At 44.8% G+C, this 144179-nt stretch overlaps 3 protein-coding genes across 15 annotated transcripts; 2 read left to right on the top strand and 1 right to left on the bottom strand.

Annotated features, from left to right (window-relative positions):
* The first annotated feature begins 38912 nt into the window (after nucleotides 1–38912).
* hyi (hydroxypyruvate isomerase) lies at nucleotides 38913–47327 on the top strand. The gene is made up of 8 exons (XM_035415469.1): nucleotides 38913–39433; nucleotides 40317–40428; nucleotides 40912–41026; nucleotides 41131–41209; nucleotides 41570–41619; nucleotides 42099–42168; nucleotides 42536–42670; nucleotides 46597–47327. The coding sequence occupies exons 1-8, from the start codon at nucleotides 39235–39237 to the stop codon at nucleotides 46650–46652; spliced, it is 816 nt and encodes a 271-aa protein (XP_035271360.1). The 5' UTR covers nucleotides 38913–39234; the 3' UTR covers nucleotides 46653–47327.
* A 509-nt stretch (nucleotides 47328–47836) lies between these two features.
* Nucleotides 47837–131259, bottom strand: szt2 (SZT2 subunit of KICSTOR complex). 13 transcript variants are annotated; one of them, XM_035415455.1, is made up of 77 exons: nucleotides 130980–131259; nucleotides 130541–130740; nucleotides 128396–128521; nucleotides 128130–128303; nucleotides 126732–126902; nucleotides 125059–125193; nucleotides 124337–124499; nucleotides 123721–123827; nucleotides 122370–122580; nucleotides 121104–121274; nucleotides 120572–120803; nucleotides 120226–120355; nucleotides 119951–120096; nucleotides 119546–119698; nucleotides 119336–119453; nucleotides 118932–119137; nucleotides 118087–118323; nucleotides 117623–117701; nucleotides 117181–117269; nucleotides 115131–115299; nucleotides 114528–114642; nucleotides 114102–114215; nucleotides 113255–113455; nucleotides 113016–113113; nucleotides 112583–112721; nucleotides 111851–112180; nucleotides 111233–111440; nucleotides 110544–110591; nucleotides 109020–109147; nucleotides 106489–106762; nucleotides 105432–105606; nucleotides 105194–105286; nucleotides 104516–104594; nucleotides 103863–104144; nucleotides 103329–103467; nucleotides 102973–103089; nucleotides 102747–102816; nucleotides 102432–102617; nucleotides 101779–102054; nucleotides 101014–101287; nucleotides 97403–97477; nucleotides 96793–96931; nucleotides 96200–96326; nucleotides 95749–95869; nucleotides 94541–94693; nucleotides 93550–93652; nucleotides 93313–93430; nucleotides 92192–92300; nucleotides 90157–90275; nucleotides 86676–86840; nucleotides 85930–86014; nucleotides 82303–82353; nucleotides 79806–79979; nucleotides 78948–79148; nucleotides 78355–78557; nucleotides 78027–78196; nucleotides 77647–77744; nucleotides 77372–77504; nucleotides 76581–76708; nucleotides 75447–75494; nucleotides 72417–72538; nucleotides 71471–71653; nucleotides 67869–68133; nucleotides 66499–66578; nucleotides 65271–65396; nucleotides 64871–65073; nucleotides 64014–64110; nucleotides 63821–63904; nucleotides 62889–62963; nucleotides 58921–58989; nucleotides 55724–55937; nucleotides 54643–54826; nucleotides 54412–54534; nucleotides 53605–54103; nucleotides 51751–51864; nucleotides 50149–50217; nucleotides 47837–49914 (listed from the first exon to the last, which is right to left on the bottom strand). In XM_035415455.1, exons 2-77 carry the CDS (start codon nucleotides 130562–130564, stop codon nucleotides 49771–49773), a joined length of 11358 nt encoding a protein of 3785 aa, XP_035271346.1. In that variant the 5' UTR covers nucleotides 130565–130740; nucleotides 130980–131259; the 3' UTR covers nucleotides 47837–49770. The 13 variants fall into 13 exon arrangements, with proteins under 13 accessions (XP_035271346.1, XP_035271349.1, XP_035271348.1 ...); XM_035415458.1 differs by having other exon boundaries at nucleotides 63821–63901; XM_035415457.1 differs by having other exon boundaries at nucleotides 75447–75491.
* A 30-nt stretch (nucleotides 131260–131289) lies between these two features.
* Nucleotides 131290–134722, top strand: med8 (mediator complex subunit 8). The gene is made up of 7 exons (XM_035415470.1): nucleotides 131290–131436; nucleotides 131686–131807; nucleotides 131960–132104; nucleotides 132720–132860; nucleotides 133016–133103; nucleotides 133660–133899; nucleotides 134137–134722. Exons 1-7 carry the CDS (start codon nucleotides 131431–131433, stop codon nucleotides 134199–134201), a joined length of 807 nt encoding a protein of 268 aa, XP_035271361.1. The 5' UTR covers nucleotides 131290–131430; the 3' UTR covers nucleotides 134202–134722.
* The last annotated feature ends 9457 nt before the right edge of the window (nucleotides 134723–144179 follow it).

Genomic DNA, 144179 nt, shown 5'->3' with positions numbered 1-144179 from the left:
TCTAAGCAGGCATGGTATTTTAGAACTCTTGATCCCTTGGTAATATCGTAAGCCTGTAGTTTTACACCAATATCTCAATACTTAATGCATATGTTGAACAGTGTAATGAAAATGTATTTTTTTAAATGCACTTCAACTTTATTCAAAACGATTCTCCCACCAGTAGATAACGTTATTATCCCAATGGTCTACATGTGACACATTTTAAATTACTTCTTCATGCTTCTACCTGTGACAGACCAGTTACTTCTCTGGTGAATGAAATCAATGGTGATTTACTCATCCTCATAACCTTTCTGACATCACAATAGCACAAAAAAAATTTCATTGTGTAATCCTTGGACAATTGTTATACTGTATGTTGTCGATGTCTATAGATTATAATTCATCTGCACTTAATTAGCTGGGAAAAATCTATTCCAATGACTGTAGCCAAATAGCACAAGGAGTGAAAGAACATTAGCAAAGAGGGAAGGCTGCCATTTTATGCATTTTGCCAACAGTACAGAAGATGGGCAAACATCTCTATAAATTAAAGGGATAAATTCAGTAACTGCAACACATTTTCCATCTATTTCTGGATGTTCAATTTTTATCTCTGAAAAAATAATACACCTGTGCTTGGAAATAGATTTTTTGACACTTAACTTTTGACATGAAAAATAACTTTTAATCTATCAGTATTAAGTATTCACTGACAGCCATGACCCTATGTAAATTATGTATATACCCAAAACTACCATATTGCCATATTTCCGACTGCATAACCATGGAAATGTGTGTTGCATTCAGCCATTAGAGACAGTATTGGACTTTTGGGAAGGGAAGTAATCTCAAAGCAATATTCTTATGTGTTATATTAATCAGAATACCAGCGACAGAGGTCACAGGTGAGCCCAAGGCAATAAATATAATGGAAAACAGTCATTTCTAGTGAACTAATCTCACGGGATGAACAAACAGCAGAAGAAAAAGGCACCCTATTAAAACCCAAGAAGAAATTTATTTATTTATACTTTATCTGTATGCTCCATGACATTCCGGGACAACATTACATCTAACAAAGCAAGTATTGGAGTCAAGAAACCATTAATTTGATTTGGGTAAGACATAAGGAAACCAGGCAGAAACTGTATCATGTTTTATCATCTGCATTGAAATGTTTGACCTGTCATTGGACCTGTCCGTTTTGCACATTTGCCAGCCAACCCGAGGTGGTCCATGTTTATGAGTGCTGGAACACTTGTAAATTATTGCAAACAAACAAAAACATGTTCAGAATAAAAAAAGGTCAGTTGATTTTTTTTCTGTTATTTGTAGCTCACTAGCCACCTTTGCAACCAATTAAATCTTTTCATAGAGTTGACCTTTTTCATACAGCAATGGCCCTTGCAACTCTTACTGCATGCGCATGATTAGAAAGTACAGCAAGCAGCTATTTATACAGAGGCTGCAGTTCATAATATATAGCAAGTATCAAATTATCAGTGTTGATAATATGGTTCACCCTGCCTGTTTGTTTGATTAATTAATGTGTAATAAAGGTTACATTTGTGACCCAAGCTTCTTGACTTTTTCTGGTTGTTAAATGGAAGCAGTACCTCAGAAAATACCATCCTCATAGTTACAGACTCTGCTATCTCCTCACAGATAACCACAAACTGTACTACGGCTGTAAATCCAAGCAATAAAGCAAAAGCAGTCACACTTTCAATGGAAAACAACTAAGAAATATTAAAGTGAGGCATGTGATAGTGCTACTGTACTAAAGAATGCAATTTGGAAACTTGATATGCGCCAAGATCTTTCTTGCACATTTTCTTCCATAATAGATGTTCTTCATACATGACACATGGGCATGCAAACATTATAAATTAAATGAACAAAATGAATAATAACTGCAATACATTTTCCATCAATTTCTGGATATTCAGTCAGCATAAGAATTATCCTTACTTTGGATTTCAGCCTCTGTCTCTAATGACCAACGTGGAATCCACATCAGAATGGCAAAGCCCGTTCAGAAAACTTGATATGGATATTTGTTGTACCTTTTCCTCCACAATAAATGTTCTCCATACATGACATGTGGGGAGCATGCAAACATCTCGTTGTGCTTCACTACCTATAGCCCAACGTAGGGTCACTGTCCCCCCAAGGTCCCGAGAGTAGATACTCCTTTGTTAACATCACAGAGTCCAGTCCTGATTAAACTTCACTTTCTGTCTACCAGCAGGACAGAACACAATGACAGTGACTGCACAAACGGAAAACTCATTCACACAGTGAAAGAGTAAAAATAATATTCCCTCATAGCACAGCCAGCACTGGCGCAGTCGCTCTGTTGTCTCTTCATCTTTGTCACTTTCCTTTACTGTTCCTGTTCCTCCCTGTAGTTCTTACCTCATTATCATCACTGTGACTTCCGTGTTTTTTTTTTTTTTTTTGTTGGGGGTAATTAATGGACCAGGCTCAGAAGTCTCCCACAGATTAACTTAAAGGTCGAATGCGGTTCCTGACCTTCACACCCATCTTTATGAATAAGAACTAATTGGACCTGCAGCTTCTCTTGAAAATTGGGCATTGGGTAAGTCGGGCTAAATCCATGGTGAACTAGAAGCATGCCCATTTTCCTCCTCTCACTCCAGACAATTAATCATAATCAGCACCACGATGGTAGATTCCTACTGCATGGATATAGCAGTGTGCTGGAGAGGTCATGTTAATACAGTTCATGCCGCAGCAAGAAAGCAAGATCATTATAACACAGCTTATCAAGACAGTGGTTCAAGATAACACTAAGTACATAATCATTAAGACATTCTGCATTTTGAAACAATGACTAACCTGACTAATGACAAACATTCAAATATAGTCCTCATTGTTTTAATGGATCTCAAAAAAAAGAAAAAAACTAAACAACTTTCAATATACATAGATGCAAATTTCTGCAAAAACGAATCGGGCCTTGTTCATAAATATGCGACATGATCTGATTTGATCATAAACGGTGCTTAAGAATGTTTTCTTATCTGAATTTGTTCTGAATTTGAGAACTCAAATCATCTCATTACACCAGGAAATGCATTTTTTTGCTAGCACAGTGGGACAAAGAGCACAGGCAATGGACTACTGAGCAATGGAAAACGTGTGATACGGTCAGATGAATCATTTTCTCAACAAGCCGATGAATGAGCTTGGGAATGACACCTAAAGATGCCTACAGGCCTCAGTGCTTAGTTGCAAATATGATGAGTTCTGAGATGAATTAGACAAGCTCTGGTTGTTCCATAATGGTGTGAGGTCCCATTGCAGGTTTTCACTCGTAGGAAAGCTGAATCACAACCGATTAAATGATCCCCTTTACCCATGTTGCAGCATTTGTCCTGCCAGACGGGCCTTCCAGAATGACCATGCCTCGGTCCACGGAGCATGCGTGGTCACCCAGCGGTTTGATAAGCATGACAATGGTGTTATCCATGCGCCTTGGCCTTCTAAGCCACTAAATCTGAACTTAGTCGAGCATTTATTGGAGATTCATGACATCCGAGAGAATGCTGAAAGGGATCATTTTCTCGCGGAAGAATGGGGCCACATCCCTCCTGTATAATTCCACTCGCTGATACATTCTAAACCACATCAAACACAAGCTGTTCTGGTGGCACATGGAGGCTCAATGTCGTATTATGTGACTTCATATTGGTGTTCCAGTTTTCTGGGCCACTACCTGTGCCTTTCCAGCAACTGTTGCCTAGCTAGCACATAACCGAATTTCTGGCAGTCATGAGTGGACCCTCCATCTTAAAATTTTGTACAGATTTTCTACTGGAAAAAAGTAATTCCCCCCTTTTCTCATTTGATTAAATGTTGCCTCAAAACATGGAAGGCAGGGTCAAAGTAGACTCAATTTCACTTTTTTTTTTTTGAAACAATCCAAAATTTCAAAGCAATCAACACAAGCCAAAAGCGGGGCTCTATTAAAAACAATGGCTCTGGGCACACACAAAGCAGAATTGAAACGGCAAGTAAATGCACCTTTCAGCAAACTACAACAAATTTTTTGACAATCTGGAAAACCAGTGTTTCTTTGACAAATTCTGAAATAAAACGAGGCTAACCTCAACAAGGTCAAGGCAATCTTTTTGGAGAAATGGTTTCACGTTAAAATGTGTTTATTAGGTCGGTGTGTAGAGCACATTGGAGAATTGCAACATATTCTTGTTGTATAGCCTTCATCACACTTTCTACTCATCATCTTTTTTTCCTTGAGATCCACTTTATCCAGAAAAGCACAGAACCGCCACATGCCTGAGCACCCAGTGTTTATTTTGCCTATTAAACTTGACAAATTTGTTCAGCTAAGTCCATGTTAATACCACCTATGTTTATAAGACACAATAAAATTGTTCAGTTAATGGTGCGGTGGTGTGCTGTGTCAGGAGAACACATTTCCTCCAGTACGGTACTTTATGTAAACCTAAGCTCGAGCAGTTTCCAAAATAAGGCTGAACTCATAACCCAATAATGTGGCTTTGACTGAGCATAGAAACTGTGCCTTTTTAGGTCATTTCTATTTAATACGGTAATAATTTTTGATAATAAAAGAGGAAATATTCATATTTCAGAGCGAACCAGCAAAGCACATCAAAGCAGCGAATAAAGGAATAATAGGTTTGGATTGGTGCAGGCAATGTTCTCCATTTCTCATCACAGACAGTGCTCTCATACATATTCAGGAGGAATGCAAGCAAGCGTTGCCCTTCTGAGGCCAGATTCTGGCACAGAGCAGTTCACCATTTGCCTCAGTTCCGAGGCCAGACAAGATCAGGGTCCAAGGTCGCGTGTCTTTGACCCTGGAGGTCATACTTACAGCCCGCAGGTTTTCAGTTATTGTGATATGTGGCAGACAAGCACAGCAATTCTAAAATGCCCGCAAGTCAGTGAAAGCAACCTTTACTATTTTTATTTTCGGCTATTATTTTTCCCTCTACTGCTGGGGTTCCCAACCTCAGCCCTGGGGTCTTCCATTATGTTGGCTTGCATTCCAAACATAATTATATTTTCTGAAACACAGCAAGCTGCTAATTCTTTTTAATTAGACACTTTTAATGAGGAATAATGAGGAATAATTTACGCAATGCCATATGTCAGAATCACATTCAACGACATTCATGTTACCAAGAATTGCTGAATTAATATTCACTTACACGCTTTTAATCATCATTTCTCAGGTAACTAATACTTTTGTTTTTGGATAACATGGAGGGTACATTTTTTCTTTAGGGATGGGGAGAGGATGGGAGGTGGATTTACAGCTGAAATTAACAGTCCTAAATGTAGTCACATTTTAATTAAAACAAAACAATGTGTGGAAAATTAAGCATTCAAAGAAAAAAACTGATTAGGAGCCAAAACTGGTTAGGAGCCAAACCTGTATCACGTTCAAATCACTTTAGGCACAGAATTATTGCTGAACAATTTCAATACCCTTAACTGATCAAAAGACTTGCTGGAATGAGAACCAGCATACATAAGCAGGCCCCAAGATCTGCCAAACTGTGTGTGCTCTGACCAGAGATAACATTGTGCTCACATTTTTCTGGACTATTCTCCCTCCAAACAGCAAAGTTAAGGCTGCTAATTGGACATATGAGTCCTGAGTACTTGCCCAAGAAGCAGAAGAGTTATTCCTTTGACCACACTGTAGATCGTTTGTAGTCACTGAGCAGACATGTGTGTCTTGAGTTCACAGAAGTAGGCTACTGCTAATCAAATGTGACCTTTGAGAGTTGCAATTAGTCTGAGAGTTCTGCTCAGGGGTTTCTGTGGTCAAGCATTTAAATTAAAATCTGATCATGCAATCTCCACAATGTATGTGTGTCTGTAATTAAGTGCATTAAGTTTAATTGGGTGTTTACAAAGCATTCAGATACAATAGAAAGACAGACAGGTGAATTTATTTAGAGGCAAAATTTACAAACACTATACCTGCAGGTATTAAACATTAACAGCAGTATCAGGGGGTGTGAATTAACAGGGAGTGAAACAAGACATGCTGTGCATTGATTTTCACTTTGCAGAGATAAGGAAATAAATCAAGACAAGAAAACTTAATTAGCAGCTAATTCAGTATGATTATAATTATCATAATATTTGAATTATTATTATAAACGTACAGTTCTGTCTCTATAAACTAGTCTATGGTTCCAAAGTTTCAAGGACAACGGTTCCCGATTTTATATGTGGGAGCCATCATGTGCCAGTAACAAGTCGAGCTGGGAAGTATAAGTTCTGTCCAGTACACAGCCAGCCTGTGGATAGATATTGTAGCGCCAACTGAAAAGCATTTTAGCCAATGAAATTGGCTAACCGTGTATAGTTAGGCTTGCATGAAAGGACATGTATTGTTTTTTCAGTGTAAACGAAACAAAAAAAAAGTTCTGGAGGCTTTATGCATAAAAAGGTTGTTGTTTTACAACAGAATAAACAGAAGACTCAAAATTTGTAGGCCTTAAAAGAAAAGTGAATGTTTCTGTGAAAGACTGAAAACAGCTGTGACTCCAGCACAGGGCACGTGCAGTGAAGGACTTGATCCCATTTTATATAGGTAAGCATCTAAATACATTCTCAAAATACATTTATTGTTATTCAATACACTTATAAATAAAGAGTAGCCTCCTGATTTTGAACAATAAATGTGGTATGTGAAATTGTGTCTGAGATGTTGATGGGGGTGGGGTATTTGATGAAAGTGTCAATCAATGGACCTCAATCAATGGATTAGTAAACTAGTTCGTTCAGATAGTTATTTGCTAATCTTCCAGGCTGGGGTGGCACAGTAGTGCAGTGTCAGTAGCACTGTTGCCTCAGGCAAGAAGGTCCTTTGTTCAAATCACAGCCAGGGCCTTTCTGTGTGGTATTTGCAGGTTCTCAACGTGTCCGCATGGGGGTTCCTCTGGGTACTACGGTTTCCTCCGACAGTCCAACAACATGCAGGTTAGGATAATTGGAGAGTCTAAATTGCCCCTAGGTGTGCGTGTGTGTGAGTGACTGGCTTGTGTGCCATGTGATGGGCTGGCAAACTGTCCAGGGTGTATTCCTGCCTCTCGCCCAATGCATGCTGGCATAGCTTTTCCTTCACACTTTCATATTTTATTCTACTAAATACAATAATTCCACATTCCACTAATGACTGTCTTTTGACCTGGGGAAACCAAATTTGATTGTGTTCACCTGCTAAGTAAACCGCAGCATGGTCTTGCTATTTATTTGTACATTCACAGTTTATGCTCCTTTAACAAGTTGAAAATGGTTTAGACTTACACAGCAGTCTATCAGATCTTGGTGAAGCTATCTGGTCTGTTTTTTGTTTTTTTTTTCGTATTGGACAGTGACACAATTTTTGTTTCCAGAAATGTGCATGTTTTACACAACACCATTCTTGCCTGTTTTGGCTCAGTACTTAAGGATATGAAATGAAACAGTGAATCACCTGAACACATAAATAGCCTCCAAATGCTTAAGTAAGTTCTTGTCTACACTTCATGTCTTCCTGTGTGGAATTTGAATTTATATCCCTGTTCACAGATCAATAGCTGTGTACTAATTGGGATGCAGCCAGTTTCACAATGAATCATAGAGATCACAGCCAGACAGTGAGAGAAGACAGACTTGGATAAAAAAAAGAAATTAACATTGCAATACAATTTGCATGGCTTAAATGGTTCAGGACAGCCATCTGTACAGGCCTTTTATTGTAATGTTGCAGGATAAAAAAAGAATTGGGAAGTGGACGGAGCACCCAGAGGAAAAGCTTTGGCAGCTATAATTACCGGAACCCGTTCTTGGTTAAAATGATAGAGTGGCCTCCAGTACTATGACTAATTTATGACTGCTTACACAAACATGCCATAACTACTCTCAAACTCTTGACAAGGGTGGTTCCCTTCAGTATGAACAGTGCGGCAAAGTCTAGAGATAATGACTGATATATTGCCGTTAGTTCAAGAATAGCACCTGGCCAGGCACAGACACTTTTAGATGAGCATAATTATAGATTATAATTTTGGGGATTGCTCAGGGTCCCCACACACCCTGCAATTTAATGCCAAGAACAAGAACCCACACTGATGAAGATAAATCACAGTTATAGGCTGGATTTAATCAAGTATTCACCATGTGCTTGTATAATCAATCAGCTCTTTGAGTGTTGTGCCGCTACCCCAGCAAGATGGCAAGTGTATTAACAGAGACAATCCACACCGCATCAGCGTCCACACGGCATAAGTATTTCCCCAACTGTGGCACCCGATTGTGTGACATATGTCACCAATATACGGCTTCAGTGGGGTAGTCCACTTTCTGGGGTTAAAAAAAAAATTCAGTCTTGTATGATTTTGTTTGTTCAAGACAGTTTTTGTGTGTGACGGATATTTTAGATACTGCACTTAAACGTTTCTTGTGACCTGCGTACTTTACAATGGTGGGTATCAGGCTATTCAGTGGTTTGTGATCTGAAGCAAAGTGAAGAGTTACATTATGCATACATAGATGTGTACTATACATGATTATCCTTTTAAAAAATTGTATCTTATTTTCAGTTGGAATTATTTCCTATGTGTAAATGTAAGTATAAGGTGTGAGGCACAATAGATCACACCCCTACCCTCAAAAAAACAAAAAACAAACAAAAAAAATCATTCTTGCCACAGAAATGGTACAGAAGGACATTCCATGCCCAACCCGATGTACGCCAGCAAAGTGGTTTTTACAGCACCATCCATGCTACAGGTTAACGTCATCATTATTCTGAATAATTCCTTCTTTGAAACTAAGTGTCTGAATGTCATTCATGCGATAGAAAGACTGTTCTAATTTTAACAGGGCATAACATTCTTGTGAAGGAAGAATAAGATGAAATGACCCTCTACTATGAAACTGGCTCATTGCTTAACGATACTGTATGTTCCCCTTCAAAAATGAATTTTTTTTTTGTAAAATTCTCAATTTTGGTACTTCCCCAACCTTTGTGTTAGTTGAGACAGTTGAACAGTATTCAAATACCCCCCCCCCCCCCGTATCAATGCCTGGCAAAGCCCAGCATTTGCACATATCCCAATTACTAAATAAGAAGAGATATAGTAATGCAACTTGTCTTCTAATACTTTTAGATAAGGCTCCTTCTTTGTTGTCTCTGTGGGCTGTGGGATTTAATTTATCCTGCAGTGTGTTCTCTACACCAACATTATTGATAAATTACTCATTTTCACTGTGAAAGCCAGACATTCTGTGCAAATATGGAGCTATAACCCAAAAACATCAAACATACTGTAACACACAGACGGTAATACCCAGAATGGATTAACGCATTAAAACGTCATCTGAAATTACTGTCTTAAGAACTCTCATCCCATTGAAAAAACCCAGGAAGGCACTTTTCCCCTTATCTTAATAAAAAAAAAACATCACATGGTGTTGGGAAGTAAAAAAATAAATAAAACTAAGTTCATGCAAGCTCATTATAATGGTCTAGCTGCGGTGGCTGGTTAATTATAATTTCATTAGCTCATTTGAAAGGCCTGATGAATGCTAATCATTAGCACACGTTCCTTTTCTACCTGTTAAGGATTTTAAATTTAAAAGGAAGAACTGGGGAAGAAAATAAAACAGCAAAAAAAGAAAACGTACTGCTTTTCAATTTAAGACAGCAATACCCCCAAGCCTTGTGGCATAATATGCACTGTGTTTAAAAAATGAACTGGGTTCACCAATGCGTGAGCAAACAAGGTCATTGTCTCTAACCAGCATGGCCTGTGAATGCTTTATAGATGAAACCAAAGGTGTTTCTGTGATTCAGTCTACTTACGCAGTTTATCAGAGTAAAGGGTGTTTGAATTTGTGTACCATCTTGCTATGTGAAGAGAGGAAATGAGCATTATTTAAGAGTGTCATGCAGGCATTTTGCATGCTCTTAACATTAAGTCCCAGGAGCTGTTGCATAATACACATCAGTCAATAATACTTCACTCATTCAAAAACCCAAACAGATTTCTATAACAGTATTTCAATACCCAAACAGCATTTTAATAGTATGGAAAATAATTAGAAAACGAAAATTCTCAGAAAGTATTATTTTTTTTAAACTTATCTTTAATCTGCAATTAACAGTGAACTGACGTGCTACGTTCTAGCCTCAGGCACAATGATATTTGAGACAGACTTGTCCCAACCATTTTTGGTAATCAAACTGTTCTCTGTTATTAGAACAAAGTGTAAACCTGAAGATGATAAAAAGAGAAACATTGTTTGCCCAGGGCAATACAGCACCATATAAATGTACCATTATGGTGGTAAAGGGCATTTAAACTGTAAACATAAATGGAGGGAACAAATACTGTAATAACTAAGACCATATGGGAGTTGACCGTAATAAAAGAAAAATAATCCAGCTATCACCTGAGGGTAAAGGACAGGCTGCATAGAATTGACTCAGTGTCAATAGCTATTTTTTTTTACCTTTGCTATCTTCAAAGAGAATAGTATTTTAACTACCAGCTGTCACCTTGGTGAGTCTACTCTAAGAAACAGAGAAACTGATTAAATTCAGATAAAGATACTGTACTTTAATTTTGTATTGAAGTCTTGTCAGAGGATGTTAACGGACATATAATGTTACCTATGTGTACATAATTGTACAGTACAGTATTAGGCCATCTGTTGTTTTTTATTTTATTTTTTATTTTAAGTAGAGAAGAAGTTTGTTAATTTATGCACATTTATTGAATAACCAACCGCTATTCAAAGCACAACCGTTTATTTCCATTTCTACCTACAGTAACACAAAAATGTGACTTTTTCTTTACTTTTACTTAACTGTAGTTATGTTGCAGCTTATGTTGCAGCTTTACGATGGCTTCTTTTGACATCACAAGATATTTGTCTTCTGCCTCTTGTGTTATCCTTCTTCTTCCTGGTCTTTTCTGATAATGTTACTGCCCAGCTGTACTACTCAGCTGGACCCTTCTGAGTGGGTACTGAACACTGCACCAGCAAATCTTAAACTTCTTTGTAATTTCTCACGGGGAAAAACCTTGCCTCAATATATTTAAGTTGGCCCCGCTCATATAAGCCTGGCTCCTTCTTCTTTGCCATATTTCTTGCAACATCAGTGCCTATTTTACTTACACTACAGGCTAAATTAAATGCATCCGTAAAATAATTATGCCAGACTTTTTTTTTTCTTTGCTGTAGCTGTTTGCCAATTAATAAAAAGTTGGTTTATGAAGCTCTATTTACAGAAGGTAAAAAGAAAATGTTTTTTGGGGGAGAACAAAATTCCTTTACCAAAAACATTATGTACAGGTGTGATTTCAAATTTTTCAATTAATAATTAAGAAACGTCATTGCCAGAGTAGGTCATAGATTGCTGTGAGGCTTCCAAACCATTCACGTATGCTTGTGAAATATGAAAAGAATATCTAACATAAAATAGTCAATAGTATATCAATCTTAATTAAGTGCAGCATGCCTCATTAACAAGTTAGCTGGTTATTCAGGGGAAATACATTATGCAGGTAAAGGTGTGGTATTTGACCATTTCCTTTGCCAAGGAGGCAATTAGAATGATTCTTAGTCATCAGCTTAAATGTAGTTTTTTTAGTTTTACATAATTAGCTCTGAGCCAAATCTTAATTTCTGGGGTAGATTTGTACATCATGGATGATGTCAATATAAACGTTGCATCACGTTAAATGAAATTCCATTTTTTAATAAATTGGATAATGAAGGTTTTACTTTCAGATTCCTGAGTCCTCGTATTGAGAGAATTCTCACTTTGGACCTTTGCCTTGACAGAACAGTGCTTTTCCAGTGTATCCATGAGAACTGAGAATTCAGCTTTAAAACAAGGTTGTGCAGCTTTTTCTACAGCCACATGTATGTTCTTATCGAAAACAATGGTTTCAAATCTGGTTTTATTACCTTCCCAAGTTTGTTATAATGAGAGTACAAGTAAACATGTCTCTAAGTTTTTTGCAGCAATTTAAAACCATTTAACAAATTCATAAGACAGATTCAGGTTTATTTATAACTGTGATTAGATGTTCAGTGGAGCCTAGAACATATAATTTCAAAAACTAATTAAATTTAATTGATGAAATGCCCAAACTTGTTCATAGGGCACACATTAAATATCATTTGAATTAAAATATTTTACATTACCACAAACATACCTTCAAAAGAGCATGCTTCCAATAAAAGATTAAATGTTAAAAAAAACAATAAGTGCTCACAAAATGGCTCAGTGAAATCTAGCTTACTGAGAGTGTGTCAGGGCTGTCTTGAGTTTACATTTACTGTAATTCCAGCCTGGGTTCCATTTTTCTAAATCATTCCTTTCCAGATAACCATCCAGATTGCATGTAGCATGTTGTGTTGGAAGTATTGTTTTCTAACATAGTAATACAGCATTAAAATATTGTGAAAATTAGTCTCTCTTTTAATGAGAAATATGGAGAGTTTGAATTTTTAATTTAAAAAAGGGCCAATTTCGTACAACTGCTGAGACTAATTCAACTTGAATGTTGGATTTTGTTTTCACAAGTGGTCAGAGAGCGACAACAGCCAGTGAAGCATTGAACCATTCATTAATACTTATGTGCTCATAAAAATGGCTGTTGTCTGCTCTCTTTGTGCTTCCCTTTGTGCCACAGCAAAAAAAAATGAACAGTGCATGGCAGCGCCAATCCAAAATCACGGAGAACAATGTTTTATTTAATCTGTCCAAAAACAGCTACCACTGCAATCAATTAAAATGCAATGTGGAAAGATTAGCTTTGGTGTTCCTGAGAAACAGTCGATGGCTTTGCATGTCCTGGAGTTAAGCTAAGTATTTCACTATCTTATAGGGCACCGCTAGTGAAAAAGTGGGACTCCTTGGCCCCAAAATTGTTGCCGAGTCTTGGTACGGTGGCACAGCTCAGCTTAGGCCATGTGTCATCCCCTGGTAGTGGAGTGTGCAGGATGTAAAAATCTGCCTGTCATGGGGGTGCCAAAGAAAAGATATTAGCAAACGCCGGGGCAGGGTAAGGGGGGAATTTATGATCGCAGGTAGCAATAAAAAGCAAGGATTATTTATCTACCCAGGTCCTGGTGGTGTGTCTGTTTCCCCTGCATATTCCCCTGATTCTACTGATTTCAAACGAATGCTTGCAATGTCTTACTGAATTTTCACGGGTTTGTGTTTTTAAGATAATGTTGGTATTTCTAATAAAGAATTTAAAGTATTAACCACATGTGGTACAGGAGAGAATGTAAATCGGTGAATAATGATGCAAAGATAGCTACCATGAGTAAGAATGATGTTTGAATGATGATATTTTCTTCTGAATAATGTTGAAGAAGGTGTTATTTTTTTTACCAACTAATCTTCTTTTTCCCTTTACTTTTTGCCTCAGCTTTAGGCATGTAAATAGAAATAAAAATAACAGTAAAATAAAGATTAGAGCACGCTTCAGTCTAAGCTTATGAAAGAGAGAATGTGCCCTCAGTATGGGATAGTGCATATAATGAAAAAACTATACCCAAAAGGGGGGAAAAGTCCTTGTGCCAAACATTCAATTCAAAACAAAAATAGCAACTGTAAAATACACTGCAGCTAATACAATCTTTCATATTCTCCTGTTTAACTATTTACATTTTTCAACATGTTGTAAGTGTCTTGGATGACAAAAACATGATCTCGTGTCCTATGCCAGGATGAATCATGCAGTGCTGCTGCTTCACATGTACTAGGAATGAAGAAACTGCAGGAGGACTTCTGCTTATCCCAGGCATCCATGGAGGCCCTAACGTGGCAGTTCCCCAGGCAGCAGGCCCATGAAATTGAGGCCCTGTTCATGGTCTATTAGCTGGCCCATGGGCTGTCATACCAGGTGGTGGCCAGGGCCTTCAGCATCCCCAGAGGCATGGTGCTAACCCTGCTGGCGAAGGTCGTCTGCTTCCCCAGGGCAGAGCACCTCCCTGCTGTTGGTGCAGTCTTTGCCCATCTGGCCAACTCACCAGTGTTCTCCGGATGTGTGAGTTTTATTGATAGCTGCCATGTCCGAGACAAGGTCAGGACTACATTAGTCAAAAGCTGCTTGCTTCCATCCAGCTCTTGACCATTTGTGACACCAAGGGCAAGTTCCTGGACACTGATGTGGGGACACCCCGGCTCAGTTTATGGGACCAAGGTACAGAAGAACAGCCCTGTTTATCTGTGCGTATGCTACCCCCCAGGACATTTCCTTGTGGGTGATGGAGGGTATCCATGCATCTCTCAACAGATGGCCACCACAACACCTTTCCAGGAGCCAGTGCAGGGCATAGTGGATATACAACCACTATCACCCTAGGGCTCCCTACATTATAGAGCGGGTGTTTGGCATGATGAAGACCAGGCTTTTTGGATTTTGGTTTCTCTCTCCTGTGTGGTTTCTGATCAAGAATTGAGTTTATTATCTTGGTACATTCATTGCATCCCAAGGCATTCACTAAATTTCAGAACCCCTCAGCTGACCCAAAGAGTGCACAGTTATATAATTCCAACCACACATTCAGTACCTCGTAACTGGCTTTTTCATACGAGGATTGATGTCAATAATATTTTATCTGACAACTTGAGCAAAACTTTTTATTTTTTTATATCCTAAAGATTACTAGCATTTTTGGCTAAATGAGCTGCTAAGAAGTATAGTGAGAGATAAGATCAGTCATAAACCTGGGTGTACAATTTTTCTTCCTCTTTTATTTCCAACAGGAAAGATAGCATCACACCCTGATTGGACAAGAAGATAATGCACAACTGCTGTTCTCAATGACTAATTTACAGCCAATTTCCATAACGGATCAACAGCTGATCCACATAACTCTATAATCAACAAATCAGAGAAATCTCAAACGGAGTGACTATGAAATTGAGAAGACTTATCGAAATAAGTGAAAACAAAATAGCATGCACTAGAGAAGTGTGACCAGCAAACACCATAGGGTATAGGCAACTGCCACAGCATAATAAAAATACAAAATTGCACACCTTCTATGTTATACATTTTCCCAGGTCCTTAAGGCCTAGGGTGACTTGGGAAGGTGTCTAATTTACATGTGAATTAATTTGCTTACTCTCATAAGAGAAAACAAAAAGACAATTTGCTAAGTGCTAATGATGGCCCGTAGGTTGTTCTTTATGTTCAACAAAATTAAGCTATGCATGCCAAGGAATTTTCTCTCGGTTTTGTAAAGCTTCCAAAATGAAAATCAAGGCTCCCACAAATGTAACATGATTACATTTGGGTTACAGATATTTGCTTACAAATAAGCATTACACCTTTTTTCTTCACAAACTTAGTTTGGAAAGTTTTTGTAATCCCCGAAAGTTAAAGTCAAAGTTAAGAATTAATTCTGGATTGAATCCTAGCCATTGTATTTTTCCATGATTTCTACAAAGCTAGTTTAACACCAACTTAGCCCACATCTTTCTGGATGTGGGCTAACTGGATTACTGGTGATTAATTCTGATCAAAGTCTTGGATAGATGTCATCTGCCTGTTGCTGCAGATCATGGCATGGATATGTGACTGTCTCTTGCTCTGATAATCCCATTAAATTTTGATTAATTAGACTGTTCCATTCTTTGAAATCAAATTGTATTTTTTACTTGAGTGAAAAAATTCTCAGGAATATACTGAACAGATTGGTATCCAAATAAATAATGTTGTTTTACACTCAAGGATGCTGCTCATTAAAGAGGGTTATGGAGGCTTGCTTGACTGTGAGCAGCAATTAGAGAACCTTGAGGACATTGTCACATTGTCTCTGTTGCATGTTCATGTAAACATAAAAAAAAACTCTACTTCTATGGCTGAAAATGAACAGCAAAAAATAAAATGGGTGCGCAGTAAATTCTTGCCTCAACTCCTGGCAAACAGGTGGAGGTAATAACTCAAGCAGGTTCACTTCCAGGCTGCTGAGAAAAATTATGAAGCAGAACTTTCTGTGAAGTAAAGAAGACATAAACAAAGAGCCTCGTCAGCAGCTTTTTTATTTCTGACAGAGAAGGGCCATACATTGATAACTGAAACTCTACAGGTCAATTTTAGTTAAACAGCCAATAGTTCCTTGAATAGGGCTTAGACAAAAAGTACCCTTGCCCTTTCCTAACTGTAATAAAACAAGCCAGTCTGTCTTGGAAGAAAAATTATAGATCTGTCAGGTCCTAGCCATTCAAAGTCAATGGTCAAAAGTGATCTTTGCTACTACGGTTTTGTGGAAACTAGGCTGGTCTGGTCATCAATGGCACAAGTCCAAAACATCTCATTTATTCATTCATTCGTTCATTCATTCATTTTTAAGCATTTATTAATACCAACATATAAAATTAAAAGCTGCCATTAAAAATTGTATGACTGAACCAGAGTAACAAATAGAACTGCTCATGTTCAGAACACAGGTTGATAATAGGCTACATGACAAGTGGATCAGATCAGATACCAGATTACAAAACACCAGGGAGTCAAGTTGACTGAGATGAAGCAGAGGCTTTATTAAACATGTAAAAAATAAAAATAAAAATAAAGAATTTGATATGATAAAATCCAAGATGTATTTTTGCCATATAAATTCTTATTTGGGAGGTTCCACGACACCAATTACATCACAATTTTTCCATGCTTATAGGCACATTAGACAAAGGCATAAAAAATTTTTTTCCAGTGACATACTGCCCATCCCTGATCATTACATGATCTTATATATTTTAAGGTTAAGGTTTCTAAATCACATTTATCTTCATATAGGAAGTACAGTAGGCCCTCAATTTAAGCAACAAAAAGCGGATGTTGCTGCCAAATCACCCATCACCTGGCCTGCTAAATGCCAAAGCATCCACTGGAAACACTTAATTGCATTTATTTTGCTTTTCAAAAACTCTGGTATTTACTGAATTTATTTTCAGTTCACATATACTTGAAAAGGTACATTTTATAGGTTCCATTGATCCCAGTGTTTGAACAAAGGGGATGGAACCAATACCTGACAAAGCCAATGTGTCAATCAAGCAGGCCAGGCTATTTTATTGAAATGTACACTTTTCCATTTTCACAGCTCAGCTCATAGTGGGGAAAAAAGGCATGAGAACTGCTCTAGTACAAAGAAAACAAATGGCTTAATCGAATGTCCAAAAATAGGGTCGATTTTAGCCTAAATTAAAAGAATTAATACAATCAAAACAGAGAATAAACTGAATGAAAACAATCCTGGTGCATTCATAACCAAGGAGAAAAATTGCTGGTCAGAGACTAGCATAAGTATAGCTCACAATGTCAACACACGGCCAAGCACACAGCAGTAAATGATTTGTACCAAGAGGGAACTTTGGAGATATGTATCCTCCTAGAGTTCAAACGGTTGCTGCATAATAAAAACAAAATTAACTGGACCACCTAGAGGTATACAGCTCCCACAGTATTCGCAGGCCTCTTAACTTGTTTCACTTTGGAAATAACAGAATAGTTGAGCTTAAATCACCTTCTCTTGGGTGCCCCACCATAAACAGGCAATCCACTGACAGTAAAAACTGCTAAGGTTTTCGGTAATTAAATGTCAGTCAGTTACACAAGTGCATTTAACTAAATCCGTGCTCTACATTGTACAAATTTACAATGTAGCAAGATTTGCTTTCAGAGATGGAAAAACATAAACAATATTCAGATATTGCATTGCACAATGCAATTGGCAATTAAGTTAGTAGTCAGTCTATGTTTTTCAATAAGCTCGTTTTAAATACTATATGTTCATCTGTTCTGTTACTCTCGAGAGAGAGAGTTAGACTGCCTGTCAGTCTGGAAATTAATTCAATTTTTCTTTCTGTACATAGAAGGGTTACAAGAGTTTGTAATTACACAAGTTGTAAACCACTGTTTTTGGTTTTGACTAAAAACGAACCCCCCTATCTCTTCTGGAATTTACTTTGATCATGGCACTGCTTATAGAAACTTTGTGGTCACGACTCACTGTGATAGTAATGTTCAATATGAGTGAGGTTCAGATTCAACAGGGCTGGCTAAAGGAAATCCAATGAAATTATTTCACAGCACTGTAAATATATAACATCCCAAGGGGACAAAATAATTGCCCTATTATTATAATAAATTATTACTGTCTTCACTGTCTCTTAGCGCACAATGTAATTTCTTTGGATTTTAATGCATTATCTTCGATCTAATGTTCCAAGAGCCTTAATAATTGCATTCTATGTTGCACAATTTGCTTTAGAGAAGTTTATATTTACAAATTAGCATGCTCGCCCTGTAGAAGATCACATACAATTATTCTCTGCAAGCAAAAGCCCCCAGTTAAAATATTTGGCAACCTAAAAGGAGTACCATTAGCTGCCAGCGGGGTGGCAGCCAATTACACAACCATCCTTTTTAATTTAAGGACATTTATTCATCCAAAATCCGAAATTTAAGGCCAGTCAACTTTTGACGGATCACTGTTAATGCTAATCACTAGTTTGTGAGACACTGAGTATAAATATGTGAGGCAGTGAGCTGTCAATATTGTTACGTCCCAAAAAGCCCCCAGTGTTTCAATAACAGAGATGACTGATAAAGGACACAACACAACAATGCCACAAACAATTACGAACCAATGCCAGAGAGCCAGAGTTGCAAGTAAGCGATAGACAATGTTCATTACCAGTCTACATGTCACCAAATGTGTACAGCCATACCTACACAAGCAGGTTACAGGGTTGTAGGACAGGGATAGAGGGCAGGGCAGAGCAAGGCTTGAGGAGGCTACTAACCTTATCTGGAAAATAAACAAACCTTCCTCCAGACAAACAAAAAGGTGATTCTTCCTCAGACTTCTACTCTGACCTTACCTAGTGGAAATAAAAAGATTTTTTTTTAAAGTTGAAGAAAAGAAAATAAACGCCACTTGCCCTCCAGCAACCTGCAATACCAGACAAAAGGGGGAAAAACCACACACTAACCTCTATCATGGAATAAAGCAGGATCGCCTATGCGGAGGAGATGGGCCATTTTATGGTCTTGAGCATGTCTTCATTGGGTGTATGTTTGCCAAAGAGTGTCTTCAATCAGAGCAATAGTTGACTTCTTCAGCTCCACCTAGAGGCACAAAGTGAATGCGTCCTCTAAACACAATCACATGCCAAAGAAGGAGGGGGGGGGGGGGGGGGGGGGGGCTTAACAATATTTAACAAAACAGTTCTGGCTCCAACCTGTAATATACATGTAGTAGTTTGCATATCCTTTATATAATAGTATACATGTAATCAAAAATATGCTTTATGAAGACAAATGAAGCAATGCAAGGCTAGCTGCTTAACAAAGAACCTGACTCTCTCATGCCACTGATCTGGGTAAATTGACCCAAAAAGGTAACAGGCTTTACTGCATTGTCTGCACTGTGGATAAGGACCTTTGTATGATATTTTGGCTGAGAAATAAAAATTCTGGAAACTGGAGGCTTTGATTCAAGCAGGACCAGCCACAGGCTGGTTCAGGGAGCAGTCTGCAGCTTCAACAGTGGGCCTCACTATGATAAAATAAACAGTGCATCTAAGGAAAAAAGGCCACAAATAGGGCCAGGAATATTTGATCATTTTCCTCAGCACACAGTTAAGTGTGAAGTAAGTATCGAGAACAGTCTGCGCCTGTGGATACTGGTCAAAGGTGTCTCCCTCATCTGCCCAACACAGATATGCATCTGATAGCATTACTGATTAGCTAGCCAGCTCTTAAGAAGAGGGGTAAGTCTTTGCCATTCTCAAGTGGTTTCAGGGCCTTTTCGACTCTGTAATCAGAAACAGACAAAAAGAGAATAAAATGGATGAGGTAACAATGTTTGAAGACAGTATGAATCACAGATAATGAAAATAAGAAAAATAGGGGATTGTTCATGAACTTATGGGTTTCTAGATTGGATCCTTGGCTAGCAGGGGACAGATGGGGCTTGTCAGGATTTGGCCAGTGCTGGAGGGTAGCATCAATAGCAACAGAAAGATCTAATCTCAGATAATTGCTACAATCTTTAGTCATGACAGCCAGATTAATCTTTTACTGCACTGCTTTGTCGATTTCAGATGAAGGTTGTCAAGCATAATGAACCATTCCATTGAGTTGTGGGGGGACATAATAGAAATCAAACCTAAAAGGTGACAGTGGTCCTCATTACAGAGTTGTTCTCCTACCTCCAAACTCAGATATGTATGTATCCATCCATACGTCTTTTTTCTAAACTGTATATTCCTAGTCAGTGTCATGGGGGGTGGGGGGTGGGGGGTGGTGTGGGGGGCTGGAGCTTATCCCAGCATGCAGTTGGTGAGAGGCAGGAATACACCCTGGACAGGTCGTAAATCCATCGCAGGGCCCACACACCATTCACTCACACATTCATACCTAGGGTCAATTTAGAGTATCCAGTTTGCCTACTGCATGTCTTTGAACTGTGGGAGGGAACTGGAGTACTCAGCAGAAACCAACACAACATGGGAAGAACATGCAAACATGGAACCTTCTTGCTGTGAGGCGACAGTGCTAGTACTCAAGTGTTCAGTAATGACAAAATGTTCTTTGGTTGTCAGTCTGCAACTGTAAGCAGGGTGATGGTGTTCTTGGCTGTCTTTAGTTGTGAGTATTGTGGGACCACCTGAAGCTGGTTTTACACTACATGTGAAATGAAACAGTACTGTATATTAGGTTTAACTATGTATAGATGCTATATAAAATAATTTACATAGAACTTTTCTATGAAAGAGCTCAAATGTTCCAAGAAAAGCCCACTTAATCTAAAGTAGAATTCATCTCAGACATTACAAACAAACCAAATAGATGATTCAGTGATTTAAAAGCCTCTATTTCCTGTTCCCTATATTAGGGAATTAAACTATACTAAAAGCTGTGGATATCTCAAAATTAATTTGGAACAACCAAACAGGATGGGGATGGTGCAGGCCATGTCCATGATGAAGGCTATGTCTACCTACTCTACCAACTCTACCTACAGATAGGATTCCCTTTTCAGATCTGAGAGATGAATTCAGATTGACACAGCCCTGGCGCATATCCTCAAAAGCCACATGCTTCATTTTAAAGCTGATCCCCAGCACACAAAGCTCTGGATCAAGGTGAACAAACACAACACGCGCGAGACAGGGACGGATGTCTCAGAGGAAGTTTCATTCAGACGCTCTTCATTCATACAGGAGTGTGTTCATTTCATACGGCCCTGTTTCCTTTTGTGATAGAACCTACATTTTCCAGGTAAGCACTGTATTCTCAGGGCTATGTGACAATGTCATTGTCATATATTTGTGCCTGGTGTCTGTGAGAGGCCCGATTCCATGGGAAGCAAGCAGACTGAGTAAGAAAGACTTCTTTAATGCCACATAAAGATGTTTAGTACAAAATGTATTCCCATTATGATTAAAGACTTGATGTTCTAAAGTGTGTGTGTGTGTGCTTTTATGCTTGTGATTAACATGAAATAAGTATAACTCATGAATAACACTGTAGCATCAAAACTTTATTCAACAACATTCAAGCTATAAGAGACTAGCTGACACTTCAAAGATTCAGCACAAGTCCATCTGATTTTCAAATCAATTAAAAACCGTGCTGTGATCAGTAAAACTGATCAAACCCAAATTCCTCTCGCAAATGACTTCAAAGGAGATAAGCAGGAAAATCTGTCACATAAAATGCATTTGCTGATTTATCCTCCACTTCAAACACAATGGTCATCTGGTAACTCTTTCCTAAGTTCTTAAATGATTGGTTCAACTGAAAAGAAACCTTCATCCTTAAGCAGACTGACAAACCGTGCAACTTTTCATGCAAAGAGAAAGCACAAGGAAAAGTGAAACCAGGGATAATAGGATTATAAAACTTTCAAAAACTTGTATTACCCGTGAGTGAAAGATGTGATTGCTTTGCAGAAATGCGTTCTTTGTGTACCCTGAGCCTTGTCTCTGGCTTAGTTGAGAAACTGGTTGATGTCAAAAATGTGAAATCCTATCATTCTAGCCTCCAAGTACCATTGCTATGATTGTATTTATTGTAAGGCTGAGGTATAATTTCTTTGTAACTGTGAGTGCTTTTCAAAGGTTTCAATTGAATATGAAAGATAAAGGTTGTTGGCACAGACCAAAACTTCCTGTTACTCTTTCATTTCAGACATAAGAAAGCACTGACACTGTTTACCACAGGGTGGATTCTTTTTTTCTGGTGAGTCCTTTCATGTAGTCTATGGTCTTTTAAAGTCTTTGTGTAATAATTATAATAATGAAACATCTATGTGTATTCATGTGAGTTATAAAAAACCTAGCAGATTGATGGTCAAACTAACTACCTCATTCTGCAATCCATTCTGCTCCTTTTCACTTGTCATATAAAGGGGGTAATAACTGTAATATGCCTGCAACAAATGTTGATTCTGAAAATTACGAAAATGACGGCAGTGCCCTTTCTATTGAACAAAAACTGAATGCTGAAAAGGTACCATAGTACAGGTAAGGAATACTACACAGTAAAATGTTCAGTGTTGAATCCACTCTTTCAGCGTATATATGGTCCCTATTGAACTCATATGTACTCTGTTAGAGTTGAATTAACACTGGACATTTGTATTTTCAAAATGCATTGGTGAAGTTTTGAAGAGTGTAAAGATGTGATGTTGCTGAAGGTCACGTGTCTTTTCCTAAATGTGCCTAAGAAAGCAAATTAACCTCAAACAGGAAGCAATTTCACAGCTTCGCTCCCCTTTTATACAGTGATTATAAAATTGATTTTTAAACGGCTAGTTTAGGCCCCATAATAACAATTTATCAGATTCTACTGTATGGTTCACCTGAAATTGGAGCAAAAATGCTGCGATTAGCATTCATAGTTCCTTCAGCCAAAGCACAATTAAAAAGACATGCAGTATGCTAGTAGCTGCTGGGCGTGCTGCAGTTTCCTGTATCACACTGAGAATGGACTGAACGCTTCATTCAAACGGTCCAAGAAGGAAACACGTCCAGGGTGCCTTATACTACACAGATGCCTGGAAGCTTGGCCTTCCCTACTTATGCCTATCAAGGTAAAAATTAGGGATGCACCGATTGATCGGTCATCAGTCGGCATTGGCCGATAATACTACAATCAGTTTAAAAGCAGCTGATGGTCAGCTCCGATTGTGGCCTGTCAATCAAAACGAAAGAGGTATATTTGTAATCCAAGAGTTTGGTTTTTATTTTCCGGTCAGATAAAAAATAATAGCACTTTGTTTTTCCATATGCAGTGTCTATAATTGTATTGGGCTGCAATGCCAACAAAATGCTTTTTTTTAAAATGCCGAAAAACAACGGCAAGCAAATCTATCGCTGTTACCCTGCGCAGCACTTTCGACACAATCAGCGGTGGAAGGTTTGATCTAAATGCAGTAAAAACATAGGCTGTAGTCTTTTTTCCCGAAATGGTATTTCTCTATATAATTGTGCCACCGTGGTAACACATTTCCAACACTTGCGGGCCAGGCACTCTTCACGTTAAGAAGACATTTTAACAGCAATAGATTTTGCTTGCAGTCACCTCTGTCCAGAATATAAACTTGTCAGGCATTCTTTGCGGTAAGAAGACATTTTATGACAATGTGAGCATGGCAAAAAGGAGAAAACACTCCAACACGGAGGATGGACAACCAGTTATTAAACATTTTTCTCCAATGTTTATGATGTGCTAATGTTCTGTGAAGGTCAGAGAATGTTAACATTGATGCACAATGTGCATAAACCTTGGTAAATCTGCAAAGTAATGCCAGGTGTGCCTCTGTTTTTTTCTCCAATAGCAGTGTTTCAGACCCAACAACTCCCAGGCACTGTAATTTAATCTAATGTAAATTAATTTGATCTAATTTATTTGTACTGAATGTTCTAAAAAATCTTCTTTGTCACAAGTTTGTAACATTGTTAAACATGCTCTGTATGCAATTATGGAGTCTTAATTATAATTATAATGTGGCAGAGGTTACACAGCTTATTATTATGCATTAAATGCTGCGCATAAAGTTATCCTCTCCTTGTGGTTATTTTAAGTCTTGAATATACAGCACAAACAGAAATTTGAGAGCAAATACAAATTGCAGACTGTCTGTTGCACCGTCCGACCGTGCCAATGCCACTTTATCTGCCGCGTCTGTTTAGGGGTTTTTCAGTGTTACCACCAGGTCTGAAAAAGTATAGACGAAACACTGATATTTCAGGAATGCACTTTCAGTTAGAGGAATGCATTTTAAGTTATATGAATGTGAAGAAATGTCAGAAAAAAATAAATATTTTATTTAACTTTGTTGCATTAATTTATAGCGTAATTAAAATTAGGTTTATTAGAATGGAAAGATTTTAAACAGTTGATCATAAAAACTTAAAGAAGCAGAACCACCAAGCAATCAGTATCGGCATTGGCTAATTCCGTAAATAATCGGAATTGGTATCATTCAGAAATGTTCATATTGGTCCATTACTAGTAAAAATATAATAATAATAATAATAATAATAATAATAATAATAATAATAATAATACCAGAAAGGCTAGTGCTAGTGTGAGTACTGGTCTTGGAATTGGTTAGTATTGTCAGCTGTATTCATAGGTTGCCTCTTTTATAAGTGCACACAAAATGGCAGTGGTAAATAAACACATAAACAGCCAAAACTCAAAACTACAGCTCAAAGGCATTCAGACAGCTGTCTCAATCATGGATTGAAGAACATAACTCATAAGCTAATAAGATTTTTAGTTTTTGAATCAGAAGGCCATGTGCACAGAAAAATGAGGTACTATGTCTGAGAAAATAATATGAGTTTAGTGTTTACATGCCTAATCTCCTATCTATCACATCTACACAGTCATTTAGAACAGACTGTCTTCAGGTAACTATATTCCAATAAAGGTATTTATATGAGGGTGTTTTATTTTTAATGAGTACTCATTCAGACTAATTATGGATTATTAGGCTGCATGTAAATGCACTCAGTGTAGTAATCACATGAAAGGAGAGTGGGTATGCTTTGAGTAGATAAAGTGCATCGGGACATTTGTATTTTGTTTTTTTGAACAGGCAGGCTGTGTAAAGTGCTTTGCATGACTTTTACTGCCAGAAATGTAACACCTCGATTTCCCATTAAGCAGGTCTGCACTGTGGTGAGCATAGTGTGCTGGATACCCTGCTGAATTTAATATGCTGTTTAGCATTTATTGGTGATGGATTTTTTAGAAAGCACAGGGCATCCAGGCTGTGGGATTTTCATATGTGCCATGACCTTATATCTGTTAAGGTAGGACCAGCAGGGAGTAAGCAAATGGACCCCATTGAACTTAAATGCAAAAAAAGACTCTAAAGGGTGAATTCAGATTCAAAGGAGTCCATGTTTCCATGCTCCTTGGTCAGATACCATCATCATTTTTTCCTTCTGGCAAATATTTTGGAAAAGCAATACCCCTGTTGGGCATACATTCAAAGCATATAAATATTGCAATTATCTGATGTGATATCTTGAAGGTTTTCAGTGTGCAAACATCAAGGCCAAAATCTCTTTCAAACACTGAAAAGATCTTTTTGAATCTGCATTATTAAAAATGTCGATGAAAGTTCACAATATGGCCAAATGAAGCAACAGAATTTTAAACGGAATGCATCTGACAGCGTATCCAAAAATTCTAAATTAGTAAAAGTGCAAAAGGTTGAAAAGAACAGGACAGCAGAGGATGTAATATTCTACAAGTATTAAGAATTCACATTAACAAAATGCCATTACATTTAATTAACTGGTAAGACAACACCAGTGTGTCTTTTAAAAAATGTATTTGACCAATAGGAACAGTGCTCATGAAATGCAACTGTCTCTTCCCAATTTCCTTTTTATCATTTTAACATTTGTCTGTACCACTAACGAATAAAAAAGCAGCTTAATGAATACATTTTGGGACACCAGCTGGAGGCCCCCTTGCAGTCAGAAGCCCTCTGTGCTGTGCATGGTGAACATATAAGCAGCCCTGAATATTTATCTCAATGTCCTTGTAGAGGGAGTCCAAGTCAAATGAATTCAATGTGTCTCCAAAGGCCCAGTACCATTTGGAGATGTTCTCATGTTAACTGTGCTTGCACAGAGGAAAATCACTCGTCCAAACTTTTTCTCCAGGGTCCTCCTACTTCAAAGGCACAGTATGCAAGTTTGGAGAAACGAGAAAGAGAGAGCTCGATTTTAAAGAACATGTCCCTCCTCCTCCCGCCCCCTCCCTTCAGCTCTCCCTCCAAAGACCCTCCCTCCGACCACATGCACGCACATTGCCTGGCATCGGAATATTGGAGAAAAAAGACTAGAATGTTAAAAAGTAGGGAGAGGGGTGCAGCGCGTCATGTCTCATTTACAGGTAGAAAAGAAAACACAATAACGTCATCGTAATGAATGTAAACAATTAACATATAGCTATGGTCGATATCAAGCACGATATTATTGGCAAAACTGATTGAGTTTGATGCAGTATTTCCGGCTAGGTAGTGGTAAAGTTAGCGTTAGCTTGCTGTGGTAACAAAGCAAAAAAAAAAAAAAAAAGGCAAGGAAGTTAGCGATACTGCACAGCCAAACTTAATTTTGAATGACATATTATTTTTTCTACAGCACATTTCATCCATAATGTCAGGATGTGAAGGAAATTGAACCTAATATGAACAAAGGCGTTCCACAACAAACTCACTGCGCCTTTAATATCTGTTTTCTCTTTCACAGGGACTTGGAAGCAGGTAGATGTGATTGATTCACTGCTGGGGCTTTCTCACTGTCACTCCACCGATCCGGCCTTTATCCTTTGATTTGCATTAACACACGGGCGAGATGCAAATCGACCCGCGCACACTGCGGGTTTGATTGAGTTACGGGCAACGGGCAGAAAGCTGTTCTCCTTTGGTTCCTGGCTGTCGCATTGATTGGCGTTTATAGAATCATTTAAATATGGAACGCTCTTCGTCTTGTTTGCCATAGCAGGGCTCCTGTGGCTCGCTGCTCACAACATTTAACTGCGGCGTTTGTTTTTTTCATCCAACCGCCTCCACCTACGGCCGCACTCACGATGTTAAATATAGCCGTGCACTTTTATTAGCGTCCTCCATCCCTGCAGATAATAGATGATTGCTTCCAGAAGAACAAGCCCCCTGCCCGCGTGACCTGACTGCTAGCCACTCGTCTCAGGGAAAATCAGATGAGTCCCAGCTGACAGACAGGCTTGCAGATAAAGATTAGTCACCCAACAAGGGAGTCACTTTCTACAACTTAAATGATGACAAATAACTTTTAGAGTCCAAATCGTCATCTCACGCACCAACTTTGGCTTTCTCGTCAAAAGAATGTTGTCCAGGAAAGAATTGCTGATTGACAACTCACAGCTGAGACAGTTTGCACATTGACGTGTATTTGAACCCTTTGCAATGAGGATAAAAATGACTGGACAGTGAGAGAGAGAGAGAGAGAGAGAGAGAGAGGGAGACAAAGACCTTTGATACTTCTTTATTTCCACCACACGTCATGGCCTATACATACACTTCACTCATGGAGAGCTGCTTATTATTTCACAGAGACAAAAAAACACATCAAAATCAAACACCAAATTAAAAAAATTTAAAAATAAAACAAAATAGTGAAAGAACTCTGCAGGTTCTAATAAATGCCTAGTGTTAAGCAAAAATGAATGAAAAAAATTCAGTCAAAATTGCTTCCTACTTATACAGACATATATACAACTACTTGATCTGATTAGATGTGCAGGTAAATGAAAGACTGGAAATGAGGGAGAAAAAAATGAGAGTAAATTAAAGAATTGATATTTGAAGAGCAGGTTAAGGTCCTTCAGATAAGTCATTAAAAATAATCTCTCTCGCTGCTGCTGGTGCCAGAGAGCAAAGGCCGCGCTAGCTATCATAGCAAGTATCCTTTCTCTTCCTCACAAAAGCCAGCTCATTCCACACGATTTCAGTATTTCCTTCCCTGGAAATGGCCCTGCAGGAGAGGGGGTATGACTGCAAGCTCGCATACTGCCAGCTTTACTCCTCTCATGACAGGCAGAAAGGAAATATTTTTTCAGGTTCTGTGCACTGCTTCCACATGAGAGCGATATTAAATGCCTATTAGACACATATTAGCATTCATAGCATTCATACCGTTTTACGTTTCTGATTGTATTCTATTTAACAAAGATTCGATTTACACAAATAAGAGGGCAGGCGCACATCTACCAAACAAATTCTTCTCTCATTTTATAAAACATTAAAAACAGATTACTTCTATCCACTACTTCTAGTTATGCTTCCCATTTTCAGAGTCATGGACTGGTTCATTTTTTGTTTTGTTTTTAACCCGGGCTTCGGGTCGCTATGTTAGGTTTCAAGAACCCTGTGACACGACTGTAATCGAATCCGGTCAGAGAGGAGCCATATTTGCATACATTAGCATAATTCTGTGTAGCTGTCACCTCAAAGATAGCAAAGTTTAAACCTGGGCTTGTAGAGGTTGGGATCGAGTCTGGGCCGATTCACCTCTCTGCCGCTCCAGGCTCGGCGAGTCATCTTTGATGCACCTCTAAGAGCTTCAAAAGTGTCAGAAGATGTGAGGGACTGCGTGATCACCCTAACAACCGACAAGATAACCCCGGGAGATTAATCCTTTAAAAGGCTGCAGACAGCATCTCTCCTTTGAACACTGCGCCTCAGTGTCTGAAAGGGGATTCTGACCATGCCGGTGCTGACTCTGTGGGTGGGAATGATATGTCTGAGCTTCACCCAAAGAGGGAGAGTTTCATTTGGCAGGATTTCCATGGGTGCATGGTTCATGGTTCAAGAATGGTTCTCTAACTCTGGTCAGTTGGTCACCTCCAGTCTATGGCAGACACACTGTGGTCCTTTGGTGACTGTGTGTTAGAGGACTGCGTAGTGAAAAGATAGTGACACGGTATGATTTATTGAACTCTCTCTGAGATTGAAAGACATTGCAGCACCTTGTGACAGTGAAGAACTCCCAAATCATTTCAATCAAGACTAATTAGTCAAAGTAGCAATATGAATGCTGAGGCAGGATGAAAATTTTGATTGGGAAATCATTGAGTGGAAGATTAGATCCCCAATCACCTGGCTTAATAATAGTGCAGTACAGCCTGTTATCTCCCCCATCAGCTGACTGCCAGTGATCCCACAATAGCTGTAATCTCATGCAATTAGGTTATATATATAACAAATAAAAACATTAAGAGCTAATGAATGTTCTTGCAGTCCAATGTGATTTTATGAAGTACCAGAATTTCCACAGAGCAACTTTCTCTGTCAAGTATTTGAAGTAGTAAGTCATTAAATCTTTATTCACATTTTATATTACAAAATGTCAATTTTGTACCAATAACTTCAGGAAACTCAGCAGTTTTATAGTATAATATTATGCATGGTTTTGTCAGAGCTCTGGCTACTGCAGTTCTGAATATATGCTTTACTTCATGGTAGCTTGGATTAAAGAAAATTTCTTGGATTTCCCTTTACAATAAATTGCATTGGCCAGCTGTATGGAAATTGGGTGAATGTTGACAGTAAACTTCCATAGTCTCAAAAAAATGATCATTTTATTGGAAATGAATATATGTCACTGATACCGTAGGTACTGACAAAACAAACTTGGCTGATATGACCAATAACTGTGTCTATGCTGGACCACTTTTAAACAGAATTATATTGGTCCCAGCATATTGATTAATTCTATTGATATTTTCAAATGTATTGACAGTATTTCAATAGTAATCTGCCTGTGTGCCACTGAAAAATTACTTCTGTGATTAAAACAAAAATTGCTCATAGCTGATAAATTAATAAATGCATGAAACATAAACTTGTTCCCCAACGTACTTTCTGATGTCGGAATGTGAAAATACTATATGCAAATTTTCTTATCACCTTCTTACAAGCATTTGGTTGAGAAACTGCCCACATAAAATGAAGTAAATGACCTGAAGACTTGCCGTGCAGTATCAGAGGTACAGTACTAAGACTGTGTGGACTACACATATTAACAAGGGTGCCACAGTGACTGTATTCTGTAGGAACACTATCAAATGTCAGCTTTAACATAATGAGTCATTCTCCATTCAACTATTTGTCACAGGGTCAATTACATAAGGAGATGTTCAGCTCTGCTTGTAATAAGTAATTACTTCTGTGTACATAGTGTGCATAAACGTCTCGTTGTAAAGACGGTATGGGTAACAGGGGCCAAAAGACAATACAATATTCCCCAAATGAAACTGATTAGAGGAGCAGTCCCAGTCAACAGCGGCAGTGGCATTTGTAAAGTTTCAAATGTGACCCGGGTTTCCTTCTGTCCCCTTGGTCATGTTGCTGCACCTAGCACGGCTCTACGTCTGCACATAATTCATGTCATCGCTGCTTTGGATAATGTTATTCAGCTGTTCCATCCACCGTGTAACTTAATTACATGCGGTGATTATGATTCAGGTGTGACCACGGGGAGGTGAAGGAGCTGATACTCTATGGCTCCTGAATGCAAAAAACTATGGAGTCTGCTTTCAGCTACCAGTATAGCTTAATACTTAACATCAAATTAGCTGGCATTGATCCTCTATGGACAGAATTGACCGGAGAGCAAACAATAATAGTGTTTGTTTCAAATGAAATGAGCAATGGTTTTGCAGTATATCTAAAAATGGATAAAAGCCCTGTCCATGTATTGCTTGTTGAAACATGAACGGATACAGCACTCTCTTTTTACGCTTCAGAGACACTGATATTTTTCAGCTAACTTTTGTTTGTTTGTTTGTTAAGGCCAGGATACAAAATATAGTATTTTAGGGTATTTTTACTGTACTACCATCTTCCATGCTGACCATCAAGTGATATTGCAACTATGATAAAAAGAGTTATTTCCCTTTGAGACTGGACTGATGGGACACTGAACATATGCACTCTCTAACAAATAGTCATATAGAGCACTTCCATCAATGTACTTCCCAGAAACCTTTAGTCAGCGCTCTACCTTGTCTTCCTCTCTTGAAGTGGCGTACTAAAATCTGTCAGCATTAGAAGGGTGGTTGCTAACATGGGCTCGAAATGGCTGTTACCAAGCCAACCTAAAGCATGCCATACGCATGTGGGCCTGTCATTTTCAGAAGGGAGGCTTATTAATTCCAATGTGCAGTAACTCCGCACAGCCTCCCGTTCAATTTCTTGCTTCAGCGCTCACCCCCGGGCTTGCAGGACCGCTTTCCTCTGGAAATGTTTTGTTTAACAAACTCCAGTAAGATCTGGCTCATTACCCAGAACACACAGGGGCCCGCACCTCTGGCGGGCACGGACGAGGAGTAATATCGTCCCCCGGGAAATTGTATTCGCATGCGGCATCCTGAATCGCTTTCTCGTGACTAACGCTCATCCTTGATGGCTCTGACCGAGTTGATTTCATCCCGGGAAGATGAATACCTTTTTTTTTGTTGTTGTTGTCTGCGGGCTTTACCCTGCGAGGCTTATTTTCGTTCGAAGCTGACAATGACCTCATTTCGCAGTTTAGCGTGGAAGGGTGGAGACATGCTGTGGCTTTGAGCTGCGGAAGTACAACGAGAGGCGAAATGACTGAACGATGGTCAGAAACTAGGCAATTTATGGGCCTTTAACTTGCTGAACCCCTCTGACCAAGCTTTCACTAAGCTTGTGTCAAAGTTTTCAGTCACAAGTTGGGAGTACCTTGACAACCTGTGCATAGTGGAGTGAAAGGCTCTTAATGTGCGTGCATGAATAATGAAGTCAGATTTTTATTTTGTTTTATTGCTTTCAAGTAAACAAAATTGTGTAATTACACTGCAATCATGGAAGTAGGTTTCAGTTTCCAATGTTGAATATTTAGATCTGTTGCTGCGATTGTAGCAAAACAAAGGAGTTAACAACTAGTGCTGTGATCACAATGATTTCTTTATGCTGTTATAACCCTGATATAATACAGACAAAATAGATGCTTTCTACCTCATTATAGCTCTCTATCCGAATCAATCAGAATTCAAAATGGCCTACACATAAAGGGGTTTCCTGATAGAAAATATATAAACACCTAGATTATAAGTAAGCTATAGGACACCCCTTATGTCCGGACCAGTATCTTTGTCTTTTGTGTTTTGCAGTTTACCTTGTGACGCAGGTAATAAATCTTTGATTACAGTGAAGATTGTTCCTCTGTAGATCCCAAAGTGCTGCCCAAACTCAGAAAAAGGAACACAGAATGTATGTTTGTTTTTATTTGCTTGTAACCATCTCCTGACATGCGAAGGCCAGCAACCCTTTGTCATGTGTCTTATGAGAGTTCTTAGCCGTTCGCTATGGTGATGGACGACACATGAATTTCACGTGTGTGTTACTTCATTTTAATACCTCAGTGGAAGAGGGAATCATGGAAGGAAGGGGAAGCACATAGTATATAGTATTCATATAAAATAATGGTCCCTTTTTAAGCATACAATATAGCTCATCGCAAGATATTACTTATTATTATTTATTATTATTAATCCCACAGAAACAGAAAATATCTACATTGGAAACTACAAGTAATCCTGGCCAGTGCAGTCAAGGTCAAAGTACTTTGCCTTTATTTTTATCATTTACTAATTTTTTATATATATTTCCTTCCTTTACACCTTCTTTACTTTTATCCTCAGATACAGCACGCTGCTTCCATTGGACGGAATGGATCATATAAAGATCATGAGACTGTGATTAGGACAATTCTCATGCTACTGCCAAGGGCACAGAGAAAAGGTCACGCTGTACCCTAGACGAGATCATAACCTCTGATCAGCCTGCCAGTCAAAGCACCCTTCTGACTGTCTTTTGTGCAGTGGTTTTCATGTAAGTTTTCTGAATCTGGAATTTCGTGTGTGTGATATGACACACACACACACACACCGGACTGCTCCACCGCGGACCGCGGCCACAGCCCAGCGCAGAACAGCTTGATCAGCGCCCCGATTATTCCGTTATTGGAAGCCAGCTGTAATCCATCACCTACGTCAGCCGTGGGCAATCAAGATCGAGAGCTCGCAGAGACGTCAACCCTCCAAAAGAGACAAGCTCTCGTGTTTACATTTTATCCCTCGCAGACGGACCCCGAGGAGCCGAACGCACGACCACCTCCGTCACCGTCCTTCTTACAGCTGCCGTCTCCCTCGACGACAGAGCTTAAACCTTATCCCTAAGGTTTCCTCCGGGGTTTCTGTGAAAATAAACATGCCGTTGGGCTATACCTAGCTTTCGTGTTGCTTCGTCTGAGTCACCACTCCAATTTTACACTGTGGGCGGACACACGGCGAACACAGCGGTCGGTTAATTGTGCTAACGTTTTTTTTGTTTTGTTTCTCTGCCTCAATTAAATTTTCCCAATTACACCGAGGCAGATAATTTAGTTAACAGTTTTCAGAAGAAAGGGTGAATGCGGAAGACCTCCTATGGGAAGCCTATGGGAATGTGTATCAGGCATGGGTGAGGCTGCAGAGGAGAAGGGCCCTACCCTGAACTCACCTGGAGTCCTCTCCACAAGTCCACAGCCAAGGTTGCTTTGATATTGTGCAGACCTGTGCTGTATAGAGTCAAGTGCAGGTGCTAGAGGTGGGTCAGAAGAGACAGCAGGCCACTAACCCAGGACTATTACATCTGCACCTCTGGTCTATCTCCCCAAAATAGAGACCCTGAATGAGCGCATTGGGATGCCCCTCATCGTGCTGAGGTCTACCCACAGCCATCAGTATATTCTGGTGATTGTGGATTATGCTATCAGTTATTCCTAGGTAAGTGCTGCTGTGGACTGCTACCTTCATAGCCTTGGCTTTGAGCTGCCGTCACTTCACCATAGCTAGTGGGTAGCGCTGGCGACTTAAAGCATTGTACAGTGAACAAGCATTGAACTAAAATATATTTCCACATCATATATGTTGTTTCGCTTTAGCATAAAGATATATAAAATGTCGATTTCAAAATTGTTAATGGCTTTGTTATGCTGTCTACAATACGTTTCACAGGCAGTATCAATTTTGATCCTGCATACTTCAAGGTATAACTATTACAAAATATGCTGAACAGCTTGTGAAGGAGTGATAACACAGTCCAATTTCCCCAACTGCAACATCAAAACTGTGAGCATTTTAAAGGAGACTGTCCAGATGACAACATTCCTTGAGTGACATTTAGAAAAAGAGACATCTGTTTTACCTAGCTGTAGGCACAAACAGAGTTGGAAATATGACAGTAGGGTTCAAATCTGGCCACGAATCCTTGTTGCAAATTTTCAATATGACTATGGTATATCACGATTACAGTATAACTACAAATAAATAAAAAGGCTAGATTGCAAGATTGCTAGGCATCAATCAACAGTTGTCCATGATTCAGACTAACAATTAAAAGCAAGACTTTGAGAGTTTGGTTCAGCCATCGCTAAAACTCACATGCCAAATTTAGATTGTGTACAAAACGTAATTCTTGTATTTAAGTCAAAGCTAAGGGCAAATGTTGATAGAACGCAGGCCAATGTCTATACATATATTTTTGCAGAGTTCCTATCTTTCCTTGTTCATTTAGTAAGGCACAGTTAATCTGGAAAGGAAATCTCTCTAGTACATCTGACTTCAGGACGCAGGAGGGGTGGGGGTGTATGTTGATTGGTGGGGTTTGACATCCAACCCCACCCCTCGACATTTCCAATTGGTTAAAAGCAATTCCACTGCAGTTCGAAGCCCTGGATTGGACTAGGAGGCGGAGGATGTGAAAGGGTGGGGTTTGACATCAAGCAGTCAGATGCCTCTCAAATCTCTAAGCACTTCTGTAGCTGTTTAATTACTAAAAACATCTTACTTTTAGCCACCTGTTTTTTCCTTTCATCCATAGTTTGGAATGTTCAGTTGTATCTGCAGGCCTGTCTCGTCTCGGCAACGTCCGCTGTCAATTTGGGAGAGTGAGGACGAACTCCCGCGTTCTCCAAAACGTATTGAGCCGGCTGTTTCTTTTCACTCTGCAGTCCTCCAGCTGGGCTGTGCAGACGTTGCTCTGGAACGCTGTATTTTCCACACATCTGGCGCAGACAGACTGCAAGCACTCAGTCACGACAAGCCAGAAGAGCCTCTCTGGTGCGATGAAGTGAGGGAAAACCAGCCAACTGACCCCACCCGTGGTCTTACTGCGTGCCACTCTGCAGGTCTGTTGCCGGTCATAGGAAAAGCAGTGAATGGGATTTGATTAAAGATCATGGGGTACGCCATTGCACAAACAGCTAATACTATAACTGGGTGTGTTACCTGGCACCCCTTAAAGCGGCTGTCCCTTGAAAATACTGAATACCTCAAAATTCTGCACCGTTGAAACATAGCTGGGCAACAGATATTTCAGAGCTAGAAATGATTGGCAGTAGCAAAACAGCAGACACCTGTTAGCGCTCTGTAGATATCTCACTTGTGGGGGTGTGTTTGAAAGTAGGTACGAAAAGCCAAACACATTAAAAGAGCTTATTTTTGTGATTCACGATTCACGTCAATGTTAAACACTGAAGAGGCTGAACAGGTGGGGGAAATCTGGTAGTCCGCACACCAAACACCGCACAGCTTATTCCAGGTGAATTTCAGTTTCACCTATGTAGGTCTCCAGTCCCTTGTCATTGCATTCCCTTCACTGATATGTGTCCAAGTTATGAAAATGAGGGAACAATATTAAGCCCTAACACAGGTAACATGATATCCCCATTAGCATACTAAAATGACCAAAGCTTTCCAATATGCTCATATTCAGCCTGAGATTTTCTTCTCCTGATAAATTGTTTGAATAAATTTCAACATATTATGTGCGAATAATATCATCTCTGAATATCTGGCAACTGTGATCCATCATCATAAGTCTTTCATCATAACTGAAATGGGCCACGTTTTCCAAACAGCCATAATTTCAAACATTTGCAGGGAGTTTTAGCATATTTACAAAACTAGCACAAGGGCACTAATGTGTATCAAATGTGTAAAAATTGAGAGCCTTTTAGCATGTTAGCCTAAATGCATATGTAGCTTTGGGACTTCAGATGTGAGACCACAAAATGCTGGCAGGAGAGTATGCTGGTAAATGCAGGACAAATTGGACATAAAATGTATCATTACTGCTTGGCTGTTGACAATTCCAAGAGATGTTAAGCAGTTAAGGCAATCATACAATATTTGATTTGCTTTTCAATTTGGGTAATTTGCCGCTTTACGAGCTAAACTAGTTCGCATTTCCAGTACATCATTAAATTTCTTAAAGGTGATCAGGTCTACCTCTCACAAGTCCAGATACCCGGTCAGTCTGCATAAATCTATAGTCCATTCATGATGTTAGTGCCAAACATGATTAGAATGAAGAAGTTCTCCTTGAAGTTATAGATGTCTGAAAAAACATGCTCGGGGACCACAGTCTAAATGACCTATAGGACCCAGGGCAATGAAAAGTACCCTAAAGGGTATGACCAAGTTAGAACGATATCAAACCAAATTAACCAGTTTGTGACGATTAATACAAAAACAGTGCTTTGCAAGCACATTCGTGTGGCTGGGCATAGCCGGGAATAAATGAACATTGACAAATGTTTGCAAATCTAGAGACCATACTTGATGATCCTTCAGAATGAGTGAACAGCATTAGAAGTTACTGATCAGCAGAAAATGTGTTTACCAGCCATTATGCTGTGGAAGAATGTATACGCCTAAGCGATCGTTTTTTAATTCATCACGTGTGTGTGCGGGTGTCTCTTAAAGTAGATGAATTTTCCCCCCACAGAGATGACTGTTAAAGTATGGTAATGGAAAGTATTTAACATACACGTAAAGCATTAAAAATAATCTTCCAAAATCTGTGTTATTAAACAAAATTATTGTAATAAGTAGGGCCACCATTTGTCTCCACCGTAACTTGTATTTAAACTTGTATTTCAATGGTTATCCTCCAGGGGTCTCCATAGGCAGAAACTCAATTGTACAACAGCATTTCTAATTGAGACATTCATTAAAGCAATTAGTTGATATAATATGGAAAGAGTCGGGAAGAAAAGTGGATGGATGGAAATTTTAATGCCAAGAAAAACATGTCTTTACGCCAGTGGTCCTCGGTCCTGGTCACGGAGAGCCGCGGGGTCTGCTGGCTTTCGTTGTTTCTCAGAACCTGAGTGGCACGGCAATCGATCAATTAGAGCAGTTGATTACACAGTTAACTCGGGTCGCCTGGATTCCTGGGTCCGAATCGGTCGCTAATCTTAAGGAGAAAACAAAAACCAGCAGACTGTGGCGTCCAGGACCAGGATTGAGCATCACTGCAGTAAAAAGAAAAATGCATCCATATAAAACAGGGGTGCCCAATCTTATCTGAAAAGGGCAAGTGTGGCTGGAGGTTTTTGTTTTAACCCAGCACTAAGACACATGATTCTACTCAAAAGTTAGGGATGTGTTTTTAGGATGAGCATCTGCACATCTGCACCTTTGCCATTCCCAATCTGTTTGGTCCAGTGTTAATAATGCTTGGCTCACTACAGTCTTTTTCGTCTTGTTAACAGGACATAGCAAGGGCTTATTCACAGATACTGTACACATCCTTTTGGACCAGCTGGTTGTAGTTGCAGTTTCACTGTAGTCAGGGGAACTGGTTTCGCTCTAGTTGCATTGAGTTCTTCCTGTAGTTGTGGTGCAGTTTCACGATGGTTTCTCTCGCCAGACTACACAAGATATTTGCCTTCTGCCTCTTGACCTTTCTGGCCTTCTACTGTTAATATTACTTCCTATCAGCTGGAATTTTCTGAGTGTAACCTGGAAATATTAAGCTTCTTTGCAATTTCTCACTGGGCATAACCTTCTTGCCACAATGTTTATTTGGCTCTTGGCCAACTCCTTCTTCTTTGCCATATTTCTTGCAATTTTAGTGCCTATTTTACTTGCACTACAGGTTAAAGGTATTAGACTACCTGGGGTTTAAACAAACTCTTAATTTAAGAGGCTTGACAAAAAGGCTACCGCGACCTCTAGCAGGCAGAGTACTGAAGTACAGTGCGAGAAAACAAGGAGAGACAAACTGGTGGCCCTAGTAATAATAAGCAAAATTACATCCTATCATGTAACAACAGCTCATATTGCATACTGCTAAATAGTTGCCGAACGATTAAAAAAATAATCAAATAAAAATGTCTTAATTTAAACCACATTAGATGTTAGTAAAATCTTCCTCAGTGTCAAACTCTGACATCATAAGAAGGAATAACTCGTAAACATCTAAATGTCAATCTTTGATATTGCCTTGCCTGTTGAGCACCAGTCTATGTCTTTTCACAGTCAGTGGGCAGGAGTACATTTACAGCTTCATAAAGTAGATGCACATGTTGATTTATAAGAATATAAAAACGAATGCTGTCATGGATGCATGAATGCACATTACTTGTTCATGTTATATACATATTGCATAGTTACGTGCAAGAGTTAATAATAATAATAATAATAATAATAATAATAATAATAATAAACTGAAATTAGTCAAATTAAGGACCTTGGAAATGTGTCTGATTATTCAAATAAATGTATATTTCTAGAGAAATAATAAAACAGTGCTAAGATCCACAAAGCAAAATATCCAGTGTTAATTGAACTCTAACAGAGTACATACGCGTGCAATCAGGACCATATGTACGCTGCATGTGTTGATTTAACGTTTACATTTTACCGTGCAGTCGGCCAATGTGAAATCTTTTTTTTTTTTTTTTTTTGCAAGGAACGGTCAAAGCGCAAGCGCAGAACAGCCTACAACTATGAGACAACAGGAAGGAAGCTGTCTTGCAGCCTGAATAACAAAAATCCATGTAACTACCGAGAATGTGCTGACCTGCACTTGCTTTGGAAATTGAACGGAAACGTAATCATCAAGCCTAAGTCAAATGTTAACTTGAACAAACATGCTACCCTGTGTTTGCATCTGATTTCGACGACCTTTGATTTGAACAACACGGCTGCCCTAACAGAATCCACGTTTACGCGTGCAAGTGGGACATCCTATGGCACAAGCCCTACCTTCCCAATAGCATAACTATAATCTAAATTAGTTTTTGCATATTTACATGATATGCCGTCATTAAAGTTTTGTGCAAATCTTTCGTGGCTGTTCACTGACTTGCCAGAATTCACACAGCGGCTCCACGCTGCTGCAGCCTCTGGGTTTCGTGCAGTGGAAGCAGCTTGGTTGTACGAGTCGGACCTAAAGGAGCTACAAAAAGCAAAGGAACAGACAGGGCTTGAAGTTGTACTTATAAATACTCCCCCTGGTAAGACACAAAAGCTTGACACTCCTTTCCTTACAGGCTTTACAGTAACAGTTTGAGTGACAAGGTAACGAGCGCTCGTTGGCTAACGATGACTATGGCTGACTATCACGCAATTGCAAAAACGCTGAATATCATTAATGTTCACAGTAACATTTGAATGTAACGTCGTGTGCCCAATTTACTGCGGCACAAATCATGTTAAAAGTCATTATGTAAACGCATTAGTTGTCAATTAAATTACTGACTCAACCCTAGTACTCATTAATGGTGAATCAAACTAAATAACCTTATTTGCCCAGTGGGTTCCCAGGAGCGACATAGTATTTCATTTATTTATTTATTATTTTTTATGTTTTCGCAACTTGTTTCGCTACTACTACTACTACTACTACTAATAATAATAATAATAAATAGCGAATTTCTTCTATGAATAAATTGTTTATACTTAAAAAAAATCTTAGTGGTACATTAAACTTATTAAAACATTGATTTCATTATTTAGTTGTTTTTTAATAGCATATGCAAACATCAGCACATGACTACATTCTAGCCTATTCATTTTTAAGCAGAATATTCCCTGAAGCAATCAGTAAATACCTTTGGACAAAAGGAGTCTTCAGCAGACTGGTCTTAAAAAGTAAATTTACACTTAAATCTTTATGACATATTTATCAGGCGTTTTTCCTCAACTCAGTGTGGCACAATAGATTAACAAGCTCAGGTATTCGTTTTGTTTGGTGTTCTGAGATGTTGAGATATTGCTGAAATGTATACTGTAACAGTTAATGGCCTCTATGGACTGATTTACATGAAATGTAACCATTGCTACAAAGACTTACGGTTATACCGATTTTCCGTTGCGAGTAACAGTTTCCTTTCATAGGTGATGTGAAAAATGGTGAGCTGGGACTTGGTGCAGTCCCTGGCAGAGAGACAGACTTCAGACGTGGTTTGGATCTGGCCGTGATGTACGCAAAGGCTCTGGACTGCAGGAGGTAAAGACATAATGCCGTCATATGCTGCGTGTGACTAAATGCAGACCCGAGAGTCGGGTTCCGCCATATGCCGCGGTGGAAGCAAGACCGCATTGAAACGTAAACTCGTATTCAGCAAACGACTGTCTGGGCTTTCAGTGCCAAAATAACGCATTCGGGCTTGAGCCACCTGTCGCATTGGGCAGTTATCAAGGTTGCCCCATGTGACGTACTCCTCCTGTGAGACCAGCTGACTCTGCAGTACTAAACCATGCAGTACAAAAGCTTACTAGTACTGTCCTTCAGCATTGTGTACATTTATACTTATTTGCTTAGAAATTCATATGTTCAAGTTTGGTTTTAGTTGAACTGCGAGATATTTATGCAGGAAGGTTTGACATAACAGCAAAGTGAGTGGGCCGGAAGTGTAGCTATATACAATAGCATTTCCGCCATGTACGTACACACACACACGTGTGTTTTGTAACATATGTGGCTCTACAGGATCCACTTGATGGCTGGAAGGGTACCTGTGGGGGTGGATCGAGCTACTGTTGCCATGGAGATGGAGGCCACCTTTGTTGAAAACCTGAAGCATGCTGCTCATGTCCTGTCAAAGGTCACTGAATCACTGCTTTCAATTTTTTTTTCTTCATATTTAATCGAAGTGAATGTTTTGCAGCTGCACCAAGATTTGGTGGTGATTTTCTTATTTATTTTTAGGAAGGGATTCTTGGTTTGATTGAGCCCATAAATACCAGGATAACAGATCCCCGATATTACCTGGACACCCCACACCAGGGTAAAATCTTGGTGATTGGTTTCACTGTTCTCAGTGTTAAAAAAAAAAAAAGAAAAAAGAAGCTTTTTGAACTTGCCAAAAAAGTCTGTGATCCTCTTTTTAATTCTGCTGAGTCATACCTTTAGTTGATGTGTAGTCCTCTTGCTATCACTGACTCATGCATTATACCATTGGTTTTCAGCCTGATCAATGCAATGTACTGTTGCTATGATATACGGACACTGTAAAAATGAATAAATTGTACAGAGGTACATTTCATGTGGCATGCTTATTCATGAAGTTGTGTTTTGTCTTTGAGGTTTAAATGTGTACATTTCTGCAAGATGTTGAAAAGGACTAAGTCCATGTGTGTTCCCACAGCTGCAGCGATTGTGCAGAAAGTCGACCAATCAAACATCATGTTACAGATGGTGAGCGAGAACCATTCCATTCCATTCCAGACATTGGTTTTCTAAAGTGTGACTACAGCACCCATACAAAAATACAATATGCACCAACTGTGTTGGATACATATTGCAGATGAATGCATGGCCAGTTGTTAAAGACTTCTGCCTATATTAAGCCCCTGAATTAATTACCCATTACCACAGTTGTCCTCACTTGCATACAGAAAAACAACGTCAAAAGGCATAAATGTAAAAACGTAACTGACAGGCAGGTGATACTACCCCGCAATTCTTTGAATGCTTCCCCTTAGGAGATTGAAGAATCAGGGGCAGCACTTCATCTTTAAACTTATGAGAAACGTGATTAAACATGATCTGAAAAAGAAACCCAAAAATGGGAACCATTTATTAAAATTCAGAGCTTGCGCAGAGGCCTAACGTCACATTGCAAACGCACTCCGAGGGAGGCTTGCCGATACATTAAAATCTGTCTCCCTGCACAGGACGTGTTCCACTGGCAGATAATGGATGGGAACCTGACGCAGAACATCCAGAAGTATTTCCCTCTCATAGGCAAGTGCCGGAATTGCAACGGGCAGTCCAAGATTGTAGGGCAGTATTGGCAAGGGGGGGAGGGGTGCACTTGTGGATTGGATTGAGTGGCGGGAGAAGTAGCCAAACAATTTAGCGCTTATCGGCGAGGTTTGCCAAGAGAAAAACCAGGCTCACTGAGAACGGCGAGCAAGCGGATTCAGGCCTGCTCAGAGGAAGCGGAAATAATCCCTGAGAGATCTTAGCTCTCCGTCGATATGGAATTTTTGTTGATTAATTTCGAAGAACACGCATGCTTGGAGAAGACTATATATATATAATGTAATGTATAGTGTGGTCCTATATTCGGAATATTTATTTATTTTTTGTTATGGGTGGTCACATGCAGGTCACGTGCAGATCGCGCAGGTTCCAGGACGGAATGAGCCGGACAGCCCCGGTGAAGTGAACTATCCTTATCTCTTCAGCCTGCTGGAGAAGCTAGGATACCAGGGATACATCGGCTGCGAATACAAACCCCTGGGTAAGGGCTTATTTCTGTCAATGAAAACAGTACTGATGAGTATTTTTTTTTTGGTGGACGTTACTTTCCCTGGAAGACTTTAAGGCTTTAAACAATAAGTGTAATGTAGCTGCAAGCAGCGATTACGGGAATCATAATGACGACAATGAAACTGAAGAATAGTGTGTGTATAGTGCTCCAGTGTAGCATATTATTCCCACTGTTTTGCGTTGATGCGTAACATCATCCTTGTGCAAAGAAATGTTTGGATCAGCTGATGTGACCTTTGCGGGGAAGCACTGTTGTACATACTTGTCCAATTTCATTATCAAAGGCTGCCGTGTTAGGGGTTTCGATAATGAAAAACAGTGCTGCATATTGATTGGCTTGTGGCGATGAACCCTAATCATATATGTTCCAAGTGAGGGAGCTGGGTACTGCTGGAAGTGACATTTCTGGACATTGGAGCTCTGTAGTGCCACCATGTGTTTAGATTCAGCAAACACTGTTGGTATAGCCATCACTGTGGATACAATGTTATATTATGTCCAGCCATTTGGGATTTCTAAGAATTTTTTGCCAGGGGTCATGCCTACTGCAAGTTAATGGGCCCATGGTGGCTATGTTTGAGTTTAAAACGGTTGTATGCTGTTTTTTTTTGTCTTGGTCCAGACATCATGTATGCCAACTGCTGTACAAATTGGTCAAACTGCTTGAAGGGAAATAGAATTTGAATCTTTTTCAAAAAGTATAGCACCACCAAATGAAATGGGAAGATAGATCCAATCACTCATTGGCTGTTTGTTGTAATGCTTTATCAATGTGCCAAATTTCATTAATAATAAAAAACAACCAGATGGTTATGCCTCAATTGGAAAGAAGTAGAAGACAATAATAAAACAGTAAAATGACAGGTTGGCTACCAACCTGCAGTGCCTCTAAAAATACAAACTGAATGGAACAATCAACTTTTAGCTTAGATATAAGCATACTGTAAATGCATGAATGTAGTGTTGTATATGCATAAAGGCATCCATTCAAATAAAGATTAATGTTTAATTTGTAATTCCTGAGATATTAACTCATTCAAAAATTCAAACGTGCCGTTTAACTACCTTGTCTTTTTTCCACTCGGACAACTTGCCAATGTTCTTTTCACTAGGTGCTAGACTGTACAGTTACTAAAATTGCTATGTTTGTGAAAGTTTTAACATTTGGTTGGCTGACTGCATTTCAAAATGCCATCAATGTTTCACAGAAGTGGGAAGTGGTGGGAAGTCAGAGGAATTAGCATGTATTTTTTGACGATGGCTCTTGGAGAAGTCTCCTAGGGTTGTGCCATAAGAACATATCTGCCAAATTTTCTCTCGTCTTCCAGATGGGACACGACAGGGTAGTTGTGACAACAGAACAAGTGTTGAGAACTCCATTGTTCTATTCTAAAGTTATAAAGGATAAGGAAAGGATGTAGTGTCACAGCACAATTCTATTATATTACATATGCGTACGACTGTCTATCCTTAGATTTAACGAAAGCTGGAAGCTGTCCTATTTCTGTTTGTTCCTTGGTATCCAATAGAAGTAATGCTTAATTGTTGTTGTTTTAGTGTTGTCAATTTACAGTGGCCACATCATTAATATTTTTATGGAAAATAATTAAGCTAGTAATTAACATATATTACTGTATTTTGAAGAAAAAGAACACTATCTCCATGCAAAAAAAGGGATAACTGTCAACAACACTATTGCCCTGCTGTCCGAGATTGAATCCTGACTGCACTAGTGCCAACTGTGGCTGGTAGGCCTGCATGGGCACCTGTTTTAAACCGAGGGATCCACATCGCATCGCTCTCCAATTACCTCTACTGGTCGAACGGGTGTTTGCAAGTCCACCTGTTAAGCTGCACATGAAGAGTCTTCCTCCCTCTCATCTCTGTGCAAGCTCGACTGATTGCAAGAGCTGCGTGTGACAAATGGCTCTCGATCTCGCGTGCTTCAGCCCTTGCTTGTCTATATGATTATTCCAAATGAGGAGAAGGGGGGGGGGGGGGGACAGGACAGTACTGGATAACACTGTAAGTTTGTATACTTGGCAGATGAGTTACACCATACTTCATGAAACCGGCATACTTCCAAATTAGATATATGTGCTGCAGGTTTTGTTACCTTTTGTGTACTCCAATACTGTAGACTAAAAGTACGTACACAGATAAATGACCTCAGGGCATGGCTATGTAGTGAATGGTTCTATGTTCTGATTCTTGCTATCTGTTAACAAAAGGTCTTGCAAACTTACAGCCATTTATTTGTTCGTAATTGTACTTATTTGGAGGCTGTAACAGATCGATTGTAAGGTTTTGTCAACCTTACTCAATCTGTCCATAAAGGCTTCATGCATATGTGGTTCCCTTAATATAGAATTAGAATGAGAAATGTAATATACTAACATGGAGCATACAGTATCCTTTTGCCATACCTAATCATGATAAATAGAATCTCAGCCATGTGCGATTAGATGCCTTAATTATGCATTGAGTTCAGTGTGGCTCCTATATTTGTAATGGAACTCAAAATGAACACAAAGGAACAGGTTTAACTTTTCTGTAACCGAGGGTAATGATATTTAGAGCTGCACAGATTCTCATTTCCAGAAGACATTAAGTCACCTCGGATATCAACTTTTTGTTTACAATAATTGCAAGATTAGAATCCAGAGGATTTTTAAGTAATACTTTTGAGGCATTTCTGATATCCTTGAAAATGTTTACTTAACTTTCAGGTAAATAATTTTTGCTGTTTAATAGAATTTCACAGCTTAGTAGTACTTGGACCGAAATTTAAAAGGGAAGTGTTGAGTGTGTAATTGAAATGGCAAAGCCGCATATCAACACGCAACACGTTGGCCGAGAAGTCAAATTACTTTCACAGCAGATGTGAAGTCACCGTCGGGAATTTAATTTATTTGTTTGGCAAGTGCTGTTTGGAGAAATGTGTGTTTATCGCAATGATATTAGGGTCTAATTGACAGTGGCTAGAGTGTTGCCTGGAATTAATGGTGAAGGAGTCGGGGATTGCTCTAACCTGAAGCTGTTGTGAAGTAAAATGTCTATGGGATAAATCTCTCGGAGAGGAGAGAAACTACAGAATCAAACAATCTAAAAACATGAGGCGACTAGTCAACAGAGAATCCAGGGTTGAAGGGATCACAACGCGTAATTGAGCCTCCTCCGAAAATCATATTTACATATTTAATATTTGAAGTTCCTGGGCAGAGAGACAGTGCCCCAAGTGTATTTAATAAGCCTTCGCGTGGACGTAGGCCAAATTCATTAAAAGGGAACAATTTGTTTCTGGATAATGGCCCCCATTTAAACCCAGCAGTGCTGTGGGATGCGCCTGAAGGTACAGGACGACAGAGACAACGTGGGCTGGATATATTGAAAATAATAAAAAATAAATAAAACCTAAATGCCCCCAGTACCCGAACTATCAAAGGCATTCATTAAGGGAGATGCATGCCTGCCTTATTGCTTTGGTTCCTTTTTCCGTTTCTCGTCGAAACGTCACGAGCGGGTAATTGAATTCGAGGGGGCAGACGGCGAGGAGTTGGGAAAGATGACTGGAGGCTTTGGGGACATTGATTCACGAAGGCAGTTGGCACGTAGAGCCTGGCGCCAACTCCGTGACATGGCAGCCGCGTCCCCGAAGGTTGACGGTTCCGGGCAGAGAATGTGAACATTGGCGTTTGGGACCGCCGGACGTACGGAATTAAAGCATTATGATGGGGAGTCAAACGGTTGTTGTGAACTTTTACAACATGCCCGGTTTGCATTACGGTACAAACATTGACATGCGTCGTGAAGTGTCAGTTGCTGCTGTTTTTTTTTTTTTTAAATGAGTGGATGTTCATGCCCGAGTGTGAAATGTGTTACTTTTTTTGCCTTCAGGTACCACAGATGCTGGTTTAGGTTGGGTGAGAGAGTACTGGAAGAGCCACAGATGAAGGGAACTGGGACTGCCTCTTCTGATCTCTGAGGACTAAGAGAGCCATCAGCATAATTCGGTTTGGAGATAAATAATAACAGAAAAATCCACTTCAAATAGTAACTGATAATGAATCCTAATGAGCCCGTGTAGTCCGCTGATTCATGCTTTGGACGTTAACTTGATTTGAATGTAAGGAAAATGCTAATCCGCATCTTTGGTTAAACCGAGGGAAGAGAATTGGCTTGGAGGAGGTCTTGATCTTATAAAAAAAAGAAAAAGCTTCAAATTATCAGTGTGATTTTTGTCAAATTTCTTTTAAAATGGCCTTCCAGCTCATTGCGATCGAAAAGATGCAAAAACAGGCAGCGGTCATTCAAACGGAGATTCAGCCATATAACAGAAAATGAAAAGCCAGACGTGGACTGAGATTTAATGGAAGTGGATTTAACAGGACCGTGTGATGTCCGTGTGCCAACAGCGCATTGGTTGGTGAGGGCTGATGCAACAGACGCACCACAGAACTATGGCCCCTGGCTGCCTTTTCCATCAAGGCCTCGTAAACAGCCAGGAACATCTGAACCCCACCCAGTACTAGCTGAAGCCATTTAAAGTTCTGTCGTACTCTCTTGTAAAACAAGATAACATATTTCAATTGCTTCCTGTCAAACAGAATAAAATGCGCCTAAAGGTTTCTCTGTCTTGGATTTATTTTGAAAATAAATTGCGTGCGGACGTGTCCGGAAAACGAGAATCGGCGTGTGAGCAGAACGTATCCCTTCATGCATTAGAGTCCCCGGTTTAGTTTGTATTAAGGTTGTTTCTATTCGTTTGATTTGATTGGATTGTTTTTCCCGAAAAATCTTTTCCCTCCAAAGTGTCATCTGAAATTTGATTGTCGGTTGCCCCCCAGTGAATGCTTGTTGAATGTTGTTTCTGAATAATAAGGACTGTAACCCATTCTGATCAACCCGTGAATAAATATCTCTAATAGTTTAAATAAAGTTATCATAACTGTATGGTTATGAAATGGAAGCGACAAAACAAACACTGGAAATAACAATACATAAAACAAGTGGAAAAATGTACATTGTTCAACATTACCCTGCTGGTCCTACTAGTTTGGTGTAGGTAGTACCCTTGGATTTTTAGACCTAAAACAAATCCATACTGTACTTAAAAATGAATAAATAAACACTTCACATTTTAATTGTCTGAAATGTTTAATGCAGCATTTTATACTTACAATAGGATTTTCATTTTATATACATAATGTACATATAGAACAGCTTCAGACATTTAAGTCACTCAAATTATATTACCTTTTCAACACACCTTTGAATTACTAAGCATCTTGCATTTAAGTACATTAATAATTAGATTGTATTAAATACCCAGTGTTCTTAACTAAAAAAAATGCGAAAGGTATTGTCTCGCACACACTTCGATGATTAAAACTCCTGCCTTCCTCCCTTTTAAATAGGGGCCCTGACCATAAATTATTTGGTTTCCTTCAAGATAAGCAAATGCATACTATTAAGGCTGTCTATGAGTATTGCGATGATCTCTCAGCTTAACCTGTATGCTTGCGTGCGTGTGTGTGTGTGTGTGTATTACCAGTGCAGTGATACACTTACTGGGGACAAATGAAACCACAGGGCCTTGCTTTAGCCTCTTCATCTGCTGCTAAATGCTGGCGCCCAGCTATGCCCTCAACTGTGGCGGAATTAATAGGCAGTTTAATTGGATTTTTCAAGGATTCCTCTTCAAGGTCAACATAATAGTGCCATTCCCATCACATCGTCAAAGGGAGAAAGGAAAAAAAAAGAAAGAAACAGGCACTTGTGGGATGCAGACATGGCAGTGGGGACCGTTGGGGAGTCCATTTGACGCGGTGGAAGTGTGGAGAATTAATCGGGCGACACCGAGGGCTGTGACGGCAGAGAGCGTTCGCGTTCGCAGAAAAAAAACCCCCCCTTTCGTCGGAATCGGAATTACGCCCTGTGCCGAGCGGCGTGATCCGGGTGTAACCGTTCGAGATGAGGTTGGGCGGTAAACAGATAAGCGCCCAGGATTGGCCAAAGCAGGTCGGTGATGCGCCTGGCCCCCAAAATGCTGGGTCCTCCTCCTCCATGTAGCCGAACTCCTATCCACTCCTAACCTGCGGTCTCTCTGAGGTCTGGGCGCGGGCGCGTGCGAGAGAGGCGGAGCCGAAAATCGGTCTGATGGGCGCGGTTAACAGCATCCAGGTTGAAGCGCGGTCTCCCGTGGCTTCCCGTTAAACGTCTGATGAAGGGGGGGGGGGGGGTGGGGGGCTTCCGAAAGCACAGCGGACCAAGGCCGTCTCCCCCCCCCCCTTTTAGGAACCGCGTGATTGGCCGCTGGACGTGATGAAAGAACACGCCCCTTGCCAAAATGCCCGCCCTCTTCTAAGAGCCGCTTGCATAACTGGCACGTGCGTCGCCTGGTACGATGCTCGCTTCGGGGATGAAGCTTCTTCAGTATAATCCTTCTTTCTGAGGTAGTGTTCACCTAAGCCTCGATGTGTTTTTTTTCAAGTGCCCTCCATTAAGGGAACGCTCTCTCCTCTTTGTTGTAAGAGACACTGGCTGTCAAAACCTCCCGGTACTGGCAGACGTGCGTCTTTTTTTGCATTCGGAGGCCTTTGACTCAGGGTGGAGGGAACATTTCCTGGAAAACAGGTTTGAATTTTCCCCACATTCCGCTTATAAATGCCTCCGCGGTCAGCGATAATGGCTTGAATAATACTCAGATGGATGTCGCAAAGGAAATCCCGATTGCTGAAAACTCGTGGGTATCCTTTGAAATCCACTGCTTGTGCTAGGCGATTATTGTTTTGGCACCGTCTAAGAAGGACAATATTTTCTCCAGTGTTATTCAGCTGCTAGCAAAACAAAAACGGCCCCCGATCCGGGTGCAAATGACACAGTCTTCAGTGATGTGACCGGCCCTGCTTTTGCCCGGCGGCTAACATTAGCCCGACGCCACCGATGGAAAGCTATCACTTGCACGCAAAGCACACTCGCGCATATTTGCAGAAAACGGACACACGCATGCGCAGGCTTATGTGGCGGGGGGGGGGGGGGGGGGGGGGGGGGGGGGTCGGCGCTCTGTCCCTACAGCAGACCGGTCCACAGGTTGAAGCAAGCCGTGTTGATGACCGACTCCAGGTGGTGGTACATGGACACCAACTGCGGCGGCGGGCTGTTGCTAGGCTGCGGCTGGGACGGCAACGGCTCTCTGAAAACAACCTTGAGGCTCTGGAACGAGACAGCACGCCAGAACGGCTTCAGCTTTCGCAGCAAGGAAGAAAAAAAAAACAGAAACTGACAGCACGTCAACGTGTAACAAAACAAATCCTCGCCTTTCATTCGGCAGTGGCAGTGATTAGACAGAAAAGGAGTTTCTAGGTAGAAAGGAATTACTTGTCAGGCAACTGTCAAGAGACTGAATGTCACAGATTCTTACGTTTGGGAATTAACACAATTGCTTACCGTTTTCCCCGCTTGGGCGTCAAGAAAGACTAGAACAAAGCAGTCTATGAATTTTTGGTTCAGGACAGCCTAGAAAAACAGAGAAGGTCAAACATGAAAGCCTTGCAAACATGGGCTTTTGCTCCTGTTTTAACAACATTTCTGAGCTCTTTCTCCAACGACTTCTACCGTCCCTCCAGCTTTAAAAAAAAGAAAAAAAAGATTACCTTCAAATTAAATGCTGATTAACTGCACTTTATGCAGAAGACTTTCAGGACCTTTCATGTTACAATGCCTCCCTGCAGTACCTTTCACAAACCAAAGGCTCCATCTGCAATTTTGCGCCCGTGAAAGAGGCCGGGCGAAACTTTGTCAACTCGGGGTAATCTGCGAGAGCGTCAGGTGTCCCCCTTTCCACCCAGGACGTCTCTCAAAATCTCTGAAATTGCTCAATTGGGTGGAAAATAACGTCAGGGCGTTTTGAAAAGCGCACAATTACACGATTCTGAGAACCTCTCAAGAATGCCTTCAACTCATCTTGCCCTCCCAGCCACCAATGTTTTGAATTTTCACAGAAACTTCAACTTGTCCAAAAGATTTCAATTTTTGCTTCTCAATAAGGTGCTCGTTTTTGGCCACCTTTACATTATAAGCTTGACAGCAGCTATTCTTTATAGAGGAATTGGTGCAGTAGCCATTTTAGCTGTAAATTGGAACTTTTCAAATTTCAAGACATTCAGACAAAACTAGTAGTTCTCAATTTTTCATATACTTTATTTTAGGTGGCACAACAAGAATTCCTCAGTTGTGCTGTACTGAGGACTGTATATCTATCTTAGCTCAGCAATTCAATCAATTTACCCCACTGATGAATATCTAATCAAAACCAACGCATTTAAACCAATCACAGCTGTTTATTTTTCAGGTGCCAGAACATTGATAAAGAGATTGTATGTGCTTGTTTGTGGAATAATAATCATTAAAACAGCTGGCTCGATAGCTTGCCAATTTCATCAGGGAAAATGAAATGATTATTCCTGTTAACTCACTCAAATGAACCACTGAAGTACAGCTTGCTATTCTGTAAAGTGCCTTCATTTGATGGATGGCTACACAGCTAGCAACGCTAGGTTCTCAGTGACAGAATGGCTCACTTTTGCTATTTGCATGCCAAATGAATCTTACACAGATTACAACGTACGGCGCATTTGTCTCATTTCAGGAACGTCAGCCTAGCTCATAGCTCGAGTCTCGAACACTGCGGCTCGATCTTATTCTCATACGTCTTAGTCCCAACATCACACGCGTTTTAGGGAAAGCCGCCACGCTGGCTTTGACTTTTCAAAACTTGACTTTTATTTTGACTTTTTGTCAAACTAATTACACAGAACGGGGGAAAATAACTATGATAACAACCGCAGTACAACAAAGTTGCTTTCCACACCCTGCTCCCCCCAGAGAGCTCTTACTGGATTTTCTACAGCTGAATGGTAACTGGAATAAACTGTTAACTGGAGCAGCGGTGGCCTAATGACAGTCGAACCCGTGACCCTCTGCCGCTGCACTCGGCCGCCTGCATCGCGCTCCGCGCTCTGCGTCCGCGCGCCGCGTCCGCGCTCTTACCAGATACTGGACCCCGCTGTCGTCCACAAAGTGCCGGCAGCTCTGGGGAAACCGCGACAGCAGCACCTTGATCAGGCTCAGATACCAGCCGGGGCTCATGGTCAGGAAGCAGTCCTGCGGACAGAGGGGCGGGGGGGGGGGGGGGGCTTTAACCACACGGCTCGCCGACCAATCGAGAGCTGCGGAGAGGCGCACGGGCTTGCTGTGCGAGCGCGCGAACCTGTGTGAGTGTACTGGCCAATCCCCGCGCTCCTGGTGAATCCAATGGCATTCATTTGACAGTCAGTGAGCAGACTCAGAATAGGAAGCGAGGGAGACTCAACGGTTTTTTGAGGACAAGGAGCACTCTAGCTATCAATGATATGCTCTTGATAGCCCAAAGATAATATAATCTATGCAAAATGCAGAAATACTGCAAATCTGTTAGATTTCGTAAATATTTAATTGAAGCACAAGCCATTATTCACATTTATGTTCTAGATACATTTGGTTTGCACGCATTTCCACATTGCATATAGGCAGAATACGCTATATGCAATAGATACCTGCTGTACCGTTTCGTAGTAAGTAGAGGGTAACAACAGTGGTGCAGGCTACTTCACTGACACAAACATGACTGTTCATACTGTGCAAGAGAAAACCGCAATACCATTTACTTTGCTGTTTAGCAGGTACGTGCTCTTACAGAAGCCAAGACGTGTTCTTACTGTGGGGGGGGGGGGGGGGGGGGGGGGGCTACATTTACGCTCCTGCAGCGAACGATTAGATGGGAAAACCAGAGGCTTGGTATGGATTTAGGGCCCACGTAGCCAAGGGGATTGAAAGGAGAGGTTTGGCGATATCGTGCCAGGCAGGTACGAGAAGACCAATTTCACACAACGCCTGACCCTGGCGTCAAACATGATGGGGATCAATTTACGGCTTAGCCGGCTCCGACTCTAATGCCAAAATCCCCGGCCCACAATCCCCGGTTTCAGACTTGTTTGGACGGCGAACAAAGTCTTGGACGCGACATGTATTTCTTCTTCAGTTCAGGCTGGCCGAAATACCCTCAGAGAATACTTCTGGGCCATTTGGCTGTCAACACTAAAACATAAAGCCAGTGGTCTGCATGAGGAGGGGCATCCTCTTTGGTTTCGAGGGAGCTCGCGTTAGGTTATGCATCTCACGATAACCACTCACTCTCACTTTTGCGGCACATATATAATTCAATTGCGCGATGATGGGGCGATGAAGGGCATCCCTGATTGCCTACTCTGAAGAGTGGGGGAAAAAACAGCACTCTACGCTCGGCACAACCTCGTACCTCAAAGTGCATTAATCCAAGGCAAAATCTCCACCAGTGGTAGTTCAGATAGTGCTTCAATTAGAAAACCTCAATGATTACTGTATTTCAGGAGTATAACCCAGAATAATTCCAGTTTAAGTGAGCATAATCCAGAATAAAAAGGTTCTGAGTTCAAGGCCTGGCCAGCCAGATCCTCTGTGTGGAGTTTGCAGGTTCTCCCTGTATTCACGTGGGTTTCCTTCCACAACAAAAGAGGCAACCCACTGCTCCTGAGGTACCAGGATGGGTCAAATAAATGCAGAGGGCAAGTAACGGGTCCGCATTAAGTGCATGTTATCTTTTTAACCAAAAGGCTTCCAATTTAACGGCTAATACACCGATTGTGATGGTTTTGTTTCTTCCCCCATTCTTTGCTTTCTCATTTTCCCCTGTGTAATAATGTATATTGATGTCTTGTATGAGCTTATAGATCTTTGTATTTACAGTGTGAATCAATACAGTGTAATCCCACATCGCCGTGGTTACACACTGCATTCTGAAAGGGGCGAGGCAGCCGCAAGCCTTACCAGCTGGGGGTCGATCTCCCCGACCGAGCGGCTCTGCACGGCGTCCAGCAGCTCCTCCAGCTCGGCGAAGGACAGCTTGCTCAGCTTCAGCTTGTCCAGGGCCAGGTGCTCGCCGTGGAAGAGGCGCCGCCACAGGTTGTCGCGGCGACAGTGGCCCATGGCCTGCTGCACGCTGGTCTGGATCTGCCGGCGGGCGGCGCTCACCTCCGAGCTGAGCAGCGGGAAGAGGGGCGAGGTGTAGAAGAGGCCCGGGGCCTCCTGGGCGTCCGGCGGGTAGAACTCGCTGCCGTCGCTGGCCGCCGCCGCCGCCGCCACCGCCTCCTCCCACAGGTCCTCGGCCTCCCGGGGCCCGCCCGGCTCCGCCCTCTCCTGCGGGGACCGCCCCCCCAGGTCGCTGGGCTCCCGGTGGATGGGCGGAAGCTTCTTGAAGCGCCGCATGTCGGCCGTCAGCCTGGGGAAGAGCTCGCGCTGGCTGGTCATGATCACGTAGTAGTGCAGCCTGCAGGAAGGAAGGAGGGAAGCGAAGGAGAGAGAGAAAGGCAGAGAAAAAAAGAAAGAGGGAGAAAGAGGGAAGACTTCATGAATCCTTCACTGACCACCAGCCCCTCGCTGCTCATGAAAAAATGTTGACATAAACACTGTACTGCAGTTTGCATAGGCTGAAAGGGTTTATCCTACTTAGGGGTGTAATGAGACTTTGCAAGACTTCAGGGAGATGAGACTGTTGCTGAGAGTACGAAACCAAGAGCAATCCTTCCGTGGTTGTTAAGACAAAAATGACCAAGCCATGCAGCTCAAGGACCTTACCTCAGCAGGTGCCTCTCCCCCTCAGACTGCTCCTCGAAAGGAGCCGCGTTGTGACACACCAGCAGCGACACGTCGAAGTCGTCGTGGTGACGCAGGCCCTCCAGGTCCTTGTAGGAGCCGGAGCTGAAAAAGAGACGATCGGCGTTCCGCGGTGCCAGTCCAGGGGAAAAGGCCGACATAAAAGCCCAGTGCAGTCGTTTCCAGAAGTTTCCACGAAAACCATCTCCTTACCTGTTCCAGAGAGCCACCAACGCGTACTCGTGCAGGTCGGCGCTTGGCGCCCCCTTCTTGATGTCCGTGGTCACTGCAGCCTTGGACATACGCAGGGGCTTCATCTTGTAGGTGCCGGCGTGGTCGGTGATGTAGTTGTAAAGCTGGTGAGCCGTGATCATCCCCGTGGAGACAGAATAGTTTCCTGTTGGACAAGCATACAAAAGTATTACACAGGTAATACTGTTGAGCTTTCCTACCTTCATACCTGTATATTCAGACCTGTAGTACTGCAAGGGTCAGAAGTAAAGCTAAGCCGCTAAGTTTGAGTATTGTAAATTTCACTGACTCATAAGTTTATATGAACACTTCAGCAGATTTTATTTTATATTTTAATTACACACCGGCCCAATGGATGCAAATGTGGCAAGATAAAAGTTTTATCACCTTTACCACAGTTTTGTTTTTTCAACATTTTTTTCCAGTAAATTTTATTACAAGCAGATGGAAGGACTAGCGTTCACATTTGGAATCAGCAATTGTGCTTCCAATGTGTCGCCCACACTGGTGCAGGAATCAGATTCACTCGGCCATAGCCAGTTACTTTTACACCCTTTAGCCCACGCAGTACTGCAGGAGAGCACTAGCACTGATACAGAGAGGCGTGTGTCTCGCTCACTAAACTGCTACCCTGCGAGTGCTTTGTGGACACTTGGTGGGAGCTGAAGCAGCAATAACCTGAGAAATGCAGGGTGACCTTCAACACACATGGTCCCTGCAGTTGTGGCCTTGCGCTGCCAAAATCCTGGTTAACCAATGAAACGGCCCGAGTGTGAACATGTGACTTTAGGGTCTCAGGCCTATAGCACTCCTAAAGCCTCGTTTGAAAGAATTTCTGTACTTATTTTACAATAGTTGTGCCAATTTATAACTAATTACAAAGCATGATGAAGCTTTCTCAGCTGACAACTGTCTTCCCTATATTTACAATAGCATTGATTTAAAGCGATCCACCTCCCACCTTCCAAGTAGGCAGAGCCTACAGTAGCGATCCCATAATTTTGTTCCGGCGGGTCTGCACGGTACGGTGCGGCGGACTCACCCTGGAAGACGTGGTTGCGGCCGAACTTGGGGATGTCCGGGTGGTGGGCGATGAAGTCCTCCAGGAAGCTGGTGAGCTGGTAGCCCTGCCGCAGGGTCATGTGACAGCCCAGCAGGTACTGGTGCACCACGCGCAGGTGGAAGTCGTAGCTGAAGGAGTGCACGTGCATCAGGTCCCGCACCTTGTCGCACTCCTCCGTGAAGAGCATGGACAGCTGCAAGACAGGCAGGGGCGGCCGTCACCGCCGGAAACCGCCAACCTCAAAGGCCCCGCCCCCCCCGCCCCACCCCCGCGCCCATTGGCGGAAGCCCGGCGTGCCCCGCCCCCGTTCCTCACCACCACCACCATGGGATCGGAGGCCAGTAAAACGCCATTTTTCCCCCCCATTCAAGCAACGACGTCGCTTGAATTTGACCCGCGCAGCGACGCTGCAAATGCCCCATCTTCCATCGTAAGAATGGAACGCGTGTTAGTGCTCTAATTAGCTCTGCTCTCCCTTGAAAGCCCACCTTTAACCCATCTTTGCATTACAGCCAAGGGGGGGGGGGGGCGTGGTTGGGAGGGGGAAACAAACTAAATCCGCTTTTCAGTTGGTCAGCCACGTTCCCGTCAAATTCGACAAACTGTGCCGCGCACTTGAAAGTGCTTACCGCGTGCTCCCGCCTTCATCTGCGAGTCCTGCGGCGTCAAAGTGATGTCAATCAATTTCATAATGGCATTTTATTTAATTACGTCCAACATCAAAGACTGAATTACAAAAAAAAATGCCTTAATGGCAAATGCAAATTGACTGCACAGAAAGGACACAACGTGGAGTAATTACGGAACGATAAAGAGGGGGAGAAGCACTAAACGCTGCCGCTGCAGTGGCTTTCATCTTGGCCATTTGGCTTGGAACAAATGTAAATAGGTCTTATTAAATCAGAGGCCCACAGTAAGAGAGAAGCGAATGCCTGAGCGCGCTATGTCAATCGATGCACGTCCGCAAGCCCTGCTGTGTTCGCATTAGGCGGCATCCGCATTTGGACAAGTCTCGAGCGAGCTTTCCTTAAGTACTTAACATCTACTCAAACGCACCTGTGCACAATTAAAATAAAGATGAGCAGCGTAATCCTCTGCTAAATTTGTCGAAGTGAATTGAAACACAAGCTACGTAACGACGGAATCCAAGGAGAGGAAGAGGGGAACCAAACCTGCCTCGTTCACAGTATTTGACACATGGCCAAAAGTATGTGGACACCTGACATCCAACATCTCATCCAAAATCATGGTTATTAATACAGAGTTGATCCACCCTTTACTGCCACAACAACCTCCACTCTTCTGGGAAGGCTTTACAGTATCCCAGATGTTGGAGCATGTATGCTGTAGAATTAAGATTTCTCTTCACTGGAACTAAGGGGCCTAGCCCAAACCACGAAAAACAGCCCCAGACCAAGGGGTGTCCAGATACTTTTGGTCACACCGTGGTTCATGGAAACCCTTAGAACTTTTCACACAGGGCTCCCGCTGTGTGCTATTTCTGAAGCCCGGGGCCCAATTAAATTAGACCTTTAAGCCGTCCGCTTACGAGCCGAGGAGAGCTGGGAGTAATTAAGAGTAACAAAAGAAGTGTTGATGACCTACTACCAAGTGCAATCCCCGCTGTGCACCACCCATTCGGGGAATGCATATTGCGGCTGACTAGGAGACAACCCTTTCCCGTCTGAAAAAATGCTTCAGGGGTTGTCAAAAGGCAGTGAAGTTGTCATTATTCTCACTGCAGAACAGCCTGAATGCCGTGGTTACGAGGTGGACAAGAATTCAAATTTTTTTTTTTTTTCCTTCCGTGCTTTTAAGTTCGCCGCACGCAGACGTCAAACCCGAAACGGCATCTGGCGCTCGGAGTCTCGGAGAGGCAGAACTCACACAGGAGACTGCGAGAGGAGCGCGCTCCACGCCTGATCACTTTCTGCCCAGCAGAGAGCATTAAGCACGTGTGTGTGTGTGTGTGTGGACACACCATCGACCCCACTGTCCGTCTACCTAACAGCTGGACCAGAGGGAACGTGACCGATGTAAATATCAGCTAATGGTCCCAGTTTGAACACATGGGAGACAAGGCTAATAGCATCTAAAAAAAAAAAAACCCTCCCCCCCAAAAGCTGTCATGGCTCATCTGAACAATGACATTTCTAAAAATGGGGGGGGGGGGGGTGTAAATGAGGATAGCACACCACGACAAAAAAAAAAAAAAGCAAAACATTTCAACGGGTCCATTTAGAAGCGGGGATACCGCAGGTAAAGAGCTGACCGGGGGAAAGAGGTGAAGCCAGAAGAGAGCCTGTTAAGAGCCCAGCAGCAGAGGGTCGGACGGGGCAGTGGCCAGGAGAGGGGCCCGCGAATCCCGTAGCTGCTCGTCGTGCTGGAGGTCGCCCCGCTGAAAGCATTAGCGAGTGCGTCGGGAGCTCCGATTCGGGAAGCGGGCCCCCCCCCCCCCGTTGGCACCGTGGTCGCACTTACCCGCTCACCCCAGGGGGGGGGTGGGGTCCAGGTGTGGCTTAGCGCGCGCATCTCCGGAGCGCCAAAGCCTGGTGACACACACACTCCAGAGTAACGCCGCCCCCACCACCCCCCCCTTCACCATACGCTCGCACTTACCTGGTGGTGACCGTGAAACGGGGCGTGGTTAATATATGCGTGACATCGACGCGCTTTAATGAACCCTGAAACGGGCCGCGGGCTTCGCGCCGCGACGGCTTCAGGAATTAAAGGCCGCGAAACAAGCCTCAGTCGTGTAGCAGCGTTTCGGACACACAGTAGGAGAGTCACAGCGCCCCCGTGCCCCAGCAAAAGCAGAGGTTGCTCCTCCCTCCCCTTCCCCTTCCCCTTCCCAGCAGGACAAAAAAAAAGAGGGGTAACCCAAAACGGAAAAGAGATAGAAATTGAAATTTTTAAACGGGAGTCCCCATTGGCTGGAGAACTGCAGGAGCCTGGCGCATTCAAACAGAAGAGGAACCCATCAGCCCGGGGGGGGGGGGGGGGAGCAGGGACAGGCAGGGTGCGAGGGGGGGGTGGGGGGGGGAGGATGGGGGGGTAGGACAGAGGCAGGAAAGTCAGGAAAAAGTGAGCGGGTTCGGGTGGGAGGGGCGGGTGGTTTAGAGCGGTGAAGCCTGATTGGATGGACGCAGCCCGCCCCAGGGATTGCTGGGACATACCGCAGAGTCAGAGACGGAGGCGGCCTCGGCGTACGGCTTGCTACGCGGTTTGCTGAGGAGGAGGGAGCCCTGATGGAGAGAGGAGACGAGATGGCACGGGGGCTCAGAGAGACACCGTGAGACAGACAGACAGCAGGACACACGCAAGCGTGGGGGCAGCCGCCAGCCACAGTCTGCACCGGTGGTGTGAGAAAGATGACACACACTCACACAGAAACACTTACACACACACACACACACACAGAAACACTTACACACACATGCGCACAGAAACACTTACACACACACAGAAACACACCCACACACTCACACAAACACACACGAACACACACGCACACACAATCACACACGCAAGTGTACAAATATACACACACACAGACAGACAGACAGACGCACGTGCACACACACGCACACACGCGCACACACGCACACACACACACCGACTGAGAGGAAGAGCAAGGTCACACACAAATATAAAATACAGACACAGAGGTCAGTGATGGTGGTAGAAGGTTATGATGATTATCTACATTAAGGTCATTAAGGTCATTACACCCAAGCATGTGTAGAGCAACATAAACTGGAGGGGGCCCCGCTCAAACACTGTGCAGTGAAATTAGCAACAAAAACCAGTCAGTGGGGGAATCGCAGTCTTCGCGCTGACGTGAAGCTTGAAGCATCGCTTTGTTTTAGGGGTGTCTCTCGTGCTTGCCAATCAAACAGCGAAGCCCAGAGATTTTCAATCACCATGCATATCATTTACTCTAGTTTGCCCACATCACTTGAATACCGAATGGTGCGAGATAACGGAACCAGTTAGCTATACAGCTAACGTTCATTTCATGCAAGTCAGCCAAACACCATACATGGTAAATGGTAAATGGTAAATGTACCATATGTATGCATATATACATATGGTCCGATTCATAAAATTTATATTGCTTACAACGTTGTGATTCAGTAGGCTCTCCGTCTAGATGACTTACGTTAGCCAATGTATTAAGTAGCTTCCAGGCTATAGGCTGGTTTATACGCCACTGGACAACCTTGACTGAATGTTCATGAATGTTCTGTTGTCACCCAGCAAATAAAATAAAAAGTACTCCAGAGACATTTGACATTATTGTCAATAATCCCAGTTAGAAGTTGCTTTGATACATGTTGTTAAATCTGCTGCTTTACGCTTCAAAATACATTAAACAAAAATGTAATTGTTAATATTATGTTCAATGACAAGATTCAAACAATTTCAGGTTTACTGTTCTGTTACTGTACTGCAGACAGCCTTGGCTGAGTATTCACTTATTTAGACTCATTGTGTTCAGGAACATTGGTCTGCATTGCAATGGCTCATCTTGAATGATTTGCTCATTTCTGGCAGTGTGCTAAATACAATACAAAGTTATTTCGAGAGATCACCTTTATCCTATGATGAAACACTTCTATCCTGATGGCAGTGGTCTCTTCCAGGATGACAGTGCCCCCATCCACAGGGCACGAGGGGTCACTGAATTGTTTGATGAGTATGAAAATGATGGGAATCATATGCTATGGCCTTCAGTCACCAGATCTCAACCAAACTGAACACCAATGGGAGATTTTGGACCACCACCACTATCAATACACCAAATGAGGGAATAGCTTTTGGAAGAATTGTGTTCCATTCCTCCAGTAGACATCCAGAGACTTGTAGAATCTATGCCAAGGCACATTGAAGCTGTTCTGGCAGCTTGTGGATGCCTAAAGCCTTACTAAGACACTTTATGTTGGTTTTTCCTTTAATTTGTCACCTGTCTGTATGCATACAATATAAATATGACAAATATTTGCATAAATGTGTATTAATACTTATCTATTAATATCTCAGTACTGTATTTACTGGTACCTGCCATATTTTTGTTTCATGGTGTAAAACAAGTTATGGTTAGAATAAAAAAAATCTACCTGCCATATTTACCAGTACCAGTGCCATATTTTTTTATTTCGATATAGAGTTTTGGTATGAATAGTTTTGCACTTGTATGCTTCTTTCTCATATGACTTGTGATTGTTTGAATGGGATAAGTGCTTTTTGGCCTCGATGTCTTCAGTGGCCTTTTTGGCCTTGATGTTGAATTTGATTTTGGCCATACTCCCCTCCCGATTTGGCCTTGTGCTTTTTCCAAAGTGGTCTTGCTAAAGAATTTAATAATTTGAGGCCCACATTAGGCTATGCCTATGCTGTTTTTACCTCTTCCTTTTCTCCCCCCCCCACCCCCACCCCCCCCCCCAAAAAACAAAAAACAAAAAACAAAACAAAACAAAATAAAACCGGATAAAAACCAAACCTAAATTTGATGTATAAATAAACCATGGATTTGGAGTTACACCCAAAAACAGAACTGTCCTCCAGAACTGCCAACAACTCCCATCATTTACTACTTTTACTATTTTTTTCATCTGCCTGAGAATACTATCTCTCCATGAGATTTTAACCTGTTGTCCCCAGCACTTGTTCACTCAAGTATAAGGATCAGCTCTTTGCTTTGATGAAGGCCAAACTGTGCTGGAACATTAGCTTATCAACCTTTTCATTTGAATTATGAACACACCAAAGCACAGCAAGTGGGCCGACCTAATCTGTGAGTGTGTGTGTGTGTGTGTGTGTGTGTTTTCAGCTGAAGAGCTGCTCTTCCTTCCTCTTCGGGAGCTTACTTCATGTCGTTTTAGAACTCGGATGAGCTCCCACACAGGTTCCCTTATCCCTGGGGAGCGCACCCAATTCTTTCTCTTTTTGTCGAAAATAAACATTTGCATTTGTCTCTCAAGGCGCGCGCACATGCAAAACTTCTAGCACTTTCTGAAAGTTTGGATTCAAGTTTAAATTAAGAATACACATTCTCAAACTGAAACGTGTGACTTACGTACATCAGTAGGAATGAAACAATTTCTTTAGTCATTGTCTTTGTCATTGTCTACATACATAAACTACCTTTTTAAACAGCAACCCTACGTGACATTTATCAAGTCCGACATTTACCTACTGGCAATAATAAAAGTAAATAAGGCCTCTGTTCAATCTACCAGCAATGCCTTTGTCCTTGCGTTTCACTTCGTACAAAATAATTTTGTGTATTTTCTTCTGGGCTTAACAGCTCATTTTATTGTGTAAGAAATTTAAATCATCACTGTGTGAGCGTTAAGGGCAAGTGAAAACGCACCTTATGTTCCCAAATGATCTTCCTATCTTAAAGAATGAACTGTTTAATTAATTTACCTGCTTCCATTCATTGTTGTTGCATTCAACTCACAGCAATATGGCTAGGAGACATGTCTGCGTACATTCAGTTTCTCCAACACAAAGTTGCAGGGAGAGGAGAGCAGTCAGGTGGGATTCAAAGACAAATCACCCCTGATGCCTTTGCGGGGCATCCTAGCAAACAACAGATGTTTCCATTTAAAGAAATCCTCTCACTGTTCTACTAATTACCAGCTGTAGCACCTGACACAGTGCAATATCGTAACAGAGGGTTAAACAAAAATAAATAAATAAATAAAATCTGGAGAGTGGCATCAGGGACTTTCTGGTAAACACAGAAGCGGCTTAAAAATATTTGGACTTCATTACACTTCGGCTGAGAGGCAACTTGGCCAGGCTCCAGTGAAATGCGTCAAAGTCGACGTAAACACGCACAGGAAAAACAAGCACATTTTCGGAGAGGAGAGAGAAGGGACAGTCACATGACCCTGAAGTGGTGTGAAGGAAAGCAAAATGGTTGCTGTGCAGATGGCGGACTCCTGGAAAAAATATCTGGAGGGTTTAAATCGGCAGAACCGTGTTTCTTCCGTGAATTGGAGCCTCCCCCCCCCCACCCCCCACCCCCCCACCCCCCCCCGCCGGTGAAAGATCGCCGCAGATGGGCTCTAAGGGCCCGGGGCGGGCTCTTTATTTTTTGTTTTCCGGATAAACGCGGACGAACGTGGGTTACCTGGGAGTTGACCGTCTGGCCCATGGGGATCCGCGAGCACTCCAAAGCGTACTGCTTCACACAGAAGTAACAGCCCTGGGTGAGTGAGAGAGAGAGTGAGAGAGAGAGAGAGAGAGGGATGGAGAACTGGCCTTCGCTCGCTCAACCGCACACAGCGCCACAGGACCGACAGAGTAAACATCAATCACGCGAGTCATAAATTGCAAAAATTGTACAGCATTTATCTGTGAAGTGGGAGAGTGGTGCGCTGCTCCAACCAAAATTACAATACAACAATACAACCATAACTACTACTATTAGTGGTTGTCAAATACAGAATGGAGCCAACCATGGCAAAGCTAATATACAGAATTACATATAGAATTACGAAGTTCATTTTTCACTCAGGTTATACTGAGAGCAGATTCTGTTCCTGCCTGTGCCCAGACGAACATTCACAGCAACAAACGCAGCCGGCTCTGGGAGAAGGAGGCACAACTTCAAAGGTAAAACTGAGATTTTCCGATGAAATACAAACTCAATTACGGGCTATTTGCTCAAATGATCAATCCACCTTTTAAACTGCGTTTCAACTTCAAAGTTGTGCGTCATGGAACTTCTGACAAAATGCCCCTCAGACCTCAGAAAAGCTTTCACAAGCTTCAATTTCAGTTTTTAGTGGCTCAGATGTCATTAAAATGAAGGCACCACGATCCTCATTTACCAAAGCGGTCAACAAACATACCGACTAACTACAAATATTTAACTCACAGTGCATCGATGGGATCTTCCTATGCTGTTCCTTCTTCAAAGAGGAGAGTGCTGGAACTGATGCTAATATGTACTAGACAGTCTTTGTTGGACTGACAGAGATCTTTGGTCGTGAGCCCATACCATCAGAGTTAGGAGCGAGAAATGGCGGCCAAAATTGTGTTTCTTTTCGGTCACCTCACCTGAAAGGCCAGCTCCATCAGCACGATTCCCCCAGGCAGGGCCCGCTGGAGGTGGTAGGCGGCGGTCCCTGACGCGCTGTTCTGCTGGAGGAGGGAGAAAACGAGAGAGAGAGAGAGAGAGAGAGAGTCTGTGACATCTCGGCCGCCGCTCGTGAGAAACGCTTTCCCGCCGCCGGGCCGAACGGCCGCTCACCTTCGGACTGTCCTCGCTCTTCTGCTTGTTGTAGGAGAAGGACGTCCGGCCCTCGGTGGACATCGAGCTGAAGGCGGCCGCCCGGGCTCGCGCGATGCTGCGTTGGGACAAAGGTCAAGGTCACGGTCACGGTCAAAGCCCGGTCCTCGGGGCACACAAGCCGCAGCGTGCTGTGGCGCACCAGCCAGGAAAATGATAGGGTCACCTGCCTTTGAGAGTAAATGAGTGGGTGGGGTCAGGGTTACCTGCCTTTGAGAGTAAGGATGTGGGGCGGGGTCAGGGTTACCTGCCTTTGAGAGTAAATGAGTGGGCGGGGTGAGGGTCACCTGCCTTTGACAGTAAATGAGTGGGCGGGGTCAGGGTTACCTGCCTTTGAGAGTAAATGAGTGGGTGGGGTCAGGGTTACCTGCCTTTGCAGAGTAAGGAAGTGGGCGGGGTCAGGGTTACCTGCCTTTGCAGAGTAAGGAAGTGGGCGGGGTCAGAGTTACCAGCCTTTGCAGAGTAATGAAGTGGGCGGGGTCAGGGTTACCTGCCTTTGCAGAGTAAGGAAGTGGGCGGGGTCAGGGTCACCTGCCTTTGAGAGTAAATGAGTGGGTGGGGTCAGGGTTACCTGCCTTTGCAGAGTAAGGAAGTGGGCGGGGTCAGGGTTACCTGCCTTTGCAGAGTAAGGAAGTGGGTGGGGTCAGGGTTACCAGCCTTTGCAGAGTAATGAAGTGGGCGGGGTCAGGGTTACCAGCCTTTGCAGAGTAATGAAGTGGGCGGGGTCAGGGTTACCTGCCTTTGCAGAGTAAGGAAGTGGGCGGGGTCAGGGTTACCTGCCTTTGCAGAAAAAGGATGTGGGGCGGGGTCAGGGTTACCTGCGTGCGGGGGACTGGGGCCGGACCTGCACCAGGATGAAGCCCATGCTCTGCAGGTACTGGACGTACTGCTGCAGGAAGGTGCTGGAGATGTCCTGCAGCCAGGGCTCCTCCCGCAGGCGGCAGGGCAGCATCTCCGCCGAGTCGGTGCTGTAGCTGCGGTCCCGCCCCGAGGCGTTGGAGTCGTTGGAGCGGTGCCGCTTCTGCCAGACCGACGCCGGAGGGCGGGGCCGGGACAGAGAAGGAAAGCGGTAAAAAAAAAAGAGTCTACGTCAACGCTCGATCATGGGTGAGGCGGAAGGAGGACATGACCGGGGGGGTCTAGAGGGCACCACCTGGGTGGTGAGTGTGGGCACGGTCGCCCCGTCGCTGGGACAGGACGGCACGGGGGAGTCCTCACCTTGACCTGCGGGTGGATGATCTGCTCCTCCTGGATCTGCTTGCGGAAGACGGGGTCGAAGAGGAGCGGCGTGGCGCAGTAGTGGACCAGGCGGGACGACTGCTTCAGGGTGTCCAGGTCGGCCGCCTGAAAGGGGCGACACGGCGGCGCCGGCGTCAAATCGAACCCGACGGGGGGGGGGGGGGGGGCGCCCCGCAGTAGCGCTGCGGCAGCGGACGACGTCGACCCAGACGACGGCCTGAAACCGACGCTTCGGCAACCGCTCGTCTCCCCGTCTCTCTCAGGGCGGGGTTAGGATTTCCACGGCTCCGGACGGTTCGAACATCAGCCGCGCGCGGACGCTCGTTTCAGCCCGTCTGAGATCCATAAACGAACCTCCGGCGAAAGCCCGCCGGGAGAGAGAGATGGGTGCCATTAACATATCAATCTCCCCCCCCCCCCCCCCCCGCGCGGCCCTGGGGTGGAGGAGGGCCCCGTCAGATCTACGCTAACGCGCTGGCCTGTCACTTTCGCACAATCAAACGGCGCAATCAATCAGGGGGTCCGGAACGGGCGGATAGCGGAATCAGGAGCCGCGGGGCCGCCGGGGAATCGGGCTGACGAACGGAGAGGGCTCCCTCCCGCGCACAGGTCATGCCGCATGTGCCGGCTGACAGCCTGCAGGGCCGTGATGGATTAATCTGGTCTAGCGCGAGGTGGAATAACACTGATCTCACGGCTGATCGCGGCGGCCTGTCCGCGCGCTGGAACAAAAGGCACCGGCTCACAGCTCCCGTCTCATTAACTTCAAAGGGGAGGATTGACTTTTTTTTCGTTCTCAGAAGACGTACGCAGTAATACGCACGAGGAAATGATCTTTTTTTTTTTTTGTACTTTGAACGCGGTATCAATTTAAACCAAAATCAAAAATTGAAGCTTTCCAATATAGCTCAACTTTGGCTTCTTTTTTCAGTATTTGACAGTTCTGTTAAGAGGTTATTTTTCTTGATAATGAAGAGCATACATTCCCGGAATTCAAGGATGGAAAAAAGTGCTCTTTTAAAATTTATTTAACTTTATTTTCAATTTGAAGGTGGAGTGAGTCGGAGACCGCGTACAGACACAGCTGGGGAGGCAGTTGAGACGTAAACAGTTGAAGAGTACATGACAGACGGCCCCTCGGCCCTCTAGCCCGTAGGTTTTTCGGACGCACTCACGCGGCGCGGCGCGTTGCATTGTGGGTACTCACGGTGATGGGCATGTTGGACTGCGCGGATCTCTGCTGCCACGTCACAAACAGGTTCTCGATCTTCATCTGCTTCTCCATTTCTGACGGCCAGAGAAAATGACAAAATCGCAAAGCTGCAGCACGTTATCATCCTTCTTGTTACATTACTGTAGCACTGCTGCGGCCTTCTTCCTCAACCTAAGGCCTCTTCTGCTGTGATGAGCGAGCGAGACCTCATAAAACCCAAAACTGGTGGAGGTACCACACGGCCCCCGCCAAACTCTCAGTTAAATGGTTTTGCTTTGGACAGCACTCGACATCCACTTTAATTCTGAGGCGTATAAAGCCCTGTGTATCTCCCATCACACTTTCAAAATTCTGCCTCCTTTCTCAACACCCATGGTTAAGTTCAAGTTCAAACCTCCTACTTGGAAACAGAAACCAGGATGAATTTCCAGGAAGGTGACACGCAGAGACCCATTTCTTTCATAACGCATCTTACTGGCGCTAAATAATTCAATTCAGACATTATTAGGTGTTATGCCGGTGCAGGGACAGAAGATAAACGAAATTTAATTTGTTGCCAAGCTGTTATCTGGTGTGAGCCCTGGAAAAACATGTTTTGTTTTTATAATGTTTGAGTTCACGGGATGCATACTTATCACCCAGTTACAATACTCATCCCAACAGTGACCTGTCAATTACAGAGCTAGAAAAGCAACACCACAGAATTCTCATCACTTGCAAACAGGTTTCATTATATTCTAACAAATGTGTACCATGTTCTCTAAACATAGATTTTTCATTTTGTTTCCACAACAAGTATATGGGTATGGTTTTAAAACAACCCATTGCATTTCATATAAGTAAAGTAAAGACCACAACATAACCAGCATACTATAAAGACCATGAATTCTTGACCAATAGACTTTCCCGACTGCCTTCATTATCAATACATCAAACAGATCATATTCAAATGCATCGTAATGCATCTGAGGTAAATACTACATAAAATAAACTTGGGTGACTAGATCATTCAAAATCCTCAGGTCAGGCATTTCAGAGACCTAAAATATGTGTGACTTCTGGAACACTATGTAGAATATGTGGCCTGTTTTAAGCATGTAGGTGACTGTTATAGCCTTAGGGCACCGATAACCAACCCTGTTCCTGGAGATCTACAATCCTGTAGGTTTTCATATCAACCCTAATTTGCCACACCTGACTCTAATTAACTACTAATTAGCAGCTCCATGCAGCTCTCTAGCTGTTGATTGAGGTGTGCTTTGTTAGTGTTGGGAGTGAAAACCTACAGGACGGTAGACCTCCAGGAGCAGGGTTGGTTACCGCTGCCCTAGGGCATCGCTCTCAGCTGTCCGTCGAACACTGACCTCTGCGCTCGGCGGCCTTGATCTCCAGCAGCTGGGCTCCGTGACGAGCCACGATGTCGGCCCCGCCCGCCGGGTCCACGGGCCGCCCGGCGCCCACGTCCCGCAGGGCCTCGTCGAAGGGGACCAGCTCCGGCGGGAAGGGGAGCGGGGGGAGGCCGCGCCCGGAGCTGCTCAGCCTCCCCTGGTCCTTGTTGGGCACGGGCGGGACGGGACTGCGCAGGAGGGCGTCCGCCTCCAGGGTGGAGTTCAGGAAGGGGTTGGGCTCCTGGGGGGGGGGGGAAGGAGGCGAGAACCGTTGAGAGGACCCCATGTGGCGACCGTTCGTGCTCGCGACCAATAAAAACTCGACGGAGCTACGCAGCTCGAGCGAGAGGAGTTCCGCAAGGGGTCCAATTAAGAATCTGCCCCCATTACTGGTTGGGATAAAAGGCCGCGCAACGGGCTCGGGGTTCGAAAGTGGGATTATCCACGCTCGGCGGACGGCGCGGCGAAGCTTGGCGGATGCGCTCGTCAACGCGGGCGGAGGTAATGTGCCCTCCTCTCCGCTCGCGTGAACCCCCGAGCGGAGGCCCGAGCCGGGCGCTGGTGTCCGCACGGTGACAGATGATGCCCTTTTTCGCGGGCGAATTTTCTGCTGCGCTGGGCCTGCCTTCTGTCCGCACGCGTTAGGGCAGGAGGGCTGAGAAGCGAGCGGCGGGAGGGGTAAGTAACTTTCGTCCTTTCTTTTTTCTCGAAAGTTGGCCGGTCACCCTGAAGGCCACTGGCGAGAGGCTCCCGTTCAACGGGCCCGACCCCCGCCTCCCCAAACCCTCCACCCACCTCCCGAAGAACAATTTTGTGAGTGTGACTCGTGGAGTTGGACGCAGGAGAGAAGGCTGGGGAAACTGGGTTAAGACAAATGCAGAACTTTGAGAACTTTGGAAGGGAGGTCCGGGGCTCGCTAGGTTCTCAGGGAGAGTTTAAATGGAGGCCCCCTTTCCTTTGCAGTTGCTACAAAGATTTCTGCAACAGATGCACTTTCACGAGCACGGTTGCAAGATGGATAATTCAACATTAACTTGAAAAAAACTTTTCAAAATTCAGATAAATACCATAACTATTTTATTTATTGAAATGAATATAATATAAACTGCAAATATAATGTTTAAGCCAATTTATCTCACATAAATTAACACAAGTGCTGAGCCACCATGTTGTACATCCGCGCAAGCTTCTTTCTCAAATAAACCGCTTACCTTAGTCAATTCCTACCGATAGATTTAATTTCAGTTCCAGTCAATGCTGTTAAAAATGGGAAGACAGGGGAAGATTGGGGCAAAAAAGTAGGAAAGTAAAGATTTCCCGCTGTGCTCCTCCGGTTAAAGCGGCTTCTGAAAAGTCGGATTTATAAATAGGAGGATGAGGAGGAAGACTGAAGGGTAGAAAAAACACATGAAAGAATCTCAGTTTCAGTGCTGACTCAAGTAGGTACGGTTGAGGAGGAAACAACTTCTGAAAACTGGGTCGTGGTGCATTTACGACCGGCAGTTACAATGGGTGACGAATGCTAGTGGAGGAGCATTTAAAGCCTGCTTTCTTCCAGCGACTGAACCACACGGCCAGGACGTCGCTGGTTCCTGTTAGGGCTATGCGATGGCTTCAGACTCTGACCGGGAGACCGCAGGGGCAGGACTCGACTGCTACGATTGCGTCGGTTGCCGGAAGGTTCCGCGGTTCACTGGTGCGCGAGCGCCCCCTGGCTGCTCATCGGCAGCCTACAGGTTAGCCGCTGAGAGGCGCGGCTCTCCTTCAATTGAGCGACCGGCTTGTGAGAAACGGGATTGGAGGAGAGCCCGCGCTCTGTAGCTGCGCTTCCTGTATGGGCGCAGGGCGTCTGGTAACTGAAGAAAACGGTTCGGCTGCCAAAAGCAAAAGGATAGAAAAGGGGTTTCTAGCACCTCTCCCACAAATAAAAGCAGCCTGTGAAATCAATGCTGAAACATATATTTGACTGATCAGCTTCTGGAACGTGCTGTCTGCCAATCAGATGCACAAAAACAAGACTGAAAATATATTGGCATAAAATATGTTATTATGACACACAAGCACTTCAGAATATGTACAAACTACGACCACTATCAAATACTGCAATATGTCACACTGTATCATCCTTATATTATCACATTGTCAAAAGAAAGCTCGCATTTATAATATATTGCATTATATTTATGTAATGGAGACCGGCACTTTCTTTTGAGTCCTATGACAGCACTCCACTTTTGTTCAACAGCAAACTTCAATTTATTCTGGAACCTTTTAAACCACAGCGAAAGCACCCCACTCTCTTTGATCGACTGCAAATAATAACTACGATATTATACTGAACACAAACTAATGATTTTTTGTTTTCTTGGCCGTAGACTAGACCAAAAGAAAAACGGATTTCTTCCTTTATTTCCCCCCCCCGAACCCAGTCGCTTCACGGAGGAGTCCCCGCTCGTCAGCAGGAGATTCGCATCCCGCCGGAGTCAGAGGGTGGCGGAGGGCCCGCCCCCTCCCCGTCAATCAGCGCCAGCTGTGCGCAGACAGAGGAGGCGGGAACCTGCTGGTGTGGAAGCGAGGTGCTCTCTGTGCCTCGGGGGGGACCGGGGGGGGCTCCCTGACATCTGCCTGTCACTGTCACTCCATCACTTCCACAAGCCTGGGGTGAGGGGGGGGGGGGGGGGGGGTGCGAGGACTGCTCCGGGAGGGGCCCACATTACGGGCATCGTGCCAGCGACTCCGGCGAGCCCCGCCCAGCTCTCTCACACCGCTCTCTCTCTCTCTCTCTCTCTCTCTCTCTCTCTCTCCCCCTCTCTCCCTCACGCTCCCGCCTCCCTGTTCCTTTACCGCCTCGCTTCGGTGCCCGCCGCGCCATATGTCGGGAGGAAGCGGCCCTCGCCAAACCCCCCCCCCCCGGCGGGCCCCGCTCGCTTCGTGAGGCGGATCTCCGGAGGGGATGCGGCCGGCTGCCCCCTGCCCCCCCCCGCCCCCCTCCTCGCCCTTCTGGTCCCCTCGCTTCCGCCGACGCCTGTGCGGCGCGGACGCGTCAACAGGAGAAGGCTCCAGGTACCTGCTCCGCAGCCGACGACAGCGCTTCTATCGGGCCGTCTCGTTACCGAAGCCGCGCGCCCACCTGACGTTCCCTGGCGCGTCCGCGGCCGATTGCCTGACCGGACCCGGAGTCTCGAAGCCATGAGATGCTATTCGCTCCAGTCTCATCATGTGTGTTTGCGCACGCATGTACGCAGGTGGCCATTTGCTTAAAGTCTTCAAACACGAATGCACGTGTGTAGTACCTTTCTCAGGTAGCACTGTCTTGTGAGGTGCTTGTGAGCGTGTGTGCGTGTATGTGCATGCCCTTGTATCTATGTGTATGTGGGTATATGTGTGTGTGTGTGCGCACGCGTGTGCGACTTTGTGCTTTTGTGTATGCGCATGAGTTTGTGCTTGAGTATGTGGGTGGGTGCGTGCGCTGGTGTTTGTGGTTGTGTGTGTGTGTGCGCCTGTGTGTTTGTGCTTGTGTGTGTGTGTGTGTGTGTGTGGACATTAGGTGAAGGTTGAGCGGGCACTGGCGCGGTCACCTGCTTGAGGTCCTCGTGCGCGGGCGTGTCGGAGAAGCAGTAGTGGTGGAAGAGGCCCATCTTCTGGCTGAGCAGGCAGTGCACGGCGTGGGAGCGGGCGTTCTGCCACTGCACCAGCCGGCTCAGCTCGCGGCTCAGGCTGGCGCCCAGGTCCACCGACCAGTTATACGTGTACAGGGTCACCTGAAAGAGAGGAGGGCGACATCACTTCCTGTACCTAGCCGCTACATCATAATACTGCCGCACAGCGAGAGCGAATCCCGCTTCAGCAATCAATCACCCGTCGCCATGACCGCGGAAGGGGCCAGATTTGGAGTCTGGGGAGCACGTCGCTCACACCGCTTTCGCTTAAATACGAATCGACTCTTCGTTTCCGAAGCGCTCTTCCTTCCCCGTCGTATAACGTGCGGCTGATGACTCAGCGAACCGGTTTTGTTCGGATCAACTTACCGGTCAAATTTTTTTTCGCTAAAGCAGACCATAAATCCGCATGAACCATTTACGGGCGTCGCCAGATCGGCAGCCTCAGTTTTATTTGTTAATTTTTTTTAGCCGATCGATGAGAATAGACGGCTGGATTAATCGCGGCTCGGCCACTGATTCAGGCACCTGAGCTCTCGTTCGGGCTCCCGAGACGACCCTACAGACTCCCAGCTTGTGTTTATACTCCTCTGACCGTCTTTTAAAAATATACCTTTTTATGGTTTTTTTTTCCAGCTTTATCGGATAGGACAATGTAGAGAGACAGGAAGAGTGAGAAACAAGAGAGGAAGAGTCATACGGCAAGGTTTTGTTCACATACTTTTGGCCACGTGCTGTACCTGTGGTGCAATAAGACCAACCATTTCCCAAACCCCCGCAAGCAGATAAACTCATTACACGAAAATCCTCAAGGCCTTTTGACGGTTCCTCCCGCGTCCGGCCCCGCCCACCCTCTTGTCCTCACCTTCTTGTCCAGGATGTGAATGATGAGGAACCTCTGTCTCGGGGCCACGCCCTTCCAGGCCTGTCCGGGGCTGAACCAGTCGCTCTGCTCCAGGGCCTCGAATCGCTGGAACCCCTTGTGAGCTTCACAAACAATGGCAGGGGGAGGGGGGGAGAGTCCAAAAGTCAGAGCGTGCCACTGCCTGCTGGGCGGGCGCTACACGCCGAAGACGTCTTACGAAAAGGGAACGGGGTCGCCCTGTGCCACCGACGCGCTCTACCGCAGCTGGCTTATGAAATGGCGCCGTTTGAGAATGTCCCAATTAAAGGCCGAGCTTCCCACATTTCGCGTGATTAATAACGTCCCCGTTGAATATAAATCACGACGGCTCGCGCCGCGTATAAATCACACAAAAAGAGGCGAGAGAACCCGCGTCAGGCGAAACGGTCCGTTTGTTATCGAGGGCGTGCGAGGATCCCGCGCGGACCGCCAACGAAGAAACAAGCGGCGGCCGTCGCCGTTAGCGCCCGGCGTGACGGGAACGCGTTAGGGCCAATCAGGCCTCCTTCCGGTCGGTAAGGGCTTTAGAGAATCAATCGCTCGGCTCGCGTCGTACCTCGCACCGCCAAGTCAAAAGCAGGCGCCATTTTCCTTTCAAGTAATACAGGCTGTGTGGCCAGTTTGCGTGGCTGTTGCCTCTGTGCCACTCGCAAAGCAACCCAAGCCTCCACCTTGACCTCCATCTTGACTGAACTTCCCAATGGGTATACAAGTGGGGCCCGGTAGTACAAAATGATAGATTTAAAAAATAAAAATAATAAAAAAGTCAGTGCTACCTTTTGCACAAAAAAGCTTCTTTCCCCACAATTTGGCTTCCCAAAGAAATGATATGTGTTCATTCTGATATCCAATACAGCTTGTGTTATAGATTTAGAAGGATATATGCAATTAAGTGATGTGTGCGTGTGCGTGTGTGTGTGATGCAATTTCAGAGTCATCATTGCACATGATTATATATAACTTGAAACTGTATTTCCAATCATTTACATATCCTATACCTATTCACATTCATCCACACAACGCAGGCCCATGCTAAGCAACAGAAAAACACAACTGCGCAGTTACCGGTGATCTGTTCTGCAATGGAGAAGTGAGGTGCCATCTGCCCCCCTAACAACCGTTAAAAAGAGAGCTGTGTGCATGCCAGGGTAGCTAGGCCCATTCTCTCTGAAGACTGCAGAAACTATTTCACAGTAAGAATTGATTTCTCTAGTACCATGTAAGCTTTGTTGATTTTTTTTTTGGGTATAAAAACTGCTTTTCACGGGCAGCCGATCTGTGCACAATTCAGGTGAAGAAAACGTATTACTCTGGTCACCGTCTTGTCTTTTCCGAGGCCTTCCTTTGCAATAGCTGAGATGCTACGGATTCCACGTGGAATAACCGAACCTTTGTGCAACATGGCAGAGTCTCTCCTGTTCCGAAAATCAATCACTGAAGTGACGCATACTGTGAAACGAATGCACACTGGCTCTTCAGATCGGACGCGTTGCTAGCAGCTGTGGGTAAAGAATTTCCATGCGCACTGAAAACAAAAAGAATTAAAAAATAAGTGGGGGGGGGGGGGGCAGAGAAAATGTGCCCTGACTTCTCCACGAGACATAACCCAAAGCACAACTTGCCCAAGATCTAATAGATATTCTCAAAGGTAGCGACAGTGATATCAATCTACCCTCCAGTCGTTCACAACAAAACCCGTTGCAGGAATTCCCATTCCCTTCATTACGCACGGTCCACTGAATAAATGGAAAGAAATCACCGACTGAGTGCGCTGTGCTGGAGAGAAAGGGCTTAGATAGCACACTTGTTATTCTTCAGTTATCTAGCGTTTACACCCACTGGATTTTTGCTGATTAACCAAATGTTTCTGCCATAGAATTACAGAGGCTATTCGGCTATTTAATGGTGAAACCATGTACATCTCTTGCTTTGTTTAAAGTTTGATGGATGCAACCATTCGGCTTCCCCACATATGTACACATGTGCGTGTGTGTGTGTAGGCATACATACATATGTATAAATATAAATAAATGTAGAAATATACATAAATATGCATGAACACGCACACATGCATGCACGCATTCAGACACACAAAACTAAATCCAATTCTGGCGATGGGTCAGCTATAAGCATAGCAGACTGAGGAGATGAGTAATAATGTCATGATTGCGTCGCATAAGCTTCCATAAAAGCATAAAGCATCATGGGTATTCCAGTCCAACAACACGCTGCCGGGTTACATTATGAGTGTGAGACCTGAGTCTGATTGTTTATTTTAACATTAGTGTCCTTCCGCGGAGTTCGGAATGAAAAATGAGTATCATAAACCGGCTGAAATTGGCTTGACGTGGTGCCACTTCTCTGAAAATATAGTTTGCGAAGTTAATGCGCCCGTAAAATCAAACTCAGCGGAAGCCGCTTTATTCATTTCCCCTTCCTGCCACAGTAAGTTTAGCCGCGGCGTTTCAGGTGCGCCCGAACTTCTGCAAACTTTAAATTTAACCGCAGCTTTTGTGTAAAAAATAAATAAATACATAAAAAAAAGCTACAGATGTTTATGTATGTATGCAAGTATAAAAAAAAGGCAACCAAGAAACAAGCAAAACATCAGAAAAAAAAGTTCAGCGACTCGAGAGCGCGACGTCGACGCTGGTTCTCCGGGCTTGCCAATTTAATACCGCGACATGATAAATCCGCTGCTCGAACGGGGAGGTTTACTTTGTGACTGCGGGGCACGCGGTGGCACTGCTCCTAAAGAGATGTCAGAGGCAAGATCAATTCTGTTTCATTTCACTTTTCTTCCCCCTTCTGTCCCCCCGCAACCTTCCACAACAGAACAAGGAAGTGAAAATAAAGCAGCACAGAATGACAAAATGTAATTGAAAACCTAGTTGTGAGGGGGGAAAAAAATAAAATTAAATAAATAAACAAATAGGAAAATGAAATTCCCACCACCAATGCTTGGTTCAGGCTGTGTGGGGCCAGACTTACGTGTGAACCTATTAAGCACAGGGGTGTTTTCCTCATCTGAACTGTCTTCTGTGGGCAAACAGAGATGAGCAGACACAGGCATGGCAGGCAGTGACAGTGAAACAGACTACATGGACACGGTTAACACTACAGAGAGAGAGAGAGAGAGAGGGATGCGGAGAGAGGGGGGAGAAAGATACAAAGAGAAAGACAGGGAGGGAGGGAGGGAGAGAGACAGAGAGAGGGAGAGACAGAGAGAAAGATAGAGAGAGACAGAGAGCGAGAGAGAGACAGCGACAGAGAGAGAGAGGGAGAGGTAGAGAGAGAGACAGAGAGAGAGCAGCGGCACGAGATGCAGGCAAATAAAAACTGGATTTTGTAAGGAGAACAATGCGCTTTCTTTCGGTTTGGGCAGACGGGGGAAGCTAAGGCGTAAGCGAGGACAGGGGGACAGCGAGACGAGGGCACTCGTCCGCAGGAAGTCACTCCTCTGAAGGAGGCTACAGCCACCGCTATTAAAAGAGCAAAAGGCCAGAAAACAAAGCAGCTGGCAGTTGAAGGGGTTGGCAGACAGAAAGAAAGAGTGTCTAAATTGTCAGTAGCTCAAAATACTCCAGAGAGCACTGGGGGGAAATTGAAGTGAGTAGTGTTAGGGTTGCTTGAAGCGATACACACTACTGCGCAGTGTTATTTAGCCATAGCACTGCGGCTGTTAATAAGCTTTTCCTTTTCGTTGTTAATGTTGCCTTAAAGAGCAGTTAGTAAAGCAGAGTAAAACCTTTTGACCACAGAATTCAGTGATTGAACTAGGCAATGAAGAAATTTGTTGCGAGCTTCGCATTTCGAAGCGACTCAGATTGACCCAAACCCAAGCAATTACAGCAAATTTGGATTTTTTTGCTTTCTATGATAAATCAAACAAAATTGGATTCAATTTGTATCAATATTAATCAGTACCAACATTTCTCTTAATGAACATTAAGTCATGAAGATAAACATTACTTGTAAAATAACGGCCATTTTGAGTGTCTTGGTCTAAACAATATTACCTTCAAGGGGACAGCAGCATTGTTCAAGAAAACACGATGGCTATGAATTGAAATGAAAAATTCGCAAGCAAAACAGACGAGAGGCCAAACCGACCAGGGTACGTACCTTGCTCCGTGCTGCAGTGCCATTGGTGGAAGTTCCGTCCAATGAGGATGAAGTGCCTGGCAGTGCCAGGAGGGTTGCCGGGGTGATGAATGAGTGGCAGGGGTATGAAAGTGTCTCCCTGAGGGCCACTACGGAATAAAAACAGTGTAAATCAGACCCCACTGCGGTAGCTCACGTTCAGCGTCTTCGCACTATTTCAGTTTTAGTGCACGTTCTCAGTTGGCCCAAGACAGTTTTGTTGTGATGAAGAATATTTGACTATGAATCTAATAACCCATCGGCTTTACGATGACATGTATAAGGCATTCAGGGTTCATGGTCTAAAAAAGCAAAAAAAAAATAAAATAAAATAAATACACTTTAATGTGGACCTAACTCCAAAGCAGCTTGCACAGCAGCATTATATTTCCAAAGGCTATACATATTAGCAGATTCATTTTATAGTATTCATTCACAAATTTTGAATTTATAAACATTTTAAAGATGGCAGGTCATCAGAAACCATGAAAATATCTCAAATATCCTTCATCAGTAAGCCATTTTCCTGCTCATTGCAGTATAGGAGACAACGTGCTAAACACCACTGTTTAAGTAGGCTACATAAAAGACATGAAAGCCACTTACGACATATTTTTACTCAGTAAAGGAATTACAATAAATTCGTAATGCAGTCTAAAGGGCAAGACTTTCACACATTTCCATAGTATCTTTGTATCCAACAGGGATTTGGAGAGACAATTCATTTGAGAGAACAACAGATTTTCTGTACCGGAGGCGAAGAACAGACTCACCTTGTCTTTTCGAATACCTTCACTGTAGTGTCACTGGCCAGGGAGCTGACCAGATTGACAATCTCGGTTAGGATTGAGGGGAGCAGGAACTGAGAGGCAATCTCAGCCGTGCACTGCTGGATGGAGGGGCACCCTGTTATTGAAAGCCACAGAGACAGGAGCTCATTACAAAATGTATTACACAGAGAGAAGCCAAGAGTCGCTGCCTATCAGAGAAAAATTGGGAATGAGAGACCGCCCCCCCCCCACCCATCCCTCACCCCCTGCAACCTTACCCAGCTTGGCCATGAAAGCAACCCATGGCTGACAGGTGCTCTGGTAAACCGGATGCAGGGTCCCTATGTCCCCCTCCTCCAGCTGGGCCACATGTCTCCTGTGGGACCGCAGACAAAACCACCGTCAATGCAGCCCAACCTCAGCCCAACGGCTGCATCACATTACACAGCAGGCATTTAGCAGAGGCTCTCATCAAGAGCAACCATCCAGAGTGACTTACACAACCTTCTTTTTTTTTTTTTTTTTTTTACACAGCATGTGCATTGCCCGCATTCCCCACACCGTGCGCAAGCCCCGCCCCCCCGTTTGCTTGTGTAATTCTCTGGACTCCCTTTTTGGGGAAAACGGCGGGTGGAGACCCTCGGGGCGGGGTTCGGACCTCTGCGTCTGCTCCAGCTCGGCGGCCCGGGGCCTGCTCTCCTGGCTCCACTGCTGCTTGACGCTCTCCGTCTTGTGCCGCCGCCGCGCCGCCCGGCTGTCCTCCCCGCGCTCCTGCACGATGTCGTCCGTGGTTTTGGGGCTCCCCAGCTCCGAGGGGTCCGGCTTGCTCTGCGCAGAGCGAGAGGACAGTTCGGTTACGCCCCAAAAGACTCATCAACCGGAATTATGCCGCTACGTGCTAACAGGCCCACATTCTTAATTCAAAACAGAAAATTCAAACTGATTTAGAGAGGTAGACAAAATTCGTCTTGGAGTATTTTACTCACCAGTATTTCCCAGAAGCTGCGGCGGGTGGTCCTGCCGGTGGGCGTGGTGGACTCGGGGGTGCTGGTCCCGGTGCTAGGGGTGGTGCCAGGCGCAGGTATCAGGGTTATGGGAGAGGGGCTGCTTTTAATACCCCTGGGACCGCTGGACTGCCGGACTGGATCCTTGTTCTCTTTGCTCTCAGGCTGTTGTGGAATCAGAAGCCCTACGGCACAGAAAAAGATGGCCATTTCAATAATAAATACATAAAAACTGACTGACAGGGTCGGTCACTATGAATGCGCACCACAAGCAGACTAGAGGAGAAAAGGAGTCTGGCTTCTCCCATGATTTCTGTTCATTATTTGGGATATTTTTACTTCAGCCAGTCCAACTGTGAAGTGTATTCTAACAAATGTGAAATGCACTTAAAAAAAAAAAAAAAAAACATTAAAAAAAAAAAAAAAAAAAAAAAAAAAAAACATTTTCATTTGATCACCAAATCCCGGGAAGGTTCCTCCCATCATTACATTCTGCCTGAACGCAGGCTCGTCTGGAGGTAATCTCTTTTTGTTTCGAGCTGGACGACACCCTCAGCGGACGGCGTACTCCTTACCGTTCGCGTGGTCACTCTGGCCTGCTGGGACGGCCGCGGGCACGCTGAAGACCTCCAGACACAAAGGGCTGGGCAGCACCCGGAACTCCATGATGACGTCGCACAGGGCGTGCCGCAGGGCCCCCCGCAGCTTGTCGGTCAGCTGGAGGGGGCTCACGTTCCCCTGCTCCCAGATGTCGAATCGGACGCGCATCTTCGCCCCTGTCCAAAGCGCAAGCACGGGGCGGTCAGCGGACCGAAAAGGATCGACCGACGCCCGCTTCCCTCCGCCTCGTCGCCTAGCGTCTCATCGCTCGGGACAGGCGGTAATTACTCTCGACCGCGACGGAATACACAACGTCCTGCAATTTTTTTATTTTTCAGAATAAGATTTTCAAAAAGCCGCAGCGGAACAATTCTTTGTCATTCTGTCATTTCCAATTAGGCTTCGAAAGCGTTTGGTCGTTCGAATTAATTACATTTAATAAGAGTCGACCCAACAATCGCAGCAATTAACGATCCTTTCCACAGAACAGCCGCTGAAATGACAAGAATAAATATAACAAAGTGGAGCGAGCACCAACGCAAACGCAACTCACGCGCTGCCTGAGAGAAGATTGATCAAAGTTCACTCGCAAATACATGTACCGCCCATTAATAACAGTGCATACGTGATTATTTCTAATAAGTTTACCTAGTGATGAATGCGTATCCCCCCTGAAGTTGTCTACTTAAAGGGCTCAGTGTCTTTGTGGCTTAAATTTCATTACGTTCTTGAGTAATGAGACGCAGGCTGATCTGTGACACGTAAAACAGGATTTTTCCTTCTGGCATTTTCCGCGGGATCTTTAAGCACGTGGACCGACGCGCGTCTCTCACCCGTCTCCTGGCCGTGGGGGCCCAGCTTGACGACGGTCGTGAGGGACTCGAAGTGCTGGGGCTGGAGCGCGATGGCGGAGGAGTCTCCGCGCGGAGCCTCGGTGCACTCCTGGGCCGGGACCTGCAGGGGGCGGCCTTGAGCGTCCACGAAAGACAGGGCGATGCAAGCGATCCCTGAGGAGCACAGAGAACACATCCCCCCCCGTCACGGTGAAGCAGACACAACAGGCTCAGTGACAAACGTGCAGGGAAGGTTAACCCTCAACTGCTACCATATCTCAAAAGTGAACACGATCTGCTCAATCCTCATTTTCCTTTCTGCCAGAAACTGAGAGGCTGGAGAAAAAGACGTGTCAAGTCGAGTATAAACAATGTGACGGAATTAAAGCATCTTAAGAGATTTTCTCAAACTTAATTTTAAAGAGTCCCTGCTGTCAATTCATCGCATTTCAGTGAGGGTAATTTGTTCGAAATTACAGTCTTGACAGTCTAATTGCACTGAACGCATTATTACGGTAGTCACAGTAACACTCAAAGTGAACAAAACGCATGGTTTATAACCCCAAATAAAAAGCATTTTTTTGTTTATGCCAGGAACCAAAGGTTATTTGCACAGTCGCTTCCCCGTAATTGTTTGGGGGAGAGCGCCTCGGCTCCGCCCGCCATTCGGGCTGTGCGCCGCTCGACTATAAAATAAAGAGTTCAGGCGTCCGTCGCAACAGAAACCAACGACAGCCTCGTTTCGTTTAATGGAAGCGCAAGACACGCGCACGCCTGGACGAGCATCCGACGCTCCCGTTAAATTACACCCGTCCGTCGCACGCGCGGCGAAGCCAGCGTTCTGGTTAGGCTCGGCTGTGGGAATTAATGCGCACCATTAGCCAACAGATGGAAGAAGGGAAGCATGATGAATGGCGGTGTCTCTTAAAGAGAGGACTGAAGTTACGGTTACAGGAACAAAGACCCCCCCTCGGTATTACGGCTCGGTATTAAATCTGCCGCGCCGCGCCGAGCTCACTCCGCCGCGCCACGTCGGCGGCTACGCGCTAGCGCACCAGCGGAACGCCGCTCTCGAGCCGCTTACACCGGTACCCCGTTTCGGAGGGATAAACCACCTCGGTCTGCCTTTTTTTTTTACGGCCCAGGTAGGGCGGGCCGACGCTTTAAGGAAGACTCCGACTCACTCGAAAGTTCTCGTCCCGCTCACGGGGGGTCAGAGAAGCTCTGTTCACCGCCGGCCTTTCAGCTTTCTCTCATTTGCGCAACGACGGATCCGTGCTGCCTGTCCCCGGGCGGCTCGCTTTGACCGTGTCCGGTCTGCGCAACGAGCCCAGTTATCGCTACAGCGCAGGAAATACACGACGGCGGTGAGGGAACGGGCTGATTTAGTGCTGATGGGTTTCAATCTCAAAAAAAACCAAAAAAAAACCAAGGGCCCGGGTTACCCGGGGGGGGGGGGGGGGCGTCTGTCAATTCCGCTGAAGTCAGCCCAGCGCCTCGAACACCGTTCAGGAAGCTCACAGATCTTCACCGGCGCGGCACAGGGCTCGGCCACGGGCTGAATTCGAGCTGCGGTCTCCGCGCTAGCCGAAAGGGATCGAGCTTCGGATAGCCTGAGGGCTAGTCATCCCGGCTTTACCTCCCAAGAAGTACGGGTCATTCCACGCGAAACAAACATGGCTTCCCATGCGAACCCACGACCTTTAAAGTCACCTAGATCACTTCCTTGGAAAAAAAATGAACTCCTTAAAACGAAGTGAAAGAAAGCACAAATACCTGAAAAGATTAGTCTTAATTGTCTTAAAACATAATTCTCCAGTCCATAAAAGATAACATAATGAGATGAAGGTGAGTCCATTAAAAAAAAACGCCTTGGTCAAGTCCAGAGATGTATTCACATAGGAAGAAGGGTCATTCTATCCTAACTTACTTTCACTTAAGTTTTTTTTTTTTTTTAATTAACCAATTTGCATAACTGTCATCCAAAATTAACAAATCAAGAAAGCAGAGCACACATTTCCCTCAGCTTCATTTCCCCACTGCCTGCTGTGCACAAATGAAAAGGCCAATTCTTATTTGTAGACAAGAATTCTCAGATTAGCCTTATCATTGCGACCCTTATCAACGCAACACAAGACAGCCACGAACACACTAGCTCTGGATCGCGGTGAGGGGGATCAAATAAAAACCTCAAATGAAGCCACGGCAGTCCGCATGCACCGGAGGTGTGTCATGCAAGCAAAGGAAATGGCAGGTGAGCAAACCAACCTGGTGAAACCAGCGTCACCAGCGAGGGTTTTAACGACCAACGCAAAAAATGAATTAACGCCATGAGCAACGCAAAATGGACACTGCAAAATGAAGCCGTGGAGGAAGAGGCCAAGGAAGACAGGAGGGCGGAGTCTGGAAAAGCAGGGGAAGATGGCGGGGGGAGACACTCCACGTGGGGGAAAGGAAAGGGGGGGGGGGGGGGTGGGGGTTGTCATGACAACGATACCTTGGAACTGGGAAGGTGGGAAGAGGTGCTGAACGAGCTCCGACATGGTACCTGAGTCAACACAAAAACACCCACAAGATGGCTCAGCACCAGGGGACGGCAGCCGCCGCGTCACCGACGGGCCGCCGCGCCGCACGCGCGGCCTGGTCGCCGTGGTGACGCGCGCGCGAGCGAGAGGCTCTGGGGGGGGGTCTCAGGCCCGCAGGTCTCCCCTCGGTTAATGGTTGATGGGGGTATGGATGGGCGGGTGCTTTCGGTGGCTCCTGTGGGTGCCTTGTGCGGTCGCCCTACATGCAGCCGCCTCGGCCTTTGCTTTGTCGAGGACGCGTTCTCCAGGCCAGAGCCCTCGCGAATAGCCGACGAGTCTGGACCCCAGCGCCCCATCTGATCGCAGCTGACGTTCTCCATGCAGTTCAACTGCGATTCGATGGGACACAGGCCAAGCATTAAATACTTCTTTTGAGCGCTGCACCTGGGACCGATTCCCCATCAAATGAGGCAGAAAAATTTTGGAGATTAGTCTACATTGTGGGCCACTTTAATCTCATCAGCGTCGAAGAATATCTACCGTCAACTTTAATTCAATCTGCGTAATACAGCTGTCGATGCTTAACGGACCAATCGAATGCGTGGGACCGTTTTTTGGTACGGTACGCCACAACCACCTTCGGCCCGCATCGCGTAACGAGATAAACGAAAGCGCGAGAGCGAACGCGCTCGTGACAGAGCACAAACAGAATCGTGTGGTAACGCGCTCGGGCAGCAAAGAGAAACAAAATCTGCTGCTCTGTGTACGTGCCAAATCTTCAAAAATATTAGTGAGGATGATTTTTTTTCTTAGTATTATAATTTTTTTTGTATTTCTTTTGAAATGTCCTCTGCTGCCAATGTGGGGAGTGCTGGCAATGCATGCATGTGCCTTGTTCCTTTAAGGTACATTCCAGCCTTCTGGTACACTACATGGCCAAAAGTATGTGGACACCTGACATCCAACATCTCCTCCAAAATGACGGGCATTAATATGGAGCTGGTCCACCCTTTGCTGCTATAACAACCTCCATTCTTTTAGGAAGGCTTTATAGTAGACATTGCAGCACGGCTGCAGGGATTCACTTCCATTCAGCCAGAAGAGCATTAGTGAGGTCGGGCACTGATTGGGCGATTAGGCCTGGCTCGCAGTTGGCATTTCAATTGATCCTAAAGGTGTTGGATGAGGTTGAGGTCGGTGCTCTGATCAGGTCAGTCAAGTGCTTCCATACTTCTTCATGAAACCATTTCTATATGGACCTCACTCTGTGCCCGTGGGCACTGCCATGCTGAACAGGACAGGGCCTTCCCCAAAATGTTGGGGAAGCACAGAATCGTCTAGAATGTGATTGTATGCTGTAACATTAAGATTTGCCTTCACTGGAACTAAGGGGCCAAGCCCAAACCATGAACAACGTTACCAGACCAAGGGGTATCCAGATACCTTTGGCCATATAGTATAAGTTGACACTTGCATGGACACCAAATGAAATGGAGGCCATCACTACAGCTTAACCCAGTGTCTTAGAAAGATGATACCACAGTGCAGTACAAGAACACCATTTTTATGCAAGACCGTCCGAAACCTGTAGCATTATTTCACCGAAAGCACTTATTTAATAAAATAAATGTAAAAAAGAAAACGTTGAGGGAATCCATAAATGAATGGGCATGAAAACCTTTCCATTCAAAGCAACTGAATAGTGGTTTTGCGTCATGAAAGAAGAAAGCAAGGCCAAACAGAAATGCACAGTACTAAGCACAGACAAAAGACAAGTACGTTAAAGGATTATCCATTAAGAGGCAATTATGTCAAGGGCCATCTTCTTCGAGAGTCTAAACTGCCGGAAATTTGACTGGTATTATGCTGAGAAGCACAACGAGTAAGCAACAGCGTGATCTATTCCCCTAATTATAAGGCCCCAAGCTCTTCATTCAAATCTGCGACAGCGTAAACCTCAGCCAGGTTGATTTTTCTTTTTTCGTTCGTCATTTCTCCACAGCTACAGTTAATAAGCAAACCCCACATTACATATCCTAATAGAGTAGGACATACTACAACTTCTGACCACCCTTCAGATGGTAAATGGTAAATGGACTGCATTTATATAGCGCTTTTATCCAAAGCGCTTTACAATTGATTCCACTCATTCGCCAGAGCAGTTAGGGGTTAGGTGTCTTGCTCAAGGACACTTCGACACGCCCAGGGCGGGGTTTGAACCGGCAACCCTCCGACTGCCAGACAATCGGTCTTACCTCCTGAGCTATGTCGCCCCAATAAGTTTGCACTGTGCAACTGATTGTACTTCACTTGTCATTGACAATGTACTTGTCATTCAAAATTGCTAAATTAATAGAATAATACAGTAGTTGCACTGCCATTTGGCAGAAAGTACAATCAAGGAGTTCACAAGTTATTAACAACAGCAGTTTTATACCGTTATAATAATAATAATCAAATTCAGTTGTTCTTGATCTCAGTCCTGGGGACCCCTGTGTATGCTGGTTTTTGTCTTGCTTAATTAAACTTGTTGAACATGAGCTCTTTATTTCAAGTTCTTTCAGAATTATTTTCCCGTAAACTTCTTAACACAGTGCAAGTTTGACTTCAATCATTTTCTTTGTCTTCTTTTGAATTCAACCAAATGTTTCAGTGGCCAGGTATCCACACTTTCACCAATTAGGTGACCTCAGCTTCACCTCAGCCTTTCATTTGATCATTCGGGGATTTTATTTGATTTCATCTGGGACTGCAATTGAAGTTAGAACGAAAACCAGAATACACAGGGGTTCCCAGGACCGAGTTTGAGAGCTACTGGTGATGTTGGTGCAAATGCGTTTTTCGGGGAATCTTTCTTTTTACAACAAAATATTCTTAGACAAAACCTTACCTACTATTAAAGTTCATTTTTCTGATTCCACTACCAACATATACAATTTCTTCTACACATTTCCATGCCTTTTAATCTTATTTTAGTTTTTACAAATTCAAAATATAATCGATTAAAACAGCAAGGAAGGCACATATGAAGTTTACAGGGGATACATTATAAAAGGTTATTGCGAGTTATCAACTGCCTGATCAGCCACAGTTAGCACAATAAGCCAGTTACCATTTAGAGGAATTATCACAAGCTGGACCTAGCATTCACAGTGAGGTAAGCGAGGTGATGCGTACAAATGGTTTAGAGTTTATTAGTAATTATGTTCTGCGTTATTAATACAATTACTGGGGGGGGGGGGGCAGGGGGTTGTCAGCAGATCCCTTTCAATCCCTCTCTCCTCTGGTGGTGTGAAATAACAGATGAAACTGTGCTGCACTGTGCACACATGCGCAAAATAATAATAATAATAATAGCAATAATAATAGTAACAAAATAATTTTGAAATAATAGCAATAGATTATTTTGAAATGGCAAACAAACCTCGCCATCTAATTACAGAGGGGATTATAGGGGAGTGCATTTGGAGGCAGGAAATTATACCACAGCGTCTATCGGCTGCACCGGGATACAAATCAACCATTAAAAAATAAAAAATAAAAAATGCTGGGAATGAGGGTTGTGCGACTGCGGTGCGGAGCTGGGAGAACGTGATTACCTTTCCCTCCCGTTCCCTGACCCCCAGGCTTATTGTAGAGGTAGATATCGGAGTCAGGCAACCCGCTGCTGGAATGAAAGTAGTGCTGTAAAGGAGGAGAAGAAGAAGAAGAAAAATACCCCCGCAGTATCGGGGAGGAAAGGAGGAGTCAGCACATTCAGCCACCGCCAACTTCAAACAGAAGAAATAAATAAAAGGACGGAAGAGCGAGTTCTGTGTCTGAGCGTTGCTTTTAAGCGCGGAAATCTGGCGAATTTGCGATGGCGCACACGCCGTAATAAATAAAATACGGCACTTCAGAAGAGTTCCGTTTAGATTAAAGTGCACTGAAATCCTCCTAATTGTAAACTGTTGGAGATATTCAATAATCGAGCCAGGCAGAGGCGCAAAATCCAGGTTCAGAAAGTAAAAGTCCTCCCCCAGTATTTTGTTCCAATCACCTGGATTTACTAATCAGCACAATTCTTAAGCCAGGAGGTAGAACTACTCAGTCAAATCAGCAGAATGACTTCACGAACGGAACAAACACACGGCCTGACTTTTATTTTCTGACCCCTGGAGGTCTGCCTTCAGGTTGAAAGGTACGCGTAATCCGTCGAGGTTTCACTTTTCAAACGGACTACCGCCATAAAGACCAGACGCTTTTTGCTCCAGCAACAGAACCGACACGTTTTAACGGAGTCGCAGAGCTCCGCCTGCCGTCGCTCCGTAGCGAATCACTGCGAGCCGTGCTGCGGGCGCCTTACCTTGAAGTGGTGGACCATGTTGCTGTCAGTGTACTTGGGGATGTGCAGGAAGATGAGCAGGTTCTGCCGGAGGTAGTGCGCCACCGCCTGGATCCAGGCCAGCGAGTACTGGGGCAGGACGAACTCCATCACCTCCGTGGCCGGGGAGCCCGGCGGCTGGATGAACTGGGGGGGGGGTGGGCGAGACCGCGTCCGTCAGAGCGATGTTATCGCCACGTTTCCACGCCAACCGGAAACCTACCGCGTCCTACCGTGGAGCAAGGCCGCACGGACTCAAAACTGAAACATAATTACTGTCATTGAACATGTGACAAAATGGCCGTGCGTTCATGTCCATGTAAGGCGACAACACGGATCACTAAACCATTTGATGGAAAATGTCCTGCATAACTGACAGAATTTTACGGATAGTGGCACAAGGATAGTCTGCATAAGACCACCGGCATTACATTTTCAGTTAGAATTCACAGGCATGCTTTCAACACAATGGCTTCTTTACATTCCCATTTGCTTCCGAATGGATATTTTCCTTAAGTAATATCAAGCATTAAAAACTATTCTCTTCTCTTTCCCCCCATTCACATCCTTACGGCAGTATCATTCGTTTTTCCCTTTTCCCTGTAACAGCCATTATGCAATGGCCTGCAGTTTCAGGGTTAATTCCATCTCAATTCAGTCAATTCACAAAATGAACTGAGATTTGATTCAAGACCTCAGACGTCCCCATAGAACACAATGGGCACTTTTTTCAATTTGTAAATTGAATCTCAAATCATTTCCTGAACCGACCGAAATGAAATAGAACTGACCCCCTGCCCTCCGGGCCCGTCGATACGTTTTCCCCAAAGTCGAAGACGATGTGGGTTTCGACAGCTTTATTTAAAGCCGACATAGGTCCCTGCTTCCCCTCCCCCCGAAAAAAAATGTTTCTTTCCCCCTAAGAGCATCACGTACCACCCCTTAGACCATCACGTTTCCATGACAACTTTGAACTCCAGAAAGTGTCATTTTGACTGGGCTCCGATGCGTTATCTTCCTGAAGGGAGACTGACAAACCTCGGCTGAATAGCGAGCAGCTTCTAAACTCGGCTGCTCAAAAAAAAGCTACTGCCTGAAGGTGCACTAGAGCGCCTGTCAAGCGCTTCCAAATGCCATTTCCTGCAACCTATACCGTGTAATATCTTTTACTGTGGCTATTGATTTAATGACAAAAACGGAAGCGGGAATTTTAATGCACAGCTCCTGTTAACACCGCGAACGCCCTATGTATACAAGCGGAGCGCTTTCGAGCGTGAAGTTCCTACAGACCCTTATTTCCAGAGCTCTCGGACAGGCCTGTGGTGTTCAAAACGGGGGCGTGTGCAAACGCAGGCCTCTGCTCGCATCAGAAGGGCGGCATGGACCGGGGCGACTCAGCAGAAATTGTTCTCCGGCTCAACAGGCAACAGGTAAGGCAGAGAGGCAAGTGACTGTAAGATGGTCACATCTGGTGCGACCAGGAGCTAGAGACCTGCAAGGTCTTTATTGGAGTCAGCGCCCTAGTTTACTGCCAAGATATTTGAAAGACAAAGCCTCCTGCGGTGCAGTGTCCCCATCAGCTGTGTTTGTAAATGTTACAACATTGCCACAACATGGCAGCAGAATTGTGCAAACGTTTTGTGTTAGATGGGCTTCTGGGCCAAGAAGGCCTTCTCTGGCAGCGATAGCATCAAAGGCGATAAGCAAGGCCCAGCCATGCTTTACCCAGCCATGCTTTACCGCTCTGCAAGAGATGGTTAAAAATACGATGACAAAAGTCAAAACAAGATTTCCTACGACAAACCTCAGGTGACAATCCACTTTTGATTCTGTTCACTTATCAGGAAACTGGAGTCCAAAAGTGCCATGGAAGATTCAACATTTACACCGGAAAAAACATCTTGGTGACAAAACAGAAGGGCATGGATATCGATCCAACCTAAGCTTGTAAATGATTCATTTAGAACATTGATTACAGAAGCAGGCTAATCCCCTGTTATTCAGCTGAAAGAGGGATGCGCCAGTAACTTCATAAAAAGTCTCAAGTACCAAGTCTTCAAGCTCCAAAAGGAGCACGGTTTCAAAAATGCTTTCAAGTCAGCAGCTGATTAACTCCTAATTACAGGAGGTGATTGGAGTTCACACAAGGGATACAAACAAGAATCCGCTCTGTACTTTGTTAACTCGTGTCAAATAATCACAAGAATTCAACTATTTCACAAGAATGAAAGTTAAGGGCACTACTTCAAACGGAATTAGCTACAAAGGGTACTTCACCCACCCACATCATAAATTAGTCTACAGCTAATTAACTGATTAATCAATAAATAATAAAAAATAATAATGAAAAAAACTAAAATAACCGCAACAGCAAACTGCAAACTCCTGGCTTATAAGGACACCCGAATATAGGATGAGTGGAACAGGTCATTCAGCCCATACAGACTTGTCACCATGAGGCTATTTTACCAGCAGAGAAGGAAATGTCTTCTCTAATTAAAGAGTATTCTAACAGACATCAAAAGCTAGGAGCAAGAGGAGACCTAGCAGCTGCAAAGAAAACTGAAGCCCTGGGCTCTGTATCCACCTGCTGTGAGAATCTCTCTCTCTACAAACAATGGGTCCCCTGGACTCCATACAGGACTCCATACTGGACTCCATACAGGACTACATACTGGACTCCATACAGGACTACATACTGGTCTCCACAGCTCAAAACTTCCTCTCTCTTTCAAAAACGTGTATTATTCATTGCTCATTTTGAAAGAGCAGGTCAGTGCCATTATCTAGCAACCAAAACATGAATATGCCTTGAAGTTCCTGGTTCATATTCAAGTGCACGGTATCAGATAAGCACAGTGAAGCTCGGTGACCAGACCCACCTTCCCCCACCCACTGCTTTGAAAATAACATTCCCAAAATTAAACTAGAGCCCCATGTTTTAAGACCTTTAGACCAGTCTTTGTTCTTTCAACAAAAGCCCCCTGAAGAGGGCAAAATCTTTTTTAATTGATACGCTTATCTGACATTGTGTGTTTGAATGTTAACCAGGAGCTTCAACGCATATTAATGCGTTCAGGTTGCTAAATAAATGGCCCTGGACCTGCTCATTCAAAATGAGCAATGAATACATGCATCTGCATAAATGCGTCTGATACATGCTTAAACAAGCAAATGTCTGATTTGCCTACTTCTTCCTTGGCAAATCAGACACTTCCTGCTCAGGTGTGTATCAGATTAATGTCTCTGTATGCTCCTGGATGTTTACTGAAGTAATTCAGGTTTGGTGCCTTGCATAGAGGTACAATGGCAATGCCATGCTTGGGAGTTGAACCTGCAACCTCCGAGTCCAGTTCCCCAACCGCTATTTGGTGTTGTTCGGCTGTGCCCGTAATTGCAGCCGAAAGCTGACCGGTGGCGGGCGAACGAGGGCGGGGGCAGCGGGGGAGACGCGGGCGGGTACCTCCACGTCCGCCGGCGTGAGCTTGCAGTTGCGCACGAGCATGACGGTGATGATGTCCAGCGTGGCCTCGTCCAGCCGCTTGCGCAGAACCTTGACCAGCTCGTCCGTGATCTCCGGACCTGAGTGAGGGAGGGGAGAGAGAGGCGTCAGGGCCTCCCTGGTTACGGTCGACGAGAAGCTTGAATAGACAGACAGACCGGGTGAAACAACATACTCTGGCCTCTCTGATGGACCGTGACAAACCTGGTCGAAAATCACAAGTACAAACGTGCAAAAAGGTTTTTTGTTGCCCAGTGCTATTTTCGAACTGCAGTTTGAAGTTCTGTTACTAATGGTTTAATTATTTGTTGAAAGAACATGTCCAAGGCTTTGGCTGTGTTAATCGCTGAAATTTATTTGGTGAAACACACTGTTTTGAAACCGCTCAACTGAACCATGTTTTTGTAGTTGCAAATTCCTGTCCACAAGAGCAATCGACAAAAAGGTTGTATGAATAGTAGACAGGCTGTACAAAAAAACAACAATAAAAACAAAACAAAATAAAAAAAACATAGGTCTTAATAAGCCTCATGAATGCATACCAATATTCTCAACACAAACATGGGAAAATCAACAGTGCCACCTGGCAGGTAGCCAGTGGTACTGCACCGTGGATTCTATAAGTATGCGTCAGGCGGCACATTTAAATGAATCATCCCAGCCTCAGTCTATTTCAGTTGCCTCCCATAAATCTGCCGGATAGCCCATTAGTGTCTGCAGATTTCACTCAGGATAGAGACGCTCTAATGTCAAGCTGCAGCGCGAGCCTCTGCCTGGTCTCCCTGCGGCTGCCAGCCGCAAGCTGCTCCACGCTAGACGCTCCTCCTCACGGCCAGCCCCGCCCCCAGCAACCCCCCCTCCCCGCTCCCATTGGCCGGCACGCCTCCACATCGCAGTGTTAACCACTTCACTTCCCTCGGGTTAAAACCAGAGTACGGCACCAATGCGCATGGCTTTGAGTCTTCTTCCATTTGATTATTTCTCTAGGAGAGAGTATGGTTTTGTTTCGGTAGCAACTACTTTGGATGCTAGTCATTTCATCACCTTTGAAGAAACTTATCAGCAGGGTTACAGCTACACAAATATTACACTAATCCGAAGGCTTGCTTTTTTATTTAATCCACATTTAACCAGGCAAACCCGCTGGCACAGAAAGTAATTCCAAGTCAAATCGACACCAGGGATAAGCTTATTCCTCCTCGCATCAGAGCAGAATACGTTGTGAAAAAACATTTGTTCATTTAACTGTTCAATATTATGTCTTGTAATAAAATGAGGGAGATTTAGAAACCATTACATTTATCATGCAGGCAACATAAAAATGACAGGTGACATTATTTGGGAGCACCTGAATGGCCATATATTAACTACACATTAGTTAGCATTAAATCAATCAACGAGCACACACAAGGGTGTTTGACATTGGGGCTGTTTGACAAGTTCATCATCTGCACAACCAAAAGCTGCATATATTTCACAGCCTCCAGACGTTAGCCGATCTCTGCTACATGGCACAGCTCTAAGGATTCAATAGACTTGACCTGCGCCAAACGAAAGCACAAAAGCTAACACAGGAGGGCAGGGTTAGCCACTTGTGACAGCTGAGCGAGTCCGACATTTAATTCCAGACTTTCTAAAGAGAAAACGTCTACGAGCTCGTGTGACATTTTGTGGGTGACCTCATTCCAAGGTACCCCGTTTAATATTTGCCAAGTAGCTTTATTGCAGGGGAACGTGTTCTAACTGTGCTTACAAAAACTTCGCTGTCAAACAGCTCCTCGATGTCCCAAAATAGTTGGGGGCGGCCCCCCAAAAATATCAAGGGCAGCCTTGACTATTAAGTCCCTCCACTATAACTTATTACAAGTCTGTGATGAGGTGTAAATTACAACTTTCCTGCATCATAATTTGTTATCAGACTGGAGATCATATAGATTATTAAATCCCTGTATCGTGATTTATTAGATTGTGATTGGACACCTGCTCTGTCACTCACCAGCTTGGCCCACGCCGTGCACTAGCAGCAGGATGTGCTTGTCCACCTGACCAACTGGGCGAGACCCATCCAGGGAGGGGCGGGACCCTTCCAGGGAGGAACGGGACCCCTGAGGAAGAGGATACATGAGGAGACATAGTCCAGACACATGCATATAAAATAAATTTTAAACCACCCTGACAACTGAAGCTTACACCATGTTGACTCAACCCTAATTCATGTTAAAAAATGTTCAAATGTTAAAAGGTCAGAAAATCTGACTAAAGGGCACCGTCTGTCTACACACATTTAAACCTCTCCCGTTAATAAGGGTCTGCCGGTTTCATGGGAGCGTTCGAGCCCTCAGCAGTTCCACCCGAGAAGGCGAAATGCCTAGCCAAGCAGCGATTTAAATTATCACCAAAAAGCTCAGGTGAAAACCCCACTGCTCTTTGAGGACAGCCGATAATGTGCCTGAAGTCTCCGAATTTTAAATCCAACCTTCGGTGCCTTTTCCATCTGGGCTGAGTGGCGGGCTGTGCTATTTCAGAGATAAATGTTTATTTAGTGTTTTATTTTTGAGCAGAGCCATCTTTCCCGCTCGCCATCAGATAACATTACAGACTGAAGAGGACCGCGACACTGAGCACTATGTCATCTCCGCTTCTCAAAAATGTGACCAAAAGCCTTTCTGCTGCTGCTTTGCCCCTGTGTATTTCCACATCAGCTATCGCTGTCCGTAAAAGCATTTATTTAATCAGGTATTTGTACAGCAGAAAGGTAATGGGACGACATTAGTCCTCCAATTAAACTCAGAAAGCCGAGGTTTATCATTTTAACAATCTGAGCAACCACAAAAGCCACACTTAATTAGAATTTTATCAATAATTGTATTTCATCGAAATGATGCAAATTGGCACTTCAGGGTTCCAGTTTGCAGCTCATGCACTAAATGAAAAGACTTTTTAAAATTATTTAGAGTCTCCAATTAGCCTTACAGTCTTTAGTCTTTGGACTGTGGGAGGAAACCCACGTGGAGAAGGTGCAAACTCCACACACAGGGCTCGGTCCTGGGACCTTTGTGCTGTGAGGCGGCAGTGCTACCCACTGCACCACCGTGCCGCAGAGACGCAGGGCGTTACCGAAAGGTCCTCGCTGTAGATGGGCTCCTGGCTGCGGGCCAGGCCCACCGAACGGGACGCGTGCAGGGGGTTGCCGTCCAGATCCGAAAACTTCCCGCTCTGGGGCGTCTCGGTGAGTCTAGGGGTGAGATAGAGAGGAGCGAGATGGCGGTTAAAAATACATTTTTAAAAACAGCCCAAAGACTGCAAAGGCAGGCGCTGGGTGACCAAGGGTGGAAAGCAGGGAAGCACCTCTACCTGAGGTAGAAGACTGATTTTGTAGTGCGCTCCTGGTAGACGAACATGTTCTTCCTGTTGACCACGCAGAAGGCATTGAGCACTGACCGCAGGGCCTGGATCGCTGGAGAGGAGAGAGAGGGATGGGAAGGGAAGGGAAGGGGGAGGTTTATTAACCCTTTGAAGTGTAGGTCCTTTGGGATGTCTTTTTAAAATTCTACGTCAGTTTTCTAGAACTTCATTGCTTTCAACCACCAGCAGTGATGGTTACATGTTCAGTTAAGAATATTCTATTCACGTATTTGTGATATCGCACCATAAAGGGTAAATCCAGCCCAATCATTCCAAGACCGATTTAAAGAGTGTTAACATGGACCTTGGGCACTGAACCTCCTGGGTACACTGTACAAGTCAAGCAATCAGAGAACCAGTCTGACACACAGTGGTTCAAAAGTAATTGTGGAGTGCCAGTCAATCCAAACACTACAGACTCCAAAGGAGCTCCATCACAGTGTAAAATGACCCGTTACAGTAGGGCTATTCGAGCCTCATTCTGACGCGCTGTGCTGTCTGTAGGCTTTCGCTCAAACCCAGCACTTAACCAGCCTCGACGGACAGGACCCCAATTCGGACAGTGTCATGGTTTAAAGTGCGCTTCAAAAACTTTAAATTAATTCCTCAAAGGAAAGCAGACGTGCGCCAAAGCTGACCTTTAACCTTTTTTATGGTGTAACTTCGCAGGTATGTGATTATAATGTTCTTAACTAAACATTCTAATGCTGATGTAACAATCCCTACTGGTAATTGAATGCAAAGGAATTCTAGAACACTGACTTAGAATTTTGATAAAGCATTCAAAAAAAACCTACTCTCCAAGGGTTAAAGACCTTCTCTGCTTTGCGCAAAATTAGCGCCTCGTGGACGCTACTCGTGGTTGAAGCGCGATGGCTAACGCAGGCTTCCGCGCGGACCGTGCCTTCGACGGGACGCGAGCGGCGGTGGCGGCGCTCACCTCTGGACACGCCCATGTTGGGCCCCATCTTGAGGCGGGGGTGGATGTGGATGACCGTGCTCCACACCACGTCGCAGGCGAAGTGGCCCGGGATGAACTGCATGGTGGCAGCCAGGTAGTCCCGGGGCTGGTAGCTCTCCTCCGCGTTGTAGTCTGCCCAAAAAAGGGAAGGGGGGGAGACGTGTCAGTGTCGGGGCGAGCCGTAACCCCCTCCTCGCTCTCCACCCTGACCCCCACCCCCCACCCCCCTGCCCCCTGTTCCCAAAGAGACGCACGCCATCCTAGCCCCGCCCACACTGCTTTCTCAACCGGGCCCCGGCGTCCGCCCCCATTAACGGCACCCGATTGATTCCCAGACGCAGAGACGGAAAACAATCGAAAGTCTGACTAAACTGCGCGAGTGATTCCGTTTTTACTACCTTCGATAAAAACACAGCTAGTCGAGCCACCACGCTTCTGTCCAGCGAGCCGCGAGCCCCGTCCCTCAGCGCCCCCCCCCCCCGTCGCGGGCGCCTGTCCTCAGCGACCCTGCCGCGTTCGCCAAGCGGATCTCTCCCGCCGGCCCGTATCGATCGGGCGGCGTCACGGAGACGGGAGCGGGCCCGCGGCCCGGGGAGTCGGACGGGCCCGCGCGGGCAGCTCGACGCGTCGTTAACCAGCGGTCGGATCGAGTGTCCGTTAAACCTCACGCCGCCGAGGATGCGCGCCGTGACACGCATACCCACGACCTCGTCTCCATTTCGCCGCAGCCGAGGTATCAGGCGGGACGAGAGCGGGGGGGGAAATCAGCTCCTCGAGAAACCGAGGCTGTCCATCGCGCGTTCTGAACGAGCGACCGTTCGTCTCGCCAGACTGCCTGACGGGTCTTCTGGGTTTCCCGACACCGAGAGAAAGTGAAATTGAACCTTCTTGTAAAACGGGGGTATTTAAGGGTGGATTCCACTGGAAGAAAGACTGATATGCCGTGACTCGGCTCGACGACGGCTGGAGAACATAACGCCGCAAATTACACGAACCAAAGCGAGTCACGTTAGACTGCTTAGCTTTCACAAAGTGGGCCATTAAACCCAGTGATTTTCCCTTTACTAAGTAAGTACCGCTTCACTTACTGCCGAAAACACCACTGTTAAAGACCGCTTTCCCTGAGAGAGGGCTGAGAAGGAGCCCTACGGCTACAGTGCGTGAGCGAGGACACCCTTCTGACTGACCGTCGGAGCTGGCCATCTTCTGCCTGTACAGAGACTCGTTCTTCCAGATGTCCTCCTCGCTCTCCGCCACCAGGAGGGAGTTGCACACGTGGCTGTCGTGGAGGTCCTTCAGCAGGAGGCGCTGGGGAGGGGAGGGGAGGAGAGAGGAGGTGTCAGTCAGTCAAAGCCTAAAGTGCAAATACGAGAAGATCCCTTCGTATAGTGATTGTAAGTATGCCTAAAGCTAGTTATTTAGTGAAGTGCCTTGTCATTATGTCACTGTTAGTATGGAGCATAGGGGAAATGTGAATAGGGACGAAGAGAGGGAGGGAACTGAATCAGTCCAGGAGCTGTAATTTAGTTTCAGTACATACCACTGACAGTTCGGTATGTACCGAGTTTAAAAATTAATCGCTCAAAAAGATGTCCGTTCGACTTGGAACCACGCTAACGGGCAGTGGGGGGGTCTCACCTGGTTGACCACGCGGCAGATCTCCCCAATCTTCCGCACCACGGTGTGATGGAGCTGCAGGTACTCGGGCACCTCCTCCTCTTTCTCCGCCTCCCCCGTCCCCTCCTCCTTTCCTCCATTGAAGCTCCTGCGGGAGACGCGCCGACGACAGTTCATAGCCGAACCGCGAAAAAATGCGCACGCTACGCTAAACGAGGTGCTAGGACAGACTACGGATAATCCATTAGCTCGTAGATGACAGACTCTGGTTTTAAGGTTAGGGTTATACCTTAAAACAACACTGAATAGAATCAATGGAAGAAGCCATTTTGGAATAACAGGAAAAGATAAATCAGCAGCAGCCAAATAAACGATTCCCCAGAGCGCACTTCCAAAGACTTATTGACAATACGCCGTTCAAATCCAACGTCATAAAAACAGCCGACATAATGCGTACTAAATCCCAAGGTGCACTTTAATTATCCTATCGACCTCAGTCAACGTCGGTCCTCCGGATGGACACACATAAATCCTATTCAACGCCCATGGGGTGCAGACGCGGACGACGGGCCCCGTTTGTTGGGAGTACGGGTTGTTTTGCGTGTGTGTGGTACCTGGAGTGGGAGTACACCTCCACTCTGTCCTGATGGATCTTCACGATCAGCCAGAAGTCGGGCATGAGCGGACACTGGGGCTCCTGCTCGTCCATGGTGGGGTCTTCGCACTCGGAGTCACTACTGCCCCCGTCGTAGCCTGGAAGCAGGGAGGGGAGAGAGGGGGGAACGGAGAAAGAGAGGGAGGAGGGAGAGAGAGAGGGAGAGAGAAAGAGCAAAGCAAGCGAGAGACAGATAACAAATAAGTTTGTCACATTTCTGTCACTTCTCATTTGCTCCAACCACTCTTCTTGCTCCGAGAAACAGGCGAGCAGACCTCCTCAATGTTAAACGCTCATGCTGAGTGGAATTGTGTCAGTTTCCAGACACCCACTGCAGTCTCCGTGCCCGGTCATGCAGTTACCACCAAACAGCAGCTGAGCAATGTGATCCCAAGAATCAGATCCCCGAGCAACTCGCAAAGCTTGTTTTTTGTGCCTTGGCTTTGCGGCTACGGCCACTCTGCCCCGGATGGGATTTGAACACGCAGCCTGCAAATGTTCCCAAACCAGCGTTCCAGTTCAGTGGGGGGGGTTGTAAGGAAGGAGAGAAGAGAAAGGGGGGTTCGTACCGAGCATGTCCGAGTCCAGGCTGCCCTGGCTGGACACCACGCTCTGTACCCGGCTGGGCCTCAGCTTCCCGCTGCCTGGAGAGAAAACACACCTTTTCAGACAGGAAAACCACTCCAGGGCCGACCGCTGGCGCCCGCACTGCATGCTGGGAACACGGCTCTGTCAGGCTGCACTGCCCCTGCATTGCATGCTGGGAACTGTATGAACATCAATTTAGTGTGAATGCTGAAAATTTTAATAGTAGGGTACCAACTGTTCTACTGCCATTATGGCCATCATTAGCCGCGTTTCCACCGCAGGAACTATACCCCGGAACTAGGAACCTTTTGAGGAACTCAGTGCGTTTCCACCGCAGGAACTAGGGTCTAAATTTAGTTCTGGGGGCTTTGTTTTACCCCCCAAAACGTTCCTGCTCGGGGGGTAGTACTTTCCGAAAGTACAGGAACCTTTTGGGTGGAGCTTGCAGCGCTGAACATTTCTGATTGGTCGAGTACTCGTAGCATTTGTGTTGTATTTATTTTCCGCCATTACCCGCCATGTTTGAAAATATGCAGCGGCAAACCAATTTATTTTCATAATAACTTCAGATCAAACTTGTATGTTATGCGGCGCAGTAGCCTACTTTTGGTTATAGCCTGTCAACGTCTTGGAATTATAACGTGTGCTCTTCTGTTCTTTTCTTGCTTTAGTATTCGTTTTATAAAATGCTAAGCATTCGTGCTGGGACAGCATATTACGTAGGCTACCAAAACATTCAAACGGATTAATTCGGTTGCTGAATATTTTCTTCCGGATTTTCTTTGTTAGCCCGTTGTAATTGACTCAAAACGTTTGATACAGTTATGTGAGGTATGCGGTAGTTCTGCATAATTAACATTGGTGATACAGTACAAGCAAACTGGAAATCACCTTCCGCACTTTTTATCCGGGTAAAATAACAGGTTAATTCTAGTAATCTTCCCTTTAGCTTTTTCAGACTGCCGTAATTTTACTCAATTTTACTGCCATTTTTCAATTCCACGAAAAGACCAGGAAGACTATGGACTCATTTATGGTGCATGGTTCGCATCTGGAGGGCACACTTCGCTGCTCGGCTAGCAGTAACTTCGAAGGAAAGCAAACGGTGGCTGTACCACTACTAATTTACATTTTCACGCAAGTCCGAGTTTTCGTTCTATTCTTGTCATTTTGCGATTAGCCTATATGGAATTGACGACGAGAAAGTAATAAAACAGCAAATTGTTTACAACGTGTGCATGTTTTCTGCTGTTAATGAATGTGTTTGAGAGGATATATGAAAATCAATAAATACAAAAGTAACCATATATAGTCATTGTTGGTAACCCGTTGTATATAAGTGGAATAAACCCCTCCGGGCTGTCCCGGTTATTAGAAAATAATGTAGGCTACTTCGGTGGTAGTATGGGGTTACAGAAGAAATCATATGACAGATGGACCGACGACAAAGTCAGTGGGCTAATTTGCCTAATCTTCGCGGTACTTTAGACCCCGGTGGAAACGCAGACAACCATTGGCTGAAGGAACCTTTTAGTTCCTGGTAAAGTAGTTCCTGGGACTGAAAGTTCCGGGTAATTTTGGTGGAAACGCGGCTATTGTGTGTAAAAAAAAAAAAAAGAATAAATAAAAATAATAATCCAAATATAAAAACCAAGGGTCACTGATATTAGCTGAAGGAGAATTTTATGCACGAAAAATAAACTCGCCCTTTGACTTGTTAACGTAAGCCTTGCTTAAAAAACAACCCTACGACTTAAACTGGTAGGAATATTTTTACTCATTTTGACAGATAAGCAATTAGCATGTCAGCAATTAACATCTATTTAAAAATTTTATGATCCGAGCAAAATCACCAAATTGCAATAATTCGAAAATGGATGAAAATAAAATAGTATTAGTAGAGATTTTTCTTTTTTACGTACACTTAAGACTATTCGCTCGCATGTCAGGATAGAATTTGGAGTTGTCCCTGCTGAATCACCGAGATGGTTTTTGGAAATTCTGCCCTGCGCCTTTCAGAAAAAAATAACGAGCTGTCCACAGACTGGCTTTTGACAGTCCCGCTGCTACGGAAACCGCGGCCTGTGTTCAAACAACAGCTGTCCTCAACTTGGACTGAAAAGTAAATGCGAGCGTTACATCTTTTCTTCACAAACTCAGTTTGGCAAATTCGCTTTGAAGACAGCAGAACATGCCAAACAGTGTTTGTGAAAAAAAGATCACTGTTGTACTTAATTATCAGCCAAAGCTAAAGGCAAAAGCCAATTGAACCCCAGCCAGGATCTCGATTCTCCAATGTGCCGGTATTTTCAGAAAATGCCAAACCCGCCGGGGAAGATTCAGGACTCTTCTTTCCCAGCAATTACGGAATTTAACCCTTTGCCGCACATCTCATGATGAATCATTGCTAAAGCACAACATTTCTCCGAATGTTTCCGGAAACATGTTTCATTTCGTACACAGACTCAAGGGCACTATGCTGGAAAGGGTGGCTGACCTAAATCTAAAAACGATCAATACTGCAACAATTCATTAAGGCATAAAGATAAATATGCATACAGCTCTGGAAAATATTAAGCGACCACCTCATATTTTTGAAGAAGAATCAGGGTTACTCCACCAAATATTGATTGATGAACAGTTCCAAAGCAAACACACTGTTATTTTTACTACTTATGGGTACAAACTTGTTTGGTTTGCTAGCTTCTATTCTACTCTTCTTCTGTTACTTACAAGGGTAACATATTGAATATTAATGGCACATCTATGAGGGTTCTTACAGTGATTTGGCCCCATTGGAAAGTCCACTTCTAAAATAGAACGTTCAAGTCTAAAATAGAATCTAGCTGGACCCAGATTCTGCTTCAGATGGATACCATAGCAGGTGATTTGGTGACTGTCTGCTGTCTGTACAAAGATGACCCAACAGCTGGATATGGTCTTGCCAGCGTGATTGCCATCTCAACCATCTTGTTGCCAGACTGACCATCTCCAGACCATCTCCAAACCAGCTTAAAACCAGCTATAACAAAGCTGGATTTCCCACCAGGGTTAAAATTACCAATGTGTAGAGAAACGGACCCTGTGTTAACATCAGTAATCTTGCATGACCTTGCATCATCTTTATTTTTGGACCCGTTGTTTTACCCGGTACTGTTTGTGACAGCTGGGAGTAAGTTCTGAAACTGCAGCATCTCCAGAAAAGGGAGAGTAGCTCTCTAGGCAGCACTAGCTGAGTTTTATGCAGAGATTTTCAGTTTATTTCTACCATTTTTCATATTTTGTTGATTTTGAAATCACGGTTACTCAAACAATGCGAATCCAGTACCTATCCAGCTGATATTAAAGGTCACAGCTAACCTAACCATTGGATACAGCCTGAGCCTGATTTTCTACACATATACACGCATGCATATTTCTGACTGTCAAACATTTACAATCGTAGCGTTTCACGAGCGCACTCTCACAGCTGGGCTAGCGCACGACAACGGGCGGATAACGAGCTCCGCGGCTAACGAGCTCCACGGCGCACCGCCGCTCGTTTAAGCCGCGAATCGGCGGGACGCGGGCGGGAGGGGGAGGGGCTGCTCACTGTGAGTGGCGGACTGCACCGATTCGGCCAGGCTGACGGCCGAGGGGGTCTTGGGGGGGGAGGTGTGCTCGGAGGACCGGTCCGTGCTGCCGCTGGGCTGCAGGAGGGGCGGGCCCGACGGCGGTTTGTCCCCTGTGGCGCTGCTGCCGCCAACGCTGCCCGAGCTCTGGGGGCAGGTCTCCTCCCTGTCCGCCAGGCCGCCGTCGCAGGGCTCTGGGGCGGGCTCGCACCCGGGCACCTGCCCTGGCACCGCCCGCTTCTCCTCTCCCTGCCCCTAGAACAGAAAGCAGCACATTACATCACATTACTTAAGCGGTCACTCTCATCCAGAGTAACTTAAAATATTCATAGTCATAAATATTTTTTGCACCAGTACCCTAATCTGTAATATCAAACAGAGGCAATGGAGTAAGAGGGGAAACTTCCATGTTGGAAGCAGTTTTACATGCTATTGGAAAAATATCACTGTTGTACGCAGCTAAAACTGTAGAGGCCTGGATTGCTTGATAATAGCACAGGCAACTACAACCTCATACAGAAAATAGAAACAATAAATTATAGCTCAATAAGCATTGATTTGCTGTGTGTTTGGAATGCTAACCGCTCATTCCACCATGTTCAGCAGTTTGCTATAATGAAGCCTTCATGATGAGATGATAGCCTTCATAAAATGCTGGTTGCTGTCCTCCTTTCTGTGTGATTTATAATATATATTTCATAAGAGGTAAAATGTTTTGTTTTAGAGAAGCACGTTTCTCAGCTCACCGCAGAGTTAGGCTCCGCCCTCTCCATCTCGGCTTCACTGTCCGCGTCCTTCCCTGCCGCGTTCCGATTGGCCGACGCCCCGAGGGTCTCTTCCACCCCCGCACAGTGATTGGGCTGCTGGGCGGCCCTGCCCTCCTCCTCGGCGTTCGGGGGCGGTTCGGACAGCTTGCGGGCGGCCAGGATGCGCTGGGAGTGAAGCCGGCTGATGGACACGTAGTGGAAGTTATCCAGTCCCCCGTTCAGCAGGTAACCCTGGAGGGACATCCTGCGGAACTCCTACACAGAGACGGAACAGCAAGGAAAATAAACAGTCACTTCATTCACAGTGCTTAGAAGCCCTCTTCTGGCAGGAGAAGAGATCACTGCCTTGCGTTCAGAAAGACCAAGGTTCAAACCCTGACTGCTACACAAAGCAGGCACCACAGCTTATTTTTCCAAGTGTCCACTTGCTTACATTAATCTTTCAATCAAAATGGCGGTAAAAACGAAAAAAAACAAAACTTAAAAACCATTATTCATAACCTGCTATACTACACAGCTACAGCTCTTTGAATTCCAGAATAATACATTGAGATGAGAGAAGAATTCTTAGAGCAAAAACTAACCCTAACCCCAACCCTGGCCCTACTATGACGCCACAGGCTGTTTCCCACCTCTTTGAACCTCTCCAGGGACTGCTCGGGGCCGAAGACGAACTGCAGGGGCACCACCTCGCAGTGGCAGCGGGGGCGCCCGCTGGAGCGGTACACGTGGTCCGCCACCTTCTGCAGGGTGGGGGCGCCGATCACCCGGGAGTGGCGCAGGGCGGAGACGATCTCGTCCTCCAGCAGCCAGCGGATCTGGGGGGGGGGGGGGGGAATTTAAGGTGATTTGACGGAATCAAGGGTAAAATCGGATGACTGATGCAAAACCACGCAGTCGGGAATGAATTGTAGAAAAGACGAGAAGGGGGGGGGGGGCACTCATACCTCGTCCATGGTGGCCAAGACAGCCAGCTTGTGCGGGATGGGGAGTTTGGCCAGAGTGTCCCCCGAAACCCTGAAGGGAGAGGGAGGTTCAGAGAGATCAGATTCAGCAGACTGTATGGAGACTGGGAGAAACCTGACTGATACCCTCCCTCCCGAACTCTCCCTCTCAGGCTGACTCCAGCCCCACCACCATCGTAGCCCCAGACGCCCCGCCCCCAAAACTCACCCGTCCACCCCGGAGCCCCGCAGGCTGTCCAGGGTCCCCATCAGCTCCTCGTCCGAGCGGTAGGACGACGGCTGCCCGGGGGAGCGGTTCAGGGACACGCTGCTTTCTGAGGTGTACCTGTAATACACACGCACACACACACACACCCGCATACATGCACATGCACGCACACAAACACACACACCCACACACACACGCACGCACGCACGGAACGCACACGCACACGAGCAGGCATACACACACACGCACACGAGCGCACACATACACAGAGTAAAATAAGAGCCCTAAGCCCAATCACAGGCCTCCATCTAAAGCCCTCCCCTGTAACTCATCCTCGTCATCTGCAGTTTCCTCACCGGCTGTGGTGGAAGTCGGAGGCCATCCCCTCGATCTCCAGAGGCAGGGTCAGAACGAAGATGTCCAGGGTGACCGACAGCTCGTTCAGATCCACCGACTGAAGGGACTCCGCGTTCTCCAGGCAGGATATGAGCTCACCTGCGAAGGACACGTTCAGGCTGCGTGTGAGCGCAAACTACGAACCGCTGCAGAAAACGCAACAACTCATCTCCAGTGCGCTCAGTATCCGCCTCAGACTTCATTCATGTACAGTAATAACATCAAATTGTGATGCACGGTAAGCTAACAAATTAATGGACTGCAGGAGCCCAAATGTGACCCAGCAAATTAACAAAAGACAGCAGGAGCCGAAATGTGACCCAAAAATGTAACAAAGGACCCCAGGAGGCCGAATGTGACCCAACAAATTAACAAAAGACCCCAGGAGGCCGAATGTGACCCAACAAATTAACAAAGGACAGCAGGAGCTCACATACTGAAACAGTTTAACATTTCCCTATTGAAAAGATCAGATGACAGCTTCATCATCTCACCCAGGCAGGTGGGCAGTGTCTGTATGGGCATGGAGCCGTGGCAGTTCTTCACGTTGACGGAGCAGGTGAGGTGGACGAAGAGGGGGGGCATCTCGGGCTGGGGCCCCTCCGGCTCCAGCAGGGAGTCCCCCTCCAGGATGCTGAAGGAGTCCTCGTCCTGGTTCACCGTGTTGGAGTCCGACAGCGAGTCGTTGTCCGGGAACTTCCTGTCGGCGCGCTCCTGGTACTCCACCTCCAGGTCCGTGTCGCTCTCCGTCACGATGCAGCAACCGGACATATTCTCTGTGAAAAAAAGAAATGCAAAAAAACACAGCTGAGATGCAGACTCGTACCATATTTATAAATTAAACAAACATACACACAAAGAACAACCCAGGTAAATAGTAAGTAGTGACTGGGACAAAACAATTTGCAAATAGAAACTTACATGCAGGCAGCATAACTCTGAGAATGGCGAACACCATTGCAATTGTGTCGCCTGCATTTCAATCCTCCTTCAGCAAGAGGGCAGTAGAGACTTCTTCGATTGCACGTAAGACAATCATGAAGTTACACCGGCACCAAAGAAAGGCACACACGCAGATGCCCATGGGTGAGAACTAAGACGATTTGAGTGGCCGACTATCACTGCACTGCGGCAGCAGCTCTCTTACCGTCCTCGGTGGCGAGCTCGGCCTCCGAAACTTCGGTCTCCTCGCTGGGCCTCCTCTCTTCCTCGTGGTCCGAGTCCTCCTGAACAGGAAAGAGAAGACAAGATTAGGAGGGAGACTTCCTGGGGAGACCAGGCTGCTGATGCTGGATGTGGCATCAGTGGGGCTGTCAGGGACAATCTTCCCTCTGGCCAAATAAACCCCAGTGCCCCAGTGTTACGGGGACATTGAGTTGTTGGAGACGCAGTCTTCTGGATGAGAGGTTAAACCGAGGTCCTGACTCACCGTGGTCATTATAAAGATCCCATGACACACACTGCAAAGAGAAGGGGGTTTGCTGATGTCCTGGCTAAATTCCCAACCTAGCTCTCTCCACCTGCCACCTACTCACCCCCTGATTTAATTGGCTAAAAAGTTGTTCTGTCCCTTTCCACCTTAGCTGATGTGTGGTGAGCATTCAGGCGCAAAATGGCTGCCGTGCATCACCCAGGCAGGTGCTTCACATTGGTGGTGGTTGAGGTGAGTTTCCCCCTCATCACTGTAATGCGTTTTGAGACGCTGGCCAGAGAGACAAGCACTATATAAATGCAAGGAATTATTATGAATTATTAATAAGATTAGGGGGATTAGCAAGTTCCAGCCATTTCAGTTCTTCCGTGATAAACCACACTGGCCACTCACCTCTTTCTTAGCCGACGGAGGGCAGTAAAAGAAGTAGTGTGGGTTTGAAGGCACTGTCTTGAAGTACTGAGCACCAATTTCCATGAATTTATCCTAGGGAGGAGAAAACGCAGAAACATAAATGCATCTTCCTGAAATACTGAAGAAAAAAAAAGTCTGGCAGTTATACACAAAAAAACGAATTCAGAGAAAGTCTTGGCAACATGTCTTGACCTAATGTTGACCTTTGTGGTATTACCTGTATAATCTTGTGCAGGTCAGGGAAAACCTCACACTTCTGCTGGGTCTGTAAGAGCGATAGAGGGAATTCTGGGTAGACCCTGTGGGTTTTGGGTTCCTCTGGTGCCACAGGGGAGGTGGGGGCCGAGGGCTTCCCTCTAGACTCCGCCTCGCTGACATCCTCCGCCTCCACACTGCCAGGACAGAAACAAGAACATTGTTCAAAAAACTGTCAGTTAAATTTCACTTCCCCACCCAACCATGGCTGGGATGCTAATTAAAGGGACACCGTTGAGAAGGTGATTTGTCTTACTGGCAGTTTGTTGACTTTCATTTCCTGCTTTTTAACAGATTCAGTTATCACTGTCTAAGCATTATTTCTAGGTTAAGAGTGCAAATGCACTTCAGACACAAGCGCAAACTTCAGTTCTCTTTATTCGTTTGGCTTTCATTACGCATTTCGAACGCGGTCGGTACGAGGTACTGTGCAAGACGCACGTCGTGACAGAGACAGTCAGTAGATACCCGCCCTCTGCTCGGAAATAATAAAAAAACAACAGGCATTCAGCCTTTGAATTTCACTCTCCGCATCTGCTTCTTCAGGCCTGTTAGCTATCACAGCAGACGGTATGAATCCAAACCACAGTCGTAGCACCCCACTGTTCTAAACCAGCATTCACCCCTTCATATTACAAAAGAAAACTGTATCATCTCTGTTTATTAAACATCTACATCTTTAATGTGGAAACAGCAGCAGCTACACTACCATACCTGTACCAATACCCTACAGGCAACACAACACACCTGAAATCTGTGTGTTCCATTTTCACATAATCACAGTGAATCACATCTTTATATTCAGCACAAGCCGAAGTCGAAATTCAGTAAAAGTTCAGACCGCACAGCAGGCATGTCTGCACCCACTCCCTCTAAAACGCTCATTAGTTTAAACGGAGCAGTAATAAAATGAAGAGCAAAGTAAATTAACGAGCCAACAAAAAGGCCGCTTTTCGAGCGAACGACCTCGGGTGGAGAGAGGAGGTCCAGGCGTTGGGCGGAGGACCCACGGCTCGTACCTGGAAGAGGAGGCCAGCACCCCCCTCTCGGACGCGCCCTCGTCCTCGGCCTCGCCGATGGTGAATGTGGCGGGGTTGGCGTGGGGGCCCCGCCCCCTGGCGGCGGCGGCGCCCGGCAGCTCCTGGCGCTCGCGGAAGGCGCGGATGTGGCCGCACAGGGTCTGCAGGAAGGCGCCGATGTCGATCTCCTGCAGGGACTCCTCGCAGTAGTCCATGGCGGTCAGGACGTCCTGGGAGCTGATGTAGTGGGTCTGCTGGAGGCTGCGGTACACGCCTGCGGGGACAGACGCAGCTTGTCACCACACGACCAAACACTGCTGTGCCTGCGGCGACCACACACTGCCGCGCGTGCGGCAACCACACACAGTTGCGCGTGCGGCGACCAAACACGACCGGGCCCGAACGCACCGTGACCGCCCACAGCGGGAAATCAAATATACGCACACAGCTTAACGCGTTCAAAAGCGCTACGGCTGAACAGTGAAGTCCGGTGGGTTGGGAAATCGCCTCGCCTCGCGTTATCTTATATCACAATGCAACATAAAGTTTAATTAACGCTACGCTCCGCTATCTTGTACTTGCAGGCTTTATGGAACAAAAAAAAAAAGATAATTTCATATTGGGAAATATAGTGTTTTAATCAATCTTGCAGAGCAAGAGTTTGAACCAAAGGAATAGTAAATTGATTAATAGGTAAATCAAGACAACCTGAGCTGCGGATCAGGGATGTTTAACCCTGTACCCTGGAGATCTACTGTCCGGTAGGTTTTCACTCCAAATCCTAACAAAGCACACCTCATTCAACAGCTAGAAATCTCTATGAGCTGTTAATTACTAGAAGGCGTGCCAAATTAGGGCTGACATGCAAAACTACCGGATGGTAGATCTATTGCAACGGGGTTAGGCAGCTCTGCTTTAGATATTAGCAAGCTAATGTTACTCATACCTAAAAGAACATCCATGTATTTTTATACATTTTCTAAAATTTTGCAATACTTAAACTACCGCCTATAAAAATGCACTTTCGTTTTTTGTGAAATGTCAAAATTGCAGAAATCTCAGAAATACTCCACAAGAATTACATGCTTAATAAACACAGCAGATAAAACTTTATGTGATTTTACACCAACGCTCTTTTTTTCCAGTCGGGATAAATTACTGAGGATGTCCCTCGGTAGAAGTAGGAAAAGACATATTTACATGGGGAAAACTTGACCGCACACAACTTTGTCAGCCCTTGTATCCGTTTTCATTGATAAAAGATGTACAGCACTTTGGTCGATACTAGTGCTTAACTGGTTTCTAAATAAAGCTGCTTTCTAAATAAAGCTGACCTGACCTGACTTCTGTCTAGAACATAATTTTTAGCGGGAAGAGATAAATAAATAGCGAGGCTAGCCGGGCGACGGTCGGGGACGCGGAGGGGCTGCAGTGCGTCAGCGGGACAGCGTTCGGATCGGGCGCGGGTGCGCATCCATCAGCCTGTCACCCCCGCGCTCTGTCTCCTCGGGCGGAGCCGCCCCGTTTATCTCCGGCCTGACGTTTACAGATGTCGCTGACACGGAGCAGACACGCCGCCGTCCGCCAATTATCGTCTCCGAAGGGCCGACAGCTTTAAGGCCCTTTTTTTTTTTAATTGATTTTTTTTTTGCGGGCGCCGGGAAAGACGGGGGCTGTCGGATTTGAGCTCGGCCCGGCGTCGGCCCGGCGCTCGATACGCGCGGCGGGAAGTCGTCAGGCGGGCGGCGCGAGAAGCCGCCTCTCCCCGATCGTTAACAATTACCGGGTCGCACCTGCCTCGCTGAGCAGCTGTAATCTAGTCTGACTTCACTTCCTCTCGGCTGCCTAATCCTCAGTACCGCCCGAGGGAGTTGCTGGGTTGTGACCCAAGCACCCTCAAACTGATAAAAGATGGCTGTCTGTACAAGATAAAAGGTGTTTGAATGTTTGTATGTTTGAATAAGTTGTCTGCTTGAAAAAGATGTCAGTGGGTAAAAGACGTCTCTAGATATTAATCCTGTGCAAGTAAACAAAGTATTTAGATGAGGATTGCGCCGGAAGACAAAGTTTCCATCAAAATACTTCACTAACTGTGGAACACTGTGGAGATGAAGCAAGTAGCCACACTGCAATAGTAACTTTGGTAAAAAGTCAGAATAACATTGTGGAAAAAATAATGAATGAACCAAGTAGATACTGAACCAGAAATATTGAGGTCTTGTGTACCTTCGCCAAATAACAGAATCTGAACTTCGTAACTCTAGGGCAGGGATGAAAAGAGCCAATGTTTTTTGTTTTTTGTTTTAGCCCAATACTACATCAACAAATTCAAATAATCAATTTCAATCAAGGTCTTCAATCAAGACCAAGAAGAGCAGAATCAGGTGCCTTAGTGCTGGGCCAAAAGAAAAACCTTTTTATATAAGATTGGCTACCCCTGCTCTAGTGAAAACACACCTCGATAATCTTTGTAAAAAACATGACTGTGAATGATATCTATGAGGTCATGGCCATCTGAAACGGGGCCTTACCTTTGACGTAGCTCTGGTGGTAGTGCTCCTGCAGCAGGCTGCAGTAGTTGGCCAGCTCCTTGTGCTTGTGCGGGTGCGCCATCAGCTCCGTCCAGGAGGAGGTGCTGCTGCGCTCCTGGGAGAGGGACCTGCGGGGTGGGGGGTGGGGGGGGGGGACGGAAGAGACGCCGCACACAGCACCCGCCGCCGTTAGAGAAGCGTACATGCAAAAAAAAAAAGGGGGCGGGGACACCGCGCCGAGGCCTGCGGGAAGCTTGCGGGAGCCGGGCTGGCGGGTTGGCGGGTTGGCGGGGGGTGGGGGCTGGGTTAAAGAGAGCTATGGGCCGTGCAGTTGAGCTGCAGAAGGGAACGGAGCATAGCGCAATTGGAGTCGCTCAAATCACACGGGCAGAGACTCCGCCTCTCATTGGTAAGGACGCTGTCCAAGGCCACACTGTCATTTCAGAGGACGTGATTAAGGTAGCAGCTGGAAGATCATGAGAAAATTTGACAATTTGAGCAGAGGTGCCATCATTCGTGCCAGTACGGTCCAGAACCATGCAGTGCACATCAAACATTAAGGAATTTGAAAAAGCTTCTGAAGAAAAACTGCCGTTTCCTACTGTGCAGCTCTGCACCGAACACCTCTGCGACTCAACGGACCTTCTCCAAAAGGGGGCGCTGTGGTCACAGATGATGTCATTGATGGGCAATCTTCTTCGAATTCTCACCAACCCAGAAGACAAAACTTGACAAAGGCAGCAAGTTGTTTTTCAAGAATGACATCCTTAATTATTACGGTAAGATTGAAGAAATAGCTGAACCGAAGAGAACCATTAGCTCACTAACAGAAACAAACATGAACTCTGTCAGTGTTTGAAAGCAACTTGAGAACATGTACTTCGATGCTACCGTGTTTGCAGAGTTTACCCATCAATGACATCATCCATAACCACAGCGCACCTTGTGAAAAAGGTCCATGATTCTGAGTTATGCTGTTAATTCCAAACCGTTCATCACACAAACACTTCTGTGAAGTTTCCAACGACAGCAGTCCTATCTGAAGGCATCTGAAGAATCACTGGAGTGCAAAATTCAAAAAGCACAAAGCGTGTAGCTTAGTGACACAGGAGATCTTTAAGGAATGAGGCAAGAACAGAGGAAGTAATCCCAGAGAAAAACCGTCCTATCCACAGTTCAAGGGCCGTCACCGGCTAAAAGGGTATGCACCGAAAAGCCCTTCAGATCAGAAGCCAATCTCACAACCCCTAACCGTAATACCGAGGAGGAACAGATGCTCTGATTTAACTGAGACTGTGTCAGTACTCTATGACCTGGCTTTGGGCCTTTTACAGCAAAAGGCATTTAAAGTCTGGTTTGTGACGTCACGGGAAACTTAAACGCCATTTATGTCAGTCTCAGTCAGAGAGAGCATGGCTCCTCTGTGCCGTGGAAGACCACACCCCCCATGCCACGCCCCCCACACAAGCTTCTAAATAAGGAGGGGTAAGGCAGAGAGCAGCAGGAAGCAGTCAGCCGCGCTACCTGAACTTCATCTGCTGATAGATCTCCCAGGAGTCTGCGTCTTGAGGTCTATTCTCACCCAGGAAAACACAATTAGAACACACGTTAGCAGGGCCTCTACCCACACGTACTGAATGAAACAAGTGTAGTCTGGGATTTGTAGGCATTTACCAAACATGGATGGGAATACAGCACCAGTAAATACAATGTTCAATTCAATTGCAAACCTTATTCAATAACAATAACCAGATTTTTCTATCAAATGAAATTAGTAAGATTATCACTGAATGATCAAATAGACGGGCCCATCTGCTGCACTTGTGTGGGTGTGAACTTCATTTCAGTCTATGGAAGCCAGAGGTCTCATACATCCTCATGGCCTCCCCGAACTACTGGTGTGGATCAACGGGTTAAAGGAACCGTGGGGCAGGGTTTTGAGGTTCGAAGGGCTGTGGGGTTTGGACAATCACGTTTGCGTGTCGATGTGTGATGTCAGACAGTGCTTCGTGTCTCCATGGTTTTCCACACATAGACCTCACACAGACACCGACACCCGATGTGCCCTTTGTGCAGGCAGACTGCGGGAGCCCGATTGGCCAGAGAGAGTTGCCGGTGCTCAGCGAGACACGGACGTCCAGTCGACGCCCCCGGGCCACACTACGGCCAATGGCGTGCTGCCCCCCACCCCCCCCCCCCCCCCTCGCGGTTACCTGAAGAAGACGTCTCGCGGCTGCCGGCCGGCCCGGGGGTGCACCAGCTGCTCCTTGAGGGACTCCAGGGAGCAGCTGTAGACGTAGACGGGGCAGCGGGGCCGGGACAGGTCTCCGGAGCTCTGCTGAGACACCTGCCGGCTGAAGGTGATGTGGAAGTCCCGCTTCTGCGGCTCGGCGAACTGCACCCCCTCCCTCTCCTCTGCACCTGCGGAGGCATCCGGCACTGACTGCTCAACCCGACCTGACGCTAATACTGTAACACCATAACTTTCTGCATACGTATGCTATATACATAGATAGACACACACACACACTTTAGGTATGACCAGTTCTTTTTTAGGTAGGATGGCCTGCAGGGGTTACTCAAGCAATGCATGTTGCGATCCCCACCGACAGAATCCCTCCTATCCCGCCCATCCCTCCCATCCCTCCCTTGGACAACGCAGAGCCAACTGTATGCTCTTCCTGCAGGGATGCCGGCCACAATTACCAGACCCAAGACCGTGGTGCTAGGACAGGGTCTTCAACCTTTTCAGACCTAGGAACCTCCACACAGGCATAGAGGTATCTAGAGAACCCCCATCATAATTTAAAAGGCATCCAGGGAGGCCCTACCTGGACGTTCAGGGCCATTCTCTTGCGCAGTACCCCTGCCGGCCCAGTCTTCGAACTCCAGAGTGGAATCCTCCGACTTCCTGCCGTCCGACGAAGGGGACTGCACGCTCAGGCCGGGGCTCAGGAGGCTGTCGTCGGGGCCGTTCAGAAGGGGGCTGGCCCCCTGCTCAGCAGGAGGAGGCTCCGGTCTCCCCGGCCCATTGGCCGAGCCGTCGTGAGAGTCCGTCTGCGATTGGCCGCGGCTGTGTGTGAGGGTGTCGTCCTCCTCTTGGGAGCTCCCGCTGCCCGAGGGCTCTCGGTCCAGTCCGGAGGCCATCAGTATCTGCACGTCTGAGAGAAGCTCAACGGTCAATCCCACTTTTTCTGTTTACATTAGGAAAGCGCACACACCACAAAGATGACAAGTGATATTTATATTTCCTTTAAATGAATTTTATGGGTGTTAGAACATTCTGGATGCTAGTTCATTTTCTTGAAAGCAAACACATCAGTTAGCTCTCCGATTTGCTGAAGTATGCACATACATGGAACAAATTTTGAAATATGACATATTTCTAAATTCTGATGCCAAAACGAGATTATCCGGATCAGTCAGACTTATTTATACCTCTTTATTTATTCAGCAGCGCTAAACCTTATTTTTGTTTTCTATAACAAGTACTCCACAAGGACTGCTAAAGACACAAACATTGACCAAAACTGAAGTGACAGCAAGATAGAGTGGATATTTACCTGTGAAGGTAGCGGGGAGAAAGGTGAGGAAGATCTGCTGGGGGTTGACGAACTTGGCGTAGCACTTCCACTGCGGAGACGGGCTGTCGCTCTCTGGAGGAAGGCGTTCCTCCTCGGCCAGGTCTGCATTGCTGAAGCTCTGCGGGCGGGAAAAAATCAGCCTAGGGTGTGCAAGAGGCAGTCACAGAGCAAGGAAACTGTCTGCATGCTCTAGTGGACTCTCTTTGACCTCTGACCTATCAGCAGGCTGACCAAACAGGACAGCGTTTTAGCTACAGCCTCAGTAATGGCGCTGTCCTGGTTAGATATCATTCCGAATCCAGCATGTTTAAGTCCATTAATAGGATGTGTATTTTCACTAGAGTAACCGGGCAAAGAATTCTTATTTGCTTTCAGATAGCAGCACAATACTCAGTCCACAGACGAACCTTACCTGCAGAGTACTGGTGGAGCCCGTCACCTCCTTACTGCTCCCGACCGTGTGGAATGACATCACCGTGCCCTGCCTTTCGGGGGCTTTCAGGCACTCCTCTACAAGAAACAAAGATGCTTAACACCCTAAGGTCACCTCTGGAAACCTGCTTCAACCCTTGCTTTAATGTCATCGCTATATAAATGAAACACACATGCTACTTTGAGACACCAAACTTCACCCTGATTAGAAGCGCGTACCTTTTATGACAGGCAAGGAGAAGGGCGCCACGTGTCCGTCTCGCTCCCTCTGCAGGATATGCTGCATGAAGGTCACGTGGTCGGCATCGGCCAATGGGATCTCGCGGTCGCTGAGGTCCTGCTGCAGACAGCTGTGGAACAGGCTGAGCAGCAGCTCGTTGGGCAGGCAGGAGGAGCTCTGGGCCGGCTCTTCACTCTCCACTACGACGCAGAAAAGAAAATGCTTTCAAGTATTTCAGTCCTGCACCCTCAACTTGCCCCTGCACCTCTTCACAACCTTTACATCTTGGATCAAATGAGATAAATACTTTTGTTAGGTCCTGGTCACATTGCTGCCCTCTGTTGGTGATTACCAGGAGCACACGATCACCAACAGGGGAGCAAAGTCACCAGGACCTAACAATGTTATAGAATAAATAGTGAACCTCCAAACTTCAGAGGCCATGTGACGTGCTTACAAGAAAACAAAACAAATAATACCACGCGAATCTATTGGGTAAGACATCCGCTCAGCAGCAAGGCCTTGCAGCTCCCATGTGACTGACTTCCATGTGACTGACGAAAACACAGCACATGATCGCAGGAAGCTGTATGACCTTGGTGCTCATTAGCAGTCTGATCAAAGCCCAATAAACGCTGATGCTTTTCCCCAGAAGCGTTTCATGTGGCCTCTAAAGTCTGGATCTTACCGAATCAGATATGATCAAAGAAAAAAAGATGAGGAGAAAAGTGGGTAACCCTAACTGTTATTGTGCTTAAAAAACAGTAAATAATAATCAATGGGACTTCTAACCCAGTCCTAGGAGCAAAGCGATGGCGATCAGGCTTTCCAAGCGCCTTACTATACCTCTGCTGAGAGTGAAGAAGAAGATCTCAATCTGCTGGCACTTAGGGAGCAGCTTCATCAGGTCAAACTGGAAAGGGACAGTGTGGATGCAGTCATCAGCAGCTGGGGCTTCTCCTGTGGCCAAACGGGCACAACACATACACAGAGACCACAGTTACATAACCATGGACAGCAGATAGACAGCAGTTACATACACATAGAAAGCAGTTGGAGGGAAACAGCCAACAGTATCCTGAAAGAACTACAGCTACACAGCTACGGACAACCATTTTATTAGGAACATGTATCTCTGGGCATATTCTTCATAGACTACATGCCACTGTTCAGGTTCAGGTTGCCATTTCAGTTTGCCATTCACACCAATGCCTCTTCCTTCCAGAAAAACACACAAACTTGACAAGAGGACATTCTGTCTCTGGCTCGTACCTGGATCACTCTTGACCGCACACAGCGGGTAGACCTGGTCCTTGTTCTGGCACAGCTGGCTCAGGTACTCAAAGGTCATCATGGTCGACATGCAGGTCAAGTCGCGAGGAAAAATCTGCACAAGAAGTGAATTTTGCAGAATCCATTATCATTATGCATTAATGCATTAACACATTGCTTGATTAATATTGCCCTAGCACGACAGTGGATAAAGGTTTGAAACGCACTTACATGTACTTTCTTAATTTCTTAATGAACATCAGTGAAGCTAAGTAGCACTATATAACTTACTGTACAAAAAAGCCTACAATGCTGTAACTCATCCCAAATGTGGGTACCTACATCTGGCATGGAAACAGCACTCTATCAATTGCAATTTTGAGCAATTCCAGGTCTTACAAGATGCAGAGCGAAAGCTGACTGCTGGTGGATTCCACTTAGCGTGCTAGCCTGCTTGTGGTTACGGCTCAACCCGCCATGTGAGAACATTGTCATTTATATCTGACCCAGTAAATAATCATGCATGGTAAGGCACCCATGGTCTCAGAGAGCCTTCTCGAACCCTGGAGCCGCTTGGCAAAGAGCACGCGGACAGGGACTGACCGCTTGCGGGATCTCCTCATAGCTGAGGCCCTGCAGGTGGCGGTGCTGGTCCGAGGAGCTCCACACCGTGCCGCTCTGCGGCTCCACCCAGCACTCCGTCACCAGGTTCAGCTCGGTGTCCGTGTCGATGGCCTCCACCTCCGTGTCGTTGTCGTCATCTGTGGAGAAGCTGCGAGACGTCGCGACGCAGGGGTTAATGTAACGGTCCCTGCTCTGTGGATCAAACCATGTGTGCTGTTTATTTTTTGTACTGGCACCTGAGAGAACGAAAGGCTTTTCCAGGAAAGGTTTGCCACAGTTCGCCTTATAATTATGACCTATACCTTAATGGCAACATTTTTGTTCCTTGGGGAACTTGAAAAACGTGACTGGGGAAAGTCCACTTTATCTTAAAATCTACACCAGGGCTGCCAAACTCTGTTCCGGGAGATCTAATGTCTTGTTGTTTTTCATTCCAACCCTAACAAAGCACACCTCGTTCAACAGCTAGAGATCTCATTGAGCAGCTGGGGAGTAGAAACAGGCAAGCCAAATTGGGGTTGAAATGAAGACCTACATGATGACAGACCTACAGAAACATGGCTGGCAGCCCTAATCTACACCAATAAAAGTGCTCACAAGTGCCAAGCAACAGTACAGATTTATAAATGCTTAATTTTCTCAAATGCTCACTTTCCAATGTTGTCACTCACAGATTTTACTTTGTCATCTGTTTCCGGTGTCACATCCATTACTTTTTTTTAATGTTCATGCTAACTATTAGTGGAACCGCACTGAACTTCGTTTTATGCGGAACCTTTCAGAAGCCATTGAGCGCTGTGCTGAGCTACAGCTGCGGCTGTGTGTCTCATGTTCCCGATATGTTTTTAAGCACACACTTCTTTTTTAGGACTGTGTTTTCATGAGGTCATCGATTTTCAACAAGGTCCTCCACAAAGCCCTGCTCCTCAGGGACAATAAAGATTTACTGCCCAATTGGCTGACCTCCAACCTGCAAAGGCCAGACAGTCAATCAGCCTTCTGATATGTTGTGCACATAAAACGGGGGCACGGTATGTTCAGTGTTGGGTTCCTGAGGTGCTTTCCATGCGTCCGTGGTCCGAATCCGGGAGACCGATTCACCAGCGCAACATACAAAACGAGGCTCCCCTCTTAGTGTTACCCACGAGGTCCTTATAAGATCAGCCATTACAATGTTTAAAAACGATAACCGCAACCACCCCTTGAACGTGATTTAACAGGCGTGGGTTTATACAGCAATTTGTTCAATTGGGGATGACAATTTTGCAAGCGACTCTACCAGGGCTCTGCAGGGGAATGAGGAATTCATTTGTCTTGGACGTGTTCCAGGAAAACCCACCCGAGCATCAGCTCGACCTGGGTGTGAGTTATTAGGAGTCTGCGTTTGAGCAGAACCAATACAATGCTCAGTTAGTTTGTTATTTCAGCATAATTTACTTGTTTGCGCTTTCACACGGGGGTATAGTAATTATACCGCCTCTTTGGATGCCTTCACAAACAGATACTTCAGTGGGAGAGAGAGAGAGACACAAACAGGAACTGCATTCCAACATTAGCTATGTTCTTACTTCACTAGAGCAGAGCCACTCGTGGTCCTTTTGTGAATAGAGAATCAGTGTTCAGGCAGGAGCAGTCATACCTTTGTGTAGTTTTAATTAGACTCTCACTATGACTAATCAATCTTTCCCCCCTCTCCAAGATGCGCAATCACACTGAATAATATGAACCTTTTAACATGCACTCAAAGCTTTCAAAGTTAATGGATCACTTTGGTTATGTAAAGAAAGATGTTGAATAAGGCAGGCTATTTTTCTGGTACTGGGGAGGAGTTAGGGAAAGATGGCCTAGTGCAAGTCGCTCAATCCTGTCTGTTTTGCTACAGATTTTTTTCTATCAATCAACTCGTTTAAGGTAAATAAAATGGCTTTTTATCAAGTTTGAATAAAAAATAAAGGAAAATAACAGCTATTGTTGTGCCTTTTATTTTATCAGTGCCACTGAGAGTTTGCGCATTTGTGTTTGGTCTCACCTGTCCTTGGTGGAGGTAGAGTGTGGGGGAAACAGGATGTACTGGACGATGCAGGTGTGGTGTTCTCTGTCCACTGCGGCGGGCATGCCCTGCAATGACATCATCTTTGTACTTTATTTTGCTCAAGATCTCACTTGCTGAGCACAGATCTGCTGCTCAGCAGGACCTGGAACAACAGTATGCTTTGAATCCAACTCAGGCCACAGTGACTCAGAAGAAGATTTCTAGAACTATCCAAGAAAGCTTAGAAGTGTTTGCAGCTGAAACTAAACATGACTTCATTGTTTAAAGTGAAGTCACAGCAGATAAATAGTAACGGGGGACGCTGTACTACAAATTACACACAAGCTGTTATCCTGACGATATGAATCCACTTCATTATCATCTAAAAAAGCTTGACAGGCCACACACACCCTATTCCTCCCCTCCCATACGGTCTCACCTTCATCGGCAGCTCTGTCACCATGTTGATGATGCCTTCACCACTAGCAGCAAAGTGAAATCCTTCTGACAGTCGAATCCTGCAGAACATTCAAAGACACGGTGCCTCTACGTTACAAACATTAAACTGGGCTCATCGTCAAAGAGCTCACACACAAAATGCAAAGCTCCTATTTTCCTAGTTTTTTTTGTACATTTAAATATTGCCAGTACAAATCCTTGAAGACAATGTTTTCCAACATGACTTGAAATGACGAAACAAGTAACAGCGGTCTTCAGCAATAAATTCCCAAAAAGCTGTAGCGAATGTTCCATGAGTTTGTGCAGTGATAAAGTCCATTAAAACTAACACAGTTACGGCAGCTATCATAGCGGCGGTTACTAGCATTGCTGGCATCACTGGAGACGCAGTGCCCAGAGGCTGCGAGCGTGTAGGCGGCGGCCATCTTTAAACGGGGCACTCACTCGGACAGCATGGAGAGGATGTGGGCCACCGCCTGCAGGGGCACCGCCGGTCCCGCGGCGGTCTGCACCGCCCACACCCAGCGCTGGTGCAGGAAGTAGCGGGAGAGCGAGGCCAGCGTGGAGGAGGCCGTGCGGCTGGCCGCCACGGTCAGGGGGGCCGACATGGTGGGCCCCTGGGCGAAGTGCTCCATGTTCAGGATGAACGGGGTGCGGTAGTCGGTCGGGAGCTTCTCGTACCTGGGCGCGGCACAGAAAAGGTTTAACGTGCGAGGGGGCAAAAATGATACTGTTCGACTGATGCATTTAATTCCACCGGCAACAACGTTACGGAGCTAAAATACTGCAGTGATAAATGTAACCAAATGTAATTAAACAAGTAATTTGTAATTCATTACAAAATGTAATTCAACAATAAAGCTTACAAACTAAAAAACTAGAATACAAATAAAGATCCATGCTGAATTTTATTGTTAGGCAAATTCCTGTTGTAAACCGGAAATTGGCTGTTAAAATGCTACTTCTATAAATCAGCATACGGCAACTTCAATTATATTCAGATTTTTCTCTGGTCGCAATCCATTTTTCCATATAATCAGAGTGCTATTCTGCCTTAAAAATGTGATGTCAACTTGGGTAAACTATTTCTTCCAGTTATTAAATTTATATAGACTGGTATGGCAATTCAATTGAAAATGCTAGTTACAAGATGCTTGAAGAAGTGATATAGTGATATAGTGATTACAGTGCTTTCTATAGCATCCTGCTATCAGCAGCAGCAGTATCTGCTGTATAATGTAGGGGTATGTGATACTGCCACCCAGCCATTGGCCTCTGACTGCAGTCACCTGATGAGAAGCTTTTCCAGCGGTTTGTTGAGCACCACCACGCAGGGCCGGTCGGAGAGCGTCGGCTTCGGGGTCGGGAGAGGGGGCGATTTGGAGGGGGAAGCGTTCCCCAAGATCTTCCTCTTCACTTTGGGTGTGGCCTCCTTGTTCTGGACTCGGTGGGGGAACCGCAGCCGAAGGATCTGGTCTCGCAGCTCGTCAACAATCTGGAGCGAGGAAGAGGCGAGAACTTCCTTAAGGGTTAGTGGGACCTTTACCTTTCCATATATGTCTGCCCTTTAGTCCCCAAGGAACATTCATTCCCTTGTCTGAACAATGCACATCTCTGTGACATACATTCATATCTGACTGCGTGATATTGTAACTTTCTTATGCTGTTTTGACCGGCTTTGGCGCAAACTGACCTTGTTCCTGGTTTGGGCAGGGGTCCCGATCGGGAAGCCCAGGCGCAGGACCATGCAGGGTGCCTTGGAGATCAGACGCACCAGGTAGAAAGAGGAGGGAGGCTGGTCGGAAGCGCTGCTGGGAATACAGAGGTTAATGGAGGCGCAGCATGCACCTCACAGTTCCGGGACTATGTTACCCACAATCCTTTGGGCGCGCGAGAACCTCACCTGTAAATGAGCTTGACATAGGAGTAGCCCTCCACCAGCACGAAGCTGCTCCAGTCCCGCAGCAGGGAGGTGAGGGCCGAGTGCGAGATGCGGCACTGGATGGTGCTGAAGCGTCCGTTGCTGCCGGCAGTGTGTAGGTGTTTGGGCACGGGGCTGGAGGGAGAAACGTGCAAATCCATGAGCAGCAGTTTACACCTTTATGGTTCTTACATGTTAGCTTGCTCATTGAAAGCCACCAACAGGCAGGCTTCTTGCTTCTTTTAAAGCCCGATTACGTGTTGTGAGGGACGCTCCACAACCTTGGTGACAGGTAACGGGGCCGTGGGCAGAGAGAACGCCATCTCCTCCCCCGCAAATGCGCAGCGCAAGAGGGTCGGTCGGTCGCCTTTTGAGGATGTCACTTACCTGTCGTGCTCCAGGATGATGGCAATGCGATGCATGTGCAGCCACCTCTGCCAGAAGTTGGCGTCCATGGAGAGGATGGGCTTCCAGTAGGAAGCGAACTGGGACTGGCTGGAGTCCTTGGAGCCGCTGTGCTGGAGTGACAGCACCTGGGGGGGGGGGGGGGGCGAAAAGGGGTGGGGTTAGGGTCAGGGGCCTCTGTGAACACAGCCGTGGGGAAAGCACAGTGCAGCTCAGAGTGCTCTCAACAGAACCATGGGAAGGGCGAGAGGACGCACCGGCGTCGTGGAGCCAGGGGGGATGTAGAAGAGGGGAACCCCGTTCTTGGTGCTCTCTGGGATGGTGTAATGTTCTGGAATGGAGTTGAAGGACTGCAGGTGGACCAGCATCTGATCAGTCTGGTTTATGCTATGAATAAACAGGCAAAAACAAGGACAAATTCTATATCTGGCAACCCTAATTTCTAGCTCGATGTACACCTCATGTACTCGATCGGTCTCGGATGTTTCGCTTTATATTAACAATAACGTCGTTTGAGCCTCCATCTCCGTAAATGCTAAGAGAAGCGAGTGAATGGTTTGCGCCAGGTCCACGGCACGTGTTGGGGCATGGCCCGGGGCTGACCTCTGCAGAGTGTTCCAGAAGCGGCGGATGACGGAGGTGCGGTAGGGGCTGGTGATGGGCTTCCTCATGGTGCAGCTGATGTCGTGCAGGATGTCGTAGCTGCCCTCCATGGTCACCTCCACCCAGGTGGTGCGGTTCCCGGGGTCGAGGGGCCAGGAGGCCACCGCCAGGTACTCGATGCGCATGTTGTGCTTCCACAGCAGAACCAGCTTCACCTCCAACTGACTGCCCCCTGCAACGACCGCACCAAAACCGTGACCGTTTTAACAACCGGACATTCTAACGATGATGTAACAATCTCTACTGGTAATTGAAAGGAATGTAGTTCTAGAACACTGACTTAGAATTTTGAAAAAATATTCCAAAAAACTACTCTTCAAAAGGATAACGCATATGAATGTGTCATATTCTCACTGTTTTTATCATATTCCTCCAGCAAAACTGTGCCACTGGTGAACCCTTTTGTTCCCTTCCACTAGCAAGCCAAGCTGACCTAAGAGGCTATGTTCAGTGCGATGCCGCGGGCGGGTACCTTTGGTGAAGTTGACCTCACGGATAGTGTAGCCCTCCCTCAGCCGGACTGACACCACGCTCACCAGGTGGGCGTGGACCTCCTTCTCCGTGTGCTTCTTCCTGCGCATCACCAGGGCGGGGTTCCCACTGGCCGACACCAGGTGCTCATTGAACAGCTTGTGTTGAGAGACTGAAAGGCATCGCACGCAAAAACACACACACACGCGCACACACACACAACCGATTACCAAAATACACTGCGTCACATACCACTGCATGTGTGCCACTACACATTAGAAGCTACAACACACACACGCACACACACCTCGCATCTCCCCCCATTTCAGAGCGAACACCAGAATGCTCCTGCATTTTACAGTCCCTCAGTGAAGCGTGTAGCCCATATGTTCTGTGTGGTGTGGTCGTGCGTTCTATTTTCTAATCTAATTTCTATTTTTGTGTTTAAGAGGTATTCTTAATTAGCCAGTAAAAGAGCAAACCACAGCAGGTGCAACTCTACCCAGGTGCTCAATATGCCCACGGAACAAATCTCTTGTGTTAACAGAGCTGGAGAAGGTTTCAGCAATAAGAGGAAATGAAACCGCCCCCACCGGCCTCAAAATAAAGAAATAATTAGACTGCGCATTTTCACATCCTGTCAGCTTACATTCTGGAATTTAAAGCTCCTCTTACTGGATTTGACTTTTTAGTTATTAAGTCAAATGCAGCATAAAGGCTAAAAGAACTTGGCTTAACACTTAACTCTTCTTCTATACAATTATATAGACTGGGCTACGTAATTGTTTTACACAGCAAATCATTAATCTCGCTATACTATAATCTCACTCAGCAACTCACTATATAAAGCATGTAGACATAGTGAAGAGGTATAATTGTTTTTCAACCAAACATCAGAATGGACAAGACGTGTGATCTAAGGGACTTTGACCGTGGTATGATTGTTTGTGCCAGACGTGGTGGTTCCAGCATCTCAGAAACAGCTGCCCTCCTGGGATTTTCACACACTACAGCCTCTGCGTCTTCCAAATGCTCAATCGCGTATACTGCTTCCTGGTCAGTTGGCAGTTCAGTCCTCCGCATTTGCCAGTTTCTACAATCACCGCATGCTGAGCGCCACAAGCTTGTTTCACATGATTCACAGCTCTTGGCCGATGTCACAAGCAAAGGGTCCAAAGAACTAAGTAGCTTTGACATTCTTACTTTAAACAGTAAATTGCCTCTCTTAGGATCAAATTTGTTTTTCATTGTAGTGTCTTGGCCTTACCGCAGTAGTACTCAGGATTCATGGACTCGCTGGTCTTCAGGAAGGAATAGGTGAGGAAGGCCTTGTGATACGTGTTCATTTCCTGATTGGAGAGGTCCACCTCCGGACAGATTGACAGGTAGGACCCAAACGTGGCTAGGGAGATGAACTTCATGAGCTCCACGTTGGGGATGTATCCAAAGCTGCAGTCGTACGAGAAAGCCCCTCCCACCTGCGCAATAAAATAAACAGAGAGCCATAAGGAGAAATGGCTAAAACAGCCACCGTACTTTTCCCAAATTTAACTTAATAAACTTTCCATTAAATCACACAATTCTAAAACAAATTGCACACCGGTGATACGATTTCTACAATTAAAATCCCCACCCTGTCTCCACAGCCTTACTTAATAATGCAACACAACTAACCAAGACCAATCATAATGATCTATCTATCTATCTATCTATCTACCGCTGTCCTTTGTTTAACCAGGCAAATCACATTGAGATTGACTCTTCTTTTGCAAGTGAGCCTGGAGTGTACATGTCCTATGGACAATGGGAGGAAACTGAGGTTCCTGGAGGAAACCCCTGTGAACGTGGGGAGAACATGCAAATCCCACACAGAGAGGACCCGGCCGGACTGGAAGTGATGTCATTTAGGAAACTTAAACGTCACCGATTTGGCTAAAATCCTCTATTGTAAGACCAATATGCTCACTCTTTACAATCAAAATTTGTCATATTCTGTCTTCACATGACTGATGTCCTTTGCGACTAATAATTTTGAAGAAATGGGGATAAAGCACTCAGTGTGGTTTTATATATCCAAGTTCATAACGTTTCAAATATTTCATTGAAAATACAAGGCGGTATTTTATTTTAATAACATTCAATAATGCAAGATAACAAGCATTTATAATATGCAATTATGGTTTCAATATAATTACTGTGGGCATCTCCTGCAGCACATTCTTTAATCATTAATGCACAACAGACACACTGTCGAAGATTACCACTGAGCAATAAGCATCACAGCAAGAATATTGCGCCTTGAAACCACATTAGTAACATTTCAGTGATGGATTCAGACGCTTTGGCTGAAGTGCTGGTGCACTTCATGGTTCAACAGGGAGCTTCCTGACCATGTTTACCAGTATAAAACTGAATCAACAATAGTTTTGAAAAAAACAATTGCGATAGATATTCTTGACACATAAGATGTGTTAGAAGGGCAGAGCCATCCCTGTATCCACAGAACAGGCCATTACAACGTAAGCGTTTACTTTGACTGTTGTACTGTGATTGCTTTCTTTGTACAATCGAGTTGGATGCGTTTGCAGTCTCCACTTCGACGGTTTTAGAGGCTCTACCTGAACAAAGGAACAGGCGATGGTTCCGCTCCTCAGCTGGTTGAGAAGGGTCTCGCACACGGCAACGTCAGGCACGCTGGTCACACCGTCCGTGATGATGATTATACCTGCAGGGCCCAAGCACACAGATCCTACTGAATCCAATCAAATCAAAAATCATCTCAAATCAACGTTATTCATACAAACTTTACAGTTGTCACAATGCACTTTAAAATGGAGCCTGGCCTAAATCCCAACAAGACCAAGCCAAGAGCGACAGTGGCAAGCAAGAACAGACGAACCGGTTAATAGATTGAATCACTGTAGAGCATGGATACTCAAATCAGGAACTTGAATGCAAATCTGGCCCTGGTTTTCTTTTCCCCCAGGGTAATTAACTGAACAAATAGTGCCACTGATTGGCCAAGATTGTCTTCACACTCTACTGCCAGGTAAAGGGAAGGTTGGAAAACCAGCAGTTCTTGGATCTCGAATGCCGTGATTTCAGTAGCAGGGCTGCCCGGCACACTGCAAATCTATAGACACATGGCTAGCAATACCCATTACCGGCGTAAACACCAAGGACCATATAAACAACGCGAGAAAACGGGACCGACCGTATGGTGCGGTCACTCACCCGCACTGGAGTTGGGGGGGAGAAGCTGGAGAGCCAGAATCCCCTGCCGGACCATACTGACAAGCCCCACGTCCGCCGTCACCATGGAAACGCCCAGCTTCTTCTGAGGCTGGTCCTCCGCCATGTCCCCGGAGATCCCGGCGCACGGAACACCCCCCTCGGCCTGCAGGTAACAGAGACAAGGGAAGTCGGTCTGCAGCGCCGCAGAAGGGCCATCCACATCTAGAGGACCGCAGGAGACTCCAGAAACTGGTGGGGGGGGTGAGAGGGGGTGGGCACAGGCAGAAAATCCCATGGGGCACTTCTGACTGACTTCCATGGTCATCCGGTTACTTAAGACTCGGCCCTCGAGGACCCCAATGATTGGCCATTAGGGGCCCCCAATGCCCAGTTGTTTGCCTTGCCTGTTCATACGATTCACAAAGACAGGTTGGGAGGGCCAATTGTGAGCTCATGAATCTGACCTGTCTGTGAGGGCCGAATGTGATTCTAGAGACGGGGGTGGGGGGTGGTGGGGGGGGTGGGGGGTATAGACAGAAAATCCCACGGTGCCCTTCTGAACAACTTCCACTGTCATCAGGTTTGCATAAAACTCCTAAAACTTGGCCCACAAGGGCCTCCAATGCTCAGGGCCCCAGGTAGTCGCTTGCCTTGCCTGTTCACAGGATCGGCCCCTGGTAAAGGCAGGGCAGGAGAGCCAATCGCGAGCTGAGGAGTCTGACCTGTCCCCTGGCCTGGTGGTGCAGCTGCTGCAGGACCTCCGCGATGTTGTTCTCCACCGCCCTGAGCTGCTGGTAGATCTGCTGCAGGAACTGGTCCAGATCCGTCCGATCCAGCTGGCAGCCCTGAACCAACACCTGCGGGGAACACCAACGGTTTTCAGGAACACAAACCTCCTTCGGAGAATAAGAGATACCCATGTCTCCTCTCCTCAGGCATAATGTGTTATTCAAGGCAAACTGTAGTTTTTTTTTTTTTTTAAACAATTCAATACATGCTTTACTGCAACAGGAAACAACCTTACCGTTCCCTCCCTTCATTCTGCAGGTGTCGTGTCACTATATGATGTCACTAATTTGACTGTAGCGTTGCTCACCATGGTGATGGTTTTCTAACAAATTTAGTTGCTTTTTAGTTGTCTGTAAAAGCTTGGCACGATGGCCAAATTGCAAAAGTGTTGCATTTAAATATGGGAATTCCACACTTTACTTTAAAGGGTAGATTTTTAAATTTTATTTGTAGAAGAGTAGCGGCCCTCCTGATTAAAATGAGCTCTCAGCCAAACTCTCCACCTGCAGTGAGTGCAGGGATATATCCCCAAACTACTGTACACGCTACAGGTATGAGGTTTACGAGCCATAACAATAAGAACAGTCTTTTTTTTTTTTTTTACAGAATACCAGTGGGAGAATGAGAGAGAGGAGACAAAGGCGTTATGCCAAGCAAGGATAAATGTGTGGTTGACATCACTGATATTCCGTCATGGGAGAGTTGATTTGGATATTCTACATATCTGCATGAACACAGTTTTAAAATATCACGTTTGTCTCTTGTTAATTCATTGCCATTTTTTGTTGCGTTTATAAACGATACATCAACAGTAAAACGCACACAAACAACCTGCCTGACTTGTCATTTTAGTGGAATAAATTAGAAAGATGTATGTGGGTCTGAGAAATCTGTTTGAAGTGTCACCACTTCTGCTACCAGTTAAAACTGTTTTTAATGTAGAGCTTTTAGCCACTTCACATTAGTTACACTGTCTACAACGTTTGAGTCAATTACCTCAATTTGCACTGTCATTCTTCCGCAAGCATAGACTTAAATGCTTTCAGTAAACAGTTTGTCAAGTGTCTGCGTTGTTCTTTTTGAAACACATGCTTCTGATGCTTTAGCAGCCATCATACCAAAGCCTATAAATAGCCCTACATTTATTGTAGGCATGGGGTAGGTTATGTATGAGTGGAGATTTTATTTCTGAAATCACAGAGGGCACAGAAGAGCAAGCAAGTCCATAACGCTAGCTAGCTCACAAGCTAATACTGTTTACAGTTGGAGCAGCTACCCCAAGTCTCTCTCTTGGAGTTCAGTCAACGCCCCCTTCACCTAGTATGGGAGTTATCTCCAAATTCAAATTACCAACCCATTGAAGTTCTTCAAAAATGCAAAAGGGTAGTGGTGTAAGTCATAATGACATATGCCTTTAGAAAATTTGCACCTTTCGCTTCCGATATTTCAGTGCAGAGATTGCTTGGCCAGCCACTATGCGAGACTTAATCTGTTAAATGAGATTACTGTTGTTTTGCAGTGGAACTCCTTTAATCCATGTCTGCAAATACAGATGAAATTTTGCTGAAGTGCTGCATTTGAAAAAGCCAAAGGCAACTATAAAGACCTGGTGAGAGTTGAGCCCGATGATGGAGGAGTAGGCGAGGATGGTGATGAAGATCTCCGGCTGGAACATGAGGTCTGTGCCAGGGACTTTGAAAGGCCGGGCCAGTCCGGCCAGACAGCGGGACAGGGCGTGGAACACCTCGTCGAATATCATCTCCCCGGTGCTGTCGTCCTGCGAACGCGAGAGCGAGAGTGAGAGTGAGTGAGTGAGGGTGAGAGAGTGAGAGTGACTGGTACTGCGCACCAGCGCTGGGCATTTTCTCTACAGCTCGAGCTGAGATGGGTTTCAGCCAAGTCGCAGTCAGCGAACGGTCGCGAGCGTGAATCACCACTGTTTTACTGTGCTCGCAGAAGAGACCGCAGCTTTTCATTAAATTCAATCACTCAGCGGCATTTTCTCCACTTGTCGACATCGTTGTTATTGCCTTTCCTGCCATGAATTCGCAGAGTTAAATTATCCCGTCCGTAAAGGGAACGCGTTCAGTTCCAACTCGGTGATTCAGCCTGCCAAAATGCAAAGTCTAAAAATCGTTACTGAGAAATTTGACGTTTCCATCATCTGAGGCAAACAGAACGGCTTGCCAACACAGTTCTGCCTCCTACCCGGTGTTTAACACCGTTTATTATGAAAGATCCTACTTCACATTTTCTGTGGTTTCAGGGAATGTATAAATATCAATCTCCGCTGCATTCAAAATTCTCACTGACCGACTGAAACGGACTGCAGGAGAAAGGTGGCTGGTTCAAAAAGCCAATTGCCACCCGCCACATTTTTCTCTTTATGGGCTGCACTATATTCCCTGTAAAGTGGTGCTAACAGACTACTGGCTTACATTCTCAGCACTGCATCTGTCGACACATAATACTGGACAGTCTGTGACAAGTATTAAATATCTACTGTGACAAGCCTACAGCCACTTGGCACGACAGTAAAGGATGAAATTGAATATCGCAGTGCGATACAGAGCATTTGTGCTGTTTTGAGTTTAAATTGATCCGTGCCGGTCATGTTTGTAACTTCTGTCTGATGTGTTCTGACTGGGAAAATGTTGCAAAGATGTTCGGTGTCATTCCAGCGTCATGTGTGGTCACTAAGAGTGGACTTTCACTTCCCCATGGAATGAAAACAGCTGATGGGATTTACAGTAACAGTAAATAACCTGCTTCAGCATCATTTTGGGAAATACCCGTACCTTTTTAATCAGTCAACAATTACCAGTTTTAACTAGGGGTGCGTGATGCTATTGGGGTCATATCAGCTTAAAGTGAACTCACTGGCGTTCGCCGATGAAATAAGATTACTGCCGATATGATGACTCAGCTTGCACGCGTGCCAGTGAGGGAACGGATTTTACACACCGCTGAAGCTGTAAAACAGTCGATGACGCCGGCCACTCACCACGATCCCCGTGGAGGGGCTGAGGTCCAGCTCGATGATGAAGCGGTACCGGCGGGCCAGGAAGGTGACCCGGGTCGAGGGCACCAGCTGGTACGGCAGGGTCGACGGGGAGAAGTCGGGCTGCCACCCCTTCGGGAGGATGCTGAGGACGTCCAGCTCATTCTCGGAGTTCAGCTGCAGCGACGGGGACAAACGCGCGGCGTTAGGGCGCGGACACGCAGCCACGTTAACCCGCCGAACGGCGCTCGGACCCCGGTCCCACTCACCAGCTCCGTCTTGGGGGCGGGCCGGATGACCTGGTTGAGTTTGCTCAGGAACCAGGCCAGGCGCACGTTTCGGGAGATGCGGTACTCCTCCTTCATGAGCAGGTAGACCTGGTCAGCCTCCTCCACCTGGAACATGAACGTCATAACGAACATCACCTCTCTCGCATGCTAAGGTGGTTCACAGCATACAGACGAAGCATAGCCATTGGTCCACCCCAGTGCTCGTCAGTTCAATGCTCAGAATATGACAGGCTAGCTCCTCAATCAGGGGCGGAGCTAGCCTCTCATACATCTGGGTGCGAGGCACAATGAGAAGTGGAACATCACGTTTTAAACACTGCAAAGTAAAAGCGAGTCCATTTTAAAGATACAATACATTTCAACATTAATTCTAACATTAACCCTAAAAATAAATATTATTTGCTTTCATTAATACAAACAAAAGTGTTACTTGTCAACATTCATTAAATGGTTTTCACAAATTAGGCCTAAGGTAGTTTCTATGTTGCAGCACTTGGGTGGGGGGGAGGAGGAGGAATGAACGTATGGCTCACCCACAGCACCACAAATAATTCCTCAACATTTTCCTTGGTGGCAAGCACAATACTAAACAATTTTCTGACAGAAATCACTTTAGCTGTGTCTAACAGGGATACTTGGTTTGTGGTGCAAGATTTGACGTTTTCAGAGATTGGAATTTAAAAAAAAAATAAAGTAAAAAATCAATCATCAATGAAAAACACTGTTCATTTCCCAGGGGGCAGCAGTGAATAAACACACAGCAGAAAGCCCCTCCACCTAGGTGGTTCTAAATCAGTTCTAGTATTTTGACTTTTACAGAAAAGCACATGTTTAACAAAGTTCTACACGTTTTAACTGTCTGAACAGTTGTCAACTGTCTGGCAGCACGTGAAAACAAATAAAAAGTCAAGACCAGACCTGGTGTATGGTGGTCAATGTCACAATATAGGAGAGGAAGAACTCTGGATGAACATTTCCTCAAGTAGAATAGCAATAATACAGTTGTTTAATATGCAGAGATAGGCTAATGTTTAAAATATAGGCTATGTAAAACCATTTGAAGGGAAAGTAAATGATGTAATGACCTGCTTACACGTAAAATTAGGAATGAAAAAGGACACTACCTCTTATTAGTGCAAGGTAATTTCTCAGCTTTGACCCACAATATGATTCAAAGCATAATGAACAGTTGTTGGGACTCCAATGCCACTTACTCCAGGAGGTGTGCCAACATGACACGCATTTATAAACATAGCCTAATTAGTTTAACAAGTAGGCTCGCAAGATTTTTTTTCTTTCAGTAACCCTTGAGGAATGGTAATTTCACGCAACCATTCGCTGCACGTTTTCAATCAATATGCATCACTTATTTCTGCAACACTATTTATTTACCCAATGCAAGTATAAAACAGGTAACTGCATTCACTTCCTACAGCACCAATTATATTGTTTACACATTTAAAGTAGTCTTGTGAAAACAATGCAACCTTTTGCAACAGAATTTCCATTTCCATCACTCCTGAAACTTATTTTGCTGACCAATACAAAATGCGCTGACGGTAGCATGTACGCATGCAAATGCTATGGCTTTTTCAAAGACTTGTCTTTATTATCATCACTGAAAGAACAGAAGGGTGTGGGTTTTAGTCAGATGACCCACACAGGAGAACAACTGGCAAGCAAAGACATTCCATTCGTTATTGAGCTGTCCAAGTAGTTACCTACATAACAAGTTGTGGAAGGATAACAAGCTAATAATCACCCTTGGTAGACCATTAGGCTGTTATTTCCACTAAGTCAAATCAGCCTCAGTCAGGTTTGCTCGCTACCCCAGTCGCCAGCTTGGCTATACATTATGACGCCCACCCCGCCAATGTACTACGCTAGCTAAGCGTCCCACGCCCTAGTCTAACAATGCATTTGTTGTTTAAACTGGCGGAGAATCAGCCAAGTTATTTTACCAACTACTGTTGTTCTACCAAATGTATGGACATAGCCAGTGTCATGCGGTTACCTAATCTGCTTTGCACTTCACTAGCTGGTTATCAGTACAGCCTGCCTACCAACCTAAGCTAATTGCCAGATAGATAGCTATCTAGTTAGTATTCAGTAGACTTTACTCACCTCATTGTCCTGTCTCTCTGCCATTCCGGGTGTAGCATCACTGGCAAGTTGTTTGTCTGTCTCTCTTGGTCCGCAGACCAGTGACGATTCACAGCGCCTTGTTTATTTCGTTAAATTTTGTTTATTTGGTGAAGCTGCATTGTCACCCGGAAGTGTTTCTCTTCATGCCTCCGCCAGATACATTTATCCAGTTCACTGCACTGTTAAATAATTGTACGGTGGCCAAATGCAGAAACAAAGCATTTATTTTAAATTACATGCACATAAATCAAACTCGTGTTATTTACTAGCTGGCTCCAGAAACATTACACGTTTTGCTTAGCAAACCAAATCTGGTAGCCAGACTACATCCAGAGAAAGCTCACTTGTGTTAGCTACCAATCGTTAGCTTGCTAGTTACCAACTGATCAAGACAAGATAAGACATCGGGTTCGGTTACCTCCTCTTCAACCGACCCGGAGTGAAGGGTCAGCTGCAGCCTGCTTGTTGATGTAGTTAAGGTTAGCTAGTATTTAAAGAATATAGACTAAGTAACGTTGAAGCTACTGGCTGGAAGATGAACCAACCATATGGACCATCTGTTCGAACGAAGCAAACATACTATTAAAGTAAAAATTGGAACATTTATGCTAATTTTACGACCAGTGTGCTAACTGTGTTATGGTTTGCTGACAGTGACAAAAACATTACTGGCTTCCTCCGTTGTTGTCTTCGGTGTACTTGCTCGGGAACTTGCACCCTCTAACGTTTGTAGAAGCCCTTGCCCACTTTCAGAGTTGAGTCCGCCAATTTCTATCCCACAATGCAGTTTCATTCAGAATTGTTTCCGGAACACATTTGAAGCTATTTGATTGTTGTTTATCGGCCGAGTCAAGTGTGTAAGTGTGAAAATGCAGGTAAGTTTACTGCTGAGTTGTAACTATTCTAGATTGTAATTATTTTCAAGACATATGTGTTATATTAACATATTTTTTTGCGAAGGATATACCAGCTACACTGCACAGATACTAGCTACCCTGCTATGTAGACACCTTAGCTAGCTAGCTAGCTAACATTAGTGTCTGAACAGAGGAAAGCTTAGTAATAGTTGGCTATACTCAGTATTCTAAATAAAATCATTTAATTGTTTGCTTCCAACCCCACAGCAACGAGAAGAAAAACAGTTGGAAGCCTCCATAGAGTCTTTAATAAGTCGAGTGGCACAGCTGAAGAACTCTTTGCATAGCTTCATCTTCAAACTGGAGAATGAATATGACAGGATGGCTTGGTAAGAATCCGTGCAACCACTAGCTTTTTGTTACCGAACCAAAATGATGCAGTAAGTTGAATGAATACTAATGGACATATTTAGCTGGAGAAAATGTAAAACAAATTGTGTTACTATGTCAAAAATAATGATGTGTCATCTGATATTTTCAGGCCGTCAGTGCTGGACAATTTTGCACTCCTGTCTGGTCAGCTGAACACAATTAACAAGCTATTGAGAAATGAGAAGACGCCTTCCTTTCGTAACCAAGTCATTATTCCCCTTCTCTTGTCTCCAGACCGAGATGAAGAACTAGCGGTGAGTGCCATTCTCAGCGAAGCGTTGCCGTAACCCTTGTGTTATCGTCATATTATGTGTGCATTCGTGTCATCGGGGCCAAAAATGCCCCAGCCCTTGCCGGACCCCTTGTGATAAAGCCTTAAAATCAAACTCTAAATCAATATTTTTCATGTAGAAACAGCCTCTCACTCATTAATAAATCTGTGATTAACCATTTTCCTACTTCACAATCCAGTGAGGCTGTATTTCTTCAGTATGCACCACTAGTGTTTACTACAAAATTCACATCATAATGGATTTTTTCTGCTGTTATAGATGTGTGACACTTTGATAACCATAACTGTTGGGTTAAAAGGATTCACAAGACAATCTTTGTACCGTGATGGTGTACCGTTTTTATATAAATATAAAAAAGGGGAATGTTTCAATTTTTCAAACGGTGGGATCATTCTGGGAAAAATCATCAAGTTTCATGTTGGAAAAATTAGATTTAGGGGGTTTTCACTCCTTAAACTCAGAAAAAGGGTCAGAAGGGTTATTTGACCTTGAGGACAACACCAAGGTTAAAGGTGTTGCTTTTATTACCTGATAGCCCTTGGTGGCTACCATCTAATATATGCACGTGCTGTGTAGAAACTGACCGAGCAGCGCGTGCCGGTCTTCAGTCACGAGATTGTGCCTGACCACCTGCGCACGAAGCCCGACCCGGAGGTGGAGGAGCAGGAGAAGCAGCTCAGCGCAGAGGCGGCGCGCATTGGACCCGACGTCGCCCAGGTAACGGCAGGGCGGGGCCGGCAGTTGCATGGAATTCATTCCTGTGAAGAAGTTACATTTGTAGGGGGAAAAAAATGTGAAAAGTGGGGGGGGGGGGGGGGGGGGGGGGGAAATTGACTGAAACTAATGTCACAATGTTATTTTGTCCTCTGCAGAAACAGATCCAGACCTTGAATAAGCTCTGCTCAAACCTACTGGAAAAGCTGACTAACCCACGGGACGACAGAGAGACTGAGAGTGCAGGTATGAATGCCCTCCATTTATAGGACTCAGTGATGCTTTATTGAACACTGCCCCAAAACCGATACAAGAGAAGACTAATACATATTAAGAAGGGTGGGTGGGTGACTAAAGTAAGGGGACTGATTTGACTGGATATGAATGGCCCAAGGTTTCAGCCGGTATACTGATTATGTACACATTTTTTACATTGAGGAAACACTGCTGCATTAAGGATGTTAAACATATGCCAGGATTAAGCAATGAGACGGTTATCTTTAAGTAACAATTAGAAATTGAAACTACAGTGAAATGCATGCCATAGCATGGTGCTGTGACTTACGGGCTTATGGGAGGTGGAGTCTGGAGATGTAAAGCGGAAAGGTGATTTGTCTAAAATTGGTTGTGTAAAATAAATAAACTGGATTAAGATGTCAAACTCATGTGTCGAAATTTAATGGAAAATCTGAAGCGAGTACAAGACAATGAACTGTTAAAATCCCTATTAGCCAGTATAGAAGAGGTGGTAAAAGAGGTGAAATGGGGGAATTATCCAGTAAATCCTCTCTCTCTTTTTCAGCCCTGCGGCAGAACAAGCCATCCTTCAACCCGGCAGACACCACTGCGCTGGTGGCGGCGGTGGGGTTTGGGAAGGGGCTGGCCAAATGCCGGCCCCCAGGGCCGGTGGCTCCGGGGCAGCCCGGGCAGGGGCCCATGATGCCCGGGGGGCCTACCCTGCAGCAGGTCACGATAGCTGGGGCATCAGGCCCGCAAGCTAACCTCGGCGCACCGGGGCCCCCTCAGCAGCCTGGGCAGCCAGGTACAAACTCTTCTTAAGCTCTGTTACTGACCTCGGTGCTGGTTGCCAGGTCTACATACCAGAGGGCCCTTTTAAATTGAGCGGCTGTAATGATTAATTTATATAGCGGGTATTTATTGTATTGACTAATTGATGTTTTACTGTTTGTTTTTATATCACAATATATAATATACATAATAACATACATTTATGTAATTATTTTGGTTATTAATGTTTATATGATCTTTTCTCATACAGGAAAAATGCCTAGTAACATAAAGACGAACATAAAGTCTGCCTCAATGCAGCATCCCTATCGATGACCTGGGAGAAGTATTAAATACACTGAAGATGGGAGGCACGGATAAAGTTACGCAGTCAAATGAAAATGTTCCTGACCAGTTTTTGCAAATGTTTGATTCTGCCTGTATTTCAACAAAATATTGTATTGGTTATTGTAAATAATTTTAGTTTTTCTTTTGGATGCCATCTGTAAGCAATTTCCTATCAGGTACAAGAATATAAAACTTATTAATTTGCTTATTTAGTAAATATGAGATGTAGGGCAGGGGTGTTCAGTCTTATCCAACAGGTTCAGTGTGAGTGCAGATTTTTTATTTTAACCCAGTATTAAAATATCTAATTCTACTCTTCTTCCATGATTGGTTAATTAGTTGAACAGGGTGAAGTACTGGGGTAAAACAACCAGCATCGACACTGGCCTCTTGCAGATAAGATTGGACACCCCTGATGAAGGGGAACACCTTTTTTGTATTGTCAATACTGTTATTTAGCATTTGTTTTTCGTGTAGGCTATTTCTGTAATAAAACATATATATATATACGCTATGCTTCTATGTACTTTTATTATTTAGCTATTATCGCCAGTTTAGGACCTAAAGGGAATTAAACACTGGACTATGGATTACTCCGCAATACAAATGTTTTCGTTCTGAATTTGAAAGAATAGAAAACATCACCCTCTTGCGGTGGAATTGAAAAATGCAAGCAAATCAACTCATTGCCCTCTTGTGGTAACTTTGTCGATCTACATTATTTTCATTCCTGCACGTTTCATAATGTAAATGAAATGTGATGGGAGGGATTGAGTCCCATCTTGGGAGACGTGCACAACAGTGATGTATTACACGTGTGAATTAAAGACAGACAACAATATGTTTAGTTATAATACTGTTGTCTACCTGCCCAGTCAGGAACGCGTGGTTATAAATTAGGAACACAAATACCTCCCTGTTTCAGACTACCCCGTTCCTTCAGTTATATTTTAACTTCTGCTTCCGTAATGATAAAATAGGTGACTGCGTTGTAAATGTATACTCTCAACATGAAAGTACATCCCCCCCCCCCCCCATCTATTTATTCCCAGTACTTTTTTCTGACAACGCGATCTCAGTTCTTGTGATCATAGAAACATTTTTAATAGGCCCTTATTTTGCAACCTTAGATCGATATCGATTAGATTTTGCAGTAACTTCATTGGTCATATAAAACATATAAAATGATATTGTGAAGGCGCACCGTGTAACATGTTCGCTTTACGGATCTTCCACAGGAGGGAGACAGGGGAGCGTTTGAAGGGGCTGAGTGGTTTTTAACTGCCTTTGCTGTTATAGTGCTTCATTTACTTTTAATTCAAGTGCTTTCGCCCTACCTTTTCACAGCCAGGCCCAGTCAAATCAACGATGTCACAAAGAATTAGCCATCCGGAATTTGGCTTTGTTAAGAGGGCCGGGCGACGCAGCCAAATTCTCCGACACTCAGTGGCAGCAGTGGTAATTTGATATGGGTTTCTATGACAGCTGGAATGCCAGATGTCACCGGAGACATTGATTGTATTCGTTGGTTTACTGCCTGCTACCTACAGGGGATCAATTTTTCCTAACGTTCTGGTCATTGAAAGTCACATGGTTCCGTTTCTATGCGGGCGCTTGGTGTGGAGCCGGTCTGGCGCAAGTCCAAGCCTTGCAGAGCACGACTCCCAGACACCGGGCCTGGATCGTGATACTCTGCCAGCTGGAATGGATCACTGTTTATCAGTAAGGAAAAAGGGATGCTGTTGTTTCTGGGTCAGCACTAAAGACTACTCAGCTGTTGCATGGTAACTGACCTAACAACATCATGAGCCAAAGCACCTGAATTTTATTTATTTAATTTTTTGAAGAAATGCTTCAGTTTGTTGAATGTTGATGGTGTGAAGCGTAATCACATATCTAAACTGACAACATTATATCCTTCGTGTGTGTGCGTGTGTGTATGTTTGTGTATATAGGCCTACAACAATTGTATATCTATGCATTGTCAGTCTAGTCAAGGCTTTCCTCCTGTTGTATTTACCAACAGGAGATTAAATCCGATTTGACAAAAAAAAAAAATCACACAATTTCACAAAGCATTTTCCCTGAATAGAAGTTAATCTAAGATCAGAGCGAGCCGCAGTGCTGAAAAACACAAAATAGTAACGTACACATCAGCGGTGGTACTTCCATATGAGAGATGCTGTTCCGCGAGATTATTTTCATCGCTCGTTGCTCGCGCAATTCATCCCGGAGCCTGTATCATTACTTTTGGATAAATAAGGTGCAAATGGTGCTTTAAGCTATACAGCTGGAGTGCGAGTAACCCGATGAAGTGTTTACGGGCTCCTGAGAGAGATGTGTGTTCCTCTTCTGTGGGAGTCTGCTGGAGGAAAGCGCGCTGACAGATGGGGAGTAGCTTCTGCAGGTAGAAGGGAACGACTGCCTCTCGGTGACAGCGTAAGAGAGCTGCGGGAAGGAAGGCCTATAGCTAAGCAAAAAAGGCTCATTTACGTCTTTTGTTTTAATCGTTACGGACAGTCGAGACAGGTCTTTGACATTTCCTTCGTGATCCACCTGCAGCAAATGAGGGTAGTTATGCGTGACCTTCGTGGAATTTTATTAATGTCTGCTGTCTGTTAATTAAAGTTTATCTCAAGGCACACGTTGTTCAAGATGTAGATTCATAAACATGTGTACAACTTTACCAAAATGTATCTATAACTGCATATTATGGATATTGCGTACATAAACAAGTAATGAAAATGTAATACGTTTATTTATCTCGAATATAACCTAGTAATTTACCTCTTTCCTCTGTCCATTGAGCAACTGCTATTATTACTTATGAGTAATTTGTCTCATAATGTGTCTGTACGTGGTGAGTAGTGACTCATCACTGTTTACATGTAGCAGCCTACTTTGAAAACCTCCACAATTAATTTATAATAGTTCCCCATCCATTCATTCTTTTCTGTGGTGTTATTAAGCTAGCAATCACACGCTACTGTATCCAGGGTTGGAGTCAATTCAGGGAATGAATTAAAAATAAAAAATTTAAAACTATTTCATTTCAAATTTCCATAATATTCTGTGAGCATTTTTCTGTTAAATAAATCTTTTAATTGCTTAATTGCAAGGACTGACATTGAATTTACCCCATGAACCATTCCCGTGTTACCCACTTTAATGCTGGAATGTCTATTTTAAGGCATCACGTTCATGCAACACACATTTTATAACATAAACACTATTTTCGTCGCATCTTCTGAGGGAATACATTGTTATTTGAATTATATTCTATTCTGATCCACAGCATGATAATCGGTGTACTTTAATGGTGGATGTGAAGGGTGAATGCACAGAGCATAGCATTGACCTGACATTATGTTAATTGCAAAAAAGGCTGACGAGGGTACAACTTATTTCAATGGCATGGCGACATCACTCAATTCCTCGCTTCTTATTTCTAAACATATTTCCTGAAGGTCTAAAGGATTTCACGTGTCGATAGTCATAGTAGCCAATCCCATTAATATGCACACTGCCGAGGATGGCTAGGTAGATGGGATGGCATCGCAAAAACATACAGCCTTCAATTTTCATAACAAAGCTGCCTGTATTTTGTAAATTCAGGAGCTGATTTTGATACCTGAATTTGACCAATGTGAGATTTTATTTGAGGGTCGCCTCAGTGCATTTCCCTCTTCTCTTTCCTTTTAAATGGGTTGGGGGTGGGTCCAGTTTCCCACAGCCTGCGGCCAGCGAAGAGGCCAATAGCATTTTCCCGTTGTTATCGTCACGGTGACCATCCAGTGCTTTTTTTCCCCCCCAGAAGTTCCTGGCTCTCTGAATATATTTAGTTGATTATGAATATGTAAGGGCGGTGAAAGTAATTCGGCCAGACTTTCCACTGTCCAGCCTGATAACGTCAAAGTCATTAATGGGCGGGATGAAAAAGTTTGTTCTGACATGAACGGGGTTTAGGAAAACCCGTAATGTGTCCACCCTATGCCCTGTTCTGCCAAAATGGGATCACAGAAAATAATTTTTGCTTCCAGTCACACTTATAGCGGCAATATGGATGACTGCATGACCTACAGTGCCCTGCAAAATGCAAAAAAATTGCTGTCATTTCTAAATGGCAAACCAGCAAACAGAAACCAGCCCAAAACAGCCCAAATTATTAAGCACCTTCAATGATTAATTCATCCAAATGCTAAATTCTGTGAGCTGAATTTACTGATCTTGTTTCCATATGATGGTCATTCCATGTACGTCCTATGGTAGCATATTAATAATCTGCACATTTCAGAAAGAAGCGAATCCTCTGCACAATGGTTTTACATGTCAAAACCAAGCATGTTGCTATTCTGGTGAAATGACATGTGCTTTTTGTGTGGGTCAGCTTTAACGGGTCTGACAGGAACCTGTAAACAGCCTTCGGCCGCCAAACTCTATCCCATCAACCATCTGTGGGGTCCCTGGAAATGCACACAAAAGCATACGCCCAATCCAGTTTTCCCTTACACAAATATACCCAGTTGGAATTCTGGAGATCTGATAGAATCTCACAGTACATTATCCAGACCTACAGGATAATCATTGTAAAGGCCCATACAAAAACTGCAGGAAGAATGGATAGAAATTTCACACAGCAATTCTTCTTTTTTTTTTTTACGTTGTTCTAAGGGAAGTGAGGCTTAGAGAAACACAATTAAAGTGTATGTGTGGGCATGGATACACAACTGTCAGTGTTCATAACACATCACATTGTTGAAGTACTTGAAATAGGTTAAAGACAAATTCACTTTAAACTCATGCCATACAAAAGTAGAAAGCACAATGCTTAAATAAAATGTAGCGTATATATAGAAAATTGGAGCTACTGGAGTTTTGTGCCTGCTGCAACACTGAAAGGAATATATGGAACTATTTTGATAAAAACAAAATTATAATGTCGAACGTCGGCAATACAATGCTGCAAAAGGCATACCACAAAACTGCCAGTTCAATGTGTCATAATGCAAAAATGAAGCCTCTTAGACAGTTCTTTAAAGTCAGTTCACAGCATAGGAAAGCAAGTCCATGTCATTACCTTCATTAGAAGGTTCCCATGCGATCCTGCTTGTTTGAAGAAAACCACTGAGCTCAATGCTACAATAATTGCTAAAGATAGGTTGCTCATTTTCACTGATGCTTATTTCCTTCTCAGTTCAAAAGTTGCACAAGCTCTTCACTCTAAAGAACTGGAGAGGCATGGTTTTGATACAATTGGCTTGGCCATGGCATAGCCTAAAGTTAGCCAAGCTACTAACAAATTGAAATTGATTTTGTTTGAAACCGAAGACAGGTGCATTGTTGAACATTATTTATTTCAGCCTGAATTTATGTATGAGGAGTTTCAACAGATAGAGGCTGAGGGGTCGAAGAAGGTAAATTGGCATGCTGACATCCCGTTTGAGGACAACTACCCAGAGTTTCAATAGATCTGGGTTGTCTAAAGGTAGTCGACCAAAGTGACATGAAGGCCATTTTGTCATTTTTTTCCCCCGCAAGTTGGAACTGCACAATCCCGAGCCAATTTTCAATTCTGTCGATTTGTTGTTACTTTGAGGTCTTCTTTCTCTCACACATTTTCCTCTGTTGTACTGTTGATATAAGAAAGCCATGCCATTTCTTTCACCAAATGCTGGAGGCTGAGGCTGCTTGTCTCGTGAGAAATAATCAACCAAATCCAACCAAAAATAATATTGAACATAATTTTAAAAAACGAATAATCAGGTAATATACACATGTTCAATTTCTGGAGGCATAATGTCACTCAACAAGCTACTTTAGAGCTGAAGTGTCATGAACTGTCATCTTCTGCTTTAAACCACAAATTTGTGATTGCTCCCTTGACAGCCATTCTACAGCCACCAGGTCATCAGCAAGTTATGTAAATATCTAAAATACCTCTCTTTGAATACGGAAATGGTCTGAGCCAATCAAAACATACAATAAAACTGAAATACTATTTTTTTTTAAACTCCAGAATGTGAACTATCCCTTTAAGTTTGTTGAATAATTACATGTTCAAAAAATTTTTTTACTAAACTATAATGCTCTTACCTTTTGTTGCTAATATATGATAACACAGTTCATGCATACGTGTGTGTGTGCGCGCGAGTGTATTTGTTAGCTATTGCTCCTGAAGAAGCATAACAAAACAATTCAAACAGAAGATATTTCTGGTGCTACAGGAGGTGTCCTTGCAGTTTGTCTCACTGTGGTCCATCTCCCACATTTTCTCCTCTTTCTTGGTCTGATTACACACAGGATGGTGCATTCTGCAAGTCGCAGAATCAATACGACAGTAATGGTTTCAGTGTTCCCATTAAGGCAGTGAGAGGAAGTGTCAGGGAGACGGGGGAAGTAGATAATCTGTGTGCCGCTGACCACCGTTCTGATGAATTTCCCAGAGTCTCAGAATCTTCCGCTGTCAGGTGCACGGCCCAGTCAAGGTCGCCGCTGGATCCCCGAACCCATCAATCACGCCGAAAGGATTCTTGTTTAAATTTCCGGGACGTTACACAAATGCCAACAAGCTGGGACCTGTCACCTCATCATGTGAAGCGATTGTGCTACTGCGGCCGGTTTGATTGCCGGAAAGTACATTCTTTTTTCAATCAGGATTCTGCTTGACTACAGAATTCAGATACAGCCACATAAACACATGCTTCTCTTATCAGGGCAATCCTATGCCAGATCTATTGTAGTGAATATATTTGGCATAGAATTGCTGTGACCCTCCTCGACTGCTAAAATTATATATTATTATATAGGGGAATGGAAAGGGCAAACCTGGCTGGCAAAATTACATTTTTTGCTTGATATGTCATTATTTCACTCATTTCTCGTTCACTGACATATAAAGATCATCTGTCTTCCTTCTAATCCTAGTCTTCTGACCTTGACTACACACCTTTATACAGTACGACCATTCATCTTAACAAGCGACTGCTGACCAGGGGTTTCTTGCAGAATCTCATTGGTTCAGGAGCGAGTCAATTCTGTGCCATCCTCAAATCACCGGGCTCATTTCAAGGTTTGGCCATGGTTGAAGAGATGCAGAAAGAGGTCTGCCACTGACAGGGGTTGCAGGGTGAGCTGACAGCACAGATTTGTGGATTAGTCTGAGCACCCTGGCGTCCGGAGTTCGTCCGAGAGGGGGGCCTGATCCTCCTGACACTCCATGTCCCGGCGCTCGGGCCTGATCCGGCTCTGACGCGGGCGTGTTCGCCTCTCAGAGTCGGACCGGCACCGGACCCTTTGTGACACACTGCCTCTCTGATATCAAGTTTATCCACACTCTTTCTGACTCTCAGTTCAATGAACACAGATTCTCCTCATCCTTACCGCCTGTCACTGAGGGAAAGACACTGCACCTTACACAACGAGAGCAGAAAGGACAGCTATTTTGCAACAAGGAAAATGTTGTTTAAACCTTTAGGGGACTGTGAAATTTCCCTGTGAGATTCTTGGTTCAATTTCCATTGAGCCAAGAATGAGAAAGCTAACTCTTTGTCCTCATACCTATGGGCAATTTAGAGTCTCCAATCGGCCTACCTGCATGTCTTTGGACTGTGGGAGGAACCCAGAGTTTCTGGTCTCCTCCCACAGTGGGTGAAATCCATGCGGACACGGGGAGAACATACAAAAACTCCACACAGAAAGGCCCTGACCAGATTCAAACCCAGGACCTTCTTGCTGTGAGGCAACAGCGCTACCCACTGCACCGTGCCACCCTTTAACGAATGTAATAAAAATCCAAATCAAACAGGAGCACATAGTCTCATTTCTAAACAATAAGTCTGGCACACACACAGGGAAATGTAACAGAGCTTATACTGTATGAGTTAAAGAGTTAATTTAAGAGTTAATTTAACACTGAACATTTGTGAAGGTTCATCTTCTGTCATTGGAGGGCACAGAAGCTGGCAGCCACCATTCCAAGCAGAGCCCAGAATACACTGCTTCTCTTCTGGGTTATTTGCAGTGGGCAAACATGCTCCTGGCCTGTCAGGCCCACAGCAGGCTCAGTGGCTGGGCCATCTGAAGATAAAGCCCGCCAAGTAACACACCACCTCATCGGATGCCACAAAACACCCTCCAGCCACCTCCCAGTGTTTCACCCACCCCGTAGTGAAGATTCAGGCCAACAGGGCCCTCGGTTTAACCTCCAAACTAACGGTGAGAGAACCTCCTCACAACCAATATAGTGTGTTTCAAAAGGAGCATTTATGCTGCATGTTCTGCGTTGATCCTTTGTGTTGCTCTCTGTGAACCATAATCACTTCAAAAAAGTGCTAAAGAAGCAGAGGGTGAAAGATAACCTCTTCTAACATTCAATTAGCACATAATGCAAAATGATCTGGTGTGAAAATAAAGCCTTTGTTTCCTAATTAACTCGCCAACCTGAATTAGAGGCACATTTATTTTGTATTTGCGGAAATTAGTCACAAGGCGGATATCGCTAAGAAGCGTGCCAAGAATCTGAAAGTGTTTTACCGAAAGCAGCATGAAACTGAAAACAAAAGCAATGCTGCACAACAGAATTAAAACTATTTACTCCAAGGGTTTGGGGTGTGTATGCCGTGTGTGTGTGTGTGTGTGTGCGTGCGTGAGTGTGTGTGTAACGAGGCGAGCATTGGAATAAGAAGGACTTCTATTCAGGGTTTTAAAGAAGAACAAGCATACTAATGGTAGTCATACACTACTTCCAATGGGATGGGTATGGGAGTCAATTGAAGTTAGGGAATTTTGACATGTTTTTTTTTTTCTTGTAGGGAGAATTCATTCAGGTATCTGGCAGCATTTCTGGCAGCTAGATGATTTATTCACTTATTTGTTTATTCAAGATGGAACAAAACTGAAAATCTGAAGTGGGAGATGTTTTCTTTCTTATTTCTTTCCTTATGTATAATACATCGTTACTGACGAGTGTCAACTTTAAAGCTATTTATTCAAGATGTGAAATGGTTTGAGAATGGTCAGTTAAGTACTTTATCCACATGCAAGTAATATTTAGTATTGAAAGTGACATTGAAAGTGACATTTGAAATAGTGACAGACTGAACAAATGTTAAAAGAATATGTTAATAGTTGTGGTTAGAGTGCTGCATGTCCTGTTATTTCCGCCATTCATTGCTGTGCTTTTGTTGGTTGTTCACTAGTCCATAGTCTGTGGATGTAGCAGTTTTGCAAGAATTTGGCCCAAAATGTCTAACCCTGCCAGTCCTTAAGAGACCGTGAGTATGGCGCACCAAGATTTCTTAGAGGGTTTTCTCATTTTGTATGCATGACTACAAACTCGTGGCAAATATCATGAAGTGTGTACCCACTTTAAGGCTGATGTGACTGCTAAAAAAACATGCTTACATCTTACATCCACATCCACAGATTGTTCATTACTAGTGTTTCCAAAGCAGTAACCTTTTTGTTTATGTAGCATCCCCTACGTTACTGATGGTGGCCATGCTTAGAGACATGAATGATTTGTTTATTTGGGCACAATGCCCAAATAAACACATGAAAAAATGAAAGAATAAATGACTCGTGAATCACGGTGAATTCTTCGGGTTAAGAAAATACGTGAAGTCCTCGTTTTCAGAATTAAATGAAGAATCAGGCATAAACCTACGTGCACTTTATGTAATTTGTGCACAGCCCCTAAGCCTACAGTGAAATCTGATCTGTAATTCTAGTGTCGCGAGGCAGGAGAGGTTAAAGATACTGAATCCCCTCAGTCTATCCCAGGAGATTCTTTCCTCTGCTACCTATGAAAAAGCGAACAAAGTGTAAATTGAGTTGTTCACAGCAAAACATCATGTCAGAGTGAGAGAGTAAGTACACTGCATGCCGGTGTGCTCTTTCACACTGGTAGCGGTTTAGATCTAGGCAGGAGGACACGCTGCGTGGAAGCGTTTCACAAACACGACTTTG

Source organism: Anguilla anguilla, chromosome 4 (genome assembly GCF_013347855.1).
Source record: "Anguilla anguilla isolate fAngAng1 chromosome 4, fAngAng1.pri, whole genome shotgun sequence".
NCBI lineage: Eukaryota > Metazoa > Chordata > Actinopteri > Anguilliformes > Anguillidae > Anguilla > Anguilla anguilla.
This window is presented reverse-complemented; position numbering and strand designations above follow the sequence as displayed.

Excerpts from the sequence above, each read along its gene's own strand:
- med8 (XM_035415470.1), top strand. Across the intron at positions 131,808-131,959 it reads GAATATGACAGGATGGCTTG|GCCGTCAGTGCTGGACAATT; the intron begins GTAAGAATCCGT and ends TGATATTTTCAG. Across the intron at positions 132,105-132,719 it reads ACCGAGATGAAGAACTAGCG|AAACTGACCGAGCAGCGCGT; the intron begins GTGAGTGCCATT and ends CGTGCTGTGTAG.
- szt2 (XM_035415455.1), bottom strand. The coding sequence starts at position 130,564 with ATGGCAGAGAGACAGGACAATGAG. Across the intron at positions 95,870-96,199 it reads TCTGCCGCGTGGTCAACCAG|CGCCTCCTGCTGAAGGACCT; the intron begins GTGAGACCCCCC and ends TCCCCTCCCCAG. Across the intron at positions 94,694-95,748 it reads GAAGATGGCCAGCTCCGACG|ACTACAACGCGGAGGAGAGC; the intron begins GTCAGTCAGAAG and ends TTTTTTGGGCAG.
- hyi (XM_035415469.1), top strand. The coding sequence starts at position 39,235 with ATGCCGTCATTAAAGTTTTGTGCAAATCTTTCGTGGCTGTTCACTGAC. Across the intron at positions 40,429-40,911 it reads AAGGCTCTGGACTGCAGGAG|GATCCACTTGATGGCTGGAA; the intron begins GTAAAGACATAA and ends GTGGCTCTACAG. Across the intron at positions 41,027-41,130 it reads CTGCTCATGTCCTGTCAAAG|GAAGGGATTCTTGGTTTGAT; the intron begins GTCACTGAATCA and ends ATTTATTTTTAG.